The following is a 128,199-nucleotide window of genomic DNA, read 5'->3' as shown; positions in this document are numbered from 1 at the left end:
CACGCACAGTAAATAAAACTTGTTCTCCCTTTCTAGCCCTTCTCTCCAAGGTGAATTCCTACTCATTCGAAGGTCACCTTTTCAGCAACCCCTGACTATTCCAGAAAGAGTTAACAGCTCTTCCTTCTGGAATCGCTCAGCATTTTATGGCATTTATATCATTATGCTATATTTATTTACTTATGGGGCTGTCTTCCTGGATATACAATAAGCTTCTTCGGAGCAGAGACCCTGAAATTTTTCACTATCAGATCCCAAGGGACCACTACAGTGACCCACACATAGAAAGCACTGCATAAATATTTGTTGGAAGTATAAATAAAATTACCTGTTTTTCCATCATTCATTTATTAATTTAATAAATGTTCATCAATGCTTCACTTATTCATTTAATAAGTATCTATCAGTGCCTCTTATGTGCATTTTTCCAGTCACTCAAGGCAGAGCAGTGAACAAGAAACACACACTCTTCCATCATGGAGGTCATATTATATTGAAAGGAGACAGAAAATGGACATAAAACAGAAAAAAGATCAGATGGTAACTACACTCATTGCAGTAAGCATTTCATGATGTATAGAATTACCGAATCACTCTCTTGTACACCTGAAACATATATTATTGTGTGTCAACTGTACTTCAATAAAAAAATAAGAAAGACACTGCCAATGTTACATCATGATAAATAATGAGAAAAATAACATAAAGCAAGGCAAAGGATATGGAATCTTAGACTCAATAAAGACGCCAGGAATTCTGAGATTGGCACTGAGTTTTTAAGATAATGTCATTCTCAAGCATTTTCTATTTATCAACTCAAGGAAATCTAAATTCTGTATTGCCCTGGTAAGTGCTACAACCTTTGTCAGGGCTGGTATATTTATTCATAAATAGGGAGGAACCCTATAGACTCAGTCACACCAAACAGACCCACTTCTTCCCAAACAGACCCACTTCAGGACAAGACTTCAGCACAGTTTGGCAAGTAGGACTTTTTCCAGTTCGCAGGTTTTTCCTAGTTCCTGATTCACACAGGATTCCCTTCCCCTTTCTAAATGTACTAATTCTTTGACCTCCATTCTCATATTTCCTGTTTCTGACCTCAGCTCCCAAATCTTGTGGCCCACCTATCTCTTTACCATCACGGCAAATGCTCTGGATAGACCACCCAAGATTCCTGAGACTTACCGCCCAGACTCTGTCCATCAATTCTGAAATCAACCCCATGATTTTGATAATTCTCTTGCCACTCTCACTGACTCAGCCGACCTCAAAGGCTGAAACAGTCAATCATAGTAGGGGAAAGTTGTCCCTTATTTTGCCTCCCTCCTTACTGTTTCCTTGTCCGGATCTGTGAAACTGCTATCTCTGAGGCACATCTATAATTTCATATACAGAGTTCAGAGGAAAATAATACATTTTACTTTGTATATAACTTTATTTATTTAAAAACATTTTGCGGGGCGCCTGGGTGGCTTGGTCAGTTAAGCGTCCGACTTCGGCTCCGGTCATGATCTCAAGGTCCGTGAGTTCAAGCCCCGCGTTGGGCTCTGTGCTGACAGCTCAGAGCCTGGAGCCTGTTTCAGATTCTGTGTCTCCCTCTCTCTCTGCCCCTCCCCTGTTCATGCTCTGTCTCTCTCTGTCTCAAAAATAAATAAACATTTTTAAAACAAAATTTTAAAAATAAAAAAAAATATTTTGCTCTGATCTTATGGGTATGAAATAATTTTTTTTTGTACTATTATAACAAAGGTCTTAAGCTTGCATCATTTGGTAAATATGTACATTTTCCAGGGGGAAAGAGCCTATAGTCTTCATCAAATTCCCAATGTGTTAATTACACATTCTTTTAAATATAAAAAAAACAGTAAATGTTTTTTTAAATATCAGTTTCCACAAAGAAAAAAAGACTTTTGAAATGAAATTTAAGCATGGAGGGCAACATATATGTGTCCAAGGTATAGGTAATGTTAAAAGAGGTCATGAATCAACATTAACTTACACGTTGGTCAATGATCTATGTCAATTAAAATATCTAAAAATGCCACCTGGAGAAGCAAATATACATTCCCATTCTTAACTATGTATTTCTTTGTGAAAGTTGACATAAAGGAGAAGAATCTTGGATATATGTTATTTATGTGGAAGGCTACAACTAATAACTTTGATTGATAGCAAACTTACCATATTAAAAATATGTTTACATACACGCATAGGGATGTAGTGTATCCTTTAATTGTAGAAAATGTAAATATTAAAAACACCAACATAATTGTTTTAGAACCCTGGGCTTGTGGGCTTACTTTCTGTTCTAACTTTTGCCTGAGGCTTACCCCATGAATCTTAGGAAAATGACTCAGTCCTTATATCTCCATTTTTTCCCCATACAGTCACAATCAGCCACTTGTAAATTATTTACTTTTAAATCTATTCAGAACAAATTTTTAATCTCAGGCCATTTTTCCATTAGTACTCAAGATATTCCATTCATTACCTCACAAGAACCCCATCAGGAGATGCAGATTACTTTCAATATTATCTTAAGAACTGCTAAGTGAAGTCAAAGAATCAATCAGTAAGACACATAACATACGTCCTATAGACAGATATAAAATAATTTTAAATTATGTTTTTGTTGTAGTCACAGTTCCATTAATGTTCTCTGCCAGGATAAGGCAGCATTCAGCGAAGGATGTGTGAACCCCAGGGTGTTGTACAAGACAGTCAATTAAGTTTGAGAGGAAAACAATCAGCCTTGTATTTATATTTATATTTGCTCTCTTATATTATGCTCTTTGTTTTCTATATAGTGTATATATGGTACAATGTCAAGTAAAGTATGCTATTTTATAATATACTAGATACTAGTTTGCACTAGTTTATATGTGTGTGTATGTGTGTGTGTATATATATATATATATATACTTGTGTTTAATATACTATGTTAACAATACTACTGTATTATTACTGAATTGTTAATATAGTATGAAATATATAGTATAGGGCTGTAAGGTGATGATTAAGGATTCACTTAGCACACAAGTAAAAATCTTAATGTAGAGAAGCACCTTGAATACGGCTAATGTTTGTTGCAACCATTGTTAATACCCATGAAGTGGAATTCTAACATAGCACATTGTAGGGTGGTTAAAAGAGAGGATTATGCTGGTTAGCAGATGGGTGGAGGATGTTTATTTTTTTATTTTTATTTTTAATTCTTATTTATTCATTTTGAGAGAGAGAGAGAGAGAGAGCAGTGGAGGGGCAGAGAGAGAGGGAGAGAGAGAATCCCATGCAGGCTCTGGGCTGTCAAGATGGAACTTGATGCTGGGGCTCCCAAGACCCACAAGATCATGACCTGAACTGAGATTAAGAGTGAGATGCTTAACAGACTGAGCTGACCTGGCACCATGAGGATGTTTCTTTAAAAAGAGCATGGAACACTTGAAAGTGTCCAGTTGAGAAAAGAGAAATAGTAGGTGTCTGTTCCCCTCTCTTAAGTAGCTTGCTGACTTGCTTCTCTTGGACAGTCTGTAATTAAGAGCCACAAATTTCCACTGAACAAGGTACACTGGATTTTGGCTGTGACTGGGATAAAGAGATTATACGTATTAAATAAAGTTCATTGGGGCACCTGGGTGGCTCAGTCAGTTGAATGTCTGACTTCAGCTCAGATCATGATCTCACGGTTCATGAGTTCGAGCCCCACATTGGGCTCTGTGTGGACAGTTCAGAGCCTGGAGCCTGCTTTAGGTTCTGTGTCTCCCTCTCTCTCTGCTCTCCCCTGCTTGCACTCTGTCTCTCTCTCTCAAAAATAAAGATTAAAAAGATAATAATAAAGTTCATAGGTTGCAGTGCCTATAGTTCCTAGGAATGAGGAGCAACAAAAACCTACTTTGGCACACCAAGACCCTGACCATTAAAATTGAGAATTGAGAGGCATTGTACCTTGCTCCCATTTTAATAGTTTTTAGAAAATAAATTAGAGCAATTATTTTTTTAAATGTTGATTCAGTTATTCTTGAAATTATGAAATTCAGTTATTCTTGAGCTGAAATAGAATGAAAATACCAGGTTCTGCCTTGAGAGGGCTAGGAAGTAAGGTTAGGTTAGAGAAGTTTCAGTTGCAGACGGTAAACCATATTGTTCACATCTGAGGAAACAACCCAATGACTAATACTTTCACAGTCACCCTAGACTCCAACAGAACACAACAGAGGAAAAAAGGATCTGGAAAGGACTAGGTGTTCATGGCTGATAGGTACTGCTTGAATCTTAGTACTTCCTACAGGACCCATGTTCGTGTTACTGTAGTAAAATTCTTAATATTTATTTATTTTTGAGACAGAGACAGAGCATGAGCAGGGGAGGTGCAGAGAGAGACGGAGACAGAGAATCTAAATCAGGCTCCAGGCTCTGAGCTGTCAGCACAGAGCTTGATGCGGGGCTCTAGCTCATGAACCATGAGATCATGACCCGAGCCGAAGTCAGACGCTTAATGTAACCAGCTGAGCCACCCAGGCACCCCTCGTGTTACTATAGTAATATTAAAAAAATTATGGCATTCCAAAAGGGGACAGGAACAGTAATGCCCAAGAACTACCTGAAATATAAATATGGCTCAGATTTTAGAACATAAGTCTGGAAATTAAGAGTGTATTAGCTTTCCCCAACTTCATGGAATTTTTAAAACTCAGTGGTTGTTGGTGAGTCAGTCCACACACCTGTTCTCACCTCCCCACCCCCACATTTCCAGGAATGTGTTGGGACACTCTCTGATGCACGCTGACACCCCAGTAGATGGTTCGTGCTCGCCCCCGTGTTTTTCCTCTCTCCTTCAGCTGTCATTCCTTCTCAGTTTATCATCATCATCGATAAAGCCTAGAGGTAGCTTGTCTGCCATAAATACTTATCTGATAAAGAAGGGAAAAAGCCTTTTGGAACATGACTAGGTGGCCTGTCTTGTCCTTTATTTGCCTGGGGAAATGTGAGAATTTGTAATCCCTGTTGCTGGAGATTTCTGGTCATTTTGAAGCACCATTAAAATGATTATCAAAGCTTTAAATTCAGCAATGAAACACATGATTCTCTTAATGACAAGGTCAACTTAATTGGGTGTCTGTCCTAAGTGAAATATTGCTCATAGCTTGCATCCCCCAATGCAGTTTAACATAAAAAAATATGTATAAGTTGGAAGTTTTAAAATGGCAGTGTATAGAAAATGAAACTGAAAAATATATCTCCTGGTTTGAGTTTTCTAGCAGAAAGCACAAGAAAACATAACTCAACAACGTGTATCAATTAAACATATTTTAATTCATTTGTGCTAGTAGGCAAATCTTATTTATATCATTTCCAGCCCCATCTTTTAAGAAAACCTTGTTTAAAATATGTTAACTTGATTTCTCATTTATTTTCATTACTCGCAAGGTGCTATGACCTTGCACTTCTTAAGTCTCGTGATTGTGTTTACTGATAGAAATGTTACTATGCTACCAAATTCTCAGCCCAATCGATGCACTTAACCTCAATTTACAGATTTGTCATACATTTGTACCTAGCCCTAATTATTTTCCAATATTCACTGGGCCAGGAATTTTTAAAACTGCCTAATGTGAAACCACATTTGCACCTACTCTTTTTCTAAAAATTGTAAATACCCGGCAGAGCAGAAGCCCTCCCTCCCTGACCTCAGGGAGACTGAATTAAATAGCACTTGGCACCAAGTGTTCAACGTGTATAATCATTATGGTAGGCCCCGTGCCAATCCCAGTTATGCACAACCCTCGGTATGCAGTATTAAGTAACAACAAGGATGGCAAGCATCCCGTTGAAGAATTAATTAGCGGACCGCCTGGACTCATCAGAATGGTAAATAATTATCCTCTGACAAACTTAGTCAGATGTTAGAAGAAATTGCAGTTTGAATTGCTGTCAGTGGTCACAATTCATTATATAAAAGCTACCAAGGGCTGCATTTTTACATAGGACTTGAAAGGTGCTCCAGTCAGATGGTGAGCCATCCATGTTATGCTCTCCTGCCAGCAGACATCCCCAACTATCCTGCCTTCCCCCTCTCTCCCCCAGATTCCTGAGCCAGTTTTTCCTTTTCTTTGACCTGAATCCTGGGACCACACTTAGATATGCCTAAACATTGGATTCATTCAAGATACTGACCTACTTTGCTCAGCATGGTTTTAGTCCTGTCTGTGGTTTTGAAACCCAAGGACACCTTCTTATCTATTCCCATCCTGGGCAAGAGAAGAGATTTCACAGGTGTCAGTTATCCTGTTCCTTTGGTACTATTATTAATTTTGATCAGGTGATAATACTTGAGAACTACATGACTGATCACTGGGTGATCTACTGAAGTTAGAGATGCATGGGAACGACTCCTGGAAATGTTACCTCTTTCATGCTCTAAGTTGGACAAATGTATGTCTTCCCAGATAGTAGGCATCCTTAAATTATGCCAACTGTGAACTGGGCCGCCTGAAGTAACTTGAGGGTCAAAAGAAAAACACAACTAGAGTTACGATACAGACTTTGTGCACACGGACTATCATACTCAGAATCACTCTCTCACCCTCATATCAAAACACCTCATATGCATCTAATAAGACTGTAGGATACTTTCCCACGGAAAATAATGTGACATCCACAAAAATATATTTTATAGCATGGCAGATATCCCATCACAATTTTAACAGGACAATAGACTTGGAAGACCTGGAAAAGAAAAGTCATCTGAATTATTTTTACGTCAGCAGTGTGTGCCAAATAGTCCTTTGTCCCCTCAAGCAACTAGACACGGAAGCTGACATGTTGCTCTCAGTAGTTCATGAGCTTTAACATTACTAACCCAAGATGGATGCAGATGATAAGTCAAGTTTCCTTTCCCAACTTTCCCCCAAAAGATCCCTTTTGCCCAAACTGACTGTTCAATCTTCTCTTAGGAGTGAAGAATTCAAGAAATAATGTCACTCAAGATAGTGGTAATAACAGAGGAGGCTGGGTGGCTCAATCGGCCAAGCATTCGACTCTTCATTTCAGCTCAGGTCATGATCTCACAGCCATGTCGGACTCTGTGCTGGCAACACGGAACCTGCTTGGGATTCTCTCTCTCCCTGTCTCTCTGACCCTCCCCTTCTCTCTCCCTCTGTCTCTCTCTCTCTCTCTCAAAATCAATAAACATTTAAAAAAAGTTTTTTTAAAGATAGTGGTATTCACAGCAAGGTAATACAATTCTTGAGTCAGGAATTGTAACTGTGACTTCTCCTCCATGTTTAGATCACTAAGAATTTTTTTGGCACTACATAGGAATGACGTGGTTTGATAGAAGTTCAACACACAGCAACAGAAAAACGTGTCTCAATTCTTCACCCTTGGGAACAGGAAAATCAGTTGCTTGGTAGAGGCCATCTTTAACAAAAGGTCAAAGCAAATTGTTTTGGAGACTTTGGGAGACTTTAGCTGCTTAAGACAGGGAACCTCTTACAGAGGTGAGTCTTTTATACAGGTGTCTCCTTGTTAATTCCATGTAAATTAGGTAAGCCCACATCCTCTCCCTTCCCCTTCCCTCTGCTTTCCTCCCCTTCAAACTACAACCACATCCACACACAAAGGCTCAAAAGAAGTCGAGATATGCAAGAATTTGCCAATTTGGTGAATACTTTTATTTAAAAATATTAAATAATGATTACTGAGTGGGAAAAAAAAAAAGACTGTGCTTCACAGAGACAACCTTCATTCTTGTGCACTGCTCTTGGGATCAGGCAAAAGTCCAGCAGGTAGAAAAAGAAAAATCTCATCAGTTTGAGATTGAAATTTGAAGTTAGATGAAAGCATGGTCCTAGGTGAAAACTCTGAATTTATTTTATAATTTTTCCTTAAAGCTTTGTGAAAAAAGTTGGGATGCAATATCTCCAAAAACTCTACCCGGCAGGTAAGTGATTTGCTTTAGTGGTTTACATTTTAAAGGGTAAGATATAACAAAACCATGAGATATTTGAATCTTCAAGAAACTCTCTTAAGGCAGGAAAATCTAAACAAGGTTAGCAGAATTAAAAAAGAAAAAAATGAACAGAGCATTTGACAAAAAGGGGAGAAAGAGCCATCACAGAAAGGTTCTTATTGATGGGACAACAATGGGACAATCAAGAGATGATACACAAACAATGCCTTCTTTGGCTAAGAAGTTGTTGAATGAAAGGTATTTACAGGCTCTTCAACTCTCAAATTAAAAAAGCCCATGACTGTCTTGTGGGAGGAATAAACTCAGGCTGGTATGGGCCAAGAAGTCCTGCTAGGGAAAAAATAATAATAAAATAAGAAGAATGAAACAATGGCATATATGAAAAAGAAAGCAAGGTTTTTGGACAGAAAGCACAAGATGTCCATTTTTTAGAGGATTCTTTCTACCTTCTCACTTTTGGACTTGACTACCTTGACAGAACCACATACTGTGACTAGTATTTCACAAGCTCTAGTTTTGACATCTTAATAAATGGGTCTATGGTATGTTAGGGATTATACAGTAATATACTTGGAGGGACTTTCCTCGGTTATGAACAGAAATAACAAACACACTCTGAGAGTCACAACCCTGCTTAAAAAGAGAGCAAATGAATTGTCCCAAAGGATTAAAAAAATGCTTTTCATTTTCGCCTTCATACTAACATTTCTTACCCAAGGGTGTAGTGAGGACTACACCCTTGTTATTTGGAAATAACAAGCGCTTTGAACTCTAATGATTCTTATAAAATTAAAGTCTTTTGTCAACCATTTTAAAGATCTTTTTACTTTCTCAAAGGAAATACAGAGTGCAAAAGCACCATCTTGTGGCTAAAAAGAAAAAAAATATTTCAACATAAGCCAATCTGAGTCACAAATAACTTTTTCACACATATTTTTTATGAAATATTTGTCAAGTTTAATTTTAAGCACTTGGTAACTTTCTCTGTAACAGATGGCTAACTGACTTAATACAATTTAGAAATGAGTATACCTTTAATACATTTGTATACAGATAGGGTTCACGATTACAAATCTCACTACATAATGACCATATGAGACTTAAATCCCATGGGCAAATTTGAAACAAAAAGAGTTTAATAATAATAAACAAAATTTTAGTCTTTGTACTTCATTAATAAACAGTTTACAATTGATCATTTTAAATTAGAAATATAATCAGTAATTTGTCCAGTAGGAAGCAACAATTTTTCTCACAGAATTAATGCAAATAAAATAAATTTTTAAAAATATTAGCATCACTATGTGGCAAATTTCATTCACAGGGAAAAGAGAAGGATTGAGATAAGAATGATTCAACAGCAAAAGATCTGCTGACAGAATTTGGTAGACTATGGGCACATAACCACAGGGTATTTTTCTCTTTTACCAATACTGAATATCATCTGTCTTCTTATACATTGCAACTTTATTACTATTTTATATCCTTGCTTCCACTTTATAGTTGGAAAAAACAAAGTATGGAGAGATCAAGTAACTTGCCCAAGTTCACAACACTGGGAGAAAGCAGAAGCAAAATTTGAATCCAGAACTCAGGGTCTCCTTCCTTATTTTCTAGTGGTTTCCAGACCCTGTCCTCCTGTGTAGCTGGACTGGCTCTCTCAGGATTACCAGGGATGTGTACCCAATCCCTGGAGATTCCGATTAGTAGGTTGGCTCTGAAGTCCAAGAATCTATGTTTAAAAAACTCCCCTGTGGTTCTAGTAAAATGAACCAGCCTATTTAAGCTGAAAATTATAGGCAAGCTATTTAAACAAAGAATGATGAAATTGAACATCAGTGAATTCACTTCATTTTAGCTATCAGTCCTAGGCTATCTCAATTCATAATTCTTGTTCTTCAAACTCTACCACAAAGCATACTTACTCTAAGAACTTTCCCTGATGAAACCATTTTCTCAATTTCTCCTTCACTACATTAAAAGTAACGACTTAAAGGTAACATCAATGACCATTATCTACATAGCAGATACCATGAGACAGGTTGTAGGTATTTCATCGTGCTTAAGTAATAACAACATATAAAATAATTTTTATCGTAAGTTCTTTATAACCGTCTGATTCTCACAGATGCTTTCATTGATTTTTATCCATCTCTTTATCTGTATGTATATGGTTGTGACCGAGAAACCAATGTAGTTTTGACACGCATGTAATTGATATTTTATTTAGGTTAATGTGTAAGATAAAAATGAAAAAAGGCACATGTCAGATTTCATTCATTCACCAATCACAAGCAACTATTTTGCTGAAGTGGATAATTGTTTTCAAAGACTAGAAGAATATTCCTCAGTTTTTTGGGGCTATTCACCATGTAGCAGGTACAAGTACAATACTCTTCTAGATATAATCCACAATATTAACACTCACCATCGCTTTCTTAATTCTAGAAATCAAAAGGAATGATAAATTAAAACCTGATTTATATGATTGTCAATTTTTGTACAGTATATACTATTATGTATTATCTATCCTATAGGTATCATTGACATAAATAATTTCAAAAGCATATGTAATACTAAAATGTAGCAAAATTAGGAAGTCTCGAGCTTTGAACATCTGTTAGAGTTTAATATAATGTACTTAATTAAAATTTATCTAATTGAATTTTAATAATGACAATTTTAAAAACTATATTTCCAAATTCCTAAAAATTTAACAATTGGCTTTTGCAAGCCAATGTGAGTAGACTTCAACACACCTGATTATTAATGTATACTGAGTGATCCAGGTTGATTTATCCTGTCTCAAAGAAAATAAAATGCTGTCATAATTCAAACCCAATTTCAGTTGTTACCCTTGCCCAACCTCTGTACTTCCTACCTACCCCTCTCATCTGTAGTAACGATATCTTAACTTTATATATTGCTTTAACTATTTTTCAACCATATTCATATATGAAGTTTCATTCTTGTACTTTGAATTTCATGTCCTTTTTCTTCTAGAATCTCCTTTAACATCTGGGTTCTTTGTTTTTTAGGGTGTTTTTAACATAAGTAAATTGTCAAAAAAATTACCTGACAAAAAGAAATTAAATTAACTTAAAACCAGCTTGTATCTAACTTCAAGCTAGCCTTTTGAAATTAACTTAAAGTTAGCTTTTGGTCTACCACAGAAATAATGTTTTCTTTTGAGATGCATTCTAATTCTCTTTTGGAGTTACATATTACCTATTTTACGAAAGGAGCAGAAAGCTTATGTAATCTAGAACAAAAGTCATTTAACAAAACAACATGTCCTGTCATCACAAAATTCATCCAAGCAATAGAAGAGGAAAATAAATACTGAGAAAGAGAAATGAAAACAAAAACAAACAAAAAAACAAGTGATGTGAAAGAGAATTCAATTTTTTTCTCAATTGAAGATAATTTAATTCATATTTTTCTAAAGTTCTTGTAAATTTAAAAAGTAACCAAAAAGCATTTAAGCATTTATATAACTTTGCTTCTTCCTTTCTCACTTATGTGAAATGAAAAATAAAAACTTTATGAATGGTAACGTTAAATGGAAAAATTTATTTTCACTTTCACTGGTTGTGGAAAGTTATTTTGGTAAATATATTATACACTTGAATTAAAAAATGAATGGGAGATATTTTGGCAGCTACTTTGAAGGAAACTAACCAAGAGTTGTTCTTACCAGTGTTTGATGGATAGCAAAAGGAACTAAATTACAGCATACCAATATAATCATGATGCATTTGAACCATAATTTGATTATTTATGCCCCTTAAAGTTAGAAAAATGATAGACAATATGGATGGACCTAGAAGGTATCATAAGCCAGACTGAAAAAGACAAATACCACATAATTCTATTCATAAATGGAATCTTAAAAAAAAGTGAATAAGCAAACAAATAGCAGACTCAGAAATATAAATACGAATAACAAACTAATGGTCGCGAGAGGGAAGAGGGATGGGAGGGTTAGACAAAAATGGGTAAAAGAGAGAAGGAGATACAGGCTTCCAGTGATGGAATGAGTAAGACAAGAATAAAAAGCAGAGCATAAGAAACATTGTTAATGGTATCATGATGATGTAATGAGACAAATGATAGCTATACTTGTGGTGAACATAGTATAATGCGTAAAGTTGTCAAATCATTAAGTTGTACACTTGAAACTAACATAACATTGTATGTCAACTATAGTCAAATAAAATTAATAAATATATTTTTAAAAAATACTGAACAATAGCTAAATATTGAAATGAATGGGATTAAGAATGACCGTAAATATTAGAAGGTTACATGCTGTATGTAATATTATGTAAGAAACACTAAAAGTTTCCCATCCATCATTTAAAAATCTTCCTAGTTAGGGCACCTGAGTGGCTCAGTTGGTTAAGCGTCCAACTGTTGATTTTGGCTCAGGTCATGATCTCACAGTTTGTAAGATCGAACCCCACATCAGGCTTTGTGCTTCTAGCGCAGAGCCTGCTTGGGATTCTCTGTCTCCTTCTCTCCCTGGCCCACCCCCAACCCCCAATAAATAAACCTTTAGAAAAATAAAAACATTAAAATATCCCTGGTTATCACCAGTCTACCACAGTTGCCTAAATTCCTGTCTTGCTCTTTCAGATATTTCAAAATGATGGCACACCCACATCCAATAAATTATCCATTAACATCTCAACAGAAATTACTTTATCATATTAGCTAGTCACTTTCAAGAAACTGTTTAGAAAACTCAAATTATGAAGAAATTGGAATAAAGTTAGATGTGTGAAAAATTGCCAGCATTAATGAGAAACCACAGTGAGGGGATATGGGAACCTACCAACATGATAAATGGCCCAAATATAATCAGAGCAACACTGGAATGGTACTAACATGTTAAGATACATACTTTTTGTAGAAAGTTTGTTTCCCTGGAAAGAAAAAGCTAATAAAAGGAAAGAAAGTTTACCTCTTTTATAGTTTGCATTTCATTCAATTTAAGTAAAATGCCATTAGTTCATAACCCAATTGATTCAAAGTTTGTCATTATTCAGTTAGAGATTTTTATTTTTCCAAATTTTTGTTTTGTTAAGCAAATCAATGCAGTTAAGATTATGAATATTTAAACTGTTCTATTTTTTAAGTACTGGAATAAAAATCAGCAATTAATTTTAGTTTCAGTTTGGCTATTACTTGTACTTGATATCAATGAATAAGAGCCTCTCTGAATTTGTCCCTTTACCAACAAAATGAAGATTTTCTTTACTAAATAAACTCTATGACACTTTCCTATTCTTCTTTCCTACCTTTATGGATTATGACCAGCAAATGAGGCATAATTTCACTGTAGTAATAAACACTTCAACATATGCCTCTAAAAAACAAAGTTGTTTTTTTTTCACAGCTAATTGCAGTACAATATCACAATAAAGTCTCAACACTGTCTAATATTCAGTTAACATCCAAATTTCCCTTATTGTCTCATGATTTATTGTTTACAGTTGATTTTTTTTTTCAAATTGACATCCAATCAAAACCATAGATTGCAAAAGCTATTAGGTCTTTTCTGAATCTATATATCCCCCCCACCCCCCGCCACACACACACACTTTATTTTCTTTCTTTTTTCCCCCGATGCACTTGCTTAAGAAGCAGAGTTTTTTCCATAGAATTTTTCATACTCTGGTTTTAGCTGATGGTGTCCCCTTTGGTGTCACCTAGCAAGTCTTTCTATCTCTTCTCCTATGAGCTAATAATAAGACCTTGAAGCTTGATAACAATAATCAATATTTTGGCAAGATTACCTCACAAGTAATAATGTGTACTTTCTATTGTGCATACTGTTTTGGTTGTTATGATTGATCAGGGTGTTATCCTGAACTATCCATTTAAAAACTCCTATCAGCTTTTCACCTGTTTTTACAATTATTGATGATCATTCCCTAGATACATTATTTTATTAGGGATAGTAAAATGATCATATCCTGATTTTATCATTTTCCCACACTTAATAGTTGAAATCCTTCCTTAAAGAAAAACCTCCCAACTTCCAATTTCTGGTCCAACATGTAGGGAGCTTAGAAGTCAGCACTCCGACCTATCAACAAGTAAAAAACTAAACAGACCAAAAATCAACAACCTCTCTTGAATCTAGTGGAGAAGTGAGGTGGCAGGACAAACTTCTGTCATTAAAATTGGAGAGGTAGACAGATGGATTCAGAGAACCACTACTTATGAAAGCAGAAACCCACAAGCAGAAAACTGTGAGATCCTGTGTCAGGGTAGGCAAATACTGGATGCTAAGCAAGGACAACACTGAGAGTTAAAAACTCCAAAGGATTCCACTTTTGGGGGAGGGAGGGGACCATAGTTTTGCGAGTTTTACTCCAGGAGCTGTAGCAGAGAAAAATCCCCTCATGTTCTGGCAAGAAGAGAACAACCATTTTGAAATACATCAGAGTATCCCCTTTTTGTTAAAACGTCTGCCCACAGGAGACACTATTTTATGAGAGCTGAACTGCTAGGATTTTACCACAACCTAACCAACCTGGGAGAATAGAAATCCCCAACTCCAGCCCATTCTAGGCCGTTAGTTCTAAGGGGAGCTGGTGGTGAGATGCACTGGTGATGTTCACAGTCCAAGGGCACAGGCTCACTAAAAGGCTGAGACTTAATCATAGGACTACAAAACACTTCTCTGTCCTCATACCTTACCGTTACATTAGGCCTATTTACCAGTTTCTTTTACCCAGTACATTATGTCCACTTTTCTATCAGAACAACAAATCACAAGGCAAACTTAAAGGCAAAAAACCAACAAATAAGCCAAAACAAAAAGCAATTTAAAGAGATTGCATCAGAAGCATCAGAACAGAGTCAGATATAGCAGAAATGCTGGAATTATTAAACCAGGAATTTTTTTAATTTAATTTTTTATTTTTTTAAATTTACATACAAATTAGTTGGCATATAGTGCAACAATGATTTCAGGAGTAGATTCCTTAGTGCCCCTTACCCATTTAGCCCATCTCCCCCTCCCACAACCCCTTCAGTAACCCTCAGTTTGTTCTCCATATTTATGAGTCTCTTTTGTTTTGTCCCCCTCCCTGTTTTTATATTATTTTTGTTTCCCTTCCCTTATGTTCATCTGTTTTGTCTCTTAAAGTCCTCATATGAGTGAAATCATATGATTTTTGTCTTTCCCTGACTAATTTCACTTAGCATAATACCCTCCAGTTCCATCCATGTAGTTGCAAATGGCAAGATTTCATTCTTTTTGATTGCTGAGTAATACTGCATGGTATATATATACCACATCTTCTTTATCCACTCATCCATCAATGGACATTTGGGCTCTTTCCATACTTTGGCTATTGTTGATAGTGCTCTTAAAAAACATAGGGGTGCATGTGTCCCTTTGAAACAGCACACCTGTATCCCATGGATAAATGCCTGGTAGTGCAATTGCTGGGTCATACGGCAGTTCTATTTTTAGTTTTTTGAGGAACCTCCATACTGTTTTCCAGAGTGGCTGCACCAGCTTGCGTTCCCAAGGCAGGAATTTTTTAAAACTGTAATTAGTATGCTATGGGCTTTAATAATAATTAAAAAAAAATAGACTACCTGCAAAAGCAAATGGATAATGTAAACAGAGAAATGGAATTTCTAAGAAAGAATCAAAAAAAATTTCTGGGGAAAAAACCCACTGTTAGAGAAATGGAGAATGCCTTTGATGGGCTCATTAGTAGACTGGACACATAAGAAAAGAATCTGAGTTTCGGGATATGACAACAGAAAATTCAGAAAGTGAAAAAAAAAGAACTAAAGGCTAAAAATAAATAGAACATAATATTGAGAACTGTTGGACAATTAATCAATCTGATAGATAAAAGTTTGTTCAAAATAATAACAACAACCTATTTGAATATGCATGCGCACACACACACACACACACACATATATATGCACATATAAGCATGTACTTTTACACATATACTCATAAATGCTTACATATTCCTGTGTATAAGTGAAATAAATGACAGCAATGATGCTGTCATGAGGCAGTACAGGCATTATTTGAAAGTGCACTTGGATTAGTGGTAAATATATATTGTAAACTATAGTCCAGCCGCCAACAATGTGGAAGGAAAAAGACGTATAACTGATATGCTTAAGAAGGGAGAGAAAATGGAATTGTGTAAAATGTTCAATTAAAACCACAAAAGGCAGGAGAAAAAAAGTAGAAGGCAAAAATAGGACCAAAGAATCAGCAACAAATAGAATAACAAATAGAAAACAGTAACAAATATGGTAGATATGGTAGTTAATCCAACTATATCAATAATCACTTTAACATTAATGGTTTAAATACACCAATTAAAAGAAATATTGTCAGAAAGGGCAAAAAATAAGAATCAACTGTATGTTGCCTACAAGAAACCCACTTTAAATATAAAAAGAAATATAATTAAAAATTAAGGGATAAAGAAATACCATAATAACCTAATAAAAAGAAAGTGGGAGTAGCTATATATATTCCAAACAGAGCAGATGTCAGAAAAAGGAAAGTTATAAGAAATAAAGAGGGAAAATACATAATGATAGAGGGGTCAGTTCTGTAAGAAGACAATTGTTGACATTCATGCACCTAACATCACAGGATTAAAATATGTGAGACAAAATGGATAGAGAGGAGAGGAGAAATAGATGACTCTATTATCATATTTGGAAACTTTTACACCCCTGAATCAGAAATGAGCAGAGCTCACAGGCAGAAAATCAGTAAGATATGGTTTAATCCAACAATATCATCAACTGAATATAATTGATATATATAGACTACTTCATCCAGCATCAACAAATTGTTCTTCTCAAGGTCACATAGAATATACACCAAGATAGAACACGTTCTGGGTCATAAAACACATCTTAACAAATTTTAAAAATAGAAATCATACCACGTCTGTTCTCAGAACTAAACTGGAAATCAATAACAGAAATACAGCTGGCAATTCCCCCAAATATTTGCAGATTAAACAAAATACATCTAAATAATACATAAGTAAAAGAAGAAATTTCAAGATAAGTTGTAAAATACTTGGAACTAAATGAAAATGAAAATATAATATCAAAATTTGTAGGATGCAGAAAAAAGAGTACTTAGAGGGGAATTTTTTTAGGATTGAATGCATTTATGAGAAAAGAATAAAGATCTAAAATCTGTAATCTATGATTCCACCTGAGGAAACTAGAAAAATAAGGGCAGATTAAGTTCAAAATAAGCAGGGGCAAGAAAAGAAATAATATTAGAGCAGAATTCAATAAAATTGAAAGCAGAAATCAATAGAGAAAAATTAACAAAGCCAAAATCTGGTGCTTTCAAAAGATTGATAAAATTGATAAACTTTTAGCCAGGCTAAGAAAAAAGAGAGATGAAACAAATTACTAATATCAGAAATTAAAGAGGGAACATCAGTAAAAATAATATGGTCACTAAAAGGATAGTAAGAGAATACTATAAACATCTTTCTGCCCAGAAATTTGTAAACTAATTTAAATGAATTAGCTCCTTGAAAGACAAAATCTGCCAAAAGTCACACAGGAAGGAATAGACAGTCTGGCAATCTACATCTATTAAAGAAATTGAATCAATCATTAATAGCCTTCTAAAACAGAAATCAACCAGGGAGGTCAGCATTACCCTAATTCCAAAATTGGACAAAGACATTACAAAAAAACTATAGGCCAAATATCTCTTATAAACATTGATGCAAAGTCCTCAACAAAATATTAGCAAATAAATCCAACAATGTCTAAAAAGAATATACCACAACCAAATGGAATTTATTCCAGGTATGAAAGTCTGGCTCAACATTTTAAAAACAATTAATATAATCACATCTATAGGCTCAAGAAGAAAAACTACATGATCATATCAGTAAAGGTAGAAAATGCATTTGACAAAATCCAACATTCATGATTAAAAAACAAAACAAAACAAACAAAAAACAAAAAACAAAAAAACTCTCACCAAACCAGGAATAGAAGGGAAATTCCTCAACTTGATAAAGAACATCTATAAAAAAAAAATCTACAGTTAATAACATCATATCAGTGGTGAGAAACTTGAAACTTTTTAACTGTTTTTCAACATTGTACTGGAAGTCCTAGCTAATGCAATAAGACAAGAAAATCAAGTAAAAAGTTTAGAGATTGGGAAGGAAGAAATCAAACTCTTTTTGTTTACAGATTACAAAACTGTCTTTTTAGGAACTCTGAAAGAATTGATGAAAACAGAACTAATAAGCAATAATAGCAAGATTGCAAGATACAAGTTAACATACCAAAATCTATCACTTTCCTATATACCAGCAGTAAACAATTGGAATTTGAAATTCAAAACACTTTGCTACTTACATTAGCAGTCTTCCCCACCTCAAAAAAAAAAGAATATATATATATATATATATACACACACATATGCACACACTTAAGTATATGTACATAAGTATATATAAATATATATATATACATATATATGATCAATGTGAGGAAAATTTTAAAACTGTGATGCAAGTTTTCAAATAATCACTAAAAAAATGAAGCAATATTCCATGTTCATGAGTAGACGGGCTGAATAATGTCATGTCAGTTTCTCCAAACTAAACTATAGATTCAATGCAATCCTAATGAAAATATCTGCAAATTATTTTGTGGATATTAACAACCTTATCTAAAGTTTATATGGAGAGGCAAAAGGCCCAGAAGAGCCATCTCGATATTGAAGGAGAGGAATAAAGTCAGAGGACTGACAGTACCTAATTTTAAGACTTATTATGAAGCTATAATACCTAAGAATGCATGATTCTGATTAAAAAACAGATGAATAGATCAACGGAATAGAAACAAGAACCCAGAAATAGACCCACATAAATATAGTCAACATCACTTTGACAAACCAACAAAGGCAATACAATGAAGCAAAGATAGTCCTTTCAACAAATGGTGATGGAACAACTAGACAGCTATATGCTAAAAGAAAAAAAAAAGAATCTAAACACAAACCTTACACCCTTAACAAAAATTCACTCAAAGTAGATCACAGATCTAAATATAAAATGCAAACCTATGAAAATCTTAGAAGATAACATAGAAGAAAGCCTAACTGGTTGGGTATGGCAGTGAGGTTTTGGATATAACACCAAAGCACAATCCATGAAAGAAATAGTTGATAAGCTGGACTCTATTAAAATTAAGAACTTCTGCTCCATAAGAGACAATGTCAAGAGAATGAGGAAACAACCCGCAGATTGGGAGAAAATATTTGCAAAATACACAGCTGATAAAGAACTGTTATCCAAAATATACAAATAACTTTTTTTTTTTTTAACGTTTATTTATTTTTGGGACAGAGAGAGACAGAGCATGAACGGGGGAGGGGCAGAGAGAGAGGGAGACACAGAATCAGAAGCAGGCTCCAGGCTCTGAGCCATCAGCCTAAAGCCTGACGCGGGGCTCGAACTCACAGACCGCGAGATCCGTGACCTGAGCTGAAGTCGGACGCTTTACCGAATGAGCCACCCAGGCGCCCCTACAAAGAACTTTTAAAACTCAAGAACAAAAAAATGAAATGAATGACCCAATTTAAAAATGGGCAAGAGACCTAAACAGATACCTCACCAAAGATGCCAAGAAAGTATGTGGAAAGATACTCAACATCAGGGGCTCCTGGGTGGCTCAGTCAGTTCAGTGTCCGACTTCAGCTCGGGTCACGATCTCGCAGTTCACGAGTTCAAGCCCCACATCAGGCTCTGTGCTGACCGCTCAGAGCCTGGAGCCTGCTTCAGATCCTGTGTCACCCTCTCTCTCTGCCCCTCCCACACTCTCACTCTGTCTCTCTCTCTCTCTTTCTCAAAAATAAAATAAAAAACATGTTAGATACTCAACATCATATATCATTACCGAAATGCAAATTAAAATGACGGTGAGATAACACAACACACCTACTAGACTGGCCAAAACCAGAACAGTGACAACACCAGAGGCTGAGGAGGGTGTGGGGCAACATGAGCTCCCGTTTACCACTGCTTGGAATGCAAAAGGGTACAGTCACTTCGGAAGACAGGTTGGTAGTTTCTTACAAAACTCAACATACTCCTCCCATATGATCCCACAATTGTGCTTCTTGATATTTATCCAAAATAACTGAAAACTTGTGTCCACACGAAAACCTGCACACAGATGTTTATAGCAGCTTTAACATAATTGCCAAAACTTGGAAGCAGCCAGGATATCCTTCAGTAGGTAAATGGATAAATGCAGTACATCCAGACAATGGAATCTTATTCGGCACTAAAAGGAAATGACCTCTTAAGCCATGAAAAGATATGGAAGAATCTTAAATTCATATTATTAAATGAAAGAAGCCAATATGAAAAGACTATATACTGTATGACTCCAACTATATGGTATTCTGGAAAAGGCAAAACTACAGAAACAATAAAAAAAAAAGTAGTTGCCAGGGGTTACAGGAGAGAGAGGGATACTGAAGCAGAGAACAGGATTTTTAGGGCACTGAAACTATTCTGTATGATACAGCAATGTTGGCTATATATCATAATCATACTTGTCAAAACCCATAGATAATAAGTACCATACGAAGAGGGAACCTTGATGTAAACTGAGAACTTCCCATGACAGTGCATCAATGTAGGTCCATCGATTGAAGTAAATGTACCACTGTGGTGTGGAATGCTGAGAGTGGGGCAAATTTAACAGGGTGGCAAGGGTGAGGGTGGTGATGGAAACTACTTTCTGCTCAATTTTGCTGTGAACCTAAAACCTCCCTAAAAAATGAAGTTTATTAATTTAAAAAAGTTACATACCAAAAAAAAAAAAAAAAGAAAAAAAGAAAACTTCTCTTCATGAACCATTCAGTTCCCCTGAAATAGGATTCATACAAATAGTCAAGGTAAACAAAAAATGTGTTCTTTTCCATTATTTTGCTAGTTAGAATAATGAAATATTCTCTTGCGTTTTCCAGAGATTCACTAATCTTGAAATAGTAACCTGAGGGGCACCTGGGTGGCTGAGTCAGTTAAGCATCTGATTTCTGCTCAGGTTCGTGGGTTCAAGCCCAACATCAGGCGCTGTGATGACAGCTCAGATCCTGGAGCCTGCTTGGAATTCTGTGTGTTTCTCTCTCTCTTCCCAATCCCCTGCTCACTCTCTGTCTCTCTCTGTCTCTCAAAAATAAAGAAACATTAAAAAAAATTAAAAGATAAAATAAATAGTAACTTGAAAAATGGGAGCAAGAATGTATAATAGATACGGTCCATGTCCTTACTTTGCAACCAGGCACATAAAACTTTTTACAACTCATAATTGTCTTTTACAATTATAGTTTTAGAAAAATTTGTCATATGTATGCAAAGCAGTTGATAGAAGGATGCAGTGAGATAGAATATGTTAGGAGTCAAAACACTTGCATTCAAAATGCTAGTGGCACTACCTGGCCCGGTAACCTTGAGATTTTTGTCTTAAGCTCTCTTGCTTCACTTCCCTTCAGTTTCTCCACATGTAAATGCACACAATAATACCTATTTTATTATGATAAAGACCAGACACAATGTATCTAAAATGCTGGTGCTTGACAAAAAACTATGTATTATCAAATAAGACTTCCATATCATAATACAAAATCATGGGACATTCTACTTCATTTTCTCTGCCTCTGGAGAAACAACTTTGGAACAACCTAAAGGGAGGTTATCTAGCTCATGTTTATAGATGGTCCAGATGCCAGCAGCAAACCTCCCTACACAGTTGTGACAACCAAAAACATCCTCTGGACACTGCCAAATACCCTGAGGTGAGGGGAGGAGGGCAAAATCACTCCTGCCACAAAAGAGTAGTGAGGGTGACCTTCAAAAGGTAAAAAACTGAAATCGTCTTGACCTTTTTTCCAGAAAAACTGCCCTCATATTTTTCACTTTTCCTAAGAGCCTTTTTTGAACAGAACTGTCTTTGGGGTCCAATGAAACTTCCCCCTAGTTTCCATTTATCTGAAAATGCAAGTGATAAAAGCCTAAGTATTAAGTTCTTTTGAACCTTTATAATCACATTTACATATCCCATTGTTCTATTACCAATTTGTTACAGTTGTAAGGATACTTACTAACTATGCAGGCTAATTATATTCAAATTTCATTCTTTCTCTAAACATTGAATACAATCATTAAAATAAGATAATGATGTAAAATCTTTCAAACAATCCCTTTAAATAGCAAATCATAAAATTTTCATGTTCTATTTTGACAGATTTTCAAGGGATAGACTGAAGATCACAAAAATCAGTTCCCCCTAAGACCTCAGTAAACATGCAGTCTTCAATCAAGGACCTTCTAGGAGCAATAGAAATAATACTATTTTTACTTTTATAAAATTTATATTTGTAAACATGACACTATTCATTCCCATTAGCTTCCCTTGGCATGTTTATCAAAATCCAATTGATCATGTATGTGTTGATATATGTATAGACTCAGTTCTGTTCCATTACTTAATTTATCAATCTTTCCGTCTATACTACACTGTTTCATTTAGTATAACTTTCTGGTAAGTTTTGAAATCAAGTAATCTGAAGCCTCCAAAGTTTGGGGTATTTTAGTCTAGACTCACCTCCAAGACCCCATGAAGGCCTCTACCTATTGTCCACTTTAGGTACCGGGAACGACAAGGTAGGTCTGAATAAAAACTTATTTTGACTAAACTTGCAGCAAGCTGTTCACCAGAATTTCTAACAAATAAGCCCTTCTGTTCACTTATTGGAGTCATAATCAACAAGGAACCAAAACAAAAATACTGTTAATCTATTAGGTTCTTTAATCATTGAAGAAAAAAACAAAAGATTGGGTCACTGATCTGGCAAAGTTCACCGATGGCTTAAAATGGGGAGTATAGGGGTGCCTGGGTGGCTCAGTTGGTTAAGCCTCCGACTTCAGCTCAGGTCATGATCTCATGGTTTGTGAGTTCCAGCCCCACATTGGGCTCTGCGCTGACAGCTCAGAACCTGGAACCTGCCTCAGATTCTGTGTCTCTTCCTCTGATCCTCCCCCACTCGCGTGCTGTTTTTCTCTCTTTCAAAAATAAATAAAACATTGAAAAATAACAATAAAAAATCAAATGGGGTGTATAAAAAAAGCAAAAATTTGTTTTTGTCTGAAAGTCAATTTCTAATATCATTCTATGTAGTTATACATTTTACTTTTCATGTCAAAGATAAGCCTATATCCTGTTTTCCATCGGTTTGCCATAACAAGAAAATGACTTCTAGTAGGAAAAATTTAAATTAGTATTTCACATAAATTTGTCTGTTAGACTTATTAACTATTAGTATTTATTCAATATAAATCTGTCCTCATAGATCAACTACAAGGAGGCATCAAAGTAATGTAAATCCATCCATTTGATAGATTTGAGAAAGTCAAGGAGAGGGAAGAAAAGAGATTGGAAGAAATGGATTTAAAATTCACTGTAATTCATTTTCTAGTGACTCTGCCCCACAAAATGATTATACATAAGAAGGAAGAAAAAATTTAATTTCTAGGATAAATTTTCTTTCTGATCTTTGCAAGAACTGTTTAGATACCTGTAAACATTTCCTATTGAAAAGATAAGCCTTTGCAAGCAAGAAAGTTCTTGAATTTTTTTTTTTTTAACGTTTATCCAGTTTTGAGAGACAGAGAGAAAGCGTGACTGAAGGAGGGGCAGAGAGTGAGGGGAGACACAGAATCTGAATCAGGCTCTGCAGGGCTCCAACTCACAAACTGTGAGATCATGACCTGAGCCAAAGTCGGCCACTCAACCAACTGAGCCACCCAGACACCCTGAGAATCATCTGTTTTAGATGTCACTGTTAATATTACTGCTAACAAAAATAGTAATTACAAATAGATACCACTAATTTGAGCAGCTACTATATGCTTTACATACTTAGTCTTCACTATATACGAATGAAAGTAGGATTGTTATCTCTGTCTATGGATAAGAAAAATGAGAGCCATATTAAGCAAATAACATTTTCAAAGTCATATAGCCAGTATGCTAAATTTGTTTTGCATTCATGATTCATGTTTTGTCTAGGAAATCCCTTCCAAACATGAGGTAGATTTTTCTCCATGTTTTCTTATGGTAATTATTTTAGTTTTAGATCTTACAGTTTAGATCTATAATCCATTTTCAGCCAATTTTTTATATATTCTGAGACAGGTGTTGAATTCCATTATTTTGCATCTATATCCAAATTTTTTTCAATCTCACATGTTGAAAAGACTATTCATTCCCGTTAGCTTACCTTGGAGCTTTTGTCAAAATCCAATTGATCATGTATGTATTGATCTATTTATAGACTCAGTTCTATCCCATTAATTTATCTATCTTGGAGTCAATACTACACTGTTTCATTTACTATAGGTTTATGGTAAATTCTGAAATCATGTAGTGTGAATCCTCCAAATTTTTGGATACTTCAAATTGTTTTGGGGAATCTAAGTCTCCTTTGATTTCCACATAAATTTTGGAATCAGTTTGTCAATTTCTACAGCAATAACAACAAAAAAGCCTTCTTGGATGTCAATGAGAATTGACGTTTTATCAATATTGAGTCTTCTAATCTAAAAATACAGTATTGCTCTCCAGTTATTTATGTCTTCATTAATTTCTCTCAATAATGTTTTGTGGTTTTTTTACTGTAATGGCCTTGCATATATTTTTTAAGATTTTATTCCTAAGGATTTGATGTATTTTATGCTATATAAATGGTATTTTTTTACTTCAATTTCCAGTTGTTTGCTGCTTATATATAGAAATACAATTAATTCTTATATGTTGACTTTGTATCTTTTTCCATATTCATTAACATAATGTTATGACTATTTTTAATCCTTTAACACAGTAAAGTACATTAACTGCTGTTTAAATTGTTCAAGCAACCTTGCAGTCCCAGGATAAATCCAGGTTTGTAATTATATTCTATTATTTTTCTATATTGCTAGATTTGATTTGCTAATATTTGTTGATCACTTTTCTGTCTATAATTAGGAGAAATATTGGTCTGTATTTTCTTATCTTGTAGTCTCTTTCTATAATTTTGTATCAAGATATCAAGGTAATATTGACTTGATAAAATGAGTTTAGAAGTCTATCTTCTTATTTTTCTGGAAGAATTTATAAAATTTTGCTGTGATTACTTCATTAAATATTTAATAGAATTTACCAGTGAAGTCAAGTAATCTTAGAACTTTCTTCGTTGAAATATTTTTAACTACAAATACTACAAATTCAATGTCTTTAATAAAGAACGCTTTTCAGATTACATATTTCTTCTTGCATGCCATTTGCCAGTTTCTATCTTCTAAGAATTTTTTCCCTTTACCTAAGTTGTCAAATTTAAAACCATAAAATTCCTCATAATATTTCCTTATTATATTTTTAAATGTCTTTTTAGGGTCTGTAGTAATGTAAATTTTCATTCCTGATATTTTTAACTTCTACATCCTCTTCTTTTCCTTTGTCTGGCTAACTATTATTCATTTCATCAATCTTTTCAAAGAGCCAGCTTTTGGTTTCCCTTTCATTATTAGCTTTATTTTTTCTATTTTATCGATTTTTCTCTTAAATGTGTTATTTCCTTTCTTCTTTACTTTATGTTTAATTTTCTTTTGTTTTTAGGGAGTCTTAAGTGGACGCTTAGATTATTTGGTTTAGCCCATTGCTTTTCTTCCCTTTTTTTTTTAAATCCAGCTTTATTGAGATATAATTGAATATTTCATGATATAATTCTAAGGTATACAATGTGATGACTTGATACACATATATATTATGAAATATTTACCACAATAAAGCTCATTAACACATCTTGTACATTTCACATCTCATGTGAGAATATGAAATGAAAGCTCTACTTTTAACAACTTTCAAATATACGACACAGTATTGTTAACTATAGTCACCATACTGTATATCATATCCCCAGAAATTATTCATCTTTTAACTGAAAGTTTATATCTTTTGATCACCAGTTTTCTATTTCTCCCACCCCTCAGTCCCTGGCAACCACCATTCTACTGTTTCTATAAATTTGAAATTTCTAGGTTCTTCATATGAGATCATATAGTATTTGTCTTTGCCTGTCTGTCTTATTTCACTTAGCACGATGCTCATTCAAGGTCCATCCATGTTGTTGCAAATGGCAAGATTTCTTTCTTTTATATTGCTGAAAAATATTCCATTGTGTGTGTATATATACATATACATATACGTATGTATACTATATGTACACATATGTATATGTATACATATACATATACATATACGTATGTATACTATACATATATATACATATACATATACATATGCATATGCATATACAGTTTCTTTATTAATTCATTCATCAATAGATACTTAGGTTATTTCCATGTCTTGGCTGTTATAAATAATGCCACAATTAACATAGTTATTGAGATGTCTCTTGACAATAGTGATTTCATCTTCTTTAGATATCTACTCAGAAATGTGAGTGCTAGATCATATGACAGTTCAATTTTTAAGTTTTTGAGGAAACTCTATACTGTTTTCCACACTGGCTATACCAATTTACATTTCTAAGGATTCTTTTTTTTTTTTCTGGGTTTTTTTGTTTGTTTGTTTGTTTGTTTGTTTGTTTTTTGAAAGAGAGAGAGAGAGAGACAGAGCACAAGCAGAGTAGGGGCACAGAGAGAGAGAGAGAATCCAAAGCAGTCTCCAGCCTCTGAGCCAGTCAGCTCAGACCCTGATGTGGGGCTCAAACCCACAAACTGTGAGATCATGACCGGAGCCAAAGTCGGACACTTAACTGGCTGAGCCACCCAGGCATCCCTACCAGTTTACGTTTCTACCTACAGTGCACAAGGGTTCTCTTTTTTCCACATCGCTGCCAGCATGTGTTAGTTCTTGTCTTTTTGATAATATCCATTGTAGCAGATGTGCAACGATATCTTATTGTGGTTTTGATTGGTGTTTTTTTGGATGGTTAGTGATATTGAGCACCCTTTCATGTACCAACTGGCCATTTTGATGTCTTCTTTGGAAAAAAAAATGTCCATTTAGTTCTGTCCATTTTTTGAAGGCCTATTTATTTATTTATTTGAGAAAGAGAGAGAGAGAAAGAGAGAGAGTAGGGGTGAGGGGTAGAGGGGGAGAGAGAGAGAGAGAGAGAGAGAGAGAGAGAGAGAGAGAGAGAGACTCCTAAGCAGGCTCCACGTTCAGCACAGAGTCTGATGCAAAGCTCGATCCCGTAACACTGGGATCATGACCTGAGCTGAAATCAAGAGTGGGTCACCTAAGTGACTGAGCCATCCAGGCGCCCCAGTTGTGTCCATTTTTTAGTTTGTTTGGGTTTTCTGCTATTGAGCTGTATGGATTCTTTATACATTTTTTTTTATTTTTTAATATATTTTGGACATTAGCCCCTTGTCAAATACATGGTTTGTAAATATTTCCTGTAGTTTGACTTTTCATTTTGTTGATTTTTCCTTTTGCTGTGCAGAAGATTTTTAGTTTGACGTAGTCCCACTTGTTAATTTTTGCTTTTGTTGCTTGTGATTTTGTTGTTTCATTGCCTTTTTTTTCTTTACTAATATAACCATTTGATGCTATACATTTGCAATTTAGCAGCTCTTTGGCTGCATCCCTTCAAATTTAATTTGTCATATTTTTATTATCATTCAGCTCAAGGTATTTTCTAATATACTTGTGATTTATTTTTTGGCCTATGGGATATTTGGAAGTTTAATTTCCAAATACTTAGAGATTTTTCCAAGTATCTTTCTGATATTAAATTCTGATTTGACTTTATTTTGGTCTAAACATAAATTGTATAGTTTCATTTCTTTAGCATTTGGGGCATTTTGAGTGGCCGATAGAATGTTATTCATTAATGTTCCATATCTATTTAAAAAGGATATGCATTTTGCTAGTATTTGTTGAAATAATCTATAAACGTCAGCGTCATAAAGATGGTTAATAGTATTGTGCGAATCTTCTTACTGACTTTGTTTTGTCTACATGAACCATTTAAAAAGAGAAAAATATTGAAGTCTCCGATTACAATTGTGGATGTCTCTTTATTCTTTCAATTCTATCAGTTTTTTTTTCTCATACATTATGAAGCTCTAATTTTGAAGAATGCATATTTAAGAGTGTTAAAGTTCCTGGATTAAAGGACCTCTTCATCATTATGTAATGTCCCTTTATATCTCTTGTAACATCTCTTGTTTTAATGTCTACTTTGTCTAATGCTAATATATATGCTTCAATTTCATTTGATTAGTGTTTATATACTTTTTCCATCATTTGACTTTGAATCTATCTATATCTTTATATTTAAAGTGAGTTTTTTTGTAGACAGACTATAGATGGATCTTGCTGTTGTTAATCCAATTTAATAATATTTAGCTTTTATTTTTTTTTTAATTTTTTTTCAATGTTTATTTATTTTTGGGACAGAGAGAGACAGAGCATGAACGGGGGAGGGGCAGAGAGAGAGGGAGACACAGAATCAGAAACAGGCTCCAGGCTCTGAGCCATCAGCCCAGAGCCTGACGCGGGGCTCGAACTCATGGACCGTGAGATCGTGACCTGGCTGAAGTTGGACGCTTAACCGACTGCACCACCCAAGCGCCCCAATATTTAGCTTTTAAATGACATGTTTACACCATTTATATTTGATATAGTCATCAATAGGGTTGTATTTAAATCTATCTTTTTACTATTTGCCTTCTAAGTATGCCATATATTCTTTGTTCTTTTTCTTTTTTCCTGCCGTCTTTTGGTAAATGAGTGTTTTTCTGACTCAGTTTTATCTCCAACATTGGCATATTAGTTACAGCTTTTTGTTTTGCTTTTTAGTGTTTTCTAGAGGGTTTACAATATGCATGTTTAACTTCTCACCACGTATTTTCCAAAAATGTATTACTTCAATATAAGAGCCACACAATATTATTTCCTTCCACTAATTCCTCACTATTATTTTTGTATGTTTTACTCCTATGTCATAAATCCCACAATACAGTGTTACTATTTTTGCTTAGACACTCAATTATCTTCTTAAAGTGATTTAAAAACAGAAAAAAAATGTTTTGTATTCTCACATTTTTATCATTCACAGCATTCAGTCTCATAGATCCAGAGATTCATCTTGTATCATATTTCTTCTACCAAAATACTTCCTTTAACATTTCTTACAGTGCAAATTTACCATTGATGAATTTTCTCATTATTGTGCTTACTGAACGAGTCCTCTATTTTACTTTCATCTTTCGAAACCATTTTGCGTGGTATAAAATTACCGATTAACGCTTCCTTTTTTTTTTTTCCTTTCAGCACCTTAAAGATACATGTCCATTACCATCTGCCTTGTTTAGTCTCTAATAAGAAGCCTATTGCCATTCTTATCTTTTGTCTTCTGTGTATGAGGTTTGTTTTTCCTCCTCTGGATGCTTTCCAGATTTTTTTTTCATATTTTGTTTGAAGAAATTTGGCTATGATGTGTCTAAGTGTATTTTTTTCTTTTAATTTATTGTGCTTGAGAGTCTCTAGCTTCTTTGTTCTTCGTTGTTGTTGTTTATTTTATTTATTTTGAGAGAGAGAGGTGGGGGTGCATGTGCAAGTTGGGGAGGAACAGAGAGAGAGGGAGAGAATCCCAAGCAGGCTCCATGCTGTAAGCACAAAGCCCGACCGCTAGAACTGTGCGATCATGACCTGAGCCAAAGTCAAGAGGCCAATGCTTAACCGGCTGCGCCACCCAGGCACCCCATCTTTAGCTCCTTTGGTCTGCCGTTTGCGGTCTTTTATTTATGTGGGGAAAAAATTGGCCATAATCTCTTTGAATATTAATTCTGTGGTATAGTCTCTATCTTCTCATGAAACTATAATCACATACATGTTAAATATGTTATATTACCCTGTAGCTACTGGATACCCTATTCTGTTGTTTCTTATTTTTAGTTTGTTATTTTTTGTTTTAGTTTAGATAATTTCTACTGGTTTAATTTTAAGTTCACCAGTTTTTTCCACTGCTATATCCAGACTGCTAAGCCCAACAGTTGAAATTTTCTTCTCTGTTAGCATGTTTTTCACTGCCACCATTTTCATTATATTTTTTTAATCTCCATATGCCTGTTGAAATTTCCCACCTGTTCATTCATGTATTGTTCCTTTCTTCTACATGATTTCAGATGTTTAATATAGTCATCTCAAAGGACTTCATCTAATATTTCATAATCAGGGTCATATCTTGCTTTGAGTCTGTTGACAGTTTATCTCCTGCTAATTGGTTATTGTTGTTGTTGCCGCTGCTTTTTTTGTGTATTGTATGAGAAACGGTCAAATGCAGATCAAATGCTGCTTTTTTGTGTGTTTTGTATAATAAATGAGCAAATGCAGCTTATAAAAGAATGACAGCAAAGTAAATTTAAAACAGGAAATGGGTACATTTCTTCTTCTGTCAGTCCATTAATGTGAAGGTTCGGTAAATCTAAGCAGTAGTTGAACTCCGGTGCATTTCGTTATTGCTTTAATTACCTTTCGTTCACAGCAGACTTCAAGCTCCTCCAATGGTTGACTGCTACCATCTTGTATGCAGTGTGAGACGTAGAGTGCTGGAGGAGTTTTATCAGTATTTCTGCTCCATCGTCACCTTTTAGCACACTCTGCGTGCCTGTGCCACAGAGAGGATCTCTCTCCAGAATCTCTCTCCTCCCGCTGAGACAGACTATCTGCTTTAGCTTCTTACTAAGTGCAAGGCTTATGTGGGTGCCTGAGAATTTTCAGTCTCTTGTTTTAGCTTTCTTAGCATTACTTCGCCTTTCATGATGGTAGTGAAAGTCTGCCTTGTAGTGGTTGAGTGGCTTGTGAAAAATTGAGTCATGTGGTCCTATCCTGTAACAGAACCCTGATATTATCAGTACAAGATCTTGTAAATTTCCTCTTGTAAATTACAAGATCTTGTAAATTTCCAAGCTCAAGTAAATTACTTATTCCATTCCTTAGTGGCAAAGTTTTTTTTCTGCTACTCCTACCCCAATAATAACCAAGTTTTGTCTGATATCAGGGGTGAGAGGCTATAGATTTACCTACCCCTTGCCCAGTGGCAGATACCTTTTTTTTTTTAATTTATGTAATAAAATTATTCAGAACAGGACCAGACATTTACACCTTTTCCTCAGTAGCAGCCTGTCACCAGCCACATGCCTGCACCATTAAAGAGTTTCTCAGGTCTCCTACCATGACTCTCATTCAGAAGCATCCAGCTAGGGCCCATGAGCAAGCATTGGTGAGTGCCTGCAGATTCTTCTTTGTCTTGGGCTTTCAAGTTTTCTAAACTGTCATACAGGTGCATATTTAATTTTTAAGAATTTATTAAATATTTAGTTTCTATTGGTCAGAGTTCTCCAAAGAAATAGGGCCAATAGGATGTGTGTGTGTTTGTATGTGTGTATAAAGAAATTTATTATAAGGAAATAGCTCATGTAATTTTAAAGGCTGAGAAGTCCAGACCCAGGAAAGTTGATGGCATACTTTTAGTTTGAGTCTGAAGGTCTGAGAAGCAGGAGAGCCAATAGTATACATTTCAGTCCAAGTTCAAGTCTAAAGGCAGAAAGAAGACCAATGTCCCAGCTCAAAGACAGGCAAAGAGAAAGAATACTTTCTTACTCAACCTTTTATTCTATTCAGGCCATTAGGGATTAGATGAGACCCACCCACAATGGGAAGGTCAATTTGCTTTACTCAGTCTATTTATTCGAATATTAATCTCATTTAGAAACCATCCTCACGGACACATGAAATAATAATTTTAATAATAAGAAAACTCATTTAACCAACTATCTGGGCATCTCATGGCCCAGTTAAGTTGACACACAAAATAAAGACTGCACAATTGTTCTCTTATCTGCTTTTATGGCTGCCTCCTTATTTTGCTGTGCTCTACCAAAGGTAACTGTTTGGTGGCCCTCATCTCTTTAGAGGGACTTGTCGTCCTTTGGAATTCAGTGATCCTAGTTGCTCTGCAACCTCGGTTCTTTGATGACAACAAATAAATCATGATTTTATAGATTATCCCATATTTTTGTTGTTAGATTAGGAATGATCTATATCCAAAGAATAGGCAGTTTTCCCAAGTACTCCCAACATTCAGAGTAAAAAACTTGAATCAAGACATGTTTATTAAACGCCTGTCAGCTTTGTTTTTATTTTTTTCATAGTAACTAGAAAGACAAGTAATGATGCGATGTCTCTACTCTTAAGGCATTATAAATGTAGTGCATGAGAATGTTGGGTGTGCAACAATAATTCTAATAGTCCAGTGGGAATAATGAAAATGATATTGTTTAAGCTAGGACCCAGGATCAGACACTGTCTAAACTACAAAAATAGCTTTGTCACTCAAATTTTGCATAAGGCCAGTCCTGTGTTGCTCAATATTAAAATAATACTATCATTGGCCCGAAAAGATAATTTATGGTATGCTTCTATCTCTAAATATTTCACATGCAGAATATTTGTAATAGCTTTGTCTTATATTTGTCATCCTTTGTAAGGATAAAATTAAGGTTCTTTATTTTTTGCTAATCATTCTAGGCTCCCTACATTAAAAAAAATTTTTTTTTAATCTTTATTTATTTTTGAGAGAGAGACAGAGTGCGAGTGGAGGAGGAACAGAGAGAGAGGGAGACACAGAATCCGAAACAGGCTCCAGGCTCTGATCTAATAGCTCAGAGCCTGACACAGGGCTCGAACTCACAAACTGTGAGATCTTGACATGAGCTGAAGTTGGCCGCTTAACCAACTGAGCCACTCAGGCGTCCCTAGGCTCCCTATATTTTATTCTTAAATTCCAACAAGCATCATGCTTAGCATCTTCTTGTCTTTTATGAAGAGTATTAGATTTAGCAGCTAAAATGTGATGGCCTTCATCAAGAGGCAAAGATGCACCTTGTTTTCTTTGCTGAATAAAAGCATGGAAAGAGGAAGGTAGCTTGATAGAGATTGGCTTCATTTTATATTAAAGTTTTTCTCATAACCAACATAAAAAAATGCACCCCGCAATAAAGATTATTTACATACTACTGCTGAAGAATTTAGTAAAATAGCAATTGATTATGTTTTTGAATTACATGTTGTAAATAAGTAAAAAAAATAAAACTTGTCAGTTCCAACTTCGGTATCAAATTATAAGAATCAGTTTTTAAAAGTTTAGGAGGCAAACATTCTCTGGAACCTTAACAAATTCAAAGGTTCTTGGCACAATGCCTCTAAGCGTATCATAAATAAAATAATCTCACCCCTACCTTCTTTCCCAAGTCCAAGGGTGGTAATAAAGGCAGGGAAGATGTCAAAGGCCAAACCACCAGTAGCAGCAGCTCTATAGTCCCCAAAGCAAACGATTTATAAACTAACACTAGCAGAAAGAAACATACTTTAAATCTTAAAAGGGGAAAGGGGAGATGTGTCCTTAATGAGTGATACACGTTTATGGTTATTCAGATTCATACCCCTGAACACATGAAAAAAGAGAAGTTTCTATTTTATTTTCTTTTCTTTTCTTTTCTTTTCTTTTCTTTTAATGTTAATTCATTTTTGAGACAGAGGCCGAGCACGACTGAAGGAGGGGCAGAGAGAGAGGGCTAGACACAGAAACTGAAGCCGGCTCCAAGCTCCAAGCCTAGCTGTCAGCAGAGAGTACAATGCGGGATTCAAACTCACAAAACCATGAGATCATGACCTGAGCCTAAGTCAGATGCTTAACTAAGACACCCCGGTGCCCCGCAAGTGTTTCTTTAGAAGAAAATACAGACCAACATTCCCTTGGGAAGAGATAATAAATTGTTTCAAAATTACATAAATCTCAGCAGGTATAAACCATGTAATATTCTCCCCAAATTTGGAGAATTCCATGAAACTCGCATCATATTTTCTCCAATATATGAATCATGTTTCCAGCAAAATCTCCACCGTCTTCAACTAATTGTTGCTCACGCTCCGCGTGCCGGTGCCAAATTCAAACCTACAAGAATTAACCAAAGATTTAAGTACCTGGAAAAATTATGCTTCCCTCTCATCCCCAGTAATATAGCCAAGAATGGGCTGAGCATGAAAATTCTTACAATTTTGACGCCTTAGGATTTTCTGGAGTCTAACTGACAATGAAAACGTTCTCTAAAATTTTTATTTCAAAAATCTATTTCAGCCTCTCTAGGAATTGTTCAAGAATTGTTCATTAAGAAGTAACAGCATCAAGGACATTTTGTGGGCAGTGGCCAACTTCCACTTGCTCTTCTCCCTCTGTTTTCCCTGTTAACAGGCAGTGAAGAGATGGCAATGCAATTGGTCTTCCCCCATGGGAAAATTTCTCACTCTTTCTAACCTGTTCAGCGGACTCACTACAGAGCAAAGTAACGGTCATGGGTCAGCGCCCACCGCTCTTTGCCGTCTGTCTGGTTATCTTTACAGCTATGCTATATGATGATGGTCCTCTGAGTTTCAATGTTCTGACGACAAGATCACAAATCTATTTCAACTATTCTGATGTAGAAAGCTAATTAAGTAAACTAGCTCAGCAACTGATCGCGTTTCACTAATTTCAACCATCTGCCTCGACATTTGTTCCTATGTGCACCAGCTTTCGTAGCTTCGTTCCTCTAATAGCAATTAATGAAACTGTTAATAAGCTACATATATCATACAGTGTTGTAACAATTTACCAAAGGATAACATTATGAGATAAATTATATTTAACAATTGTAGAAAAATTACTCTGATTATCAAATGTACAGCGTCTACTGGTTTTCGCTTTAACTCATGCTTCCCAATTAATTCTCTAATTAATTTAACACATATTTTATGTATAATTTGTAATTTTAAACTCTTGGTCAGCTATGCCATCTATTTTTACATGCTGTCTGCTTATATGAGACACATATTAATGAAACACAACCACTGCACAAATTACTAAGGCTTAATTTTATTTTCATTTACAATCTGAAGTTCACTGTGTGTTTTCATAAGAATTACTTTCAAAATTGTGGAATGCATAAAGAGGCAAACTATACTATTACCCACTTTTTTTGCTACATTCAAAAAAATAGTACGCGCACAAGCACACATTTATATCATGATTCTCATTTTTAAAATGAGATTAATTTGTAAATACTCTGAATCAAACAGTACACTGAAAAACAAAACATAAGTGGCCCTGAAAAAATAAGTCTTATCAAACTAAATTAATATTTTATAATAGTGTGATGGCTCTGGTAACACTTATACAACTAAAACACTTAAAATCTCATTTGACTTTGCCAAAGATTTGGAGTTTATTTTCATGGTGATTCAGAAAAAAAAAATCAAGCAAAACATATTAACCTGTCTTTAATATGTTTTCATGAAATATACAGTAAATACTAAAGTTTACTTCATCAATACTAAGCAGCTCTCTGTTTAACCACTACTCTTCATTCAAATATACACCCATACGCATGTATTCACCCATACTCACGACTGTACTCTTCTCTATGGTGACCACCACCTTCTGTTTCCATATGCACAATTAAAATGTTGTTATAGAGGAAAAAATCCTCGATGTATGTCATAACCTATCCAAGACATTTTCACAAAGCTGCAAAATATAGAAGGCCTTACACATTTCTCCTCCAATAAGTTGTTTGGATAACATAGACCAAAGCCAAGAATTTTCAAGCTTACTGATTTATAGTGGATGATATGAAGAAGTAAATATATCTGAAATCATAATGGTAAAAATATATAGCAAGTTTCCAAGTGAATTGAGTAGATAGACAATTTGGAATCTTAATGAATCATAAAATAATTACAATTATAGAATTATTCCCATCCTACACTAAGCTGTGCTCACCCTATGACTCAGGTACATCAAGACTGGACATGACCGAAGGACCAATTAAGTGCACTTACCAAAAGTCTGTTTACAAGATGGACGTAAAAGCCTTTGATAAGTAACTCATTCTACCACCACTCAGATTATCTCTAGCTATATACCATTTAGGTAATCTTTAGCTCAGTTCCATGAATGTGTGTTTTATCTTATTTAACCCATGAGGAGATTGAAATTTAAAGAATGTTTGGTTCACGTGATAAAAGTCAAAGTATGACCATTAGCCACTTGACTAAACACATAACTAGTATTGTCTGAACACAGCTCATCAGCCGTTCATTAGTCCTTCCCTGCTCTTCACTTAACTTGCAGATTATGTTTGTCCTTCCCTGCCCCACACTTAAATCTACTGAGAACACCTTACGTACATCTCGTGAAAAGTTATTCTTAGATTTTGTTTGATGTTATCATTTATAGAGATAAACGAGTACATCTTGATATAGTTTAGTTTGGAGTAAACGACTATAGGTTGAAGGACTGTAATGTGATGCTAAGCAGTCTTGGTTCTCCTGCAATTTGCATATTTTGATATAATTTTAGCAATTCTTATGGTAACTATTGCTATTTTACTGTTGGTATAGAGAGAGAATTTAAATAACCCAGAGAAGAGTAATAAAGAGAACTCAAAAATGGGAACTAGATTCTTGAAAGAATGATGAAACAGAATTGGGGAACCATACTAGAAGATTAAGCTCAAAATGATAGTATAAACTAGTCTGGCCTCCCTTAAACCTGAGCATTTTTATTATATAAATATCTTTCATTGTACAATGGATATTCAATGGCTTCCGTAATTAAACGATTGGCTAAAAATCTCCTAAAAGAGGCAGTGGAACTGAAAAGCACTAGCCTTTCAATTCAAAGGAGAATAATTCCACCCTAGTCTAGCATTCACTTAAATCACTTCATCAGTAAATTATTTCATTAGTTGTGTTCAAAATTAATTTCAGTCTTTAAAATAAAAAGGCACATCATCCATATCTTGTATTTCATCCTAAGCAACACTCACTCTTAAATTTTACATCTACAACTCCAAAAGCAAGGCATACAAATCACAACCCTGCCATTTCTCAATAACTCAATAACAGAGTTATTGTATGGCCCATTCACAGAAAGAACCTGTGAATGGGCCATACATAGGGAAAGACAAATTCTCTCACTTATGTCAGAAGAAAGAAAAGGAAGGAATGAGGGAGGAAAAGAGGGAGGAAAAAAATCATGATTATATATTATGTAAATCTCACACCTAAACTCATAAAATCCAATCAATCTGCACTGCACTAGGGACCATGTCAATGATGGACGGATGAATGAATGAATGAATGAATGAGAGAAAAAAGTGTGCCCAGTTCAAGGCAATATCACCACATACAAACCACAATGCCTCTAATAGATTGAATATTATGACCCAGGGCAACTTGTGCTTCAAAAGGTATAGCTCAAGTGCCTTTGATATTTATTAAACATGTATAAGAGCTTCCAAGCTTTATTTGCCATTTTCTAACGTTGTTCATAATCACAGTCCCTCCATTGTTTGAAATATTCCAGCCTTTTTTCTTTCCTTTCTCTTTTGGAATTTTTCTCCCTTATTTCTTTCTATTCAAAGAAGCCTATGGAGTGCTTCAAGTTAATTTCCCATCAAAACTTACTATAAAAGACATACATTAGAAGACAACCAACCCATTAACACCACAATAAAGGGAAAAAACAAGCACTTTAGCATAACCTGAAATAGTTGTAATTTTTTTTTTTTTTTTTTTACGTAGCAAAAGGTGGCTGCCATATTTAAACACTGATTTTAGCTGTGAGCTCTCTTTCAGCCAGGGCAAAAAGAAGATACTGGTTTCTATGGTTCTCACTATTCAGAGTCTTATGAGGGCGCCTCCCATGATGAGGAGAATACAAGGAGTCTTGACAATCATAATAGAGGGTCCCTAAATTAGCTGGTTCTCTAGGTATAACTGAGTCCTAAGATGATTCTGGCTCTATTCCTCTTTCCTAAACTAATCCCTTACTCTTGAACTCCATAACCTGGGAAGGGGATAAAAATGGAGACACATACCACAAAATCCAGCGAATACCACTCATGGACTGGCAATGAGAAATCTGGTTCTAAAGATTTCATAGATTGAGATCTAACTCTGCAGGTACTGCAGCAGTAAGTGAAAACCTTGGACCCTGCCCCTTCCCTTTACTGCCATTTCAAACACAGCTACTCAGCAGTATTATTCCTTTATGTTGGTGAGACAGTAGAATTCCTAATTAATGGCTTTCCTTAATAGTAATATGCCAGTCAGTTTCCAACCAAGCCTTCAAAGATTCAAATGCATCATCCCTAATACAAGCAGCAAAATCTAATATGCCTAGCATTATCAGGAAGACCAATTATTAAAAAAAAATTAATGTTTATTTTTTGAGAGAGAGAAAGAGAATGAGCAGGAGAGGGGCAGAGAGAGAGAGGGAGACACAGAATCCGAAGCAGGCTTCAGGCTCTGAGCTATCAGCACAGAGCCGGTGCAGGGCTCGAACTCTTGAACCCTTGAACCACAAGATCTGACCTGAGCCGAAGTCGGATGCTTAACTAACAGGGCCACCCAGGCTCCCCCAAACCCACTTTTTAAAGAAAATTATTTAAACGTCTGTAATGATAACCTCAGGGTTATCCTTCTGATTATTAATTATTGAACGTAGGAACTCATGAGACAGGTTGGGTGCCTTATCTGTGTAAACTGTCCCTAATATGTTTCTCTTTTGCACAAGGAGCTCTCTATCCTTCTTTGAAATCAGCTCTTATTTCTCACGGCTGTCATTGTGTTACTGCTTTTCATCTGCTCCCCGTCTATAACAATTGTGTAGGTAAGATTTTCAAAGTGTGCCAGCCTCTTTTCTGGAATAAGCTCTGGACTGTCACCTATCACTTAGAAGGGATATTCATTTACTCCCTGTTTCATAATTTGATTTCACATTGTGGACTAAAATCTACCTTCTGGACCCACCAAAGTTCACTGCATTGTATATGTTATTGTTGCTTTCCCAGAGCGCATATGTTTAAAATAGATTGGCTTGTGTTACCATAAATAAGAAATAAGAACTTGCCAGGAACTTAGTGTGGCAAGGCTATAGCCTATTAGCCTTAGAGATATTTAAGGAACTTTTAAGTGTCATTCTCATAGGCATCTTGGGTGTTCACCCAAAAAATCCACTTAAAGAAGAAAAGCGTATTTATTTCCATCATGGTTAGCTCTGGCTTTTTAAACCAGGCCAACTCAAATATGTGCGTATTACGCAAACCCTTAAGGCAAACCTTAAATATCTACAAAGGTTTACAGCTTTTCTCATTAGCGTCCTCTTAATTATTCCTAATCAATTCCCTCATTTTATCTTTATTAACCCCCAGTCTTCTGGATCTGTGACTCTTGACTTTATTACTACTTCTGATATTTGAGCTTCAGCTTTTCCAGTGAACTTGGATGTTCTTCTGCCTTTTGACTCGATGGGTTACCTCTGACAGAAAGCCCTTGCTATCATTCCAGCAAAGAAAAGGAAGAAGAAACTAGTGCAAACCTAGTCACAGGAGCCCAGCCAGTCACCTTTACACTCTACATAGAGAGGTTTAGACTCCCAGTTTCAAGGCCATTGTGCATTAGACCAAATTCAACTCCAATTGATATTTTGTATCAGTAGGAGGCAAGCCATGTTATATATTCTGGCAAAGTGAAAGACTTATGGAATGGATAAATGGAAAAAAATATTTCATGATTTCTTTTAATATGTATTCAATCACATCACAAGATTAAGTTTGCAGAAATTTAGTCAGAAACATGTGAATAGAAAGTTAGTAATGGCTAACTAGGAATACTTAACTCTTCTCAAAACCAAGAAAATTGCCAACCTGCTGACTACTCCATAATGTAATGCAGCAGGATGTTGAGGGAACTTTTCCTATTGTGGAAATTCTGCCTACGCCCCAATAATGAAAGTCCTAAGCAAGAAGCATATTCACCTTCTGAAGAAACAATGTTTAAATACACCTATGCTAGACTTAAGATGGCAGAAATGATGTAACAATTTTATCAATCACAACAACCCACCTCCTGCCTATAGAGAGTAGAAAGTAAATTGGAAAAGCGATTTGTGATGGATCATCAAATGGAGAATGCTGTGCCATTCATTTCCTTTCTCTAACAAGTAAAGAAAGGAACTTTTCCCCACCCTTGAGCAAAGAAAGGTTGAGGTGCCTGAAATTCAGACAGGCATTTAACTTCCCAGCTAAATATTTGCTAAATTAAGGAGATTTTAGGGGGCCAGAAGTTAGTGACATGATGAGGTAATTGGAGAGTTTGTAAAGTGTCCCATGGAGACCGGGAACATGGATGAACAAAGAGATGGGCATCTGCTTCTTGCTTGGAAAATTTTGAAGGCAAGGATCTGGGGGATTGTAAGAGGAGACAGTTCAGCTGTGAGATCAATCTGTCCTTTCAGCATCTGGTACGCTTAGAAAGCCTAACTCTCCGTAGGCCAAATGATCACTACTTAAAGTAGATGGGTTCAAATCAAGTCCATGAGATTTTGTCCGAGATGTTACCCTCTGGACTGAGGAGCCCCAGTAGAATTGGCTAAGTGAAGTGTTCCCCTGGGGTCAGGAAGTAAAGCAGGTCAGGCGGAGTCATTGCTGAGTCAGCGAAAGGGAGCAGGCTCTGAACAAAGTGAGAGCCTGCTGTACTATGACCCTAATCCGGTGAAATCATCATGAGTTGTGGACAAGGGGGCAGATGACCATTTGCCAAAGGAGATGAAGAATTTAGTATATTTAAGTGTGGATTTCAGGTGGTAGATCATAATCAACTCTAAAATACAAGTCTTTTTTTTTAAATTTTTTTTAATGTTTTTATTTATTTTTGAGACAGAGAGAGACAGAGCATGAACGGGGGAGGGTCAGAGAGAGAGGGAGACACAGAATCTGAAACAGGCTCCAGGCTCTGAGCAGTCAGCACAGAGCCCGACGCTGGGCTCGAACTCACAGACAGGGAGATCATGACCTGGGCCGCAGTCAGACGCTTAACCGACTGAGCCACCCAGGTGCCCCCTAAAATACAAGTCTTAAGAAATCCACGATGGACTGTGCTGCAGAAACAGGTTTATGCTTAAAATAACACCAAAAATCATGTGTTGGAGCATTCTGGCACATTTTGCACTATCGATATTCTATGCCTGATACGGCTCTGAAGGCTGTGCATTGAAAAGAAAGAGGGAAATGTGAGTAAGAAAGCCCTAAGCCATTGGAAACACAATGAAATAGGGCCTTGATTTCATGTCAACAAATAGAGATATTTCAAGTAATGACTTGGCCTTTTGGAAACAGATATTGAGGAGGACTCCAAGGAAACAGTATGGTAGTCTCGGCAATACTCCCAAATTGGTAGACTGTCACAAGTAAAAGGCAAGGACACAGCAGAAGTGGCCGTCCTCCCTCGTTCGGTGACAGACCGAAAGCTTGGGAGTGAAAAGCTTGGGATTTATTCCGCGATCAAAGTACTAAACGTGAACCTTTCTCTTCTTTCTAAAAATACCCCTTTGCTTTAATACAGCAAACCCACTGACGACATGAGAAGATAATCCAACTCCGACAGTTGTCAGCAAAACTTGAAAACAGTACTTCGGTTGCTAAAGTGGTATTCAGTTCCGAATCAGAAACCGGGATGATAGGCATCAACACGCACCTTCTTTGGAAGAAAGGGAAAGAATTTAAATTTGAACAAGTGATCTGATCTGTGGTGCACTCTTGCATTACAAACCACATGCCTTCCAATACTTTCAAAACCTACTATTTCTTTTCTAGACATTATTCTGCCAACCTTAGACCTTCATCAAATGTCACCACTCTGATTTCTAAAATGATCTTGTTCAGATATAACAAGCCACATCTTCTTGTTTTCAGGCGTCCAAGATTATTTAAACTGTATGAATGGTTGTTTGCAGTAGTACCTGGAAAATCTGAAAAAAAGTGTTCACATCATTTAGAAATTCACCTTGGATTCAACGTTTTGGAAAAAAAGAAGAGGTAATGACATAGGTTCCATATTTGGAGGGTTTTTTTGGTTTACCTCGGGGTTTAATTGAACAGAGGATCTTTCTAAATCCTAATATTGGGAGTTTCCTATTCTTCTTCCGGTACTAGAAAAGGGTTTGTTTTTTTTTTAAACAGAATTTTTTTTATTAAAATCATATTCTCATTTTCTTCTCACACATTTCTCATTTTTCTGCCAAACTGATTGGAGGTTGCTGGGTTTGAAAAACATGTTTATATTTTCTGACTCCTGGAAGCCACTTTAAAAATGTGTCGATGTTAGAGGCAAATAATATCAACCACCCTTTTTTTTTTAATGTTTATTTATTTTTGAGAGAGAGAGAGAGACAGAGGGCGAACGGGGGGGGGGGGGGGGGAGGAACAGAGAGAGAGGGAGACACAGAATCTGAAGCAGGCTCCAGGTTCTGAGCTGCCAGCAAAGAGCCCGACACAGGGCTTGAACTCCCGTTGGTGAGATCATGACCTGAGCCGAAGTCAGACGCTTAACCGACTGAGCCACCCAGGTGCCCCAATATCAACCACATTTTTAAAATTAATGTGGGGCACCTGGGTGGCTCAGTCGGTTAAGCGTCCGACTTCAGCTCAGGTCATGATCTCTCAGTCCGTGAGTTCGAGCCCTGCGTCGCGCTCTGGGCTGATGGCTCAAAGCCTGGAGCCTGCTTCCGATTCTGTGTCTCCCTCTCTCTGCCCCTCCCCCGTTCATGCTCTGTCTCTCTCTGTCTCAAAATAAATAAACGTTAAAAAAAATTTTTTTTAATTAATTTAAGAGTGGAGGTAAATGCTGTGTTTATAGGCCCAGATTCTGTTCGGACACATCTTGCCTTCCTGCCCTGCTTACCAGTTAGATGTGCGGTAGATTAGTGTAGTCCAGCTGTAGAAATACAGTCACGCATGAGAGGGATGAAAATGAACTGCAGAATGTGAGGCTGATACGGTGTTTTACCTCTCCAAAGATCAAGTAGGGTACATCAGGCAGGTGAGGGTTGGGAGGTGACCCCAATAGCCAGCTCTCTCCCCGAATCCTTTATAACTAAGGAATGATTGTTTTCTCCTGCATTACGCGCAAATGATAAAAGAAAAATTCAAAAATATAAAAAAAATTTTCCATGTGTCAGGTGCCACCTACCTCTGCCTACGGATCTTCATGACGCACATTGAGAACAGCCCGCATATGTCACTAGACAGAGGGGGTTGGAGTTCATAGCACGAATCCCATTGGCAAGGATGTGCTTTAGTGGGTGGAATTCTACCCATCTGATAAACAACATTTGGGTTCACCACAGGGAAGGCTTGGAAAGAGAGAGCCTGTTCAAGAAGAGATGCTGACACCTGAGAAGAAGCAGTGAGGAAGCGTGGCAGAACAAAACCCCATTTAACGCTCCGTGATGGCTTCTCCAGCATGAGACCTGGCTGTCCGTTGCCATCTTGGAAGAAGTTGTGCGCAGATACTGATATGCCCGGATAAAAGAAAAATAGGCTCATTCTTCAAATAGCTTACTTCACTTAAAGTTATCCTTCAAATAACTTACCATACCTATAGGATTCTGCTGCGGAAAGCCTATAAAAAAAAAAAAAAAAAACTTCAGAGAATGTTAACGTCATTTGGGATAGACTCTTTCCACAGATGCAACTGGATTAAAATTAATTCCACTTCTGAGTCTGCCTAAAATTTCGCATTCGGCTCAGTGGCATAGCTAACACTTTGAAGTTCATTTCAGCTCCTACAAGTGTATCATATATATATGAAAGCAAGCAATATTTTTCTCAACTGACCTCTTATACAGCAATCTTGCTAAATTAACTTATAAAGCCTAATAATTTAGCTATAGATGCTTCTAAATATTTTAGTTTAGGCAGTCATATCACCTAAAATATGATGACCATTGCATTTCTTCCTTCCAATTGTCATACCTCCTTTTTCTTGACTGACTACATTGGTTAGGCTCTGCAGGGCAGCACCGAAAAGAAGCAAATATTCAGCTAACTTTTCCATTCCTTCAAATCAAAAGGAGAGCCTCAGGGGCGACTAGGTGGCTCAGTCAGTTAAGTGCCTGACTTCAGCTCGGCTCATGATCTCACGGCTCGTGAGTTTGAGCCCCAGGTCAGGGTCTGTGCTGACAGCTCTGAGCCTGGAGACTGCTTCGGATTCTGAGTCTCTCTCTGTGTCTCTTTCTTTCTCTGCCCCTCCCCCACTTGCACTCTCTTTCCAAATAAATCAATCACTTAAAAAAAAAAAAGGAAAGCCTCAGCATTTCCCATTAAAGGTGATATTTCTAGATTTATTTTGTAGATACCATTTATTAAATTAAGAATCTTCTATTACTAGCTTATGAAAACTTTTGATCATAATAAGAACTGAATTCTATCATAAGTTTCCTCCATTTATTGATGTGGGCACATGATTATTCTCCTTTATTTATGAAATGTACTCTTTGTTTTTTAATGATAAATCAACTTTGCATTCCTAGAATAAATTGAACTTAATCATGGTGAACCTTTTTTTGGGTATTACTATATTGGGTTTGCTAATATTTTGTTTAGGGCTTTTAATATCTATGCTCATGAGTAAGCTTGGCCTATAAATTTCCTTACTTATAATGCCCTTATGAGTTTTCAGTGTCAGGATTATACACTGGCCACATGAAACAAGTTGGGGGGGTTGTCCCTTTATTCTCTGGTAGAATTTATCTAAATTGATGTATTTCTTTTTAATTTATGTGATAGGATTCATCAAAGATGACAAATGAATTGGGAGTAGTCTTTGTGGCAAATTGAATTTTGTTTGTTGATTTGTTTATTTTTTTAATTTCGAACTCAATACCTTTGGGGCACCTGGGTGGCTCAGTTGGTTAAGCGTCCAATTTCAGCTCAGGTCATGATCTCACACTCCGTGAGTTCGAGCCCCACATTTTCCTCTGTGCTGACAGCTTAGAGCTTGGAGCCTGCTTCAGATTCTATGCCTCCCTCTCTCTCTTCCCTCCCCTGTTTGCTCTCTCTCTTAAAAATAAATAAACATTTTAAAAGTTAAAAAAAAAAAGCTCAATATCTTTAACAGTCAAAGAACCATTCCTGTTTTTTTTCTTGTATCAGTTTTGGTAAGTTTTGTATTTTTCGGAATTTATCAATATTCAAATTTATTATTATAGAGTTGTTCATAATATCCTCTTTTGGTTTTTTTTAATTTCTGAAGGATCTATTACAATGTCATTTGTTTTTCCATTTTTTATGTTGGCTATTTGTGCCTTCTTACTGTTTTTCTTGATCATTCTTACTATTTATCTATGTTTTAATCTTTTCAAAAAACTAATTTTTGGCTTTGTTGATTTGTATTTTATGATTGCTTTTAGTTACATTGTTATCTGCTTTTAAAAAATTATTTACTGCGTTTCTACTTTTATGGGGTTTAACTTACTGTTTTTAATTTTTTGAGATTGAAGTCTGCCTCACTGATTTTCAACCATTCTTCGTTTCTAATACATGTATCATAAGATTTGATGTATAGTGTTTTTACCATCTTAATTTATACATTTTCCATTTTTTATTGTAATTTTTTTTTCTTAGAACCATAGTTTACCTAGAAATATGCATTTTGATTTCCAAATACATAAAGATTTTGTAGTTATCTTCCTGACTGATTTCTATTAGCCCAACTGCATTGTAGTTCAATAACGTACTCTGTTTTCATTCCTTTGAAATATTTGAGAGTTGATTTGCAGTCTAATATAATGTGCCTCTTGAATTATCATATTGTTGAAACGTTTGTCATCTGAAAATATTTTTAATGAAAACATTAATCCCTTTACATTGAACACAGCTACTGATACTCATGGTTTAAATATATTATTTTGCCTTTTTCTTTTCTATTTTTTTACCTGTTCTTTCTTTTTTCTTTCACATTTTATCTTCATTTCTCACACTTTACCTTCATTTAGATTGATTTTAAATTCTTCCATTTTCCCCCCTATATTAGTTTGCAAGTTTTACTTATTTCTACCATTCTTTGTGCACTTAGCCTAGAAATTACAGTGTGCATTCTTTTTTTTTAAAAAAATTTTTTTTTTTCAACGTTTATTTTTGGGACACAGAGAGACAGAGCATGAATGGGGGAGGGGCAGAGAGAGAGGGAGACACAGAATCGGAAACAGGCTCCAGGCTCTGAGCCATCAGCCCAGAGCCCGACGCGGGGCTCGAACTCCCGGACCTTGAGATCGTGACCTGGCTGAAGTCGGACGCTTAACCGACTGCGCCACCCAGGCGCCCCACAGTGTGCATTCTTAACATATCAAAGTCTAACATGGTACTTTTACCACTTTCTGAACAATATAAGCACCTTGGATTATTTTAAGTCACTACCCCCATATTATATGCCATTGTTTTATATTTTAATTCTCTGTGTATTTTAAGTTTTATATCATTATGATTACTATTGGATTGTACAGTCAATTTCCACTTAGATTTATATATATTTTATAATTTTATTATTCTCATTGCTCCTTGTTCTTTTCTGAATCTCCAAGAATTTCTCTGAATTCTATGTAGAATTATTTTTTTTTCCCTTTCCTCTGAAAAATATCGCTTAGTATGTCCTTTAGTATGTGAGTCTGCTGGTCATACATCTCTTGGGTTGTTTCTTTGGTTTTTTTCCTAAAGATTTTTATCAGCTATGGATAAATCATCTGTCAGCAATTATTTTGCTAATAATACTTTAAAGAAATTATTGTGTTGGTTTTGGTTTCTTTTTTTTTCTTGGTTTTGGTTGTATTTATCTGTTTTGGTTTGTTTACTTTTTGAGAAATCACTTATCAGCTAATTGTTACTCCTTTGACGGTAACCAGTGTCTTTTCTTTAGTGACATTTAAGTTTTTCTTCTCAGCTTTAGTGTTCTGATTTTTAACCATGATTTTCTTAGGTTTCCTCTTCATCATAGCTTGGGGTTTTAGCATCTTACATATTTGGCTTAATGTCTTTTAGCAGTTTTGGATAATTATCATCAATTAACTCTGCAATTATTGCTTCTGCCTCATACTTTTTCTTCTTTCGTATTAGACTTTGGTTAAACATATGTTAACTCTTCTCACTGTATCCCCCCGTCTCTTACCCTCTCTTCTATATATTCCATTCTTTCCTCTCTCTGAGCATCACTATCTAAAGTGGTGCTCAGCCTCTAATCCTCTCTGTGTCCTCCCTCTGCAATTACCTAATCCCACCCCCCCGCCCGGGGAAAATCATCCCTAAACCCTGTCTCTCTGCCCTCCCCACCTCCAGCCCCACTTTTATTTGTCTCTCATACTGTCCATATTTCTATTTTGTTAAAGTTCTAAAGAGTTCAAGTGAATGTTTAATTTTTATATTTTGTTTAAATTTTCTAGTTTTTCTCAGCAGGAGGATAGGTCTCATATACCTCATCCACCGACACCTCTGCCTAAATATATATGTATATATTTTAAAAAACTGATGCACTTACATTCCCATTGGCTGAATCATCCTCAAAATTTGAGAAGACATCCATATTATGGAACTAGAAAGGTATCTAAACAGTATTTTGGGGGGTTGATACCCTTGGTTTCTTGGGTTATATCTGATACCTACAATGTGAAGAAGCAGAGACAAAGATATCCATATTTCCATAACACTGAAATAAGTGAAATTTGCCTTTAGTGAGTGTCTTTTTGGATTCTCTTTGCCAAGGCCCATAACTTTTCTCAATGATGTCAGAATAGGGTGGAAAGGATGTCTTGGGGCCTCAAATCAATCATCTTTCTCTGTGCATATAAGGATGTTAATGGTTTAGAATACGAAATGTGGAAAAAGCTTTAGAGTTCAAAAGTACTCGGAGCACAGTTAACAGAGCTTCAAGATATTACAGACTTGTGGGATAATATTTTGACACATTTTTTAAAATTGTCCCTCAAATTAAAACACACAAATAACCCCCTAAGTCCATCCCTGAGCAGAAGGGTTGTCCGTCAGCCGCAGGAGCAGGTTTGTGACAATGCTAATCAGGAAATTACAGCAGCCCCCACTTACTGAACACTTACTATAGAAGTAGGAATGTGCTGTATTCTCTACCTACATTATCTTACTTTTTCTTCACTAACACCCAATGACAACTTGCCCAAAGCTATTCAATTGCAAAGTGTCACAGCCAGGATTCAAACCAAAACCACATCATCTCACCTCAGGGTTCATGCTCTACGAATGGGAATGGGACGTAAGGAGTGAAAATGACTATTTCTCCCAACATACATTTTTTTTTCCAGAACTTTGACTCTTTATTAGTATTCTTTCTTTTTGTTTATAATTTAACTCATAAATTCAGTAGGCTCAATATTTGTTTAATTGGGTCTTGGTTAAGCAAATAATAACTAGGCCACTACATTCCATGGGCTAATGACTGGCTAATCTTTGGGCAATAAATGATAAGAATGATGTATTGGAAATCAGGATTTATAATGCTAAGGCAGAACTCTTGGGAAAAGAGTGCAGATAAGTCTGTGGAGAATTCACAATCAGACAATAAAGAAGCCCTTGGTCAAAGAGTAAGCAGGAAAGTAAAGTCAAATATTCACAGTCCACGTCTCCTTTCTCAGTGGTTCCACTGACCCATTGATGCCCAATTTCCTTGGTATTTATTTAGGTATTTTTTGATGTCTGCATCCCCCCATTATTAGGGAACTTCTGGGTAGCTGGAATAAAAATGTATCCCACATTCCCTCTTCCACCATGTCAGGCACATGGATACAGTGAATAAATGAGAAAAGAAAATAAGGAAGGTTCTCCAGATACTTGAGGATCATGAAATGGTTCCTATAATAAAATTCTTCTCCTCTCGAGTGGGAGGGGGACTAGAGGTTTAAAGCTGGGTTCAATACAGTACCTGGTGGAATACCCTGACATTAAATAAGGTAGCTATTTCTATATTAAAATTAAATAAGAAGCTGTCTTTAATAAGAAAGGAAAGAATAAAATGCACATTTCTGCCAATTATAAAGTTCTCTAAATTAAATTTCCAGTAGCAATTTGTTACTCTACCACTGTATTTTCATTTAAAAAATTATTGTGTTCGAAAAGATGGAGGAAGTTTCTAGAGAAAATGAAGTCTATTATTTGACACAGCTCAGATGGATAGCTGATCATCCACCAAAGTATAGATAACCTTCTATACTTTTTAAAACTTATTTTTATTTTTTAGAGACAGGGGAGAAGAGGGGCAGAGGGAGAGAGAGAGAGAGAGAGAGAGAGAGAGAGAGAGAATCTTAAGCAGTCTCCATGTTCAGCACAAAGTCTGACTCAGGGCTCCATTCCTCTGGGATGGACCCTGGGATCATGACCCGAGCCAAAATCAAGAGTTGGATGCTCAACTGATTGAGCCACCCAGGTGCCCCAACCCTCTATACTTTTCAACTTTGTGCTCTTGACCTGAACTCTGAAAAATATTTCTATTAGCCTGGCCAAACATTCCCACTGCAAGTATTATAGACAGAGTTTCTCCACAAATACAACACATATTCCTGTCTATTTGAATAGCACTTCCTCCCTTGAGAAAACAGTCATCTTTGTATGGATAAATTGATTAGTTAAGCCCATACTGGTCCAATTTTAAAATAGCATGAAGAGCTATGTTTCAACACTCAAAGATGAGGAGTTTCTTACTTAAGTAATGAGATACTCTTCAAAGTAGTGACAATAGCAGAACAAGATAAATATTCTGTGTGAAGTAGAAAGCTACTTCAGCTAATGATTAAAAGGAAATAAAAAATGAGGACCCAATATTACATAAGGTAAAGGAAACAACAAAAAGGGAAACCAAGTGTCTGGATTTGAGGGGTTTATGATCTTTGGTGGTTATGCTGATAAATAATCCATATAAATGTCTATATATAAACTCCCTGACTGCAAAGTAGGCCACTGTGTTCAAAATATTTAAAAGGTATTGTGGGTAATTTTTAATCTACATGTAAAATTTACATTTGAATTTAATTTCAATTTAATTTAATTTAATCTACATGTGAATTTCCATTCACGTGGAAGCATGTAATAAGGACAAAATTATCAGAGAACAAATAATCATGGCACTTTCCACCCACTCCATCGGACCCCCTAGGACTCAGTGCTGAGACTAGTCGTAAGTCAAGAACAAGAAGATCCCATTTTATTTTAATTAATATGGGCAATGTTATTGTAGTTTGTCAGATAGAACACTGTGCTGAATCAGGTGTATGAAAAGATAGTGAAAAGCACAGGTTAAGGAAGAATTGACTAACAGTCAAGCCGAAAGCAGATAAATATTGTGTAATTACAGACCACACAAAGCTCCAAGGGCACCACTTTCGAAGAACAAAGTGGTGGTGCTTGCCAGAATCATGCAATGGCATTTCCTCTAAGAACTTTCCTGGTGAGTATATATGATATGATCAAGGCTGTAAGTGTTGCATCTGATAAGAGAAAGGATTTGATTAGTGAAAAAGTCAAGAGTTTAATAATTATACGTTCTGTTCAAGACAGACTGGAATATTGTCAGACTGCAATAAAGATTGCTGGTTTGTCCAGTGCAATTGTGGGTCTTGTAATTCTTTTAAGTAGACCACTAAAATTTGTAGCAAACTCTGAAATCGAAAAGAATGAGAACCACTGAATTTAGCAAGGAAATTCCTCAGTGCAGCAAAATCAGTGACCTCTTTGGGTTGAGTGACTTAAGGAAAAGCCAAAGACCCCTCTTCTCAGAATGTCCCCCAGGTCAGTCTACTATGATGCCAGTCCACTCATGGAGGCCTATTTTCAGTTTCAACATTAAAGGATTTGAAGGTAGTACAGGTATTTCTTTCTCTCCATTCTTTATTTATCTCAGTGGTCTTTTTTCAAAAAGAAAGAAAGAAAGAAAGAAAGAAAGAAAGAAAGAAAGAAAGAAGTTTGAGAATGACTTACATTTACACAAGAACCTGCACATAGATGTTTACAGCAGCTTTATTCATAATTGCCAAAACTTGGAAACAGCCAAGATGTCATTCAGTAGGTGAGTAGATAATAAACTGTGACAGATCCAGACAGTGGAATATTATTCAGCACTAAAAACATGAGCTATCAAACCATAAGGCGACATGAAAGAGGTTTAACTGGCATTACTACTAAGTGAAAGAAGCCAATCTGAAAGGGCTACATGCTCTCTTATCCAAACCATTTGACATTCCGGAAAAGGCAAAACTGTGGAGACCGTAAAAAGATCAGTGATTGCCAGGAGGTAGATAGGAGGAAGGATGAATAGGTAGAGCACAGACGACTTTTAGGACAGTGAAAATATGGTACTGTGGTACCGTAAGTCTGTATTCTATAACGATGGATGCATGTCATTATCCATCTGTCCAAATCCTCAGAATAAATAACCCCAAGAATGAACTGTAATGTGAACTATGGACTTGGAGCGATGACAATGTGTCGATGTAGGTTCATCATATACACATTTCAGGCACATAGGGTAGTATTTATATACCTTGTCCCTAAGGTCTATGGCCTGGGAACTGTGGGCTTCTGCTTTCTTACGATACAGCGAGTTCTTGGGTTTAGTTTCCAACCTTTTTGTTGTTGTTATTACTGCTGCAAGCACTACTCTATAGTGTCATAACTGAAAAAAAATGACAATATTTAACAAAACCATTTATCAAAAAAATGTACATGCAGAGAATCATGGCAACTGCCATTAATTGCCACCTTAGCATTTGACAAGCATCTACCACGTGCATCTACCAAAACCAGACACAGAGCTAGGTGTTTTGCAGTTCTCACAAATATGCATCAAAATATGCATCAAATATGCATCAAAATCCACAGCTTGTACCTGAGGACACCGGGGTACCTAAGCCCCAACACACACAAAAAGAAAAAAACAGCACAGCTAAGATATAACTTTGAGACTCAGTGACCTCAAACTCTGCTCTTCACTATACCCGGCTGTCTCCCTAAGAGAATTTATACATTTGGTTCTCTACTCAATGTTTTGGTTTTTTACAAAAAATAAATTATGGGTAAATACTCATTTGTCAATGCAACTAGACTTTAATGCACAAAAACACCAACAAACAGAACAGTAAAGACAAAAGAAAACAATGCAAATTATAGCCAGCTCATAGCCATGTACACTAACGAACCCAGAGCACTTTAGACAGACCAGCTGTACCAATCATACATCTATGAAGACCGGTGTTGTGTGCTTTCCTTCCTAGGCTAGGCTTCCTCACCGGCAGACAAACAGAAATCAGTAATTAAAAATTCCTTATAGAGTCAAATTCTGGTGACACCCCCAAGGGAGTTACCGGTGAAGGTATACATGAGAGAAAAGAAATAAGTTAAATAAAGTATTGGTTTTATAAACCCTCAACTGTTCGTTATTATTATTTTACAATCTGAATCTTAGTCCCGGTAGTATGTTTGAGCATTTAGTAGACTTTTTAAAAAAAAATTTTTTTTCAACGTTTTATTTTTTTATTTTTGGGACAGAGAGAGACAGAGCATGAACGGGGGAGGGGCAGAGAGAGAGGGAGACACAGAATCGGAAACAGGCTCCAGGCTCTGAGCCATCAGCCCAGAGCCCGACGCGGGGCTCGAACTCCCGGACCGCGAGATCCTGACCTGGCTGAAGTCGGACGCTTAACGGACTGCGCCACCCAGGCTCCCCTAGTAGACTTTTTTTAAGTAAACTGTATGCCAAATCAACATGGCATGTTGGACTCACGACCCCACGATCAACAGTTGCATGCTCTACGGACTCAGCCAGCCAGGTGCCCCAATAGACTTTATTTTTTAGAGCGGTTTTATTTTCCAGCAAAATTGAGCAGAAAGTACATAGAGTTCCCATACTCTTCCTGTCCGCCAACATTCATAGCCACCCCCACTATCAAGATCATGGACCAGAGTGGTACATAGAGTACTCATATTTTAATAAGTTATACAGTATTTCCATCCTTTCCATAGAATTTGTTGAGTGCTGGTTCATTATGTTCCAACTCCCTGAAAACCAGTTAAGGCTTACAGAAATTCTCATATAATCAACATGTAAGATGAATCCAAATAGCTCATCTCCAGCCATTTCAGGAATATCAGAATTGTAGCTGACAGTTGCTGAATGTTTCATTTGTCTGTGCTTTTCTAGCCCTTGAGTTCTAAGAAGTCATTTAATTCTCCTAACAAATAGTGAAAAGTGGGTGAGTATACATATTTTAATCAACTATAAATGTCTCCATTCTCTCCATGGAATTTGTGGCATCCACATATGCAAGCTACATGTGCCAGAGGTAGATCAGCTAATGCATCCAGGAAAGGCAGGAAATCAATCTCGACTTATAGAAAAATACAATAATCATATCTTGGAGGAATAATACGGTTCATACCACATATTGTCATGTGTACTTGTGTTTCCCTCCAAATGGCCACATAAAATGGAAAGAGAAATTATTTAAACTAATAGGACAAAATCCGTTGGAGATATTGTTCATCGTACTAAAATGTACATTATTATGAAGCATCTTGACTCTGCATAAAATAGATTAAAAATGAAAAGTAAACAAGCTAATGCCAGGGATTGTATTTTCCTAAAAGGAATTTCTATGTCAGTACAATATTTGAACAGATTTTCTTAATGAACTGTGTCTTCCAGAGCTGGCTTATGACAGAATTATCATTAAAGTCCATGATTATGACCTTGGGATATGACAAATCTTGAAATACCTTCTGAGTCATTCTTTAGAAAGAAAATAATCTGCAACGCCTGGCAGTTAAGTATCCAGCTCTTGATTTGGGCTTGGTCATGATTTCGAGATTCATGAGTTTGGGCCCTGAGTCAGGCTCCATGCTAAGTGTGGAGCCTGCTTGGGATTCTCTGTCTCTCCCTCTCTCTCTGCCCTTCCCCAACTCATGCTATCTCTCAAATAAATAAATTAATTAAAAAAAAAAAGAATCTTCATTATCGGGGTATGGTTAAAAATGGTCTGTGGTATGAATTGTAACCTGTCTAAGCATAAGGAATTAAAGAAAAATCTTTTTCAAAATTCTGTAGTCCCTACATGTTGTTTTTTTATCCACTTATTGAGCAAATGCATAGTGACAAAACTCCTAGGACTTTTAGTGCATTCACATTTTATTAATTACAGCTGCGTGTGTGTGTGTGTGTGTGTGTGTGTGTGCGCGCGCGCGCGTGCTCCGAAATGGTTAGGGATGTTTTGCGTATGTGAGAGAAGAAAAAGAAAGACTCATTTTATCTTGCCAATGCTCACTGCACAGAAGTGTCCGTGGTGGAATCATAGCCGCTTTGCAACTTGAAATGGTCCGTGAGGCACACCTCTGCAAATACTGGTCCATCATGTCCTAGTGCCCTAAAAACTGGTTAAATCAAGGGGCGCCTGGGTGGCGCAGTTGGTTAAGCGTCCGACTTCAGCCGGGTCACGATCTCGCGGTCTGTGAGTTCGAGCCCCGCGTCAGGCTCTGGGCTGATGGCTCAGAGCCTGGAGCCTGTTTCCGATTCTGTGTCTCCCTCTCTCTCTGCCCCTCCCCTGTTCATGCTCTGTCTCTCTCTGTCCCAAAAATAAATAAACGTTGAAAAAAAAATGAAAAAAAAACTGGTTAAATCATGTAAAAACTCACATAAACTCAATTTTACAATGAACCCAAGTAGCCTATTCCTGGCCATTTCAGAACCATGAAACTCAGAGCTGACACTTGTTGTGTGTTTTCTTTGTCTGTGCTCCTTTGATCACTTGGCTTGTTAGCTCATTTCTCCTTCGCAACAGCCTCGTGAGGTGGATGCTCTTATCACTCTCCATGTTACAGATGAGAAAAACAAAAGCCCAGGAAAGTTAAAGTACTTGGCCAGCATCACAAAGGGAAAAAAGTCAGAACCGAGGTTCAAACCCAAGTTGTCTATCACCAAAGCCTTCGCTTACAGGATGAATGGGGTTCTAGTTTCATTTGTGGAGGCATAATAGTTGATTAGATGAGACTGTTCCACACAGTTTAGGACATTAAACATTCCTTCGCTTCTCCCATTAAATGCAACTCATAGCCCTCATACGTTATGACGGTTAAAAGTGGTTCCCAATTCCCACTTTTTCCAAACACGCACTTGGGAGAGGAATTGTCTAGGTTAAAAACACTACAAGCCTTATTTTCCAAGCAATAGCACAGCTCTCTGAGCATTTACACACGCACACACACGCACACACACGCACACACACTCACCACGTGTACATATACATATTCACGTACTCATACACAGCCAGAATTTGAAGGGGAAATAAAAGTCAATTGAGTCAAACATTTTTCTTCCTCATTTTACTTTCTCAACAAACATTGCCTTTACTCCATCCCCCATGTCTCGATGGCACAGGCAGGAAGAAGGAGAGGAAAGGTAAAAAAAAAAAAAATTTTAAAGAACAGAAAATATAAAAAGTAAAGGTGAAGAAAAGAAGTGGGAAGAACAGAAATCAAATAGAAGACAAAAAAATGTTATCTCTACGACCTATTGAGATAGGAACTAACTGCTCACAAGTCACTGAACAAGATAAAAGCAGTCACAAAGCCAAATCCATCAGCTGATGTGACTTGTCTCAAAATATGTTTATATATTTTCGAGAACCATTGAATTTCAGAATGGTGGATTTCAGACCCAGCAAATGACTGCGGTCCAAACGCCCACCAAATGGAAGAAGGTCCCTGACAACTTTTGCGACAGATGGCCATGCAGCCTCTGCCGCGTGTCATTTCCAAGAGCAAGGCAGATCATTATCTACTTTTAGAAGGAATCCGTGTCTCTTTTGTGTGGTACTAATTGTTAGAAAGTCTTTCTCACTTAGAATAGATAACGGCTACGCCTCAGCCCCATTTCGACTCTCTGTAACCATATGGAATAAGTTCCATCCTTCTTCCACATGCTACTGCTCCAAAAATTTGAAGCAGTTGTTATGTTGCCCCGAGTCTTCTTTTACCCAAAATCAACATATGCAAAACATACGACATGTCCTCCCAAACCAGGATACCTGGTAGGAGGAGCGTGTCTTCAAAAGGCCTGTTTGATTTCTTTCTCAATAGTACTCTTTCTCTTCCAGAGCTCCAAATCAGCACATCTGGTGTGTGTTTGTTTGGGTGTGCTTTGTGCACTCCATACATGCATATGCATGTAACGACGAATATGTGCCCACAAACATAAACGGCACATGGAGTTTGTGTGTTTGCATGTAAATATATAGACATAGATGTGTGCACACGTGTCAAATCTACATGTTGCTCATCTCTTCTTCGCTCTCAAATGTTCCTTCTTTGCGTGGGTCCAGTTCAGCCCCAATATGTGTGTGGGGGGGAGTTCCCCTAATTCCAGAGTGATTTGATCCCTCTAGAAATATCAGGGGCAGGGGGGCTTTAGGGCTGTCTTCCCCTCTCTCAAGTCAACTGTGAATGGATGTGTGCACGCTTCTGTCTCCTGTGTTTCTAGCCTTGCGTAATTAGTTAATCCTCAGCTTCCAAAGGGAAAGAAAACAGACACTCCACGTCAGAAGAGCAGAGTAACTCTGAAGCTATGTGATAATGTAAACAAAATTCAGATTCTGTGATAAAATACAAGCCTGACATTAATCTAAGTCTATTCTTCTTTTCTACTCTGAGCTTCATTTCCAGTTAGGTATTGCTTCCACCGTACCTCAGTTCGTATATCACTTGTCCATTTCTTAGGCTGTTTTCAGATTTTAAAAATCTACTTTGATACTGCGGGAAATGTCCAAAGGGCCCTGAGTTCAAATCTCTTTTATTTCTCACACTGTTTTTGAGTTTCACAGTTCAGTACTTTAACAAGCCTCAAATGAGAGGGTTGTTTCAAGGTTATGATAACGTAATTGGATCCAAAGTCATTGTCATCATTTCAGCCCACAGACAGTTATTTTGATCTTTCTCCTGGGGGCAGGAGTTGAGTTGGTGGGGGCGGGGGGGACAGCAACTTGCTGTATTTGAAAGGCTTTAATTTCATCCCACTTCTTCATAGCGCATGAAAAGTGCCCTCAAATGCCCTCCATAGCTCTTGCTATCTGCCCCTCCCATGACACTTCTTTTTCTACTCCTCTTTGTTAAAATGGAGGTCATAAAGAGAACAGAAAGGTACCAGGGTAAGAAGGATGAGAAGAGAAGTGTCAGGACATGTTCTGAGAGTATTATTTGTATAGGCTCCTGGAGAACCCAGAGGTGGCCCAAACTGGGCATGTGGAGCTCCCTGGGGGTCAGGACAGAGGACTGGGCACCAAGCACTCTTTTCACTTCACCTGGCAATTTTGCTCTGGCCAAGCCCTAAAGAGACTTGGCCACGTCTTTGTTCTTTTAACCCAAACTCTGCATATAAGTCACTGAAACTTTTAAGGGAGTGATGTCAGAGAGCAGCTGAAGATTAATCCAGTTTCTCCCAAAAGAGACAGAGGCAGAATTTTTTTCTATCATTGGTAATAGATTTTCAAAGGTAAAACCCCTACACACCTGTGGTCATTAAGTACGCCTCCTTCCACCAAAAAAAGCAAACAGCAACAACAGCAAAAAACCCTAGTACCTACCTCCTACTCTAACCTGTGTGAGTTCTATGAATGCTTCAAGATCCAACCATTCCACTTCCTCCAAGAGGTAAGAAGTGTTTCGTGACATCCTGCTTCCCACCAAGGTGGTCAGAAATCACACTCCATATCTGTTTCCCCCTCACCCTCTGTCACTCGGGCTCATGAATGTTATGCGACTCTCCAGATCCCCACTCTGTTCTGTTGTCACTCAGTGTGTTTTCCCCTGGATTAGAGACATTGGTTTAAATGTCATTGGCTCCCAACTTGTCATGTCTGCCCTGTACTTATTTAAAACAATCTGAAGGCTTCATGCACAAATTCTCTCAACTTCCCTTGCTTCCTATCCACTCATCCTTATCTGCCCTGGAACAGGTACAATTTCAAAATGAGACTTGCCCCTAGTCCTTTCTAATGAATTAAAGAATCCACCAGGGTTTGTAAGCCTATTATCTGTCTCCTCTGGGACTTCACTTTTATCTGATAAGACCTTATCTACTCTCCATCTTTAATCTTACCATCTTCCTGCCTTAGTCTGGAAAACACCCAGCTCTTCTCTAACCTCCAATAAAAGACAGTCTCATCAAGTTACTGACTTATCCCTATTGTTCCCTTATTTGTAAGAAAATGTTAAATAAAAGCATTTATTAAAAGATCTTATTTATTTATAAGAAAAAGCATTCACTTACTTATAAGATTTATTTACAAGAAATTTTACCATAAATTATGCTTATGAGAGGCATTACAATGTAGTACATACATTTTTCTCAATGAAGACATGTTGCCTTTAAGGGGGCAATAATTGGACCTTAGGGCAAAAAATTCTAAAATATTACAATTGTTTCTGGCCCTCCAAAGCTCAACTCTACTCAACAAAATAGTAATTCTGAGTAATTAATTTATCTCTCTTTAGGGAGTTTTAATTTAATTTTTTCTCCCAAGGAGTGGTGTCCAATAATGAAAAGGAGATTGAGAAATACGGGTGTGGATCCAGACTACCTGAGTTCACATCCTGGACCCACCAATACTCAACTGGTTGTGTGAGCTTTGGCAGGTTACTTAACCTCACTATGCCTCAGTTTTCTTATCTGTAAAATAGGAATATTAGCACACACAGTTGATTTTTTTCCCTTTTTTTATTTTTTTAAATTTTACTTAAATCCAAGCTGGTTAGTATATAGTGTAATAATGGGTTCAGGAGTAGAATTTAGTGATTCATCATTTACGTATAACACCCAGTGCTCATCCCAACAAATGCCCTCCTTAATGCCCATCACTCATTTAGTCCTTCCCCCCACTGACCTCTCCTCGAGCAACCCGTAGTCTGTTCTTTGTACTTAAGAGTCTCTTATGGTTTGCCTCCCTCTCTGTTTTTATCTTATTTTTCCTTCCCTTCCCTTATGTTCATCTGTTTTGCCTCTTAAATTCCACCTATACCGTTGATTTTTTAAAAAGACTACCTGAGGTAATGTACGTAATGCCAGGAATGCAAGCCCGTTCTTTTAGCCAATTCAATCATGTATACAATAAATTAGCTATGATATCTGGCCCCTGCCTACTTCTCCAAATTCATCTCCTTCCACTCCAGGTCTCACCCCTTCTTTTCCAGCTACATGTGCATTTCCACAAATCCCCTGCACTCCAGGCTTGGGCCCAATTTCTGGTCTTGGCTCGTTCTGTTTTCTCCACCTGGAATCGCTTCCCCTGGATGTTCTCATGGGTCACTCCCTCGCTTGGTTCAGGTTTATGCTTAGATACTATCTCTTTAAAGAGGCATTCCTGATTTATATTCTTATTGATCCCTTTCTCTTCCCTTTTCTCTTTCTAGCATGCATCAGTACCTGACATTGTATTTTTCCTCAGGTTATTTAGTTGTGTACCCCCCACGAGAGTGGAACTATAGAAGCATGGACCCTTCTCTGGTTTAGTCATTCTTGTAGTCTCAGTGCCCAGAATGTTGTGAAAAGGTTGCATATTGCATGATTCCATTTACATGAAATATCCAGAATAGGTAAATCCATAGGCACAGAAAGCAGATCAGACTGCCAGGGACTGGGGGAGGGGAAGTGTGGGGTGTGAAGGCTTAATGAGTCGGGGTGTCCTTTTGAGGTAATGAACATTTTTTGTTGCCTGTACAACGTTGTGAATGTATTGGATGGCATTGAATTATTCACTTTAAAATAATTTTATGTTATATGAATTTCACCTCAGTAAAAACAGATTCACTTGAAAATGACCAAAGATCTCCTAACTGGCAAATCTAAAGGATTATTTTTAGAATACATTTGGCTTAATTTCTTAGAAGCCTCTGACCCTGTTGACTGTCTTCTGTTCCCTCCTCCCTGGGATTTCTTGACTACTTTTTTCCAGACTTCCTGTTCTCTATTCTTTCTCATTCTCTTTTTTACTATACACTTCTTCTACCTTCCTTGTATGATTTTCCCAGCTATTTCAGGTCTTGTTCTCTCTGCCATGTTAGAGTAATCTTATAGTAATCTTATGCATACAATACTAAATATATGCTTATGACTCTACAAAGGCCTTGAGCCTTGGCTTCTTTACAAAAATTCAAACCAATTTTTTTTTTTTTTTTTTACAAAGCATCTCTAATCAAATATCCATTGGCATATGAAACTCAGCATGACCAATCAAAATTATCATCATCCTCCACAGACTTCTTTCTCCTCTATGCTCCTCATTCTTAGCAATTAGCCTCATTAGGGAATTTGTTATAAATTACTAGTAAGTTCCGGGATTCATTGCAGACTCACTCAATCGGAAACTTTGGCTTTAAGGCCACTAGAGCCCTGGGTGATTCTGGTTCAGGCTAAAGTTTGGAAACCACTGGATAAAAATATAATAGCTACCCAGTCACCCAAGTAAAAATCTTGAGTTTCTTCTATACTCCCTGGGGTTATTCCATATTTCTTGTCTCACTCACTGAGAAATTATAATTGATTACTAAACCCTCCTAACCATTGAGTTCTGTTCTCCCACCTCTTGCACCCCCACCCACTTTCACCCTCTTTCTATACTTCTAAAGCCCTCACCATCACTCTTGGAAAGGGGCCCTGGCACAATTTCCATCTTCAGTCTGGGTCCGGAATCCCTCCCTATCCATAAGGTGAATTCATACACAATCATCACCAGCAGAAGCCTTCTCAGCCACCCCCCAATAAATCAGTGGCTTGTTTCACTTTCTTTAGTTTTAATATTAATATATTTGCTGCCTCTATTGAACCATGGAGCCTCAAAGTATGGTTCTTGGTTCACCTGTATCAGAATCATCCAATAATCTAATTAAAAATCTAGATTCCTAGATACTGACTTCAAAATCTCTGAGGATAAAACATGGCAATCTATAATTTAACAATCCCTCCCCATGAGCTTTTTGATATACAACAAAATTGGGAACAACTATACTAAACTATGAGCGTCAGTTTTTTTGTTTTCCCAAAGCCTAGTACATGATTGGTACTCAATAAATATTTGGTAACAATAATGTGATACACACACACGCACGCACACACACACACACACACACACACTTATATAATCAGCATATATATTTTGTATTTTCAATTCAAGTATAATTAACATATAATGTTATATTGGTTTCGTGTGTACAATGTAGAATATAATCATTAACAATTCTATACATTTCTCAGTACTCATAAAGATAAGTGTGCTCTTAATCCCTTTATCTTTCACCCATCCCCCACCCTCTCTGTTTTGGCAACCATCAGTTTGTTCTCTGTTTTTAAAAGTCTTTTTTGTTTCTCTTTTTTTTTCTTTGTTCATTTTGTTTCTTGAATTCCACATATGAAGGAAATGATATAGTATTTGTCTTCCTCTGACAGACCTATTTCATTTAGCATTATACTTCCTAGGTCCATCAATGTTTTGCAAATGGCAAGATTTCATTTTTTTATGGATGATTAATAGTCGTGTGTGTGTGTGTGTGTGTGTGTGTGTGTGTATCACATTATTGTTACCCATTCATCTACCAATGGACAGTTGGGCTGCTTCTATATTTCGGCTATTATAAATAATGCTGCTATAAACATAGGGGTGCATATATTGTAGAATTATTGGATCATAAGGTAATTCTATTGTTGATTTTTTTGAGGGATTCACATACTGTTTTCCACAGTGGCTGCAACAGTTTGAATGCTCACCAATAGTCCACAAAGGTTCTTTTTTCTTTACATTCTAGCCAACACGTATTATTTCTTGTGTGTTTTTATTTTAGCCATTCTCACAGGTGTAAAGTGATGTCTCATTGTGATTTTAATTTGCATTTCCCTGTTGATTAGTGATGTTGAGCATTTTTTTCATGTCTGTTAGCCATCTGTCTTCTTTAGAAAAATGTCTATTCAAGTCCTTTGCCCATTTTTTAACTTACTTGATTTCTTTTTGTTGTTAATCTCCATATATATTTCAAACCCAACATGCTTAAGTCTAAACTTCTCTTTTCTCTCAAACTATCCTTGTTCTCCCTGCCTTACCTGTCTGAGTTAGTGAAGCTCTTGTAAGAGTCACCCTGTAGTATTTTCTTTTTTTATCCCCAAATTCATAATTAACAATACCAACGGCTCTATTAGCTTCATATTTGAGTTACAAGTCTTGGGCTCATTGACGACTTGACTTTTAGGGCATTTTCATTTTCTTTTTTCTGATTATTAGTGCAATTTTTTTATCCACAGGAGATACTCCATTAATGTCTTCCATTTAAATTTATTAAATTTTTCCTAATCAAAATAAAATAATCCAGAATTAAAATTGGCCAGGGGCCTATAATAGAAGCACAAATGTTGACTTGGTTCTACTCTTCAATGATCAGTGAAAACTGAGGTCCAAGCACGGTATAATCTCTTTTGAGGAAGGTCTTGCTTTCTTTAAACACAGGCTTAACTGGTTGTGATTCACCACCATTAACATAGGAAACACTTTTCTTTTTTTTTATTATTATTTTTTTACATTTATTTATTTTTGAGAAACAGAGTGAGACGAAGTGTGAGCGGGGGAGGGGCGGAGAGAAAAGGAGACACAGAATCCGAAGCAGGCTCCAGGCTCTGAGCAAGCGGTCAGCACAGAGCCTGCTGTGGGGCTCGAACCCACCAACTGTGAGATCATGACCTGAGCCAAAGTCGGACGCTCAACCGATTGTACCACCCAGGCGCCCCAGACCCTTTTCAAGAACAAATGTCTAATGGAATATTACAACAGCTCTCCTTCTCTGGGCCTTAGACACTGAGGCCATTTCTTAACCAGCTTTCAAACATTCTAAAGAAGGAGACATATACCAATGCTTAAATGGCTGCCCGAATTTATAGTCAATTGTCTTCTTTGGAGGAACTGGTCCAAATGGAATGAGATTCTGATTTGTATTTTCAGTCTACCCATGGATTTTGCAATAACTCCAGCCTTAAATTATAATTCAATCTTCTCTCTTTTTTGTGTGTGGATTTTGTTCACAGGATGGTGATATCCTGTTAAACACAATTTCTCTTTATCTCCAAAAAAAAAAAAAAGAATTTTGAAGGAAAAAACATAACCATATTAAAACAAGAGAGCAAAATGATAAAATGATATGTAACATATACTTGGCATTCTTACTTGAATTTCCAAAATGAATAATAATTTCATCCCATATTGTCTTTAAGTAGAATCCATAAATTTATATCTAACTTCAAATTCAGTGATGCATCCATAGATTATCATTATTCTCTGTAAAATATATGTATAAATATATATTTTTAAAGCCGTTGTAATTAGAGGTAAGCAGTTGAGTAAAAATCATAAAAGAAAGTAGATGTTAAGTAATTGGAATTTACTTATATAGTCAAGAGCTATTCAAATACCCTGAGAAAGTAATTTTACTGCAAAGCCAGAGAACTAGAACTCGTGCTTCTCAGATTCTATATTTCCACTGGAGAAGTTTAAGGACAGAAATAAAAACATGTTTATTAATCTCTACTGATTAACAATGAATATGATTCAAAGATATTGGCCATGGAAGTAGAATAAAGGTTCAGGTCCCACACTATACACAGCGCTGTCCTGCTGAACAGTCCATGAACTCGTCTGGGAGAACCTAGTGGCAGGAACTCAGTAAATTTTCAAATTTGGTTGTTAATATAATTATTTTGACAGCAACCAAGTAAAGGACAACCCTCTTCCTACCGATATACCCATTTTACAGAAGAAAAAAATTATTATTATTATTATTTTTTACTACACAGGTGGAGTCAGAATGAAAATTAGAACAGTGCCTCCAAAAGCCTCCCAAGGACTACTTGATAAGTCAAGGTTTATAGACCGATATCCACTCCAACAAAGTGTGTGCAGATTCTTGAGAAATTTGATCAGTTAAAGCTACCATTTGGGATGACAGCTAGAAGTATCTTACATAGCCAACCCACCCATATGTGTTTTCTGCTGGTAATGTGGACATTAATACAGCTAAAACAAGAAACAAAAACAAACAAACAAAAAAACAGCACCTTTTACCTATTTGAAAGGTCATCTGTTGGATAGTGTGTGTATTCACTTCTATTAAGTGTAGAATTTCTTAATTTCTTTCTTTTCTTTTTTTTTTCAACGTTTATTTATTTTTGGGACAGAGAGAGACAGAGCATGAACGGGGGAGGGGCAGAGAGAGAGGGAGACACAGAATCGGAAACAGGCTCCAGGCTCTGAGCCATCAGCCCAGAGCCTGACGTGGGGCTCTGGGCTCCCGGACCGCAAGATTGTGACCTGGCTGAAGTCGGACGCTTAACCGACTGCGCCACCCAGGCGCCCCAATTTCTTTATTTTCTATTTCTTTGTATTTACACTTTTGTCATTCATATGAACATCACGTGTCCACACAAGAGAGGAAAAAGAGGAGAGATGTATAGCTGTCGGGGGTCACAGAAATTATTGCTAGGTTCCTGAAGATCCATAGTGTTGGGTTTGTAATGTAGTTTAAAACCAACTTCTGTCATCCTAACAGATTCTTAGATTCTTATAGACTCCCGGCGGGGGGGGGGGGGGGGGGGGAGAAGGGGGGATGGGGAAGAGGCTGAAAGAGGCCTGTAGAGGAGCTTTTTCATGTGTGACGTACCCAAAATCATGTCTATTAATAATCAAGTCAGTACTTTAGACCAAGTCTATCAATCCACTCCTTCTATTACAGGGGACTGGGTCAATGCTTCCTTCCTTTCTTATGTACTCTTCACATCTTATTCTGCATTTTATATCAGCTGGAACTCAAGACTAAGGCAGAGTTAATACAGAACTTTACCTTAAGTAGATAAGCCAACACTCTCCTTTAATTTTCTTAACAATTTTCTCTCCTGTTGCAAGTGCTTTATGTTTTGATTTGTATGGACAAACCAGAGACAGAGAGACAGAGGGAGAAAGAAATCATTGTTCTTTGATCAAATGAATATCGAAGACTCAGGATATTTTTCGAGCAGTGTTTTACAACTGTCAAGATGAAGTAAGGATGTAATAAGTGTTGACTTTTCTAACATGAGTTTGATTAATTCCAGATGCCGTTTGAGGTGGAGATGTTGTTGGACAAGACTTACATCTTGGATAGTAAAATATTTCAAAGAATCCTATTTTCATATTTAAAGCAATATTGTAACATAAACCACATATCCACGATATGAGAAATAACTTCTCACTTTATTTTGGAACTTGGATCCCAATTAGTTGCACTATGTTTTATGTTGAAGGTATTCTATTTCAGTGGAGTTTCAAAGCCATTAGGGGCAGAAACAATGTTACCAACTTCAAAGTTTTGGGTCTGTAGTGAGTTCTCCGTGAGCAATGGTTCACTGAACCCAAAATAAAGGAAATAAGAATAGCAAGGAAAAATAAAATACTCAACTATACTTCTTGTCCTATTGCCAAAATCATGTTAGTCATCAGGCTTCTTATCTGATTTTCAAGGAGAGGGCTCGTTCAGTCTCCCACATGCACCCGCCACTGCTATCACACAAAAGATCAGCAACCAGATTAGAGATAGTGACTATCATTCAATAGAAAAAGAATTTTAACTTTTTTTCTCTAATCTTTACATTCACCTGCAAGGCAAAACTCGTTTTCTTCTTCTTCTTTTTCTTTTAATGGAAGAGTAAACACACAAAATTAACTAACTTACAAGATTATACAGCGAGAGAAGCAGTGCTCTGGCATTTAGCCACATGGACTGTCGTGCCACACAGTCATTTATTCGAGATCCCAATCCTCCTTTTTCACTTCAAGTTCTTTGACCTCTCTAAGCTGTGTTTCTGTGATAAAAAAAAAAAAAGTGATAGTTCTTTCTTTATTAATGTTTTTAATGTTTATTCATTTTTGAAAGAGGAGAGACAGAGTGCAGTCAGGGGAGGAGCAGAGAGAGGGAGGCACAGAAACCAAAGCAGGCTCCAAGCTCTGAGCTATCAGCACAGAGCCCAATGCAAAGCTTGGACTCACGAACCATGAGATCATGACCTGAGCCTAAGCCGGATGCTTAACCAACTGAGCTACCCAGGAGCCCCAACAAAGTGATAGTTCTAACTGTATCTTCCCTACTGGGTTGTTTGGAAATTAAGTGAGATGCTCAATGGAAAGAGACTAGTAAAGTGTTTGGAACATATTGGGTACACATGCAGGCACTCATACACGCTCAAGCCAAAGCCTGTGTTTCCAATCATGCTTGTTCTCAGAAATTTATTTCCCATCAGGTATTATACGTCTCTTCACTTCTGTGATTCTGTTAATTTTTTTAACGTTTTTTTTAAATTATTATTTATTTTTGAGACAAAGAGAGACAAAGCATGAACGGGGGAGGGTCAGAGAGAGGGAGACACAGAATCCGAAACAGGCTCCAGGCTCTGAGCTGTCAGCACGGAGCCCGACATGGGGCTCGAACCCACAGACCGTGAGATCATGACCTGAGCCGAAGTCGGCCGCTCAACCGACTGAGCCACCCAGGCTCCCCTGTGATTCTGTTAATTTATCTGCCTTTTACCATCCAACTAATATTTATTTTCTCAGATCACATTATGAGCAGAAATAACTATATTGTCATTCATCTTTCAACGTTAAGGAAAATTTCTTCAAAAATTATCATGCAGCCCCAAACTAAGCGAGGTCCCCATAGAATCCAGTATATTATTCTCTCATATTATTTATTATGTACTATAGATGTGCCTACCTGTCCACGCCCACCAATAGAGTGTGAGATCCCAGACAAGCACTATGCCCTTTACTTAATATCCCTCAACACCCAACACAGGCCCTGAGTCATTAAACATAATAAATATTGGAAAGGTAGATGAATCACAGCAGGGAGGAAATGGCTGATGTACCAAGGCTGTCACCCATGTGGACATCCCAAATCTGAGTGAGCAGCTGCTGAATAAAAAGGAGAATTGGGGATTCAAGAAACATGTTACTGTAGCTGCACTTATCTAGTTCTCTGCTTTGGGACAAGGTGCTAATTTAAAGACCAAATGCTACAGCAATGTGTAAGTATGGAGAATTCAGAATTTGTCCTTCTTGGGGTCCCTGGATGACTCAGTGGGTTAAGTGTCCAACTCGATTTCAGATCAGGTCATGATTTCACAGTTCAGGAGATTGAGCCCTGTGTTGGGCTCTGTGTTGACAGCACAGAGTCTGCTTGGGATTCTCTCTCCCTCTCTTTCTGCCCCTCCCTCCCAGTCTCTCTCTCTCTCTCTCTGTCTCAATAAATAAAATTTTAAAACCTTAAAAAATAATAATTTGTCCTTCTTCCCTTTCCAAGTCTTTGGGAGCCTAAATTTATCTCAAAGCAAAGACTCTATACCCCTCCTGACACTAGAGTAGTAAGTGGTAACACCAGCCACTGATCACTCAAAGCTCGTGGGAGAACAGTGCTCCTGGGAAGTGCTTCTCAAACTTTATGGACAATGTTTATAGCAGGTGATGTTAAAACGCAGTTTTACTCTGTTTGGGAGGGAATTTCCCAAAAACTATGAGCAGCGTTCCAGAACCACAAAAATAAGAGGTATTTTATTCTAGACCAGCGTGCCTCAGCTTTGGCTGTACATTATAAAGACCTGGGAAGCTTCTTAAAAACACAAGTCCAGACCAGCTGCCACTGTTGTCGCCACCCCCATCAGTCCATCAAAATCTGGGGGGACATCTTTCGAATGATTCTTTAAAAAAATTTTTTTAACGTTTATTCATTTTTGAGAGAGAGAGAGAGAGACAGAGCATGAGCGGGGAAGGGGCGAAGAGACAGGGAGACACAGAATCCAAAGCAGGCTCCAGGCTCTGAGATGTCAGCACAGAGGCCAACGTGGGGCTCCAACCCACCAACCGTGAGATCATGACCTGAGCCGAAGTCGGGCGCTCAACCGAATGAGCCACCTGAGCGTCCCTTTAGAATGATTCTTACGCAAAACCCAGGGGGCGGTCCACCAGGGCTGTTCCAACTCCAATCCCACTGCTGGTCCAATCTGCAAAGTGCTCGATCCTGATCCGTGACAAGATGAGTACTGAAACCTAGAGTAAGTATGCGTTTAGCAGCTTCTACAGCAATGTGACAAGTCACCTTTATGTCTGGTGAACTTAATAATAAAAATCAATGGAGCCAATTTAAAGATCCGTTGACTTATAAAGAAACATTCTGAGACCCACTTGAGAAAAACTTCTGAATAATTAAACATCCACCTCTGCACACAGAGATTGTGGCACCTTCTTTAAACTGTTAACGTCTCAGAGCAGAACCACTAAGGTCAGTGATTATTTGCTGGGGCAACTCATTCAGAGACCTGGGGACAACAGGGTTAATGAGCAGGCATGGGGTAGGTGGGGTTACAAACCAGGAACACATGCCCTCCAAGTTTTCTTTCCCTTTAATTGCCCTGAAAACACACACACACACACACACACACACACACACACTCACCGAACACGGAAGGTGCGAGCTGAATGAAGTTTTCTGGGTAACGGCTTGAAATGTTTTCCTTATGAGAAGTGGTGTTGAGTTACAGCGTGCAGACGGGCGAGCTGGGAGGAGAGGAGTGGCCGTCCCAGCCCGGCCCCCACCTTTCCTCGGGCTTATAGGAAGGTGGATGTGGGCTCAGGGAGACAAGTGATATGTTGAATTGTCTGGTGGCTGCAGTCAACTGTTCCCAGGGTGACCTGAGGGCAGTGTTTAGCACAGTGTAGCCAGGGGCCAGCCAAGCAGGCAGCGATGCTCTGCTGTGAAATGCCACGCAGGCAGAGACTGACAAGCACTAGGAGCTGAGCTTTCCCCCTTGGACTGCTGTTTCCTGCTGTTTTCAGGGGAGGGGGCGCTTTCTGGCCACGCTGCTGCTACTTGAGCTCTCTCTCCACTCAAGGTAAGCAGGCTCAAAGGGAGGGAAGGCTGCAAGCGGAGCCTTTGCACCATGAACAAGATTCGAAAGTTTTTCCGAGGAAGTGGGCGAGTCCTGGCATTTATATTTGTCGCTTCTGTCATCTGGCTGCTCTTTGACATGGCAGCTCTCCGCCTGTCATTCAGCGAGATCAACACTCGGGTCCTCAAGGAAGACATCGTCAGGAGGGAGAGGATGGGATTCAGAGTTCAGCCAGACCAGATGAAGATCCTTTACAGTAGCATGAAAGAAATGAAGCCCCCACTGAGGGGACATGGGAAGGGCGTGTGGGGCAAAGAGAACTTTAGAAAAACTGAGAAGAGTATGGTCAAGGTTGAGGATGACTTGGACCAAACCCAGAGGGAAAGAAAAACGCCGAACGCCCTGGGAAGGGGCAAGGTTGCCCCTTTGTGGCATCCTGCGTATTTCCAGAGCCTTCCAGTGACTTTCACCAAGCAGAAGACAGAGAAGCAGGACCTCGAGCCTGAAGCCTACTCTCGCCACATGGCAAAGCAAGGGGGCACTCGGGGGGCTCAGAAAACCCCATTCACAGCAGCAAGAGAAACTCAATTGGCAGAAACATCCGTCCAGGCAAGACCTGTCAGTATAAACCAGGAGACCCTGAAGAGTCATAGTCTCAGCAGTGACACATCAAAACAAGCAGCCGAGAGAAACCCAAATGTGACCATCGGGCCTAATACTGACAGATCAAAGCGGCAATCACAGGCGGTAGCAAATGAGAGGGCACACCCTGCCGGCCCACTCGTGCCAAAACCCAGGGAAGCCATAGCCTTAAATAAAACTGAGACTCAGAGCAAAGAACTAGACTCAAATAAACACAAAGCCAACAAGAACCTTCCCTTTTCCAAGTTGGTTGCCAATTCAAATCGCTCAAAGAAGCAATATATTAATGAAACACAGTTGGGGGGCTTGCCAAAGGACGATCGAGCCAAAGTGGCTGGTGGGAAGAAATTCAATTTCTCTGAAAGCCACGTTGTGATTATAACCAAGGAGGAGGAGCTAAAGACAGACTCCAAAGAGGCCCCCAATCCTAAAAACAAAACTGCACTCCCTCTTGTATTGGGTGAAAGCCAAGGGAAACACATTTCCAGGAATAGAAGTGAGGCATCTCTCTCTCCACTTGCTCTACAGAGAGCGACAGTATCTCAAACCCATCAAGCCTTAGCTGAGGGGCCAGAGCGAGCAAGAATCAACTTGACTGCCAAGGCCCAACCTGCAGAAGTCAACCAAAACCATATAAAAGCTTTTTTACCTGAAGAACATGGAATGCACCATGTGTTAAGAATTGACCTGACACTTTCTCCAAGGGACCCGAAAGCTCCAGGCCAATTTGGACGTCCTGTAGTTGTCCCCCGGGGCAAAGAGAAGGAGGCAGAAAGAAGATGGAAGGAAGGAAACTTCAATGTCTACCTCAGTGATTTGATTCCAGTGGACAGAGCCATCGAAGACACAAGACCTGCTGGGTAAGATCCGTTTCTCTTCTCTTTCCTCGACCCAAAGTATTTTGGCTCTTATGTAGAGAATATATATTTCTAGACAATTTTGCATGAGTCTCGGTCACCTAGAGAATTAAAGCAACATGAATCATTAGACACAGTCCAAATAGTCTACCATCCACAGAGAGAATAATCCTGATATACCACACCCACGGTGTCCTCTCTCTACACTTAACTTCTCTGAGACTTTGGCTCCCACCTCTATTAGCTCATGTTCCATTCCTTCCTGCTACTGAAAACTATTAAACTTATTAGATGAACTTAATTCCTAATAAGGTATACATGAATGATAGAGCTTAAAATGCAATTCCATTAAAATAGTGACAACGAAGTGAATTCCCAATTTCAGAACTTATACATGATTAGCGGGTTTGTCAGGAATGTATTTGGGAAATGAGCATAGAGAAGGTGCCTTCCAGGCCTCCCTGGAATTATATCTTAACCAGGAGAATTCTGCCTAACCGTGACTAATGATCACCAGAATAGCAAGTGAAGAAATGACTTTACTCCCTAAAACTTAATATCCTTTGTAGGTGGGATGATAGACATTTTGGGAGTTCATTTCTACAGGAAAAATAATGTCGAAAAAGTCAATCGGTCAATAACTTACGACACCTGCAGGGTGTACGAGTGCCTATTCCCAACCACTTAAATGTTTAGAATTTCACCATTTACAAAGAGCCTGCATACCCATCATGTGAACTCCATAAGAGACCTAGAAAGGAGCCGGCAGTTGTTATGGGTTCAAGGTAATAGAGGACACTCAGAAATCATATCACTTCCCCAGGATAGCACAACTCTGAAGCTTCCCGATGAGGCTTTGCCAACCAATTCTTCAATGAACTAAATTCCTCTAACTACATCAACGGGAGGTGGATCAAATCACAAAATATCTCCTCTGATTCAAACGCATTTTGGTTCCTGGTCCCTTTTGGCCCATTCATAAGTGAAAGTACGTTGTAGGCGTATGTTCGCTCTCCATCAATACCGTAATACAGTTAACTGATAATACAGATCCATGAATGCCTGGATATGCAATCCCTGAGCCACACAATGTTTGCCTAAAGGTCGGAATTAGGGAACGTCAAGACTCAGACTTAGCACCAGTGGTATGTAAACAGTGGCCTTGTTTATCCTCGGTGGAAAACTCTTGTTTATGACCAAGATAGTCAGCGTTCCTAGGAGGAAGGCAGACAGAGATGTGCCTGTCATGTTAGTAAGAGGAGCCTCTTCAGTTAAGGGAAGCCCTTGTCAGCTCTCTGAGCAACTGACAAGTAGCTTTCAGCCAAGCACCAACGCCTGCTGAGACCAAGCACTGTGCCCTCCACGTCCCTCACCCTGGGGGGCTCACAACCTGGAGGAGAACACAAACATGCCCAAACTAAACATGGTAAAAGTGAAGCCCTGGGAAGTTATATTGTCCGTGGGCAGAGAGCAGTAAATTTAAACAAGTTATTAAAATCCGTTCCCGAAATTATGCTGTGCTCTTTATCGCTTATCTCTTGCCGATTACCGCCCTCCCACTCCCCCCCCCCGCCCAAAAGGATCCTAAAAATTATGTTGGACCAGCTCTGATCTGAAATCCTGGATATCACATATCACACATTTGTTTTATGTATGCACACATAAATTTGCCAGCTTTGAACACGAAATGCCAGAGAGCGAAGCAGTAGGCAAAGCGGCTTCAGTTTTACCTCCCTACCGTGGTCTGGCAGACTGCTATGGAGCGTGGGGAAGAGTCAGGCAGCGCCCAGGAGCACGGACCCCAGTTCCCAACCAGAGAAAGGGCAATCGTGTGAGGGCCAACAGCAAGTAATAATGATGTTATCAGCCATGCGATTTATTGAGGGCTCAGTGGTGCCTGCCCAGCACCTCGTAGCTTCTGAAAACTGGTCTGTGGAAGATGAAGTTCTTGGAAACGTCACAGTCAGGCTCTGTCTTCTGAAGGAGGCTGTCCCAGCTGAGGAGGAACTGACACGTAGGCTTGACAGGATGAGTCAGGCAGCATGTGGCCAGGCCCCCTCCCTCTTGTCACACAACCCACCTTGGCTAAACATAGGCGCTCTCGGCCAGCTGCCTCCCTCGTGCTCTATGCCAGCAGGGTGGAGGGGACGGTGTAGCCACAGGGGACCCTAGGTATAGGGCCCACCGGACTATTTACAGCCCTTGTGTGCCGCTCTTCCTTGAAAGAGGATACGTTATTTTGCTTTTCTTTTACCCAAACACCCTGCCTACAAATATGTGCAAATTATATATTCATATGGATAAAGTTGGAAGAAAATACAAATGAAAACCATTTGACTCGTCAGGTTGCCGTGATCTGTGGCCTTCTGACTTCGAATTTATTTATTTTCAGCCTTGCTCAAAAAGTTTGTGAAATGGTTTACAAGAATGCACACAAGAAGTTTTGGAGCTAATGCATTTTAAAGTCAGTGTGAGGGGGAAATTGTTATAGAATATAGCAAGAAAATATGTGTGTGTGTATGAGAAAGACAGAGACAGACACAGAGAGAGATCTGTTAAAAACACAGGTGGACAGGAGGGCTTGCCTTAAAAGTAGCTACAGTAGCCCCCCACTGAAACCCTTCAATGTTAAGAATTCTGGGGGATATCTCCCCGCTGTTCTTGATATTTCCAAAAATCCACTGCTATGGAATGATTAACACAATAACTGGCATATCATAACTGCCTACTGAATGCACACTGAACCAAGAGAAAAGGGTAAAGACCATAGATTTGCTAGTATGTTCATTTGGATTCAATTCCCCTGAGTAAAGATATTAACCAGTTACCAGCTAATAACTTCTTCAGGATGATTTAACTGGTATGCTAGGAGGGACGACGTTGGCCCTGACAAAGACAGGAGACAGGCAGGATGCCCAGGACGCTTTCACCTGCTCTAGTTCCAAAATCAAACTCTCTTCTCCAAAATTGCCCTGCCCTCCTTTTCTCCTGAGTCCCAGAGAACCATTTCTAAGCTGTTGAGATGCAGTCGTGGCCTTTTCCAAAAGCACAAGGGCTCCTGTCTGTCATCAGCATTATTCTCACTCTCCTTTTCAGTGCCACCCAAGTCTCTGCCCCTTGCAGTGTGGCTATAGCTTTCTGCATGTGACATTCTCTCTTCTGTGAGCCCTTAGCATTAAGAAAGTATCTCATTACCCTTGCCTGCCTCTGATGCTCATACCATCTACTGATGTTCCTTTTCACTGGCGCCTTCTCCCAGACCCCCACCTTGCGGACCCTAGTCTGACATCACTTTTCTCCTGCACACCTTAGTCTGACATCGCTCAAAATCCAACTGTAGTTTATCTCCTAGACCATAAATCGACTCCGACCTCTAAATTCCAATGGCCTTTAATGTGCTCACATTTACCGAACCACTCCTTGTTGTGTGCTCTTTCTTCACTGGAGCCTCGAGAATCCGTTTTGTCTTCTCACTGAAAGTGTAAGCTTCTGAAGGAAACTCTGTCTCTTCCTTCATTTTCTACCCCCTTAGCATCGAGCAACATGGTTTTAAAAGGTATGTTTCTCAGAAACGATTTTTGAAAATTGGTCCTATCTTAAAACCGTACGTGAGAGGTAGCTATTCAACTACGGCATGCAAGACGTCTTTTTATAAATTAACAATGACGACCTAATTTTTCATTTTGAATATATAGACTATGTTAGTGTCTGGTTTAAGGTAAATACATCCTGTTCTAACACTATGATCTATTCGTTGATCTATTTTATCTATTCATTATTCTTTAGTTCATAGTTTCGTTGTTTGGTTTCTCATTTCAGTGTTTTGACTTTCAAGGGAGGAAAAAAAATCTCCTTATTTATTGACAATGATGCTTTATGTCAGTAAGTAAAGTACAATTTCATTTTTTGCCTAGAAGTTTTGCCTGTAAAATACTCTTCAAATAAAAAATTGTTGATAGTCATTTTAAAGTTCCACATGTAACTTTTTTTTCTTTATAAAAAGCTAATCCTTACGGTTCTTGCTCTTAGTCACTGAAGTTCGTTTCAGTCAGCAACAATCAATACACACAGATTTTGCTAAAACGTGGCTCTGTCCATGGAAAGTGTAGGGCCATGCTACAGAGAGAAGTCTGTCTTCTGGCCTGCAGCTATATAGTTAGGATGAAAGTCCAGAAATGAACTTATTTTCAGAGTGCACTTCCGGAATCTGTTTTAGAGGAAAATGACTCAAGAAGGTTTTTGCTGCCAGCATTTGGTTTTTAAAGTACAATAAGAATTACAGCATGCTGTTCTACGACTGCTGCGTCGTCATGAGGTTACTCGATTGCTTAATTTAATGCTTTGCTTTTCCTACAGAACTCTGGCAAGCCCCTCTATAAAGCAATTAAAACCAGTCTTTACTCTCTTAGCCCAGTCCTGGGATTGTCAACCAATAATTTGATTCCTTCCTACACAGCTACGGAGAGTTTTCTTTTGGCTCATACGAAAAGCAAACGATAGCACCGGGCATTTGCCACAAACCAGTCTAAATTACTGAGGGGAAAGAAAAACCTTTCTAGAACCCTAATTTCCACCCCTTCCTCCCCTCTCAATCCTACTGAGGTCAAAAACCATAACTAATAAATTACTGGAGGAAGAGGAACGATCGGGAGGGAAAAAAAATAAAAAACTGACCACATATCTTTCCAAGGATTGGGCTCCTACAAGTTCATCAGGCTGGGAAAAAAAGAGAAACTTTAAAGTTAAATAAAGCTCAAATGCTTTATTTTTTCATGGGATAGATATTTTAATTGATGAAATGAGACCCCTCTTGTGACTAACAGTGATCAGGGAATATTATCTAGAATTGACTGGTGATGCTGTAGGATCTCCCTGGAAAATGAAACAGGAGTGGGAAAGAAAAATCTGACAAGGTGACTTAAAAGGTTATTTCTGGTGCTTTGGAGTGTGTGTGTGTGTGTGCGCGCACGTATGCTCATTTGTATGCATTTGCGTGTTTGTATGTGCTATTTCATGAGGAGAGCAGGAAATAAAAAGCAAAAATTGCTTAAAAGGTACAGACTAGACCATAGCATGACAAAGGTTAAATGGGGCCAAAGGATGACACAGAACATTTCCATACTCTCCTTTATCACACCCTCCCCATCACGCAAGAGTAATAAGGAGAAAGATGATCAGAGGACCTAAAACACATTTCTGCTACTAGCTCAGAGAGAAGGAAACAGCTAAACCATGCCTCATTAATGTAAAACTGAGAAAACTGTTGCAGCAGATCGGGGACTTTTTCTCCCAAACACTGCCAGAGACTTAGAAATATTTCTGGGAGAGAATAATTAGTAAATGCAGGGATCCGAAACTATTTACACGTCTCTTTTACACATCTAATCCATGTGCCTAATATAACCTAATTTTATCAAACTCTTGCCGCTCTTGTCTCGGAAAATAAGTGCCTGTTGGGCTGTTCTGGGAGATCCATTCAGAGCAGAGCCTCTCAAGAATGAAACGTTGTTCACTCGAGGGTCAGAAAGTTGGGGGAAAATAACAGTGTTTAGAAGCTCTATTTTGTTGTTTGCTCTCAAAGTGAAAGAGGCTTTGCAGAGTCCCCTCTATGTTTAAAAAAAATCTCTGTTATTCCAAATGAAAGTATCTTCCAAATGGCCTCCACTTCTAAAATGTTATGTGTGGACACATGTGAGAAGGAGCAGTATTTACGAGGGCCTTTTTGACTTGCCTCCTCTTATCTGATCCTTAAGACCATTCTCCAAGGCAGGTGCTATCATCGTCCCAGCTCTGCCGATGGAGAAACAGGACCTAGAAGAGGCACCTGAGATCTGAGACGGCGGCAGATAATTCCCCGGGGGCAGTGCCTTTCCTTTATGTTCTGGGCAGTGATGTGCGTGCATGCGTGTGTGTGTGTGTGTGTGTGTGTGTGTGTGTAGATTTTCTAAATGTGTGTGTGTGCATGCTTTTATTCTAACCAATCCTCACAGCAGCGCTATGAAAGATATCCTCCCTCTCGTATGATTTACAGATGAGAAAAATGAGGCTGAGGCTCTAAAGGAACAAATGATATATCTCCTGTCCCTGCAAGCCTACAGCCGAGCTGAGATTCAAAAGAAAATTTCCTGACAGCTAATTCTAGTGGTCTTTCCATAAAGATACAGCTCCTCCTTCTTTTGCTTCCTTATAATCCTATAACTTTGACAGAAATAAAGACATCTCTATTTCTCTTCCTTACCCGTGGGTCAGAGGTGTAGGAAGGGAATTAGTTTTGCGTGTCAGGTACCTCTTCAGAGAAAAAACTTGTAGGAAATTATTTTCTGCACAGCACTAAGCAAAGGTGAGTCCAACACTGCCAACAACCTCAGCAGTGAACATCCCTAGGCTCCCGCTATGTGATCTGACATCTGAACATGGCCCCTGCCTCCAAGGTGCATACAGCAAAACGTTATGTGGGAGCACTGGGTACTCCTGGAGTAAGGAAGAGAGAGGCCAAACCCGGCCTGAGAGAGGACAGAGGTGTTTGAAATGCGACCTGAAGGGGTAGGAAGATGGAGAAGTGGGGGAAAGATATTTTTAAAAAATGATCCATTAAGAAACTGAGGGAAATCTGACATGGGGTGGGAGAGGGCCGTGGAAATGAGGCCACAGAAGATCAGCCAAGTCCAGATCACTCAGGATCTTGTTAAGGTTCTTCTAAGGGCCAGCAAGAAAAGGTGGGAGAGGTTAAAGCCATAGTAATAGGAATTTAATTTCCCTTTTCTCAAGGGTCTCATGACCCAGAAGGAATCACTTATGGGTGAATGAGGCTAACGCGGTATAGAGAATCACAGAACGTGAGTACTGGATGAAGCTTCGAAGTCCATCTAATCCAGTCCCTTATATGACAGAGAAGTCTGAGAAGGGAAGTGACTTGCTCAAGGTCACACACCGTAGGAGAGACAGAGCTACCTACCCCCAAGGTGCCCTGACCTCCACCCAGAACTATTTCTGCCACATTACCCCACCCCCGCTCTTCGCCCTTTCATCCCAGTCTCACTCTGACAGCTGCCTGCTCAAAATAGACTATTGTTAAAGTGGTGCATGTGGATCCTGAGTCCAGTGGCTTTGATGGATATACGGTTACTTCAGGAGCCACAGCCTCAGCTGGCGAAAGCCTTTGGAGTAGAGGTGGTGAGCGTGACTGAAATCTTATAAATTAGTTGAGCAATTCTGACCGAATGCCAAGGCAGTCTACCCTAGAAAGAACAAAACATATAAAAGTAAACTTTTTATGTAACTATGCCCTGTGGTCAGGGAGAGGAAAAGAAGCCCCAGTACAGCTAAGTTCTCACAGAAAAGAATAGAATACTGGACAGAGCTCCTCAGCTGAATGCCCGATTCTCCTTCTGATCCTCCCGAAGATAGCAGAGCTTGGGGAGTGAAGGCCCCTGAAGGCTCACCTCCAGGCACTAGTTGAATTGCAAATCAAAGTTGAGAAACATTCTCCTCGACCTTCTGTTCAAACCTGAGAAGACTGAGACTTGACCCACATAGTGCATTTTGATGGTTTTGGAATAAAATGAAAAATTCATAAAAATGAGAGAATGTTATCGTTCCCCCAATCTTATGATTTGAAACCTTCTTTATTGGAGAGACGACATTCAAATCAGGTGAGTGGCTGAGCATTCAGCCTCACAAGCCAAGAAGGCAAAACGCATCACTGTTCTGAGTCTCTTGATAAAGGATGAGCCCTTGATAGAGCTGAATTAAAGGTTGGCCTGAGAAAAGGTCAATATACCCAGTCAAAATGGGTGTGTTTGCATTGTAGGTAATCACAGGTCCTCACGCGGGTTTTGACTATGGAACTTACACGGTATTTTTATATCCATTATCACATCAAATCTTCTCAGACATTCTATGATGCAGGCACTGTGATCTTCGCCCTAAAAGTGAAGAAACTGAGGGTCCGTACAGTTACGCGACTTACTGATGGTCACGCAGTCAATAAGTGTCAGAAAGGAATCAAAACTCGGTCCCTCGTCATCTTTCCCAAGTCTAGACAAAGTCCAGAAAGCTGTCCCACGACAGTACTCCCCATTTGTACTAAGTACTTAGATTGGCTGCCGTAATGTGAGTCTAGGCTTCCCCCAAACAATACAGATTGGGTTCATTTTTAGGTGCAGCATGAAATCTGTGGACTCTAAACACCTAATCTGTGTAACGGATGAGCATACGGAAGAAAGATGTGACTCCCTAACCTCAAAAAACATTACCAACCCAGAAATATCTTGCATTTAAATAAGACTTGACTTGGGCTTCAGCCCCTCCCTTCAATACAGCAGAAAGGTTTCCAACAGGCACATTGGAAGAAAGGAAATTTGTTTTAGTTGGGTCAGTTTTGAAACAGTTTTGACAGACTGCAGAAACTAGATGACTGTACATAAGAAAGGGAGCGAGAGTTAACATGGAAAGTCTTACTGGCCTGCTGTTTTTTCTGGACACCTGGAAACACGTTTAACCTGCTGAGTTGTGCAGGAAACCAGGTACCTATAAATGCTAGAGTGCCCTGATATCCCAGCCACCTGAAGCAAGGCACGCTCTGCAACTTTGTACTTCAAACCTCTTTCACCTCCTTCTGTGCCCCTTTTCCCCATCCTTTCATGCTCCCCCTTTTTCCGGGCACCAGTATGGCCTGTGCAATATTACCTTCTTTGAATGGATTCCGTCCATGCATCTGGAATATGTATCTGTCAATAATTGGCACAGGTCCTACTTATTTCTTAGGAAACTGGCATCTAGTAGAATCCTTCAGGACTCACCCGTGTGGATGCCTAATGGTGAAACTAAGGAACCATGATAGGATAGGGTAAATGGAAGCTCAGATATTTGGCCAGTGGAGGCGCTTTCCCCAAATCTCCCAAATCTCTGAGAGCTGTTTCTACCTTCAGTTTCAAACTGTCTAGCATTATGACACGTCTTAGAACTTCCTTCTAAAAGAGACATAAAAAAATCTACTGATTTATTATCCAAGAAGATTCATCTGTTAGCCCGCTTGTTTACCTCCCCAATGTATTTTCATTTGTAGCTAGATTTTCTAATTTTAACAATGAAGAAACTCTGAGGACTTCCCAGTGGAGGCTTATTGGTTCAGATGGCTCAGGCAGAACTTGGGCAGCTGACCCTTCCTTTTGAGAATTTTTTTTTTCTCTCAGCACCAAATGTTATAAGGAACGTTTAAGTGTGAAATGCATTTTACATCCACTTGCATTATAAAATTAGAAATGAGGAAGTCACAGGAAGTCACCGACGTCTTCCGTAGGCTTCCTTTTGCTCAGGCTATTACACTCCTCTTAGCTTTACTTCCTCTCTCCCAGCCTAGAGCCCACAATGGCACATTTATCTATTTTATACCAGTATCCTCAAAATCCGCTGCCACTTTTCTACCTCATTTTCTCTGATGACCTCTGGATTTGGATTAGTTCAGCAATTTGCTTTTATCTTCTCCTACCCCGGGGGCTGACCGACCCTGGTGGAGCAAATCGCACCGGGTATTTTCACTAGAGGTTTGAAATCTCCCAATTCAGGAGTGTACTCAACGCTCCTCAAAAATCCTTTTAGGTGTAGTTAGCCAGTACGCCTTCCCTTTATTCATAGTGTCTCAATATTCTCTCTTCTTCTCAACACCCTACCCTATTACATTAACAAATAACGCTTTCTCCAACATGAGCTACAAATTCTTTCAACTTCTCATCCCATGTGCATAAACTCATCTATATACATTACCACGTTTTTTCTTCCTATCTCAGAGAAAAATACCTCTTCTTCCACCATTAATCTTTTGATTTAAGCTCCATGCCATCTCCGTTTTTTTCCATCAATCCATTTAATGTATATTTATCAAATATTAATTACGTGCAACTGTGCTACAAGCTTGTGGCGTTGTAGTAAGCAGGAAATTCTAGATGCAGAAGATATGAAATAAAATCAATAAATTAATGTTGTGGCCTCCAAACCTGTGAAACCACATGTTTCTGTTGTTTTAAGCCAGAAGGTTCATCATGGGCAGTCACAGGAAACTAAGATAGAGTTCGGAATCAAAACGTGGGTTGCTGCCATAATAAATACCTAAAACTGTGAAAGTGTCATCCATTTACCTTGAAGAAAATTGCTGGCAGAAACAGACGTTAGCGACGTTGCAGGTGAGGGCTTAGAAGGAAGTGAGGAGCACAGAAAAGAAAGTTTCTGTCCTCTTTAAGAATACATACATTTGGGGCGCCTGGGTGGCTCAGTTGGTTGCAAGTCCAACTTCGGCTCAGGTCATGATCTCGCGGTTCATGGGTTCGAGCCCCACGTCAGGCTCTGTGCTGACAGCTCAGAGCCTGGAGCCTGCTTTGAATTCTGTGTCTCCCTCTCTCTCTGCTCCTCCCCTGTTCACGCTCTGTCTCTCTGTCTCTCTCAAAAATAAATAAACATTTAAAAAATGCTTTAAGAATACGTATATTGTCTTGAACAGAATGTTGGTAAAAAGATGACCTTTCTAAGTGCCTTTTGTGAGGGTTCAGAAGGAAATGCAGAACACATTAGTGTGAACTGGAGGGAAGATGATCTTTGCAAGATAGTGGCAGAAACCTTGGCTAAATTGTGTCCTACAGCTGTGTGGAAAGAAGAATGTGTAAGTCATGAACTTGGATATTTAGCTGAGGAAAATTCCAAGCCAAGCGTTGAAGGTGTGGCCTGGTGTTTCTGTTCATAGTAAAATGTGAGAAGAAAGATAAATTGAGGAAGAAACTGAGAAGTAGATTTTTTTTTCTTGTAATTTGTTACAGCAGCCACAGGAAACTAATATAGCCCTTAGTGAAGTCAAGAATATCTCATATTATCCAGAAATGTCAATCTGTGGATCTTTAGTGTACGATAAGATTAGTTTAGGCTGCCTGTTAGTTAATGTTAACATTAAATACCTGATCACTAGATCGCGATCCCTGATCAAAACGTGTTTGTTTGTTTTATTTTATGTCACTTGAACATTCAGGTCATGCTCCTATCAGCACTCATTTGATTTTTTTTTAAAGATTATCCACCAAAAATAAGTAAAATAAATCCACTTTCTCTTAGAACTCAAGTTCCCAAACTGGCCTATTAACAACTCGTGAGTTGTCCTTTTGTTTGTAGATTTTTATTTATACTGATTGTTTTTTAAGACATATATTCTCAGGGCCTACTGCTGAATTGATTTTGGGGATATGGAGATTGGATATTTATGTTTTCATGAGGCTCTTGTAGGTCACTATAATAACCATCCACTTTAGGGAACCATTGGAATTACAGACCAAAGCTGGATTTGCCTACCTTTTCTTAAGTATCTGCTGCGTGTCAGATATATACTAGGTGAGTTTTATATAATATTTGCATTGAATCCTACAATGAGTGGATTCTTAATCTCTGCTTGGAGGTTCTTAATCTCTGGCAAACTGAGGTTTGAAGAAGTTGTACAATTTATCTAAGCCAGTAATTAGGGGAACTGATATTTGACCACTTATCTATCTGCTGCCAAAACCCATGCTCTTAGTACAGAAAAATCAGCATAACGCAGTGAAATGAAGACCATTCGTTCGCATTTCCTTATATATCTTTTCCAGGTGAATCATGCTGAGTAAGTAATCTAACTTCTCAAGTGTCAGTTTGCTGTATTTAGAGAAGAGGTTAATAATATGGATCACAACCAGTTGTTACAATTATCTGCATAATAGTACTTTATTAAGTATGATGGGTAAATGGTGGATGCATGCAAATATGGTTTTACTATGGTTTTTACTCTTATCTATTTCTTCTTTACAGACTAAGCAAAGTGTAGTTATATTATCTGGCAGAAGTGTCTACTCCCACAAAATGATACATAGACTGCCAGCTTCTTTTATTCTCGAGAACTGAAGGCTTCCTGAATGGCTATTTCTAGAGCCAGACTGCAGCAGAGTTTGAATCCCAACTGTGTCATTCACTAACAGTCCAATCATGAACTAGCCTCGCCATGATTTCAATTATTCGCCCGTAAAAGGGGGAAGAGATCCTGTTGGTTTAAATTGAAATGATACAGCGTGCCCATAATATTTATTTAGGATCATCATAATTTAATTATGACATTACTAACAGTAGCCATGTTAGAAGGATGGTGAATATTCTTTGTGAGGTTCTGCTGGGCACCCTCCTGAGAAGTGTAGCACAGGCAGGGGATGGAAGAAACCAGCAGTGAGGCAGTAGGCACTGCAGGACAAGGTAAAAAACCAAGACTAATTACAACCTACCTGAATACCAACTCCCACTGGAGCCTTATCCTCCTTTCTATGCCAGCAAAATTATTTCAACTGTGGTTACTCTGTAGCACAGAGAGTCTCAGTAAGTAACCCCTAAGTAGATAGGGAAGATGAAGAGTTTAATTATATATCTCCATACATGCATTCACGTGCAGAGTGAGAAAAAGAATATTTCCTTTGGCACTTGGCAGGAGGCCAGTTGGCAGGGCAATCATAAGCTACTTGGTAGCATTAATTATGTCGGAGTGTTCTCTTGTGGTATATGGTCAAATTAGCATAGCGGTGGCTACCATTTGGTGAATTCCTGTGCCAGGAACTGTGCTAGACAATTTATGTGCATTCTTTCTAGACCATAAAACTCTATTGAATAAGAACTTTCACCTAATTTTAAAGATGAAGGAACTGAGATATAAAGATACTAAGTATGGTATCAAAGGATAAAGATCTGAGAAATATTGGTGCTGAGATTCAAAATAGTGTCTAACCAATAAAGCCTATGTCCTGTCCACTACAACGAGATGCCTCCACAGGAACTTCTCATGGCTTGCATTACTTTTATAGCAACTACTGTTACTGGTTATTCTTCCTCTGCGGTTTATTTTATTTATACCCTTCCTCAAGAAAGATACATGATAAAATTATCACTGATATATGTAGTAGATGACGGATTGATGGATGAACAAATAGATAGAAAAACAGATAGACATACCCACAGATAAACAGAGCATGTGAGTCTATGTGTATATACATACAATTGTACTCTGTGACTTTTAAAACCATCTCATGGCTCTTGTTAGCACATCACTGTGCCCTGCTTGTGTCCTGGCCCAGGTGTGCAGAGCAGCTTGTTCACAATAACCTCCCGACCACCAGTGTCATCATGTGCTTTGTGGATGAAGTGTGGTCCACTCTGCTGAGGTCTGTTCATAGTGTACTTAATCGCTCTCCTCCGCACCTCATCAAGGAGATTCTTCTGGTGGATGACTTCAGCACCAAAGGTAAGAAAAACACTCCTGAAAATTAAACTTTGGTATATATGTAACAAGTCAGAGTTAGACTCCGTGGAAAACAAAGATATGGACGGTCTGTGGTTTCTTCCTCAAGAGCAAAGCACATTACATGTTAAGTGTTGAGAAGACAAATTGTCTATAGGACCAAACAGATGAAGCTTCAACAGAGTGCAAAGGCAGAATCCACCATGGTGCAGAAGAAGTGAAGAATCTCTCTATTGGGGTTATCACATAATTTGTGTACATAAGTGGCCCTTTTCCACCTGAGGTCCCCTTCCCACCACACCACAAATTTCCAAAATGCGACCCACTTCAGAAAACTTTAGCGAATAGCAAAGAGAGGACAACCCTAATAGAACAATGTAGCTTTGATCATGACCACAATGACATGGGCCAGTTTCATCAGCCTCAGAGTGCCTACCAGAATCACACTGAGGTCCGGGAGCAGGGAAAATCCATGAGAAAAACTGGTTGAAAACTTTGAGAAGGGGCCTTGAGAACATACAAAGAAATAGTATCTAGTCACCAAGCAAATGATAGTCTTCTGTATGAATGGCAGGTCCAGATTTGGAGGGACCTAAAGCTTAGATGGTTTCAGGGTCCTCTTTAAGAAAAAAATCCCACAGGGGTGACTGGATGGCTCAGTCAGTTAAGCATCCGGCTCAGGTCATGATCTCATGGTTCATGAATTCGAGACCTGCGTAAACTTTGTGCTAACAGCTTAGAGCCTGGAGCCTGCTTCGGATTCTGTGTCTCCCTCTCTCTCTACCCCTCCCCTGCTTGCTCTCTCCCTCTCTCACATAAATAAACATTAAAAAAAGAAAGAAAGAAAAAGTCCCACAAAATTAGTAGGACAGTGAGCAGCAGAAGTACTTTTGGAAGCCATTCTTACCTAGGATATCTGTCAATAGCTTAATTACACATAGAAGTGATTGCAAGTCATATAAATATACCCCATAGAACCCCAACAACATTCTTTTAGATGGATTCCTCTTTGGCCACCCAACAAAAGAGGTATGATGGAGAGGGCATCATAGTAGGGAAGTGACAGTGGACTTAACCAGTTGCAGTTGCAATATCTTTCTTTCACAAATTTTTCAATTTGCATACAATGTTTATTTAGCCTTCTGCCTGGGTCTTGGCTTGGCTTGGTTTGTAAGCTGGGAAGTTTGTACAGAAACCTGAGCTTATTTTATTTCAAGGCAAATTTACCCTGTCCTGACAAATACTCAGAAAAGGTGAGCCCTCCTCTGTAACTTGGCAACCCTGAAAAGGATTTGAGATTTAAGAAACAGATAGCTTAGAGAATTGAATACAGACAAAAACCTATCCAAGAAAATGACATCAGAAAATAAAATCTGGCCCAAGGAATAAAATTTATCGAAGATAGTAAATATCAGAGTTTCTAGAATTTGATGTTAAGGAGGCACTGCTAGTATTGTCCAGATCTAGTTACTCAAAGTGTTTCCTTATCTATTCTTGCTGTGATATAGATTACCTAAAAGATAATCTGGATAAATACATGTCTCAGTTTCCAAAAGTTCGAATTCTTCGCCTCAAAGAGAGACACGGCTTAATAAGAGCCAGGCTGGCAGGAGCACAGAATGCAACAGGTAAGAAGCTGTTAATTTTGTATTTTGGCTATATTTTTGTTTTAGTTTCTTTTTTATTTTCAAATATACAGCAAATTTGAAATAATACTGCAGGGAACAACCATAATGCCATCATCATTCCACCAATATTTAGCCTTTTGCAATATGTGCTTTCTCTCTCTCTCTCTCTCTCTCTCTCTCTCTCTCTCACACACACACACACACACATGTTTGTTTACACACACTTTTTTTTCTCAACTTTTGAATTTACAGACATCATGACCCTACAACTCTGTGTACCTTAATAGGCATCTCTGAAAAAATAGAGACATTCTATTAGATAAGCACACTTTCATATCTGAATATCGTCTGGTTTATGCTCTTTTCAGACTCCCTTATTGCTCCTGAAATGTTCTTAATAGTTGCTTCTGTCTTTCGAAATTTGAGATCTAATTAAGTTTCATGCACTGCATTTGGTTATTTACTCTTCTTGGTTTCTCAATCTAGAGTAGAAAACACCCTACTTATCACTGACTTGTGTTTTTTTCAGTGTCCAGGCCATTTGTTCTGAACATCTGACCACATTCTGAAATTTCCTCACTGTTTCCTCATGTTACACTCAGGCTAAACATTTCTGGCGTGCATACTGGATAGAATTCTACTCTGTAGGTGGTAGGACTTGCGTACTGCTTATGGCTTCAAATAAAGAGACACATGATGTCAAGTTGTCCAACTGTTGGTGATGGTAAATTTGAGCACTTAGTTAAAATGTTGACAGTCAGATTTTTCTTTGGGGAGTAAGAAGCAATTTGTGGGGTAATACTTTGATCCACATGAATACTCTGTTTTCCCTACATTTTACCCAATGGTTTGCACCCATTGATGATCATTGCTTGGATCATTTATTGCACTGAGGGCTGTTCATCTCTTCTGCCTTCCCTCCCTCTTCTTTTTCTCCCACCATTCCCCTCTCTCCCTCCCTCCTCTTTCCCTCTTATAGGGAAATCCTCACTATTAATTTATGCTTTCAAAAATTCAATTTGTATGTTATCAGCTTCCTTCCTTCCTTCCTTCCTTCCTTCCTTCTTTCCTTTATTTATTTATAGTACTCAAATTGTCCCAAATTTGATCACTAGGAGCCCCCTCAAGCCTAAGCTGTCTTGGCCTGATCCTATCTGTATTTGAGGACTTAGAATTGTTTACTTCTCTCTTCCCTGACCTGTGTCTGCTCTTCTGATAGCAATTTCTACCTTCCCAAGAGCAATATGCTCTTTTCTTCACCTCTTTTTGGTGTGTGGGTGTTGGGGAGTGAAAGGGAGGAGGCAAATCTTTTCTCTCATGAGTACTCTAACATTAATGCCAAACATATAGGTTCAGTTTCACATCCTGCTGTGGAAAGACCTGTACGCCATGATAATAGCTGAACTTACATACCAGGTTCCATTCTAAACACTTTCTGGACTAATTGATTTGATCTTCACAATAACTCTAGGAGGTAGGTACAAGTACTTTCTTCATTTTGCACATGAAGATATAAAGGCACAGTGAGGTTATGACTTGCCCAAGTTCTCCCAGCTAGTAAGTGATACAGCAGGATTGGAACCCAGAAAACTCCAAATCCTCAGTCTTACTACATTTTGCTGCCTCTAGACATTTAGATATCACTCTCCTCTGTAAGCCATGGCATTGCAGATTTCCACCAGCTTGTATTTAAGCATGTTCTAATGGTAAATTATCTACTCACCTGAGTTACACCACCTTGTAACTAGACCACAAATCTGGAACTTTTCATATCCCACTGGTTTGCTAACAAATTTCTTTGGCCTGTAATGGAAATTTTAAACTAACTACAAACACATCACACTAAAATTAACATTGCAGGGACAGATAAGATTCTTAATGATAGACTACATTTGAAAAATTAAGTAAAAATCCATGTTTGACTTCTTTTGGGAAGTAATTACCCACAAATGATACAAAACTAGGAAGTGAGGAAATAGTCCAAACTGACAAGTTTGGGGCTAAGATCTGGATAAGGAACATCCCCAGGCAAGTGGGACAAGAAGTACAATGTCCTGATGTAGAAATATGTTCTGTCTATTCAAGCTAAAGAAGGAAGTTTATTATGGTTGATGGGTGCTGACCATAAAGAGAGTGGTATGAGATTCATTTGGGGGGCAAGGCAATGGCAGGCTTTTGCAAAGTTTTATGAGTCATCTGAGAGTGTAGGCATTGTTCTTGGTATAATATGAAGCCAATGAAGTACATTAAACAGGTGAATAAAATTGTCTGACTTAATTTAAAGCTCACTTTGGCTGCCTTGTAGAGAACGGGTATTAGGGAAATGTGAGAAGAAGTAGGGAGACCATTTAGGAGGCTATTACAGTTGTCCAGGCACCAGGGAGGTACTAGGACAGAAGAAGGGAGTGGTCAGAGTAAGAATATATTGTGGATATGGAGCCCACAGGACTTGCCATCAAGTAAGATATAAAGAGAGTAATAATGAAACGAGTCAAAAAATAAAACAAAACAAAAACAAAAGACCCCTAGGACTGGAATCAGAGCAACTTGGTGGATGTTCCTCATAACCAGAGGAACAGATTTGGGATTACAGTTGAGTTCCAATTTTGTTCATGTAAATTTGAGATGAAAATGAGATATCCATGTAGAGAAAGCTGACAAGTGCAGAACCAGAAATGCAATGCTTATAAAAACTTCTCTCTGCCTTGCATGGAGCACGACGCATGCTGGAGATGATCTCCGCAATAGTCCATACTGTTAGACAACACAGGAGGCCTCTTCAGATGGGGTGCAATGAACTTGGTCAAAGCAATTGCCTACTTGGCCTGTTCAAGTACTTACGGTTACAGACATCAAATCATTCTTCGAATTTAGTAAATCCAAATGTAATAATGTAAATTTGGCTCTTTGTCCCTAATACTCTCGAGCACATTAGCTCAATTCTAGTCTGGTAACTCTTAAAACTATTTTGACCATAACCCATGTTAAGAAATAAGTTTTGCATCAGAACCTACTGCATACCTATGTTACACATATAACTACAATAGACATTTCATGAAATAACATGTACAACAAATTCTAGTATCTTCTCTTTTTGTTTTATTTGTTTTTTAGATTCTGGCCAATCCCACTATGTTGTGGTAGTGACTTGCTAAGGGGTCCCAAATTTAGTTTGGAAAGGCCAGCTAGGTGCATCTTAATTGCTTGTCACTGTCTAATGAAGAGTTGCTTCTAAACTATCGTAGAAGAAGAAGTAGAAAGGTATGTTTCAATGGGATTAGTAATGGCTTTGTCCAAGGATATATCCAAGGGCCCTGAAGTGTACTTGAGTCCTGTGAAAAATTCAAGGGGATTCAGAATCCTGTACCAGCTTTAGGTGAGGAAATAATTCAAGGACTATTCAGGGTCTGGACTGAGCAAGGCTGGTCAACCTGGTGAGTTCTCCCAGACTCCCCTCTGAGCATTCCCCAGCCATCACAAATAGAGCATTAGTAGGAGACGCCCTAGGACCTGAACAGTCTCTGTAACCAGAGATCAGCAAAGGTATCAGGGCAGAAAATGTCTCTAGACTGCCTCAGCCAAACAAAGAGATGAAGGACCAGAATCTGAATCCAAAATCTGACAGACCATAATAGCTATGATTTCCTAAAGATTTACCCTTTAGGATTCAGAGAAAAGGAAGGGGAAACCACAGACAAGGAAGGGTGAGATCAAAGATCCAAGGACCTGCAAAAATTGGTCAAGTGGCCCTGTTTTGGTCCCAGGGTATTATTAGACTCTCTGAAAGTACATAATACCAAATATTAAGGGAAAAACAGTAACTCTCTGACAACCGGCAATGTTCACTACATATTCAGTTTTCAGGGCACGATATGTCCTTCATCTGGATCTGATTCAGGCAAAAAGATCAGGTCCAGGTCCAATCAGTTATTTCCTGAGAATGAGGAGTTAGACTGGCCAAACAGGATTTAAAAACTTGAAGGGTATGCCACGGTCAATGGATCTCTAGGGAAAATGTTCTATATGAAGCCACAGAAGTAAAAAGAGACACAGTGACTGAGGTGCAAGTGTATAAGCCAACCTCCAGGATCTCATGCTAGTATTGAACAAAAGAGCAAGTTACTGCCCTGCCAAGACGAGTCTGCAGTCAGAAAGTTTCAGTAGTACACTCCAGAGAGTCAGAATGGAGATCAGATTCTCATTTCCTTTATAACAATGGCATTTAGGAAATATTTCACATTGCTATGAGCATTCCAAAGAATCTGTTGGCTAACCTTAAGTATGTGGACTGAAGTGGCATCTAATTCCTGGACAACCCTGAGGTCTCCTGAAAAGCAACAGTCCTTCCGTAAATTTCTACAACTTGTTTTTTGCTGCAGGTAAAGCAGATGGTTTCCTTAGCATCATTTATAAATTATTATGAAAATTTAAACAGCCAGACAGGTTCACATTCCTCAAGGAACGCTACACACAGCAAACCAACACTAACTGGTGCTGGCACCAATATCCCAAGCTGGTTAGCTAAACCTATATGGGAACCCATATTCAACAAGAAGCCAAAGCTTTAGGCACATTAAGCATCTCTGGGCTGGTCAAAAAGTAAATAAATAAGTAAGTTACAATCAAATCCATCTGCAAACAATCCAGCATTGCTGGGACCTACTCTTAGGAAACAGAAAAACCTGCCAGTTGGCCATCAAGATAAGATTATTTTGAGCTCTTGCTTAAATACTCATTGACAAACAGTAACAATACTAGCCGTTTATAAGGAATTTAGGTATTAAGTAGATCTTAGAAGTAGCTCTACTAGGTAAAGCTCAGAAAGGTTAAGTGACTTATCCAGTGTGGCTAAGGAAAGCAGAGCTGCATGACCTCAGTCCTACGTCTATTTCACCGTGACTCTCCAGGATAAGAATCGTGTGTGAAATGTCCCCAGACCATATCCACCACAAGTGGAAATCCTAACCAGAGTCAGTAACATAGACAGATCCCTGGTCTAGTTCCTGAGATCTTATTTTAAGTTAAAAAGTGTCTGAAAATGGAGCAATGACATTCACGCATAGGAGGATTCTCTTCTTGCCCAAAATAAAACAGTATAAAATTCCAGTCTATGTTTTGGGCAGAGGCTGCTTCCTTTGGGTCCTGGCAACAAGTGAATGAAAATCTGTATGGGGATCTGGGCCAGGTGGGAAGTGAATGTAGGGTTGGGGACCCATCTAGCTACCACCAAGGACTGAGAAAGTCAATCCAGACTCTTTGACCCTATAAGCGTATCCTGAGGATAGGAACAGGCAGTCTAGTAGAGACTGCTCTTTGGTTTAAATGGACCAGCAGTAGCAGTGATAAGAGGTAAAAACAGAGAAGGAGGCAAACCATAAGAGACTCTTAAATACAGAGAACAAAGGGTTTGCTGGAGGAGAGATGGGTGGGGGGGATGGGCTAAATGGGTGATGGGCATTAAGGAGGGCAGCTGTTGGGATACGCACTGGGGTGTTATATGTAAGTAATGAACCACTGGGTTCTATTCCCGAAACCAATACTGCATTGTTTGTTAACTACCATGACTTTAAATTTAAAAAAATAATAAGTAGTAAGAGAAAGGGACTGTCTTCTGCACCTGTTATATATACCAACCAAGTAGGACCTTAGCAGACCATGCTTGCATACCTTACACACTAGACAGCCCCTGTGAACCTTCTCACACAGGGAGCAGGCTGTGCAAGGGGAGACCCTTAGGAGATAATGATCTTTCATTATCAAACAAGCCATAATCTCTGAAAATAAGACTCCCCCAGCATGATCAGGAGTTATAACCGTTGTGTCCCAACAATTGAAGATGAGCGGGGACGGAGACTTTGGTCTAGCACAACACACTTCTGCCTAAAGAGACTTCTCAAGAACATTCCTCACCAACATTTTGGCTAAGTTCGGTTTCTTCACCTTCTTTCAAAAATTCCATTGTTGATCAGTTAATTGATAAAATATTGAACCATTAATTAAGAGGTTGGTTACAGTTTTTAGTGGATCATGATCTATCATCCAGGTATCTAATTTCACCTTGTTCTTTGCCTGCTATTGTCTTCTGCCTTTACTTCAAGCCTTCACGGTCTAATAGCTTTTCTTCTCTCTGGCCATTTTTTCTTTCTTTTTTTAGGCACACAGGCAATGGAATAAATTCTTTTCTAATATCAGGCTGCCACTTGGCTGTGCAAACTTGGAAAAGTTTAAGTTCTTTGCTTCTCTTCAAAAGGAATAAAACTTAGACCTCCATCTCATTTCCGAAGTGGGAATAAAAATTAGACTTATACTTCAGGGTTGTTGCATGAATTAAACAAGACAGCCATGTAGAATGCTTAGAACCATTGTCTGGCATAGAAAAAAACACTTAATTGAAAATAACTGATGTTATTACTGGTTAGTCAAGAGCTAAGGGGGGGGGATGGGCAGCCGGGTATTAGAGTGGTCAGTTCAAACAAGACAAAATCAAAGTAACGCTCAAGTCTTTAATCATTTCCTCCAATAATGTAAGTAAGAAGTGTAAGTAAGAATTGAAACAGAAGAAAAGTGCTGACTCCCTCAATGTTCCATTCTTCCCTGTAGAGAAATGGACTGATGGATTGAGCAGATGTGAGGATCGTCTTACTGCCTAAAGGAGCCCAGAACAAAAGACTCCTCCTGTTTTATAGCCCTGGGGGCTAGGGTGAGAGAAAAGAGAGGGGTAGGAGTGGGAAAGTACCAAATGCTGAATCAGAGTGGAGGCAAATGTGCTGGAGATGGCTTCACCATCTCCCACATGGTGAAGCCGGGTTCCTGGCCTGAAGCGGTCCTCGGAGTGGAGGAAAATGGAAGAATGTGGACTGGAAACACAGCTTTGCTGAGGGCATGTCCACTGAGTGGGAGGGAGGGCCTGAGCTCTTGACTGCAATTCCCTTCAGAGGCTGGGGCGCGCTGGCTGCAGACCATGTCTGGTGTGAGAGGGCGGCCTCCCGCCACGAGGCCTGCCAGAGAAGCTTCTGTGATTGCCTCTGGTCAGGCCTGAAAGGATACACAGGATTTCGGTCATAGTTCAGATTCCTCAGGTTATTATTAATCTTACACACACACACACACACACACACACACACACACACATAATCCACTTGCATAAATCATTTGGAACAATGTAGATGCTACTTAGAATTTTATTGAGATGAAAGTACTGCTGCACACAACGAAGAGGAGAACAAGGATTTTTAATGAGTATTTTTTAGCCTCCAAGTTTCTCTTTCTTTTCTCTTTCTCCTGCCACGCTCGTATTTTTTATTGTGGTAAAATACGGGTGACATATAATTTACCGTCTCAGTTCTATTTCTTCAGTGCACAGTCCAGTGCTCTGAAGTATATTCACACGGTTGTACAACCCATCTCTAGAATGCTTTTCAGCTTATAAAACTAAAACTTTCTACCCATTAACCTAATCCCTATTCTTCCTCCCACCCCTGTAGCCCTTCCACACTGCCTTCTAGCCTTGCTGATTCCTCCCCTTTTGCCTGTTTGTACCCCTATTATGCAAAATGGTATTTCCCCTTTCTGATGCCAACCTTGGATTATCAAACTCTGCCTGGTCTTCTGAAAAACAAAGCTCAGTTTTCCACAGACCCCACCCCCCCCACCCCAGGGTAATGGGACCCACCCTCCTTAGAAGAGACAAAGGAGCCACCTTTTGAATACTAAGGATTCCCTTCAAAGTCTTGGCTACCCATTCAAAGTGGCTTATCAATTTTTTTTTTCAAACAAAAATGATGCTTCCAGAAACAAAATTTCTTTTATTTCATGATAGAATGAAAATATAGAGACCAGGAATTCGGTGATAGTTCCGGCCTTTACAATGTACTGCCTTTGCAATCACCTTTCTGGAGCAATCTCCAAGACCTTTGAACACAACAAACACACACTCAGTATATCGCTTTTTTCAAATGAACTTTTTTTTCTGGCTCTCTAGGTGATGTGTTGACATTCTTAGATTCTCACGTGGAATGTAACGTTGGTTGGTTGGAACCTCTTCTGGAAAGAGTTTATTTAAGTAGAAAGAAGGTAGCCTGTCCAGTAATCGAAGTCATCAATGATAAAGATATGAGGTAATATTGTCATATTCCACAAGATACTTCTAAGTGACTCATTAACTAACAGCAGCAGAAAGTACTGGCCATATTCCTAGGCTGCACACTTTTACAAATCCGAGAAATACACAGTTAATCCATTTACATAAATGGAAACACATAATAGATATATCGAGATCAGAGAACGTCAATCCAATTGTTTACTTGATCATCAAAATGCTTAACCCTTAATACCAAGAATTCCTAATACTCATTGTCCAGTTCTTTCCTCTTTCTATTCAGCTGTGCCCCAAAATATTTATCTCCCTTAAGATTCATTCATCTTTTTTGTGGGAAATATACATATGCTCCTAATTTTTTCCCTCAACAATATCCAGAACATTATTAAAAGACAAGTGGAAGTTAAAAACAAGCAATCCAGCCAATTAGTCACTAATGCAAGTTGTACTCATAAATTCTCTTGAAATGTTATAAAAAGTTTGTGATAATCTTGAGTCATTTGTGTAAGCACTTGCTTCATTCATTTTAACAAGATATGGTGTCAGGTTGATTAAGTAAGTATATGTGTATGATCTCAAGCAGCATTTGTGTTCTTTTCCTGGATTAGTTACATGACAGTGGACAACTTTCAAAGAGGCATCTTCGTGTGGCCCATGAACTTTGGTTGGAGAACAATTCCTCCAGATGTTGTTGCAAAAAACAGAATTAAAGAAACTGATATAATACGGTAAGCGTGTGAGATTTAAGATTAGGAAGCAATCGTGTATCTTTTTGCAAAGGCATGGGAAGCAATCCCATGAAACAAGTATTTCCCGTCATTCTATAGACCATCAAGAATTATGGTTTTAGCCAATAGATGATCAAAAACAAGCAAAGTTTCCCTAAGAAATTAGTTTCCCACTACCAAAACTCATTTTTTAAATGGTCAATTACACCCTATTCAGCCCTGAATCCAGAGAAATTTGCTAACACTATTCCTTCTCCCTGGGATTTACAACCTAAGAAATATAAACTAGTTGAATATGCTGCATAAATGCTATATAAGCACACCTAACATTAAAGGCAACATGAGTAAAAATTAGAAGAGTAAATAATAGTAATAAAAGTATTATTGTAATAATAACTATTGTTAGGATTTTCTTTTGGTGTCTAACTCTACCCCTTCCATGGGAGGGGTGCCATATTCTGTAAGTGAATTGAGAAATATACACAGAAGCAGATATGAACTGAAAGTGGGGTTTTATTGCTAGAGAAGCTGGATTGAAGAACACAGCTTAGACCTGAAGTCAAAGTGAAGACTTCTGAACACTTCCCCAGGAGTCTAGACCTGCATGAAGCCAGCCTCAGGCAGAGTGGCAGGAGTCCCAAAGACTCCCCAGTTGGAGAGAGAACTTGAACTGACAAATGTAAAGAGAAAGCCCAGCCCAGACTGTGCATTGTGGCATTATCTCTCAGAACTTACCCCCTATCCTTTGCTAGGTGCCATGCTTTCAGAATTGATATTCCTAGCAAGTCAAGTAGGCTTATTATCATTTATTAAGCAGTCTGCATTTAGCCCTCTCTATAACCCTAGAAAAGGTGGTAGGTAGGATTGCCATTACAGAGATGAGGACACTGAGCCTTAAAATAATTAATTTTCCCAGGGATATGTAGCTTGTAAAAGAACAAATTGGGATTCAAATCCATATCTGCCTGAATGTAACACTCTTGCTCTGATCCCACACCTAAAGAACATCTTTGCCTTTTTCAGACTCCCATTTGGAGGGTCAATGTACTGATCGAGCTCAGATTATATCCAACATAACATTGGGAAGAGAATGCATTCTGGATAGATGGGAAAGGACATTTGTCATTCAGACAGAATATGTGCCTAAGGGGAAGGGAAGTAGGTGTGGGGTAGGAATTATTTTACCCTTAAGATTGCTGTATACCCTAAACACAAGGCAAGCTCTCCACACAAACCCCTTTCAGCTGGCTCAATCTTAACACCATGGGAAGTGATTACTGCTGATTCAAGTGTAGTTTCTATCCCCCATGATCTATAACAGTAATGAAGGCTCTGGAGTCAGACTCTTTGGATTCAAATATCAACTGTACTATTGACTGATGGCGTGAGCTTTAAAAGGTTACTTAACCTCTTTGAATCTCTGTTTCCTCAGTTCTGCGTTAAGACTAATAGAAGTAGCTACCTCCATTATCTGAGAATTAAATCTGATTATATAACATGCTTTAAAAAGTGTTTGCCACATAACAAGCTGTCATTTAAGTCTGTCTACAGTTGAGGCAGTGTGGTGGAGTGAGAGATCATAACATCAAACCAGACCACCTAAATTGAACCCCAGATGTACATCATACTAATCTGTGGCCTTGGGAACATTTCTAGCCTTTTCTGTGTTGTCCTTTCTTTTTTTTTTTTTTTTTTTATAAATTTTTTTTTCAACATTTATTTATTTTTGGGACAGAGAGAGACAGAGCATGAACGGGGGAGGGGCAGAGAGAGAGGGAGACACAGAATGTGAAACAGGCTCCAGGCTCTGAGCCATCAGCCCAGAGCCCGACGTGGGGCTCGAACTCACGGACCGTGAGATCGTGACCTGGCTGAAGTCGGTCGCTTAACCGACTGCGCCACCCAGGCGCCCCTGTGTTGTCCTTTCTTAATGGTATATAGTTTCAGGGTTTTTGTAAAGTCTGAGGTTACATATATATATATATATATATATACACACACACACATACATACATACATATATACACACATACATACACATATATATACACATATATATACATACACATATATATACATACATATATATGCATACATACATACGTATATGTATGTGTGTATATATATAATACTTAGAGCAGTGCCCGGTACTCCCTTAGCACTAAATAAGCATTTTTAAAAATAACATATTCGGAGAGTTTGGGTCAGAGAGTAAAGACAATAAGAATCATACTTCCAAACCCCATCTTTGTTGACCCCAATCAATCTCTGCCACCATGAACCACGGAACTGATCACTTCAGTGCTATATGTGACTCCTTTCCAAGACCTCCCCACCCTCTATAGCTATTTTGAAATGTCTCTTAACTCCACCACAACTGCACAGGGGACCCACTCTAAAAAGTTGAATTCGCATGACATGCAAGTTTAAAAAAACAAACATTTCTTTTTGTAGGTGTCCCGTCATGGCGGGTGGACTATTTTCCATTGATAAAAATTACTTTTTCGAACTTGGAACATACGACCCTGGGCTTGATGTCTGGGGTGGAGAAAATATGGAACTCTCATTCAAGGTATTACCAAGCAGTCCTCAAATTCTTTCTACAATTAAGAGTTTTATCATTTGGTTTCATTTTACTAACAATCAGCTATGGGACTGTCTCTGGGAAGAAATTTCACAGAAACTTTAGGGTCTCTAGATGAATGTTTTTCTATCCCAGATTGAATTTGGAAGAATCAATAGCTCCCATGAAATTTATCAGAGTTCCCTAGTATTTTATAACACTGTTTCTACATCTGAATATAGAGGGAATATTGTCTGCCATTTGACCTAAATGATGTGAGATTCATACTTCATACCAAATATCTCCAGGAACATTTTTCTGATATATCAGAAGTAATGAAAGCATTCAGTAATGGGTCATCTTAGTGCAAGTGACAGAGGTACAAAAAGTGCCTTTAGAGCAGGCCATCAACAGGCGATCTTGCAGCAACTTTGGACATCTCAGACAGCTCTGGGTATTTATGATCATTGATCAACACTTAAGAAATCCTTGGCAGTAGCCAGAGTGAAGAGAATCCAAAAGGCAACTGTTTTCTTAGGGAGTGGGTTGGTATATAGTAAAAGGGGTATTACTTTGAGCTCATTTTCAAGTTGTGTTCCATTAAGTTATATGGATCACCCCAAGATGTAAGGAGGGAAAATTGAAAGAAAAAAAGGAAATATATACTCCTTACCCTGATCCAACCAAAGCAGGACTTCATATGATATATTTTATACATTGGGATTCTGTGAGAATTTCTTTATTAAAAAAAGATGTACACTGCAGCGTAGGGAAGAAAACAATATATATTTTACGAATCCTAAAATGCTCCACAGCAATGTACAAAGCTAAATAAACCTGTTGAGCTTAAATTGAAACCATTGAAAAAGATTTTAGACGTTGACAGTAGTACTTCAAGCTGGGGGGGGGGGGGGGAGGGGGGAGGGGGTGGTCACCAGGTGGTTCCTGTCATTGTTAATTGCCCATGAATTGTGGGCAGTCATGTGATAATTGATGCTTCCTATCAAACTGTTACAGGTATGGATGTGTGGTGGTGAAATTGAGATCATTCCCTGTTCCCGAGTAGGCCACATATTCAGAAATGACAATCCATATACCTTCCCCAAGGACCGGATGAAGACAGTAGAGCGGAACTTGGTGCGGGTTGCTGAGGTCTGGCTTGATGAGTACAAGGAGCTATTCTATGGCCACGGGGACCACCTCATAGACCAAGGGTTAGATGTTGGAAACCTCACTGAACAACGGAAACTTCGAAAGAAACTAAAATGCAAAAGTTTCAAATGGTATTTGGAGAATGTTTTTCCTGATTTGAAGGCTCCCATTGTGAGGGCTAATGGTGTGGTAAGTTCAAGGAGCAAGTTAAATTGTGAGTCCATAAATACTAAATTTAAAAACTCTTGAAAAAGTGTGGAAAAGAATGAAGGATTGCACTATAAATAAATATCCAATATGAGGGCAGATGAGACAGAGCATGGTTAAGGATTAAATATAGGTGAACTTGAGGGAGGCTTTTAGGCAGCTACATTCATTGATTAATTCAGCAAGTACCTACTGGATATCAATAAACCACACAGTATTTCAGAACTGGATTATAGGGTAAATATGTATAAAGTAGACTTGATGCCTATTTGTGGAGCTTAAAGGTGAGTAAGGGAAACCATGTACAAATATGTAACGCTTAAATAAAAAGTAAAATGGCTTTAATTTAGGGAACTGGTCCCTAGTGACCAGTCCTTCTAAGCTAGAATATTCAACTCTGAGGAGATATTGAATGCTAGCCCTCAAAGACAAGGGTCAGCCAAACTTCAAAAAAGAGAGCCCTAGGCAGAGGATGCCCCTTGTACAAAAACTCTAAGTTAGATGACTGTCTAGGCACTCAAGAACTGGAAAGAAGATGAATGTTGTCAGGGTGTGAAGGAGAAAAGAATGGCAACAGATGAAGAGGGAGAGGAAGGAAGAGTGGTCCCATGGGTCCTTTTAGGCAGACTAAGGATTCTCCTTTCCCTTTCCCTTTCTTTTTCTTGTTTCTTACTTCCTTTCTTTTTCCTCCCTCCCTCCCTCCCTCTCTCTCTCCTGCTCTTTCTTCCCTTCCTTCTCTTTCTTCCCCTTCCTTCTCTTCCTTCCTTCCTTCCTTCCTTCCTTCCTCCTTCCCACCCTCCCTCCCGTCTATCTTTTCTTTCTTTTCCTTTCTTTCCTTTCCTTTTCTTTCTTTCTTTCTTTCTCTCTCTCTCTCTCTCTCTCTCTCTCTCTTTCTTCTCTCTCCTGAAGGTAATAGGGAGCTATTGAGTAGGGTTAAGATTGGGATGACATGATTTAATTAGATTTTCACAGATTTCAAACAGGAACTGAAAAGACAATGACAGAGAAAATTCCAGGGCACAACATAATGTACCAAAAAGGAAGAAACTGAGCTAGACAGGTTGGACACAGTACAAAATCTATGAACTAAAGCAAGAAAGTAGAGAAACTGGATGAAAGCCATTCTAAACCCATTCTAGGAGTGGGGCTTAATTCGAAGAGGATGGCAAGACGTGAGGATACTTATCATAAAATGGGTTTAGAGGTGATTAGTCAAGACTTGACCTAGAGCTTTTCCTAGTCATGCATATTTTTAATCCGTGTTACTGCTTTCTCATTTAATTTTTATTTATAAATATTCCCAGCATTATTTTATTTTCTTTCAGAGTTTTCTTTTTCTTCATGCAAGAGGTTCTCAGACTTGACCATCAGTAAGCCTGCTATTTTAGGCCATGTTTTTTTCAATTCTCCCTAGAAAGTGAATTACACAAACCAATCACTCTCTGTCTAGGAAAATTCCTGATGGCAAGGACGTAGTAGAGCCATTCTCCCAGTGTAGGGAAGATCCTGGAAGAGTATAAAAAAGAGGAAACTTGAAAATTCAATTGACAAATAGTAAAAGTGATCTATTTGTAACATAATGTAGTATAAAATGATCATTTTTATAGGTCAAAATAGAATAACAGCTATTTCAGGTGGTTTATCCTGATATTTTTTTTTCTAGGTAACTCATTAGGGAGAACACCATGGATTTATACACTATTCAAATTATTTGTCTGTAAAATAAACTGACACTTTTTTTTTTAATTCCAACTCCTGAGTAAGGAAAAAAGAAATTCTCACCATATTCTGTCCTAACACAGAATCTCAGCAAGAGCATTACTGAACTTTAACCACCAGAGGGAACTAAAAAACTACCTTTTGCCTCCTCTGTGAGGCTAATGTGTCTAAGAGTTCCCATGAAATTTTTGAAGAGCTCTTCTATGAACAGCCGGCTGATGCCTGAGCTATAATATATTAAAATGCACAAAATATTTTTAAATTATTTTTTTGAATTCCATTTGTTGCCTTCCTCAGACAAATTATAATCAAGATGCCACTGGCTTCTCTTTGAAGCAACTAGTAGGGAGTATTATTACCACTTAAAAAAAAAAAAGATCTTTCACTAGGCATTTCAGACTTAAGATTAACTGAACCATTATTTTAGCTGGAGAGTCTTGAAAAATCCCAAGAAAATATTTTACAATTTAAATCCAGTGAAAAGGTTTTTGTTTGTTTTCTTTTCTTTTTTATGAGAACCAATCGTTTATTGTTGAACCAAAAATGTTTGATGAATAAAAGAACCTCACTATGTGTCTTTATACACATTGGATTAAATGGTTAGTAAGCAGCCTATAGCCTAATGTTTAGCAAATGCCGTGATAAACTGTGGGGAACTCCACCTCCTAAATTGGAAAAGGAAAGAATTCAAAATGGATAGATTTTGAAAAACAATTGAAAAATTTACATACTGCCTGGTGAAAAAAAAAGATTGAAATGGTTTACATTAAAAACACAAATATAATTTTTTAAGTTTATTTATTTTGAGAGAGACAAAGAGAGAGCATGAGCAGGAGAGAGACACAGGGGGAGAGAGTGAGAATCTCAAGCAGGGATCCATGCTCAGCATGGAGCCTGAGGCAGAGCTCAATCCCACGACCCTGGGATCATGACCCGAGCCAAAATCGAGTCAGATGCTCAACCTACTGAGCCACCCAGGCGCCTCTGAATACAAGTCAATGTTTAAAACCATTCGCAAGTCAATAAAGAATAACAACCCCTTAGCACTTCATAAATCGTTTATACATGAAGAAAAGCAGTTTCTCCAGAAATCTCTGATCAGGAGGAAGGGAAACAAATCTTCAGAGAACTGGGGGGAGTGGTAAGTAAGGGAAAGAAAAATTTTCTCCTTCCATCCAATGCCTTTCCATGTTTGGCAGAAGGGACTGTACAAAATAAATACAAAGTAATCAGTTAAACCAGGGGTTCCCATACACTGCTCTGGGCAAGGTTAGTTGTGCTGCCAGAAATAGGATCCCAGGGCCAAATATATTTGGCAAGCACACTGCACTCCCTCGTGTAGCAGACAACTAAACATTGCCGTCCTAGGGGTTCTGCCAGGTTCTGGAGCAGTGCAACCTGTTCAGCTGTAGTGAAGCCAGAGTTTTCCAAACACGTGGGAAGGTATTTTCTGAGTAATCCACAAATACAGAAGTTTATATTTATCTCAGTGAAAATCCAGACAACAACTGGGTCGCATTTCCCTTCTTTAATCTCTAGGATTATCCTCCTTCAGTGCATTCTTATTAAATCTCTTCTCTGAAGTTGATTCCTTCTGTGTGTCCTGACTGCTCCATTAACTAGTGGTGGATTGTCTCTTCGCATATTTGTCACGTTAAATTGTGAATGGAGCTTTCTTTGTAGATTTCTGATGGAAATTCTGTCCTTCTAGAGTTCTTTTCCATGCCAGCCACCCTAGAAGTAACCACCCTGGCACTATTTTTACGTCTGTCAAAGTTCCTATCCAATGCAAGCAGTTCAACTTGCATCTCAAACCCAAATGAAGGTCAATGCAAGGTTCAGATTCCCAAGGGAGAATCTAGCTTCCCTGTTGTCTCCCTGTGCCACTGGGTAAATTGTTTTCCCCGGGACACCATTCTAGTGAGGGTCTACAGTTGTCCATCTTTATGTGAAAGACTGCAATCCCAACTCTCTGGCTTGTCCATGCCCAAGTTCTTTCTCCTGTCCTTACAATATCAATCCGTTGCTTACCAGTATTTGCCATTTTCCCACTTGCTAAAAGGTTTTGTTTTGTTTTGTTTTCTGCATTTGGTGGTCCCTGAATATTTGCCTTACTTTCTTGCAACCTAAGCTACGCATGTAAAAGTGAGGACCAACCAGTGAGCATGCTGTTATGAAGGCTCACAACTCTGTGAGCTGGACAGTTGCATCATAAAGCACCCTGGATTTAGAGCTCTGTGTTAGGCACGATAGAACAGGAAAGGGCACAAATAGTGTCCCTGCCAACAAAGACTTTCCCCCCGCTCCCAGCTCAGAAGGCTTTCCTGAGTGTAGATTTGACTCTACACAGCTCTTCTAGAAATCTAAGAAGTCTAAATTGCCCTATTAACTCACCATCTCATTAGCCTTCCCCAAGATGTCAAAGAGAGCAAGGGAATCAACATTTTTCTGCATTAAATGGTGACTTATAGAAAGCTGCCTCCATATTTGACCCTGTAAATCCACTAAAAACCTGGGGGGCCTGCCAGATAGTGTCTTTAAGCTTGGCTCTGTACTAGCTTTCATGACTTTCCTATAATGAATTGTAGCTTGCCTGAGTCATTAGGAAGATTCTGACAGGGAATCAGCTGGACTCTGCTGTTCTTTGAAGGACTCCATTTATCTATGATTCAGTGCCTAAGCAGTGAAATAGCTTGGAGGGGTCAGCCAGGGAACAGAGCCCATAACTGTTGGTTTGATTAAATTGCAAGTATGTGTGTTGACTTTTAATGTATGCATCAGAAAAACTTGAGACAAGAAAATAACTACTTCTCATGCTACCTTTTGCTCATTCCCTATTCAGCATTCCAGGCAAGGGTTAATTAAAAGCTTCTGTTTGTTGGCTCTGTGGCTGAATCATAGGCCTAAATTGACAGATTGAAGCTGTACTTTAGCAAGATTACATTATGTCTCTGTTAGAGATAGCAACCAATAAAATCGTATAGTGCTAAGTAATGCTAAGCTATCAACTTAACTATCTTTTAACCTTATTATAGTTTTATGGCCTGTGTTTTCTGAATGTCTTGTTCTACTTCAAAATATTTTTTTCTTAATGCATATTTTATATTTTGCTTCCTAGCTTATTAATGTGGCCTTGGGCAAATGCATTTCCATTGAAAACACCACAGCCACTTTGGAAGACTGTGACGGAAGCAGCAAGGTACCTGGCCTGGGTTTTCTCTCTCATAGGTGCAGTGGATAGATGGCCCAGGTGTAGGTGATAAGTGCAGGGTATGGCACATTTACTGCTCGCTTGAGAAATTTATTTTCGCTTTTACAAACAATAATTAATTTACACATTTCTACATAATCATACGGTTGGTGATAAGAGAGCCCACAACTAAACGTACAGACAGCGAGCAAGGGAGTAAAAGTGTGGGTACTGAAGTCAACCCACCAGGGACCCAATGCTGGCTCCACTGCTTTCGAAAGTGTGTTAACTTTACAAACTCTTTAACCTTTAGGTAAATAGTCGTGATAACAGTCCCTACCCCTAAAACAGGTTTGAAGATCAAATTATGTGATACCGATGAAACATGTAGAACGATATTTAACACTTAGTGCTCCACAAATGTTCACTGTTATAATGATAAAGACACAAAATGTGAAAAATTAAAAAAAGTTACATATAAAGATAAAATAATAAAGGAAATGAAGGAAGAACATATTTTTAAATAATCTAAGGGAGAAATTTTGTTTTGATTCAGTCCCCTCCTCCCCATTCTCATACATATAAAGGAGCATGTGTAATTTGCATATATAATGCAAATTACATAATCCATGATCCATGATGGAAAACCCTTCAACGAATCTCTGACAAACTCAGAACACAACGGATAGGGGAGGAAGGAGGGCCCAGGAGCACAGGGTAAGGACTCTGCAGTGCCGGAGGTGAGCTCTGAGTGATGGGACCTCCCTCTTCAACATGCGTTCCCTACCCATTCTCATTCTGTGGGGATATTATTGGTTTGGGTGCCAAATAAAACTCATAGGAACATCAGTACATGAGTACAATGCAGCTTCCTAAAATTGTAGATCACACTTTGGTGGAGAAATTATTTTGTGATGACAATCTAGGCTTGCCCAGACTTACTTGTTTGCTTTGACTTAGAGACATTGCCTATATATATATATATAAATGTTTATTTAGTTTTGACAGAGAGACAGAACATGAGCAGGGGAAGGGCAGAGAGAGAGAGGGAGACACAAAAATCTGAAGCAGGCTCCAGGCTCTGAGCTGTCAGCACAGAGCCCGATGCAGGGCTCAAACTCACAGACTGCAAGATCACGACCTGAGCCGAAGTCAGACGCTCAACCGACTGAGCCACCCAGGCACCCCAAGACATAGCTTATGTTTTTGAGTACATTTCCTCTCCACTCTTAATTCAAAGCTGCTACTAGAAGAAAGGCATCTTTGTCATCTGTGTTGCTATAATTCAGCTAAGGATTATAAACTTGAAGCTAAGGGAACTCTCTTTTCATTAGGAAAGAAGGGAGGTAGAGGGAAGAGAAATGTGTCAAAAATCATTTGAAATACACAACTTGTATATTAACCATTCCGAGAGGAAATAAAGTCCTAAATTATAAAACCACAAGTAGTCCGAATCATATGAAAGCAAAATATTATTTAACTCAGTCCTTCAAGACTCATCATTTTAGTGATTTTCCATGCCTGATTAAACCAGTATTTTATCTGAAGACCCAAACTGTAGTCTGGATAACCACTGAGCCTCTCAAGGAGATACTAGGAGGTGAAAATATGAATATGCAGCCCCCTGCTTTCAAAAAAAAAAACACCCATCTCCCTTTTTGTCTTGTTACTCATTTTTAGCTTCTGCTTCTTATAGTTTGTTTGAGTAATAAGAAGTAAGGGAAAGTTGGAGGAAGTTAACTTATCTGGGGCCGAATTAACTAAACTTTATACCAAGCCAGTTAATAACATTCATCCAAAAAAAGCACAAAAGGAATAAATTTCTAGGATTAACCACCAAGCTCTATCCTTCACCTTACCTAAAAAGTCCCCTATTAGCTTTTCATTAACTATTAACTTTTCAACCAGTTGAGATGTCCCTTCTAAAGGTAATATCTAGCTTCTCTTTGTAGCCACCTCGCTTCCTTGTACTATGGCCTAAGACCATGCATCTCAAATTTTAATGTGCACACAAATCACCTGGAAAGTTTGTTACAATACAGATTCCGATTCAATAGTTCATGATGGGGCTGAGAGTCAGGCGTTTCAACTACCTCCCCAGTGATACTGATGTTGGTCCAGGGAGTACCCTTTGAGTGGTGAGGTCTAACCCAATGACAAGTGTGATAATCTAACTTACATCTCAGTTACATTACAAATGATTCACTAGATAAAAACATTTAGATAGATTTTACCAGAAGTCTATTTTTTATGTTTATATTGGTGCAAAACAACAGACGTCCCCCAGACCGAGAGCCATACAGTAATTGACCAGACAGATAGTACTAGGTTGTAAATAACGGGAGAAAGGACTTATAAAAATCTAAAACCTGGTTTCAATACCTGAATCAGTATTTACTTTGGACTTCAGCAACTCTCCCAAACTGGACTTCTCCAAGAGTAATTCTTGGGAACTAGGGGATGCTAACAGAGCAGAGCCCGATGAGTCTTTCTGCTATCAGCAAAGAAAGATTTTTGACATTGCTTACATTAGAAACATTTTTTACCCTTAAGAAAGATTGTGGGCCTTTCCTACAAAGCCTTTAGGAGTCCAGTAATCTGGATACTCTTAAAGAAGCATAATCATTTCCACCAAAGTAATTTCGGGCTGTGACTTAGACCTCCTTGTAGCCCTAATGGCTGCAGGTGGTTTGAATGTTTCACTGCTTCAAAACACCAGGCTTATCTGGGGTTCCGAGTTACCTGAAATGACCTCCGTTTGCACCTATGTACTAACTGCACTAAATAATTTTTATTATTGCAACTCACATTTATTGAGGGCTTACTGTGTGTTAAATAAACACCTAGCAGTCATTACCTCAACTCTCTGAGATACACGCTGTTGCTATCCAACTTAAAAATGACAAGAATGAAATGCGATATGGTAATAGTACGCCCGTACTGTCCGAACTGAAAGTGGCAATACCAGGATTTGGGTACAAAACATTTGATCAGAGTGCCCATCTCCTTAACCATTGCTAACAAAACTGTGAAGCAAAGACCCTACCTGTGTTTGCTGCTGAAAGTGACCTTTTCTTTATTCATTTCCCGACAGCTTCAGCAATTTAATTATACCTGGCTAAGACTTATTAAACATGGAGAGTGGTGCTTAGCTCCAGTCCCTGATACCGGGGCCCTGAGGCTGCACCCTTGTGATAACAGAAACAAAGGGCTAAAATGGCTGCATAAATCAACATCAGTCTTTCATCTGGAACTGGTAAGCAAAATATCTGTACCTCTTCTTTATCACAAATCCAACTTCCAATTAAAGGGGACATAAAACTCTCATTGTCGGCTTCCTCACTCAGAACCTTTAAATGTGCTTGTGATGATCGAGGCAAAATAAAAGTTCATACAGAGAGATAAACAGATTTTTTTTTTTTATAAATTGGCAAGTCCTTCTTTTTCTTTTACAAAATTTATTTCAGGTAGGTTGTTTAAAATATAAGTCACCGGGTTCCTTGGTTACATTAGTATCAGCATCTTTGTTTCTGTAAGTCATTTGCTTCAGTCAACTAACAACGGCAAAAATAACGCTTATGGGCTAGAACTGGTTCTCAATGGTCACCAGAAAAGTCTATAAGGAGAGTATATGGGGAAAACAAGAACCAGCGTGCTTTCTACAAGGCCTGCACTTTAGGATGAATCCGTTTTTTTTGGCATTCTGCCTCCTTTCCACAAGGGGTGACTTTTCCTCATCCCCCACCCTGGTTACCAGAGACCTGGCTCTCAACAGGTGTTGGAACCAGCTCCCACCAGCTTGTAGGAGCTAATTGTGCGCTAACTTCACATTCAATGACATCACATTGGTATCTTGAAACAAGCCATGATGGGAGTATTACATAAACCCATGCTACAGATCTGGGGGTGTTTGTCCAGAGGTCCAGCTGTTAATATTTCCTAGCCCACTCCTGCTATATCTTCTTCATTCTCAAAGTCCTGACAGTTTCCCTCAATGGTATTTTTTAAAGTTTATTTATTTCTTTTGAGAGAGGGAGAGAGAGTGTGTGTGTGTGTGTGTGTGTGCGTGTGTGAGTGATGGAGGGACAGAGAGAGAGGAAGAGAGAGAACCCCAGGCAGCCTCCCTGCTGTCCGCACAGAGCCTGACACAGTGCTCGATCTCACGAACTGTGAGATGATGACCCGAGCCGAAATCAAGAGTCAGATGCCTAACTGCCTGAGCCACCCAGGCACCCCTTCCCCAATTCTATTTTAACAAGATATCAAATCGTAAGCTTTGGTGTAAGATCTTGGGGTGGCAAGAATAGTTTCAGGAGGGCCTTCCTAAAGTCTCTACTATCTCACTAGCAAGTAGCCATCAAATCCACAAAATGTACTGGGTGCATGAAGACCATCATTTTGCTCAGGCCTGTCCCCAAAGTCAGCATGCTTCTTTTTCTCCTTAGAGTGCCTCCATTCCTTTTGATGTCACAACCAGTGACCACTCCCTTCATGACAGTTTTCTTCCCACTGGGGATCAAAACCAGGGTCTGAGCAACACGCTTCCCAACCTTCCTCCCTTTTAATTTTCTCTGTTATATTTCAGTTCCTTCTGGACATTTTTTTTTCCTTGTTAGTGATAATGGCTCTTGTTGACTTATTCAGAAAAATGAAGTATTACTAGTGTACAAGTTACTAATTTTATATTTCATGGTGTTGGGAAAATGCATAAACATCTATTGAATATTCTCTTTGGCTTCCTTAACCTTATGCCAAAAAAGCAGGAGGTGGTGGGGGGATGGGGGAGGTGTTGGGGGAGGTGGTGGGTGCAGGGGAGAGAAAGGATGAGAATGAGAACACATTTTTCATTTCCAGAAGTGAATCTGTTACCAGGAAAAAAATTCAGGCTGGTGAGAAAATATTTAGGAGTAAGCAGCCCTTAAATCACATAGGTCTTATTTACAAACTGGCTTGACCCCACTGAGAACTTAAGCCTTCTTAGCTGATTTTTATATAGGTTTATTTTGGTCCCTTTAAATGGTAAACCAGTTTGTAAAGAGAGTAATTTAATTAAGATAGCAAAAATTGGATAGCTGTTTCCCGACATTGGTTGTGCCTGTGACTTTGTATCATGCCACATAGCTGCCTTCTGCCTTCGGTTCCCCATTTCCATGCTGCTAGATGTTATGGAGATGAATATCTTAATAATAGCCTTCCTTATTTTTTCAGTATTTTGGTAGTTTTTATACTAAACCTCCTGAATCCTCCAAAGCATGTTAAGAGAAATGGAGAATAAGACTATGAGTAACAAGAACATATCTTTTCTTTTAGCGTTAGGAGTTGAGAGCTTCATGGAAGGAAGTAGGGTAATAGAGAGTTTGACCCTGAATACCAATGCATTGTTAAAATGATACATTTCCAACCTGCATTTCAAATATGTTCTCTAAGCCCACCCACCCAAATGCTCTGGATTATGGACACCTAAAAGGAAATCATTTCATAGGTAGCTTCTAAATACTACCTATGGGGCATGGAATGACCCTCCACTACTGGTTCCCTCATCAAATGTCTTTAGGTTGGGGACAAGTTGTTCAGTTACCACTTTATAATCCACTGGCGGAACATTGTAGATAATCCAGGATGATTTTGCTCAAGGCCAACTCCTTTACAAAACCTTGAGCATACTCAAACATCGTCTTACCAGAGTCCTACAGATGACAATGTTTTTGTAGGAACATCTTTAAAACAAACTATTATGAAGTCACCCCTGTTTGATATATTCTTTTGAATAGTTCAAAACAATGTACGTATGATTAAGATTACCTTTGTCATAGTCATAGAAAATTGAGAGAATTAAAAGGTGAAAAAATATATAAAGCCATAAGCATGTTCTAAATTGGTTATCCATTATTTCTAGGATATTCAGTAAATATTAACCAATAATAGAACTTCTCTGAAATACCTTTGACTTTTTCCTAAGTACCTCTGGATTTTCTGAACATCAGGTATTATGTACTATCAGAGATTATGGTGGAAAGATTATAAATATATACATCATTTCTAGCACTTTGTATTCCAAGTTTGCATTCTAAGGTATGAACTCAATTAAGACATTAACTAACTCATTTTTTGCAATGGGTATTTTTTCATGATCACCATCAATTAGAGAACCATCATCCATCAAATATAGTAAATGCTGTATGGAATTATTTTCTTTAAATAATAGAGTAATCAAACCTATTGTCAGAAAATAAATCTTTTGCCTCCTCCCTGAGGAAGTCGTAAAAGTCTTAACAGCCTTGTAGCTTGGCGAAGTGAGATAGAGACAAATTTAATACAGTCTAAAGACTGTATGCACGTTGTTAATTTAGGCAAGAAGAATTCCTGAAGAATCAAAAATATAATTATCTTTTTTTTATCAGTTTGTATTTCTTTATATGGCAGTTGTCAAATTCATTCTGTGGCTCATTCCAGATTCTCTTTCTTTCTAGGTGAATCACATTGTTTTTGGAAACTATCATCAGTTGTTGTGCTTAGAAGGAAATGTTTCTCAGAAGACCCTGAAAGTTGCTGCTTGTGACCCAGTGAAGCAGTATCAGAAGTGGAAATTTGAAAAATATTATGAAGACTAAAGAGCAACTAATATTTTTTATCCAGTAAACCCATTAGACACTGTGAAAATTACAGTGGAGGTGGGGACTGTGTTTCTCCGTGGTAGTTTACATTCTCAAAATTAATAGCCCTTGAATAGGAGATTAAAAAACCCACAATAGTTAAGAAACCAAGAGTGAGCTCAGGGAAACAGTCTAACATTGGATTGGAGTCCTTCTTCAACTCTAGGTGGCCTTTTGAATTGCCTGCTTCCTGTCCTGTGCTGGACCTCAGCCTGCAAGCTTCCCTATGTGATCAAACAGGTAACTGGAAATGAAGCCAAAAGTACTGGAGGAAGCACAGTGATATTCATGATGACTGAGTCTGATAATAACCAGCTCCTTGGGCCTCACAAGTTGGTATCATCAATGAGAACCTAGACCTTTATTTACTATTTTTAATAAAACAATGACTTGAGTTCCTATGGTGAAAAGACCTTAGAAACACACGCAGCTGCCATCTTGATGAAGTCCCTTCCAACTGCACTCATGTTCGCCTACCGGTGTGAAGAGTATCAATATCATACTCCCCAATGGTAGAGCTTTAATCTAGAGGACTACATAATGTTGTTTTGTTTTGTTTTTTCCCCATATGAGTCAATGGAAAAAAATTTTCAGTGAGGAAGTCAAATGCTGATTCAATTCTAGACATAGACATTGTTTTAATTCATTTTGTGCTTTTAAAGCTACACTTAAAAAAAAAAACAGTCTTAGTAGCAACCTCCTAGACCTATGTGGACGTTAAAAAAGAAAGAAAAAAGGCAAAGAAAAAGACTGGGTGGGTCACAATACACAGTCACAAAAAATACACTTAATCGTTGAACACGCTCTAATGCAAGATCAGATAAGAGGAGCTGAAATAAATAAAGCAGAAATAGAGCAATGAGGGGCACCTGGGTGGCTCCGTCAGTTAAGCCTCTGACTCTTGATTTAGGCTCAGGTCATGATCCCATGATGGAATAGAGCCCTGCATCCTGCTTGGGATTCTCTCTCCCTCTCTCTCTGCATTTCCCCTGCTTGTGCTGGCTGTCTCTCTCTCTCTCTCTCTCTCTCTCTCTCAAAATAAATAAATAAACAAACAAACATATTTTTTTTAAAAAAAGAAATAAAGCACTGAAAAATATTAAAGATTTATATAAAATAGTATTTTAGATTTAACAGCATTCACAGGGTTGAAATATGTTTAAAAAGCTCTAAAAGATTCCAAAGTAGAAATAAAATGAAGTAAACATAATGAAAGGGGAAGAGAATAAGAATATACAACCCTCAGGAAGAGAGTTAAGAAAAAAAATTGATCTAGACTTGGCCAAAAAAGAAAGGGAATATAGCACCTCTATGGGGTGGGGTGGGAGTGGGGAATAAGGCCATAGATGTGGACCTAGTGATAACACCGATAAATTGGGGACAAAGTCCAATTTTTCTTTGGTCCAAACTGAGCTCCTAATCTTAGGGATGCCAATACTTAGGCATACTAGAAAAGGTTTTAGAAATCCTAGTATCTTTTATACTGTTTTTTTAGTAAGAAAATTGATACCCAAAAGATGAATTATGTGTCTAAAAATCCTACACCAGTTAGTGATGATTAGAATTTGGATCTCTACAGAGAGGGCTCATTCCACTGCCCCAAGCCACTGGCCCAAACAAATCTGATCTAGAGCATTCTTAAGATAGAGATACATAAAGCTTTTCGCTGGAGTTGGGTCTCTGTAGGATAACCATGGTATACGCTTGTTAATATAAAAACAAATGAAACTTTGTTCAGTCGAGCTGATGGTAAAACTGGGCATCTTAATTCTGACTTCCTATCTAAAATTTAATTTTATCTCCCAATTAATTACACAAAAGCGGAACTATAACTATGACTCAGAAGGGAAAATAGGTTTGCCTATTTGCATCGTATTTAAGATGTTTTGTTCTGATAATTGACATTGCAGATGAGATAAGAGAATGACTAGAAAATGAGATAATTCTTTTCAAAACGGATAAAACACAAGCCAGTTGCCAAAGGACTAACTGAATTGCTGACCCAAACTGAATCTGCTGAGTGCCCCATGCAATTATTTGTGTGACTGCAAAAATGTTGAAAGGTTTTATTTTATTTTTTCCCCCAGTGTAAAAACTCTCTTTTTATTCAAAAAACGTTTCCATGAAAAACATCAACTCTGTTCAGAAAAAGACGAATTATGGTTTGGATTCACTTATCTTTGGGCATACCAATGAAAGAAATTGGAATGTTTTTCACAAAAAAACCAAAACAAAACAAAACTTCTATAGTCTGTTTAGTGCACAGTCTCCCTGACTTCACCATGACATGCTCATAATATGAAGCTGTATTTGAATCCATACTGTCAATATCGCAGAGGATTATTTTCATATGTGACATGTTTATTCTTAGAAAGAATTTTAAAAACAGCTTTTACCATGTATTTTTCTGTTACTCTGAGATTCAAGCAATGAATCACTCGTTAGAAACCTTATAGACCTAAATTTAAGAGTATTGACTAATTGTGAAATCTCCTACCAACATTTTTTAAGCATTATCCTCTAAATTCTATTTTTAGAAGACTATAGTAAAGGAGTAAATGCTACTAGGTCTCTAGTACTTCTAGTGAGAAACCTTGAATGGGACACATTAGGGTCCTCTTCAGCCCTAAATCCATCAGTAGGAGGCAGTGTTACAGGGACTTCAGAGTTTTCCCTGAATTGGTTTGAGTCATTGCCTTTTCTTAGAAAAGCGTCTATACATTTTGTTACTTTAAACACAAGCATGGTTTTGGTAATATTTCACAGGACTTGTTTGATCAAAAGCTAACTTACCAGACCATCCAAGTACTTCTGAACCTTTAAGTTTGCCCAGTTTCTTTCTCTTTTTCAAGTTACCCAGAACTTCTCCCTAAAAGATGACAGAGCTGTTGTTGGTACAGCCATGTTTCATCGCTAGCATCAAATTTGCTCATTTCTGTCTGCTGACGTTCAATCAGCTGTCATTCACAGGACCCCAAAACCACCATATGCCATAATCACAATGTACTGTTAGCTTCTCCACAACTAATCTGGAAATATTCTCGATATGAAAAACCCTTGCTTATAGTATCGCCTTAGGGATTGTAGAGGAGTAAAAAGATACCAGCTACTGTACGTAGGAATTCAATCTCTCCAGTCCACCTTGATTTTATGAATGGCTTAGAATGGTTTTCAAGGGGCTCTCATGTAAGAGAGTGGGGTTGAGGCCAGCCAGCCAGTACCATTTTATTTGTTTTAACAACTTTAACTTCCCATTCAAACACAGAAAAGAAATATGCCGCAGGTGAGGGTCCCAATATCTTCCACAAAAAACAAGGTATTTACAGGGAATAAAGGGAAAAGAGATGAGAACTAATTATCTTTGAATATCTTTGATGTGCTAGGCACTGTTTATGCCCCATCTCACTGTTGTGCACAACTCCATGAGTTAGGTCTTTTTCTCCCCAATATGCAGACAAGGAGGATGGCTGAGAGGGGTTGTCTAAAATCATCCCACGAGTAAGAGATTAAAATTTAGTTTCCATTCTGTCTGAAGAAGAAGAAGAAGAAGAAGAAGAAGAAGAAGAGGAAGAAGAAGGAAAAGGAGAAGGAGAAGGAGAAGAAGATGGAAGAAAAAGAAGATAGAAGAAGAAGGAGGAGGAGGAGGGGAAGGAGGAGGAGGAGGAGAAGGAGAAGCAAAGAATCTCTTTGACTACAGCATGCTGCTATGATTTGTTTTTTACGTAGAGAGGTCAACTCAGGTGGACTCAGTTAAAATCCCTTCATTGTGATGTCAAGCTTCTTAGGTCTTTCTTGGCTGTTGTATAGATAGGATAAAAGGCTACATCCTTTCTGTTAATCAACCGAAATGTAGGCTTAAGGTTTGCTACGCCCACATGCTTTGCAATAGTCCATCTCCTTGACTTCGTGGAGGACATACTCTTTTCCATTTCCTATAACATATATGAGAAGGAGAAGCGGACATAGAGAAATTGCTTCTCTGTAAATAATACTGCCGACCCTTTCTTCTACCAACCATTAATCAGAGCTGAAAGACTGTCCAGTTTGAACAGAGGTGGGAAGTAAAAAAATGAAGGGTCCTTTAATTTAAAATACAAACCAAGTCTTGTAACTTTTACTACATTGTGCAGATTGTCACCATAGTGCTTCTACAACTTTTGTGTAGGTTATTCAAACATTGCTACAAGCTGCATGCCTTGAAATGAGAAAAGGAACAGTAACCAAAGCTGATGTACACAAAATATTTATTTCTGGAAAACAGCCATTCCATGGACAGATTTGAGTAAGCCAATGTAAAGCATTATCTACTCCTGCTGAGGTTTAATGGATATTTCAGGTGTTGGTGGTCCTAAAAGAAAGGACCTAAAAGAAAGGGGCAGGGGGGAAACCCCTTCACAACAAGCAGATTTTTTTTTTTTTAAATTTTTTTTTCAACGTTTTTATTTATTTTTGGGACAGAGAGAGACAGAGCATGAACGGGGGAGGGGCAGAGAGAGAGGGAGACACAGAATCAGAAACAGGCTCCAGGCTCTGAGCCATCAGCCCTGAGCCTGACGCGGGGCTCGAACTCACAGACCGCGAGATCGTGACCTGGTTGAAGTCGGACGCTTAACCGACTGCGCCACCCAGGCGCCCCGACAACAAGCAGATTTAATGCCTCTGTTTTCAACCTAATGGGGCAGCTAATAGTTACCATCCCAATTAGGGTCTGTTTGCAAACTTATGTGAATCATCACTTTGCAAAAACATACAGGAAAGTTCTCATTTTTCAGTAGATAGAGCAAGCTTCTAATATGTTGCATTTCTAATGATGATAGTTGCCATCAAATAAGTAACAAATAATTTTTTTGATAACAAAGGCTTTCTATTTTATTATTGATTGGTATTTGCCAGTTCAAGGATATTAGTCATAAATATCTATATAAAATATAACCTATATATAAGATATTAACACTAATTTTTGAGAGCACAGATTACTTGACCAAAAAAATCAATCTTTGTAAATATATATGTAAATAAACTTATATTTATATAGATAAATGTGTGTATATATTTATATATATGTGTGTACATATAAATATATGAGGCTCTATCTCTTATGTTTTGAAGTGAGAGAAAATAAAACCAAGAGTTTCTACTCACAAATAAAGAAAACTATGAAATGTGTTTAGATATTTTGAATTATTTTAGGTGCACAGCCTTGTCTGAATCTGGCCTTCTGGACAAAAACGTCTCCAGTAGACTTTCACTCTGGGTATTGTTCTCCATACTTGAAGGGAGTAACCAAACTTTAAATTATCAAGATGCTTATTCACTCAGGAATATGCACATGGCTTAATTCTCTTCCTTCAGACAACTGCCTAAATGTTGCAAGTTTTATACATATTATCTAGAAGAAGTGGGCAGAGAAACAAGAGAAGGCAAAGGTAGAGTTAATGAAAACATCTGTTCATTCTGTTAACAGAACGAGCATAAAGGAATTTAGAGTAATTTGAACATTTTGAAGTATCCGTTTTTTCCTGCCTCTGCCCAACTGAAGTCATTACAAAGAAAGAATCAAATGCGTAATATTACGTTTTGAACTAAAACCGCAAATTACTTTCCAAATTCCTGTCCAAAACTCTCCCACACTGGCAGTTAATTACTAGATATCATCCTTTGATTTTGTAACTTGTCACGTATCTATCTGTTCAGTGACCGCTGCTGTTGATTACTGCCCACGTCATTGTGTTTACATTGATTGTATGGCTTAGTCGCCTCATGTTCTTCGTGAGCTATATACACATTTTGGTATTCATATTTATTATGTTACTGTCTGATATTTTAATATTGGCAAATCTTTGCTGTAACTTTCGACATTACTTTTTATAACCCTCTTGTTTTTATAGAGCAATGAAAGTTAAGGCTTTGAAAGTAGTTGCCTTTCTCATGTGGTCAAACATGTTTCTTCTTTATGATACCCCAGTGCTTCATCTTTTTCCATAATTCTCTATTAGTATGTATTTTAAATATTTTTTTCCTATCACTTTGAAAAACTTAAATGTCCGTTCTTCATTAGAAAATGTACCAAAAGTACTACCCCATGTGAATGTGCAGAAACAATTACTATAAAAGTGTCATCATGGTTTAAATGTATTACTTTGATGACTGTAAAGATACATATATATATATATTTATATATATATATTTATATATTTATATATTTATATATATGTTTTTCAAGTTATTGGAATTAAGATGTATCTAAAACAAGGGCTCAGTTCCTGTAAAAAATAATAAAGATTTTTTTAATGAACATTACATATGTATCCACCAGAAATTTTTTTTTTTGCAATTTTCTACACAACCATTTTAAGACCTTTTTGAAATAATGCTGTTTTGATTTTAAATAAGGTGTTCTGTTGGTTTCTAAACAGCATTTATGAATAATCTTTAGTAGCTGTTGATATGCAAGGGCTCTTTCTACATTTTAAAAAGCAGCTAAAGAAAATAAATTCTAGACACCAAAAACAAGGACACAAACTTTTATTGAGAGCAAGTCAGACACAGCAGTTTTTTATTTAAGTTGTAGACAGATGATAGACAGATTCGGACATATTCCATGCCTTTAAATGTAGCATTATATGAAAGGTGAATTTTATATTGACTATGAAACAGAGCTTTTTATTAATTCCTGTTCACCCAAAAACTAAGAAAAATTAAAACTCGTGTAAGAAGTATCAACATTCTCACAATAAACCAATTTCCCTCCTACCAGGTACCAGAGTCCTTCTTCCACGCTCAAAGCTTGAATCACAAAAGCAGTAAATCCTCCAGTATAATTACCAATTTGTGTTCTAATTTATCCCATAGGAGTGTCTAATATGTTAAATATCCCTCGTGCAATCTGAATCATACCCTTGCCTTTCCTAGGTTATAAAGAATCAAACAGTCATCTAACCCCTCGTGTTACTTATAATCACTCAAGTCTATGGCCTTCGTGTAAGATGGCAGCACAGGGCAGTGGGCATTAATGTCAAAGAATGGTTTCAGTGCTCTTTTGCAACTACACTGCCTCATCCATGAGCACTAAGCATTTACTCCTTGAGCTTACCCCGAAAAAGTCTTTGTTGACAAAATATTTTGTGGTTGGTTAATTTTTGGTAAGAGCACAAAGCTAAAAAGGCCACGGTTACTAGGCGTTGGATCCCCATAAGAGCTGGTTGCTTGGCCGTGTCACACTATAGATGGTGGCCGTAGACCACCCACCTCACTCAGATTCCACAGGGATTCAACACTTCCGCTGGAACAGTTCATAATATAGGCTCTGCTGATGGTAGGTTAACAAAATGCTCCTATTCCATGATGGATAACACAATACTGTGTTTTGAAGTTAAGTGGAAAATTGTAGGGGTCATCAGTAATCCAGAAAAGAAAATAGGTTGTCCAGGTGGAATGATTTAGAGGATCTAAATAAATAGGAAATTGTCCTAGTGCACTAATCTTCTACCTAAATTTATCAAGAAAGACCCGATTTCCCTGGCTTTATTCTGAGAACTTGCATTGTCAAGAATGAAATCTTTAAGTTCCACAGATGAAGAGTGACAGAACTTTTACGTGATCAGGTTGCAAAATATCTGTTTGAAAGAATAAAAGGAGCACTTCAATCTTGAATTCAAAATTGAGTCTTGTAAACAGTAAATAATAGTACATGATACCCTGGAAATATATGACCAGGAAGAATTAAAGAAATTTCCATTAGAATGTGCAGGATTTGTTACACATAAATAAGCAATAATCTAAGAAGAGCTAACCCAGGGTTTTTCACAAAATGAAAAAGAAATAAACAAAGGGTTGAATAGTACAATGAAGACTGTATTACATTCAGACAATAAGGAATTGTCTTTTTATTTGCAGGGCCAAAAATATCTTTAACGGTGGTGACAGAAAGTTCAGAGTGATATATATGGAAGCATGAAATGAAAAATTATGAAACTATCTAAGAATATAAATATAGACTCTCCCTTTTCATAAATATTCAATACATTATTTGACACACCGGTTTGAGTGAAGCTCCATAAGTACAATTTTAAGCATCTTGATTTGGGCTGAGGTCCAGTAAATTATATATTCCCAACTATCAGAGCTTTCTCACTAAAAATACAGGCTCACGCTCTACTTTGAAAATACCCTAAGATAATTATTTCCATTTTCATAGTAACTAGTACAGTTATGACGAGACTTCTCTTGGGTTTCTAAGGAAAGAAAACTCTTCTGAGATACTGTTAATAAGAGCAAGTATAGTAATACAGAAGGATATCCTCTTCAAATTTCACCGAAGCTGTCATTTTCATTTTTAATGAATTTAACTATGCCAGATGAGATTTTATTTTCTGTCACAGAAATAAACTGACTCTTTAATCTATTGCCCACCCATCTTCTAGCCCCTCCTTGTACCAACCTTACAATGAATTTCATTCATCCTGAGAACATAAAGCCAACATTTAGTCAACACAATCGTCCTGACTGACAATTGCTCAGCCCCTCTAGTGAGAAAATTCAGTGAATGATAACACCTAGGAAGGAGGCCTATACAGAGTTTTCACTCTGTAGATGCCAAGGAAAACCACTTAAAATCTTTTCTGAAGATAATAGGAAAGGCAAAGTATTTTGGAAAGCTTACTGCCAGAATCTATAAAAGCATATTTAAAAGAAAGAGAACTGAACCAGTCTTTCCAGCACCCTCAATGTACAGGAAGAAAGATACCAAAAGAAATACAGGTCATTTCTAAGAGTCCTCTTTCATTTGAAGACTGTGTTTTCCAGTGTTGCTACTTTTAAAGCCAAATCATGCCACAGTCTCCAAGAGTGCTTGCTATTTGCTATCTAGTGCTTACCACACGAGGCTATATTAGTAAAGTTTTAAAAAGCAAATGCCCAAGAATGAATCTAAAGCGTTTTGATTGAGGTTACCAGACTGAATTTTGTCTAGGGTTATTTCCATATTATTCTACAGTGAAGCAGGGGTTAACCTCTCACATCTTTAAAGGGGATGACTCAAATAAGGCAGGCAAAGACGCATCTCAGGAAAATAGAATTAGCTTTTGCTTTAGTGGGCACAAGAACTTCTCAGTTCCATTTAGTTTATAAATGCATCATTGACTCGAATTCATCAATTCTTTGTTTGGTGTTCCCCTTCCTGATTTTCCGATAGGATATTGTATTGTATCTTGAATAAGCATTTCTGGAGATATCACTCTTCTTCCCAAAGGGTGGCTGCTCATCAGGTGTCACAGGTTGGGAACTAGGGCTGCTCAGTGGGGAGTCCTCATTTGCATTTCCTTCCTCTTTTAATTGGGAATCTTCAACATTTTTTTTCTGAAATTCTATCACTCGAACTTCATCTTCGTCATCATTGCAACCATCATCATCATCGTTATTAATTTCTTCATCCCAAACCTCTTGCTCCTCCTCATGTTTAGAATGCAACACATCGACTTGGCTAGGTTTCCGATATCCCAACCATTCAATTTCACTTGCTTGATGAGCTTTGTTCTTCCCGTCCTCCTCTCCTTTCTCTTCTAGAGATTGTTCAGCAATCCTTTCCTGTCTACTTATTTCCTGGTTACTGAGGCTCAGAGGTATCTTCTTCCATTGATACCCTGTAGCAAAATCAATTCGTAATTGAAATACCCAGCTGTTATTCTTTAAATTACCTTTCTGGACAATCATTTCCCCACAATATTCTTTATAGGATATTATTCTGTGGGCTATGGGTATGTTTTACACAATAAAATGGGTTGCACCATCTAATTAGTTTGGGCCATGGGTGGTCAGGAGTCAAATGCTAGACTAACTATAACACCAAGCCCCCCAAAGCACACACAATGTAGTCTAAGATCTGCCTCTGATTTCTGGAGAGCCTAGATTTAAAAATCATGCTGAGATCATCTCTATATAGCTAGATTGGCCTATCATTTTAGACATGTCCCTAAAGACAACTGAATCAAGTGGTTTGGTATCATGGAGTGACTTGTACATGGCTTAATTCATCACAAATTTCACTTTTCAAGCAGATCACATCAGCATATCTGCACAATTACTACAGCATATCAGAACAATATTTATTTTACATGCTAAAGAGAGCTAATTATAAGAGAATGGAGAGTGGAAGTTGTTCTCTAGGCTTTCACCACTAAAGGAACTTCTTTTATATATATATTTTCTAATTTTTTTTCTTAATGTTTATCATCGACAGAGAGACAGAGCATGAGTGGGGGAGGAGCAGAGAGAGAGGGAGACAGAACCTGAAGCAGACTCCAGGCTCTGAGCTGTCAGCCCAGAGCCCGATAGAGGGCTCGAACTCAGGAACCATGAGATCATGGTCAAAGTCAGATGCTTAACCCACTGAGCCACCCAGGTGCCCGTCTAAAGGGACTTCTGTGGGAAGTTTCAGTCTATCGTATGCATGACTCCAAGATATTGTCTGGATTGTGTCCCTTGTTGGGCCTGGGTTCACTATTCCCTTTCAACACCATAAGAGTCTTTAAAATAAAATGAGAGACAATGTTCCTCTTTGCCTTTCCCCTCCACGATTTTCTACTTTTACTGAAAGATGTTCACAAATCCATGCCCAGTTAAGAATTTTCATTCTTTTTTTCATTGTTTTGTTTCCCCAACTACAGGAACCAGATTGTAAACTCGTAAAAAGAGACAGAAGTAAAGATGGATTATCATTCCTAACTAGTTATACACGGTTCCTATCAGCACGTTGGTGCCTAGTCAATGTTCTTTACATTGTAAATAAATATATGTTAGAATGTTTGCTATAATATTAAGCTTTCTTTTATTCACTTTTTTCCCCCCACAGAAACAAAGAAGCTGATCTTTAAAGAAGAAGAAGAAGAAGAAGAAGAAGAAGAAGAAGAAAAACTGATCTTTTTGCTCATATCATGACTCAGGCCTGGAGTTGTCACGCATGAAATTACTTCTTGAATTTAAATTACAGCTTTTCCTCAGTTTTTTTAGCATCTTGCTATTTTCAACCCAGGAGTATTCTCTTTGGAGACTTTATAGCTGTTTGTCATTGTGAAAACAGGAGACACCAACATGTGTCTTACAGGAAAAACATATGTTCCACCAAACACAAAAGGATTTATTCTGGGAAAAATTCACCCTGAGACCATCTACTTGAAAATCCAGATTGCATTCATTCTCTGTTTGATAAAAATGAAAGATTCCAGCAAACTGCTGTCTCCAGCAGACTTCCTGATCAGAAATTTGAAAGGGTCTCCTGATGGACCTTGACATCCCTGCCTCTGAGAACTTGCTACATTGGGAACAGAAAGATTAGGGCAAAGAAGTTATTTAATTCACTTCACGGGGCATAAGTTTTATAAATGACGTGTGATAATGTAAAAGCTTAAAAATGGTTGTTCCTTACTACATTACTACAATAATGGAGGTTCCACCACTACATATGGACAGCAGATAGTCTGAGAGGCATCCAGGCAAAGTGGACAAACCCGAGAAACTGCCAGTCACATCCCTGTCTTTTTTGGTATCTATTATTTTATGCGATGTTCTAATATATTTTTTTTTTAAATGTATCTCTTCCACATTGTTTCCTGTTAAGGTCTTAACTAAGCTAAATCGCTCAGGTCTAATGAACTGACTTCAATTTTGAGACAAGATGTTTATGGCGGCAAAAGAGGAAATGAGTGCTTCATTAATAGGTGTTTATCCTGTACTTGATTTGGAAATTGCTTCAACGTAGATATCTTCTCAGAAGTAAAGTCTGAAAGATTTGGTGTCTCTTAGTCTCTTGAGTTTATTTGAAATATAAGTCCCTTAAAAATCAATATTCTCTTGGGGCGCCTGGGTGGCTCAGTCAGTTAAGCATCTGGCTTTGGCTCAGGTCATGATCTCGCGGTCCGTGAGTTCAAGCCCTGCGTCGGGCTCTGTGCTGACTGCTCAGAGCCTGGAGCCTGTTTCAGATTCTGTGTCTCCCTCTCTCTCTGACCCTCCCCGTTCATGCTCTGTCTCTCTCTGTCTCAAAAATAAATAAACGTTAAAAAAAATTTAAAAATCAATATTCTCTCATTTTGTGAAAGAACACAATTAAAATTAGCTTTATCACCTGGGAGATTTCATTAACAAGAATTATATAACCATCTTCTGCTTGCATCAGAGGCCTGGAATTTTTCTACAGATCAAATTAATTTATAGTGTTATTTTAGGTAAAACTTTAGGACAAACCCCTTTATGAAACATTCATATTTTGCAAGGTACCTGACACAGATTTGGAGACACTGAATAAACCTGTTGTTGTTGATGTTGTTGTCGTTGCTGTTTTGTTAAAGGATCGATTTCGTGGACTAACTTACTGAGAAACTGATATCATACGGTTAGGTCAAGGCATGTCAATCAGTTATGCCAATCCAGTCAGTATTAGTCTTGATCTTCCTAGAATACTCCTAAAGGTGAAACCCACAGATAATCAGGACTACTCCCTTATCTGTCTCTAGCAGCTCTGAGTTTTTGAAGGCATTGCCTGGATTGCTTTTTCAACACCACACTCACGCAATATCCCATGCAAAACCTGCCATCCATATTCAGTCAAACAATTTCAGTGTACAAAATGGAAGTTCGTCTTACCTCCTCTGAATGTCATTTCATCACTACTCGTTTCCTGGAGAGAAAGATCTGCCACAGCCTTATGAACAATAAAAAGATTCTCTTCTGGTTTCTCTGAGGGGAAAAACAAAAAACAACAGACACCCACAAGATTAATCCCATAATACTTAAAGCCATTCAGGTTTAAATAAGTTATCAATTTAGACTCTAGCTAGGTAGATCTATTTGATTTGCAATTGTGATCCCTAAAAGTAACCATTTCACTTCTTCCAGTTCATTTCTTCATTGGTTCCTACTTATAAACATAAGGATAACCTCTCACTTTACATCTATATAAAGGTATAGAACCATGAATTGGGATACATTCAGGTATATTTCAGAAGAAAACCTTGAAATACTGAATTTCCTTTGCTTAAGTAATATGTGGGCTATAGACAATAATAAATAACGGCAGCAAACGTTTAAGCAACACTGAGTAATCCTTGCAACAACCGTACAAATGTCAGTACTGTCATTTCTGCCTTCTGCTAACAGAGAAAGTTAAGGCTTTAGGAGGGGAGGGGAGATGTCTAGGGTCCCAGAGCTATCAAAGAAAGAAGCCTGAATTTGACCTGAGGCAGAAGTTTTGTCCTTCTGCTATCCAGCTCCAGTAGAACAATTGCTCAGGTCTTGGACATGGGTGGGAGGAAGGACAGCACATTCCTGTCATAATGGTTTATCAAAAGAGAATCCTGAGTGAGTTTATATGCCAAATCAAGCAAATCGAAGACAAGGAAAATGCTTTACCTTTGAGAAGCTCCCCATCGGTGGACCAGCTGACAAGCCTATTCCCTTGTAATTTTTCATTTTTCTCCTGATTTCCTTCTGTGGGTAAGTCTTCAAGACGGCGTTCGACCCGGTAGTATGGTGGGGTGCCATCCACATCACTGGCTCCCTCATTTGTTTTAGGGATTGGTTGTTGACCATTTTCAGGTGGTGTATCCCCGTTGCACTCAGCCTGACCGAATGTCCCGGGAACGTCTGTCATGATGTGCAGTTGCGCTAGACGATGTGGAGACAGCTTTGGGGAAACTGAGTGAACAGGTCCTTGATAGAAGCGTTCCAACCCCTACTCTAAGAATACAGAGTATTTACTTTAGTACATAATAAATGCTGCTTTTCTTAAAGGTATCCAGATAGAGCTTAGAACCAAAGCAATAGGATTTGTTAGATTTGCCACCAGCCCACGAGCAAGCATCCGGCCAATCACCACCTTCTTTGTCACTGAGCAGCCCCACTTGCTGAATTAATGGCAGCCTTTTGATTTACATAAACAAACAATCTGAGGCAATCAGGCTTTTGTGTTGGCATGTAGATGGGGACTTTCAGTTTGTCAGTCCCCCCTCTGGGAACAGAGATTTTTGTCCCTTTTCATAATGGCCCTTTGTCATTTTCCTTGTAACAGGAGCCACAATTGTTCCACAGCTTTAATCCAGAGAGAATGACCACCTTGAGGCATATTAGTTCTGTGTCACCAGCTTAACATTTCCAAACGGATTTTGTTCAAGTAAAACCTCAGCTATGTTGTAGGGGATAATGGCATCATTTCTCATTTATTAAAGAATAAAAACAGCTTACCGAACCTGTAAACAGGACGACCTTATTGTAAGTGGTTCTGGCAGCAGATTCCATGGTGTACTTTCAGGAGCTCAGAGAAAAGACCGAAATAGAAGCAAAACAACACAAAACAAAAACAAAAACAAATCTTGCTGTATCTTGCTAATACCAAAAATTTTACATTTCAGAATAATCCACTTGGTCTGTAGCTTCTTTTCCTTTAGTTCATTTATGTCTATTGAAGCCCAAGCCCATCCTTTATAGCCCTAGTAGAATTTCCTCCGTGAAATTTTCCCTTTCCCCAGTCAGATTTATTCTCGATATTCTCTATTGATATTACCTGATGCTGGTAAAATTATAGAGCACCAACATATTCTGCCCTTGAGGGAAACTGGTACTTATGGAAAACACCTGCTACTTACCTTCCTTTCCTTTCCTGCTACTTACTCTCCTTTTTAAAGGAAGATGCTAATTCTTTTTCTTTTTTCTTTCTTTCTTTCTTTCTTTTCTTTTCTTTCTTCTTTTTTTTTTGATCTCATATAGTGCAAATGATTCCAGAAACTTTTGCCCATGCTGCTCCCTCTGCTTAGAATGCCCTTCTCTTCCTCAAGGCCAAATCCCTGGCCTAACCAGTTCCCTTAAATCTCAATTCTTCAGCTGAAATATTGTCTCTTCCGTGACACTTTCCCTGACCCACAGGGGTAAGATGGGACTCCTGTTTCACATTATTTTGTCCTTCAGAGTGTTCTTCACAGTTATGATTAAACACGTAAGTGCACAATTATCTGCGTGACATCTCTTTCACCAAGCAGAATCTAAGATTTTTCTAAGCAGGGACCATGGTTCGCTTGTATACATAGGTCTCCAGCATGTAGTATCTGCTTCGAACTAGGTAAGTAAGAGATATGGATGATAGATAGATAGATAGATAGATAGACAGATAGATAGATAAAGTTGAATAACTGAGTAAATTTGACTCCCTATTAGGTCATTTCTAAAGGGAATAATAATAGAGGTTGGTAAATAATTAAAAATTGTCACCTTTAAAATTGTGTTTAGGGCTGAGCCCATTAGGATCTATAGCAGAGATGACAAGTATCTGACACTCTGGCCTCATCCTCTTGTCACATGTCCTTGGAAGACATGTCTAACAGACCCTAGAACGCTTTCCATTATTATCACCGGCTCTTCCCTACCCAACACACTGATTGTTTGTGTAGGAGAGGAAAAATAATGGTCCCTCTACCTTTTTAAGTCCTTGGCTGAGACCCCTGCAATAAAAGATTAACGAAAAAAGGAACAAAAGTTGGTTAACATGTGTACCTGATATATACAAGGGAGATACCCCGGATAACTGAGTAACTCCCTGAAGGCCCAAGCTACCAACTTAATTTTTTTTTTCAATGTTTATTTATTTTTGGGACAGAGAGAGACAGAGCATGAACGGGGGAGGGGCAGAGAGAGAGGGAGACACAGAATCGGAAGCAGGCTCCAGGCTCCGAGCCATCAGCCCAGAGCCTGACGTGGGGCTCGAACTCACGGACCGTGAGATCGTGACCTGGCTGAAGTCGGACGCTTAACCGACTGCGCCACCCAGGCGCCCCTCAAGCTACCAACTTAAATAGCATCTTCAGTTAAAGACAAAAGGAAAAAAAAAGTTGTATATTGGGGGTTGGTGTGGGGGCAGTTATGACGGGTTACCAGGAAAAGCATAGTAAACAAGGGTGAGGTTTGTTATCCACATTTGAGTGGGTGCCTTTTCCATTAGTAAGATTCTTTTGTGATTTAGAGTCATTTTTCTTTTCCTGATACAGAGAGAAAGACAGATAACAGGAAATTTTCTTTATAAATGTCAGTTTCCCCTATGAAAGAGTAACTTCTCGTTTGTTTTCAGAGCTTCTTCAGTGTCTGCTCCTTCTCAAAAATAATCGGCTCAACATAATCCTGATGCCAAAGAGACGTATTTTGAGGTGGCATGATCTGGTACCCTTCCCTTAGTTTTCAAAGATTTCTTTAATATTTATATAGCACTTATTATATGCCAGGCACTGTTCACAAATAGCAACACATTTGATTTTCATTAACAGTGCTATAAGGTAGGTGCTATTATCATCCCCATTTTGCACACTAATGAAATGAAGCACAGAGAAATAAAGGAACTTGCTCAAGGTCACAGAGCTAGTAAACTCACTGATGAGGTTGCAGCATAAATGAAACCTAGTGCCATCCTTGGCCTAGCTACTAATGTTTCCTTGGGCCAGAGGTCTCAGTGGGCTCCATCCAGCCTGATGCATTAATCTCCTTGGCAGAGAAGTAGTTGCAGCCAGGAGAGGGCAGCAGAGGGCCTGAGGCCATATCAAGGCCTTCCCAAGACAGACAGCCCAGCTGCTGTGGACAGGGTTGGGAGGCCAGGAAATTTCCTCCCACCAGGAATAACAGGGTTATCCACTTAATTCCAAGATCAGAATCTGAAGCTTCAAAGGCAGGTCAGATGGCCTCACAACTTAGAGCTGGAATAGCCCTTGATCTGGAGAAAGAAGAAAATATTGAATGGAATCAGGGGAAATGAAGACACTAAGACCAAAGCTAGAAATATGTGGGGATATACTAAATTGTGAGGCCCTTAAGGGCAGGAAGGGGCACAAGTTCAACTGAATGCCCAGCAGTAAACATAGACATAGAGAAATGCTCGCATTGGCTTTAAAGACCTGACTCCAATTCCCATTCTCCATTCCCTCAAGACTGCCATACACTTCAATTCAAGGATATGGCAGAGCTTAGAGAGTTTAATTTGTCTCTCTCCTACTCCTATATTTCCGTGACCCTGTAACAACATGCAACTTATACTTTAGTTTTTATGGGAGTTTTATTTTTCTTCTTTGGATTATCTTCTTTCTGAATGCCCTGCTTTGACAGTTGTTTTCTGGCATTAGAATTAGTTCAGCTTTGAAACATAAAAAAATAATCCAGAGTTCTGTCTATGCAGCATGTTCACCTCTATAAAAAGCAGAGTCTTTATGCTGTCCTACAGAATAGGAGGTCAGGTAGACGTTTGTAATGTACATTATTTTTCCTACAAGCACATGGCGACACAAGATACATTTAGCACCAAGATGAGTCTATCCAACTACCAAATAAAACATAGGATGTTTTATCCATAAAGATATAATAGTAATAAACTGTCACCGATTGTCTGTAACGTTGGGGAGAAAATCATTTTCTATACCTTTCACAATTCTTTTGGTTGGTCTAAGAATTAAATTGACATGAAAAAAATTAACAGGAGAAAAACGAAAGTTTAATAACACATATACCTCCCGTATACACAAGACAGACCCAGGAAAACTGAGTCATTTCCCAAAATAGCTGAAGTCACACCTTAAATACAATCTTTAGCTCAAGACAAAAGATATTGGGGATGGGGAGTTACTAATGGGAATTTACCAGGAAAAGCACAGTAAATAAGGACAAGTTTGTTATGCAGATGTAAGGCATAGGCTTCTGCATTGATAAGAGTTTCTAGAGATTGAGTCATTCCCTTCTTTCTGGTAGAGCAGACACCCTTACAAATGGAAATTTCCTCTATAAAGGTGAATATCTCTTAAAAGAGGGTAATTTCTACTTGTTTTTCAAAACGTCTCTATTTTTTCTGCAGTTTCTTAAAAGTAACCAGCTTAAAATAATCAATATTCCAGAAGCATATATTGGGATAACAATATTTTCTCCTCTTCAGTAAAAACTTATGACTTGTACAGTTTTAGAATTTGTACTTAATTCAAATACTATTGCATAATCTCCACTGCATGAAATAAGACTTTTTTTAGGATGACTTAGTGGAGTGTTTGTCTTTTTTTCCTGGTTATTATGCTGAATGGTATAGGATATTGTATAAATGTAACCATCATCACATCTATAGTAAAATATGATAATAATGAAAGGATAATCGTTTGGGAATGTAAAGTATCAAAATAAAATTATGTAAATACCCATATTCCATTTGTCAAATACCAAATGATAAATGTTAAGGCTATATTAGGTCCAGAAATAAGATTTGGGGAAAAGTCATAAAATCCTAACTTTTAATAATATGTAAAAAGCCAAGCCACAAGTCAGTGTTATATCTAAAAGATGGCCAATGATCACTGGAGAAAAACAAGAAATAAATTTGAAACATCAGCTTTTGATCCTGACAGCTTGGAGTCAATTCTTACACAAATTTATTTGTATGGCTGGAAAAGGGGTATTCCAACAATCAGGGGTGAAAC

General features: G+C 38.2%; 2 protein-coding genes across 3 annotated transcripts; one reads left to right on the top strand and one right to left on the bottom strand.

Moving 5' to 3' along the window:
- Positions 1-68,571: 68,571 nt before the first annotated feature.
- On the top strand, positions 68,572-110,630 carry GALNT5 (polypeptide N-acetylgalactosaminyltransferase 5). 2 transcript variants are annotated; one of them, XM_047871719.1, is made up of 10 exons: positions 68,572-70,500; positions 83,622-83,788; positions 85,294-85,413; positions 93,395-93,530; positions 94,120-94,239; positions 96,694-96,811; positions 97,820-98,143; positions 102,999-103,079; positions 106,165-106,326; positions 109,541-110,630. In XM_047871719.1, exons 1-10 carry the CDS (start codon positions 69,050-69,052, stop codon positions 109,679-109,681), a joined length of 2,820 nt encoding a protein of 939 aa, XP_047727675.1. In that variant the 5' UTR covers positions 68,572-69,049; the 3' UTR covers positions 109,682-110,630. The 2 variants fall into 2 exon arrangements, with proteins under 2 accessions (XP_047727675.1, XP_047727676.1); XM_047871720.1 differs by lacking the exon at positions 97,820-98,143.
- An 8,193-nt stretch (positions 110,631-118,823) lies between these two features.
- On the bottom strand, positions 118,824-123,403 carry ERMN (ermin). Its single transcript, XM_047872967.1, has 3 exons — positions 123,125-123,403; positions 122,360-122,452; positions 118,824-119,364 (listed from the first exon to the last, which is right to left on the bottom strand). Exons 1-3 carry the CDS (start codon positions 123,363-123,365, stop codon positions 118,847-118,849), a joined length of 852 nt encoding a protein of 283 aa, XP_047728923.1. The 5' UTR covers positions 123,366-123,403; the 3' UTR covers positions 118,824-118,846.
- Between the last annotated feature and the right edge of the window lie 4,796 nt (positions 123,404-128,199).

This window comes from Prionailurus viverrinus, chromosome C1, assembly GCF_022837055.1.
Source record: "Prionailurus viverrinus isolate Anna chromosome C1, UM_Priviv_1.0, whole genome shotgun sequence".
Classification (NCBI taxonomy): Eukaryota; Metazoa; Chordata; class Mammalia; order Carnivora; family Felidae; genus Prionailurus; species Prionailurus viverrinus.
Note: the sequence above shows the minus strand (reverse complement) of the source record. Positions and strands in the feature narration are given on the sequence as shown.

Coding starts and splice junctions, on each gene's coding strand:
- GALNT5 (XM_047871719.1), top strand. CDS start 69,050: ATGAACAAGATTCGAAAGTTTTTCCGAGGAAGTGGGCGAGTCCTGGCA. Junction 83,789..85,293: donor GGATGACTTCAGCACCAAAG/GTAAGAAAAACA, acceptor GCTGTGATATAG/ATTACCTAAAAGATAATCTG. Junction 103,080..106,164: donor ACTGTGACGGAAGCAGCAAG/GTACCTGGCCTG, acceptor ATTTCCCGACAG/CTTCAGCAATTTAATTATAC.
- ERMN (XM_047872967.1), bottom strand. CDS start 123,365: ATGACAGACGTTCCCGGGACATTCGGTCAGGCTGAGTGCAACGGGGAT. Junction 122,453..123,124: donor CGATGGGGAGCTTCTCAAAG/GTAAAGCATTTT, acceptor TTTTCCCCTCAG/AGAAACCAGAAGAGAATCTT. Junction 119,365..122,359: donor TGAAATGACATTCAGAGGAG/GTAAGACGAACT, acceptor ATTTTGCTACAG/GGTATCAATGGAAGAAGATA.